This window comes from Rhinolophus ferrumequinum, chromosome 5, assembly GCF_004115265.2.
Source record: "Rhinolophus ferrumequinum isolate MPI-CBG mRhiFer1 chromosome 5, mRhiFer1_v1.p, whole genome shotgun sequence".
Classification (NCBI taxonomy): Eukaryota; Metazoa; Chordata; class Mammalia; order Chiroptera; family Rhinolophidae; genus Rhinolophus; species Rhinolophus ferrumequinum.
In genome coordinates this window covers 61,334,383-61,478,561 of record NC_046288.1, presented here as the reverse complement: position 1 = coordinate 61,478,561, position 144,179 = coordinate 61,334,383, and the positions used below count along the sequence as shown (strand labels likewise).

The window sequence follows — 144,179 nt, the reverse complement described above, 5'->3', positions numbered from 1 at the left end:
ATGGGAGGGTGGTGGGTTGGTGAACCACTTGTGACTAGGGAGCCGGCTGGTAAAAAGGGGGTGGAGTTTCTGAGGAACCAGACAGAGCTAGGATTTTCTCAGCTGTGTTTGCAGTTTCACTTAGGTTCTGTTCAAAGTCATTTCTAACACTTAATAAACAGACGCGATTTTTCTTATAACTCTTTAGTGTCCGGAATACAATCCGCCACCTTGTCACTGACCAGCTTCTCCAGTCTAGGGAATTCTTTCTACTACTTTTCCTTCGTCTCTGGGATCCACAGTCTGCCATCACCAGATAACTTGCCCCTGATTCTGTATTCCTATAGCCTCCCAAGGACCAGCCTAATGTGCCCCTTGAACACCTGCCCGCCACTGGAAGACAAACAACCATTCCTTTAAGTTGGAAGATGTCATCTGATGCAAGAGGCTGGGAGACTTGAGGTAACTTCCATGACATCACAGAGCTGTTTGAGTCACAAAGCAAGCATAAGTACCTTACTCTCCCATCTCCTGACACCACCTCTGCAACTTCTCTATGTCTAACCCAAGGAATAGTAGATACAACTGGCTTCCCGAAGAGAGTTTTCATGTATTAGTAACTGAACTCTAGACCACTCTGAAAAGGAACTTTTAAATCCACCTGGCACATTTATTTCCCTTGTAAAAATAATTTTAATGTTTCCTTGTCTTGATTGCTCTTTATCTATGCATGCATATGATTTTTTATGTTGGTCTCATCAGTGCGTGTGCTTCTCATACTACTTTTGTTTCATTTAAACAGTCATGTAACAAACACTTTTCCACCTTTCTAAAGAAGCGCTGTCCAGTAGAACTTTTTGTGATAATAAAATGTTCGATATTTGCATTTTGACAGTAGGCATTAGCCACACATGGCTCTTGAGAACTTAAAGTGGGACTACTGTAACTGAGGAACTGAATAATTTTACTTAATTTTAATTCATGCAAATGCAAATTCAAACAGACACTGTGGCTCATGACTCCAGTATTGGCCAACACAATTCTGAAGAGTCATCACACGTATTTCTTACAATGGATTTATAGTATTTCATTTTATTGATATCTTGGCTTATTTTATTGTTTCTTTATCCTTGGACATTCAAAATGCTTTTCATTTTTGCTATTATAGTAAATACAGTCTTGTGTACAATCATATATACACTGCCATAAAACTTGGTGCTCATATGGCATTTTTCTTCTTTTGATTTATTCGTTCAGTTTAACCTTCTGCAAATGAAATTACAACTGGGTAGTGTTTTGCCTGAGATATTCCCCCAAATCCTCAAAGAGCCCCCATTGTCTCCCTTATCCTCCCACTATATACCCTTGGGAGCAAGAACTCAAGAATCCAGAACTTTCATTCCTAAATCCTCCGGTAGGGCTTCATTCTCATCCCTTTTCCCTGCTCTTCATCACCCCCCACTCATGCTTTAAGGCTCCTTTCCCCCGGTCCAGCTTTCTCCTTTTTTATTATCCTTAGCAGCAAAGACACAGGTCATTTTGATTTAAGAGATTTGTTGCTAATCCAGACAAAATAGAAAATGCAGGAATGTTCTAAAAGTTCAGAGTCTGGGACAGGTCCCACAGTCCCAGTCCCAATTCCCCGTTCCTGGCTGGGGAAGGAGAGTCGCTGACAATGCAGTGTTTGAAACCAGAGGAGTCTGGTGACATTAGTTTCCCTGAGCAACCATGACTCACTGTGGTACTTGCCAGATTTTCCCAGACCCCAGCCTCACATGCCACAGTCACCCCCATAGAGAGGATACTCCAGAAATGTTGCAGAGGTAAAATAAACTCACCTCCATCAATTACAAAAGACAAACAGGTCACTCTCCAGAGCACTTTGATGGTAAAAGCTGCAAACCTTGAACAATTCCTCCCAGATTCTCAGATTGGACAATGTCAAAAATGAAGCCAACACTAACGGGACATGATATGGAATCCCAGGCACTAGGAGGAAAACACCTCAGGTAATGTTTCACCAGAAAAGGAAGGATAGAAAAAAATAAGAAAAGTCATCACTAGATCATCTTCAGATAATTCAGATAAATAGATACTTTTAAAAGTGTGAATAAATACAGATATGATAAACAGAACATTAGGCAGACCAAGGACACTTGACAATTATCCCTAGAAACTAGGACCGCTTGCTACAGTATCGGTTCATACGTGGGCCAGTCAGAGCAAATGTCAGGATTATGTCCTGATTTCAGGATTCTCACGCGTGTCTCCTCAGATAAGTACATGTGGGGAACTAGACTGAGTTAGCCCATGAAAGACAGCAGACCTCACACAATGAGAGCCCTGAAACCAAAGCTGAAGTCTGTACACCTCTAGAATTTTCAGTTGCATTATGTCCTTTTTTCTGTGACTGGAGTGTACAGCCCTGTGGCATCCCTATTGTGAAACTCCTGAGTGGGGAGCTGTCCCAAAGAAACCAGTCTTGCAGAGTTGAGCATTTGGAAGAAATTCCCTCTTTCATATTCTGTGGAAATTGAGCATTAATTAAGGAATAACAATACACTGGCAACAGGAAGGGAGGGTATTGGGGAACTGAGCTGTAGTCTTCCCCTAGATCAAGTCATTTGAACTTTGCTGGGTGTCAACTTCCTTATTTATAAAATAAGGATGTTGGAAAAGGTAAGTGGTTTTCAAACTTAATTTTGACTGAACAAGTAATTTTAAACGTCATTTGACAACATGAATGAAGGGACACTCATTTGGGGGATACAACATGTAACATAACTGTTACAAGGAATCCCTGTGGAGACCACAGATAAATGTAGAGGGTTCTGGTTAAATGAGGGTGGGAGCTGGAGCCCACTGACTCAGGTGCCTTATATTCCCCCAAGGTAGTCCTGGCAACACGCCCTGGGAAGTCCTGGTAACACAGTCTGAGGCCTTCTGGACTAGAAGCACCCCAAATTTCCTACTAGCTTGGACATTAGGAAGAGTGAAGTGCTGGAGATAGAGGTCCACTCTTCCAACTGTTCTCAGTCTTCCAGCCTATGCACCGTCCACTCCCATTTAACTTATTTATTTACTTATTTAAAAAATTTTTTAAGTGTATTTTTCCAGGACCCATCAGCTCCAAGTCAAGTAGTTGTTTCAATCTAGTTGTGGAGGGCGCAGCTCACAGTGGCCCATGTGGGGATCGAACCGGCAAACTTGGTTGTGAAGAGGACCGCACTCTAACCAACTGAGCTAACTGGCTGCCCCTCATTTAACTTTTAAGCTATATTAATACATACTTCAAAAAAGACAGTTGAAGAATAGTTAATTCCAAAAGCATAAATTTGCCTTAGATGTCAGAACGTGTCAAGTCAAATACTTGTCTCCAAAAGAATATTTTCAAAGTTAAGTATAGCTCCTGGTATCGAAAAAGTTGTGTTCCTACGTTCTGATACACGGTGTCTTGGTACATTTGGGCTGCTATAACAAAATATTATAGACTGAATGACTTTGAGAAATTTACTTCTCACCGCCCTGGGGGCTAGGAAGGCCAAGATTCAGTCTGGTGAGGGGAAGCTTCCTGGCCCATAGCTCATGAAAGGAGTTGTCTTCTCCCTGTGTTCACGTGGGGGAAGGGGCAAGGGAGTTCTCTGGGGCCTCTTTTATAAGGACACTAATCCCATTCTTGAGGGCCCCACCATCAAGACCTAATCACCTGCTAAAGTTCCCACCTCCAAATACCATCAACTTGGGTGTTAGGATTTCAACATATGAACTTGGGGGACACAAACTTTCAGACCATAGCAACAGCAAGGATCACACATCATTTGGGGATATTTGAGGGAACGGGTCCTGATCTCATCAAGGTGCTCTACAATGTCATCCACAATCCAAGTGTTTTCCACTCTGCTCCACATTTTTAGTAGGAGGCAATTTCTCACCCTTGAATGAGTTGCCTTCTCGTTGCAAGATGGCTAGTGCTCCTCTGGGCTCCATCTTTACATTCCAGGGAGAAAAATAAAAGAACAAAGGGCCAAAAAAAGAAAAAAGCTCCTTTAGAAAGGCTCTCCCTTTTAGATTGGCAATGGCACCCTCCAGGAATTTCTACCTACTCAGTATCCAAAACCAAAATTGTCATGTGTCACCTATTGCTGAAAGATGGTTGGGGAGAAGAATGGTAGAAGGGGAAGGGTCACGGGACCAACAGAGACAGCCATGGAGCTGATGTACTTGTAGGCAAAAGAGGAGACTTCAGCCTCTAGGAAGGCTCTGCCTCCATCAGAGGAGCTGGAGAAGGGGGGAGGGGAAAGCTGGAAAGACAGGAAACAGCTCCTCTGTAAATCATGGGGCGCTTCTCCTGTGCTTCCAGGTTGATCTTTGTTGGGGCAGAGGCAGACGAGGGAACCTTACTGCTCACTCCTGACATCTGCTTCATGGGGAGGCACACTCTGTGGTATAGTTTCAGCCTTCCTCTAGGAGATAGAAGAAGCCTGTCTCAGTCCAGTTGATGAGCTGATTCCTTTGTCCCACAGATTTTATAGGGGCAGGCCCCATGTTGACTGCCTGAGCTTGTTAGCATTGCCTGAGGTTGGGTGTGAAGCCTGCCGAACTTAAGGGTCCAGTATTAGGAAGCCCACCACTGCCCACACCCAAGCCAAATCCTAACACAGACTTTATCAGTAATAATGATGACATTTTCGATTTTGTGTGCCCTACTCCTTTATTTTATCTCTGAGCTGATGCTGAACTCAGGTAGTGAAGAGAGGTGTTACTTATTGGATCTCCCCCCTGCGTGTCTAACCAGTGCCTAGAAAACCAGTGCCTAGAAAAAAGTGAGTAGTTAATACCTTGTCAAATGAAAAAATGCTGGATCATTCCTCCAGGATTGATTATGTAAATTTTGTCCCCAGATATGACGATCAAAGCAGATGGCAGGCATGTAAAATCTTTGACAAGTAACAAGAGCGTAGAATTATACCAGTATTCGGATTACTAATGAGACACCCAGCACTGTGCCTAGAATTTTTTATTGAATAAATGGATGTTCATAGTTAAACACATTCCAGCTCAGATAACGGCACAGTATAAAGGAGAGAGTCAGCAGCTAGGAAACTTGTCCTCTCGTGGCTTCTAGTTTATGGTTAAGCAGGAGAATAATTACCAAAAGAGCATAAAAGCATGCCTGTTAGAATATTCCTTGGTAGCAGAACCCGCTTCTCATGTTAGTATTAAAGGCAGAGCTGACCCCTGTGTAGTTGACAAATGATAATGTCAAGCTTTTGCTTTATGTCATGTTAGATTTGAGGCTCTAGTTTGTTTTGGGAAATGTCTGAATGTACCAGGGTGCCAAAAAAATGTATACACATTTTAAGAGACGTTATCTTAAAATGTGTATACATTTTTTTGGTACCCTCTGTATAATAATAAGCAACATTTGAATGGAGTTCTTCTGAGATGATTTTTTAAATGATGTAAATTGAATATTATTGGATGCAAAAACATAAAATTCTGGTATTCACACAAATTATGGAAAAACACTTAATATATGACATCAGCAGAAATTGTTATTTGAACCATTTCCCATGTCTATTCTCCCCCACCTTCCTGTGTGCACGGCTGGGCACACAGCTGCCCAGAATTAAGGCTACATTTTCTAGCATTCCCTGAAGCCAGGTGTGATTTTGTGACTACTGTGTTTCCCCAAAAATAAGACCAGGTTTTATATTAATTTTTTGCTCTAAAAGACGCATTAGGGCTTATGTTCAGGGGATGTCATCCTGAAAAATCATGCTAGGGCTTATTTTCCGGTTAGGTCTTATTTTCAGGGAAGCTTCAAACCAAAGGCATGAAATAGAACTGGTGTGTGAATTCCTACTTCCTAGAATGCAGATGTGATGACTGGTGCTCCAGCAGCCACATTGAGACATAGGTGACTTCAGATATAGGAGCCACACATTGACAGAGCAACACAATCATAGGAGCCTGAGTCCCTAACACCTGGAATGTCATACCAGCTCTGAGCTAACTTTCTCCTGACCCCTTAAATACAGGGAAATGAATAAACTAATTCACTATCAGTTTTAGTTTTTCTGTTACTTGCATCTGATTCTAATGAGTATATAGGCAAGTCTGTATAGTAACATTTCTTCACAACAGGCTCCAGAGTCATACAAATCGAATGCTGGTTGTACTTAATTAACAGTTATAAAACTGGATAAGCACCCCAGTCTTTCCACATCTCAGGTACCTTATTTATAAAATCGGGAGAATAACTGTATATACTTCTTATAATTCAACACAAGAATGTAAATTAAGCACTTGCTAGAGTGGCATAAGTAAATGCTAAATAAATGTTAGCTATTAGAACTGACATTAATAATGATGAATAATAGTAACTATTGTAATTGGTCAAGGTGAATGCACTTTCAACCCTATCATTGAACATTTTATGGTGATCTTTCTGATGTATGATCATTTTTAAAAGCACTGAGTGATTTTTAATATTTGTCCTAAGATCTTAAATATAACCTATGGGTCAGTTAAAATCCTGACAGAAAACAGTTACCATTCCTGCAACAATAACACAGTTGAGATTCCTTTTATAATATGTAATGGATTGTAAGAAGAGCTGGAAATAGGTAGAGGTTTGAATGATACCTGGTGGTCCTAATTGCTAAAGCCCATGTAACTCTTTGTTAGTGATTCTCTTAGCAATTACATTTGAATCACTTGAGTAGGACATCTGCTTGCTTGGTTATGGGGAAATCGTTGAACTTAAAAACAAAAGTTTTAGTGAAAATCCACATAATAGACTATCATCATTGATTTTCAGATTGATAAGGGCAGGAAATTAAGGTGGTTAGCAAAAGGAAGCACTGTGCCACTGCAGGAGGAAAATCTGTAACTGCCAAGTGATATGCCATTGTGTCAGCTTCAAGATCTACTGGGTTTTCTCTGTAAACGACAGAGGCAACTCCAAAAACAACAGTGCTTGACAAAACTCAGAGCCAGTTGAAAATATCATTAACCTGGAATAACTAAGAGCAACAAAGATACCAGTGGAAAGGTATGGATTCAGGAATCAAGTTTACAGTTACATGCAAAATATTTAAAATGTATAAAAAGAAAGCTCAATAATTTGTAATTATTCCTATTCATAGTATTTTTAGTAATAATAAATCGACTAGGCAATATTGTGAAAGTATCCACAAGAAAGAAATCCCAGATAAAATTGGGTTCAATTTCAAGCTCAACCCTAGTTCCTAGAAAATGCATTTCAGTCTTTAGTCATTAAATCCAGGATGGGAAATACACAATTTCAAATCAATGATAGTGGTTGCCTGCAGCTCTGCATGAAGAAGAATAATGGCTTGTCCTGACTCTGTAGGAAAGAATGCTGTAATTGATTAGCGAAGTCTTAACAAGAACAGGACAGAAATGGCTAGTCTGTATGCTGACTATATTTTTGGGCTCCCAGTCCGGTACTGTGGTTCTGCTCCTACCAGAAGCAGGAACTACCTTCTTCCTCTGGGCCTGAGTTCTTGTCTTAGAAAGCTGCCCAGTCATACCAGTCTCTCTAGAATGGATAGACATAGTAGTCATTGTTTGCCAGTCATATAAATCAACTCAAACTAGCTGAAGCAGAAATAATAGGAGGTATTGGCTCATTTAACTATAAAGTCCAGGGGTACACCTGGTGTCCACCATGAGATTCAGAAGCTTCTTCATGTTGTCAGAGATCTGTTGCTCTCTCTTCCTTTCTTCCTCTTTTAGACGAACTTTCTATAGAGAAGGCAAGATGGCCACCAGCAACACCAGACTCATATCCCCTCACCCCGTCAACCACAGTGGAAGGCACACATCTTTTCTCATGGCCCTTGAAACAGAATCTGAGGCAGAATTCTGATTGTCGCTGATCCAGTTACTTGGACATACTGAAACTACTAAAGCCAGCAGCGCTGTTTCAATGTCTACCCAGGTGGCTATTAGTAGGAAAAGGGCTCCATGAGAGGGGATTCCTAAGTACAGGTGGTTTCTTAGGAAAAAACACCTTTGGACATTGAGGATCTGGGAATTACCTTAAAACCACTCATGGTCACAGATCCCAAGGCAGTCTTTACATAGCAAAGTACATACATCCCAGAGCTGGGCCATTTTAGAAGCTCTTCAAGTGTTCATCAGTCAGGTTTGAAAATCCTTGTTTAAGGTGCAGAGGGAGTTCTCATTTTATAGAGAGGTTTCATAGGAAGAATTTATTCTCCTTTCAGCAAAGAACATCTTGTTTCAGTTCATCAGAGAGATAGAGACAGACAGACAGACAGACAGAGACAGACAGACAGAGAAAGAGAGAGAGATACTTCTACTTTAAGGACCAAGATGCAGGACAAAACATGAACTGGAGAAGTAAACCTGGCACTTGCACTACTTTTGTGGAGGGGACTTTTGTCAATCTGAAAGAAAGGCTGAGAGAATGAGTATGTTACTGACAGCCTTTCAGGGATGAGACGTGAAAAAGAAAAAAGAAAAAGAAAATCAAAGAACAGGGTCAGCCGAGTTCTCTGATAAAATATATACTCCACCTTACTTCAAATCAGGAGCTTGAAGGACTGCAGCATGGGTGTAAAGATAAACTTGAAGTAAGTCAGCTCTCACACAGACTGCAGTCCAGTTTTATATCATTTAGGAGGCTCAACATTTTCACTTAATGCATATTTGGATTAAGGTGATGGCAGATTTTTAATACACTCATGTGATGCAGAAACAACGAAAACTTGTCTTATGATAAAGATAACATCATCCTAGGTCTCAAATTAATTCTTCAAGTTTTAAAAATAAGATGTTTAGGAAACAATCGACAATAACTAGGTACATGAAAGTGACAAAACACCAGGAGTAAGAACCAACAGAAATAACAGAAAACAGAAATAAACCGAGAGATACTCCAGATTTGAATAAATATAACATACACTATAAAACACCTATGCTTACAAGGAGATAAAAGATAAGCTTTAAAATTGATCTATAAACTTTAAAAGTGGCGGTGTAGATTTGAAAAAGAATCAAATAGAAATTATAGGCTTGAAAATACAGTGACCAAAATTAAGAACTGAGGTTCTTATCTCAGGTCAGATTTAATAGCAGATTAGACAAAGCAGCAAAGAATTAGTGAACCACAAGATACGTAAGAAGAAAATGTCCTGAATGCAGCATGGAGAAACAAAAGGTTGAAAAAAGAAGATAAGACACATAGGGTATAGTGAAAAGTTCTAATACATATTCAATTGCAGTCACAAAAAGATGACAAATAAGTCCTGAACTTATGTAAGAATTTTTTGAAAAGGGGGGTATATCATAGTGAAACTGGAAATATTTTATATAGAAGATGAAAATTCCCAGAGCTAGTAACAGTCACAAGTCTTCAAAGAAAAAAAGGCCCATCAATCACAATTAAAAAAAAAAAATCTATATATTCCTAAATGTTATCTCATGTTAAGCAGCTACACATCCAATCTATTGTTCTCCATTACAGCAAAATGTTCATTTACTTCTTTTTACATTAATTACTTAGTTTTTTCATTTGTTTATAGTCTTGTCTCTTTCAATCCCCACCCTCAAATGTAATCTCCCTGCAGGCAGAGACCATGTCTATATCATTTACTGTTATTTTCTAGAGAATATACAGTGCCTAGCTCCAGGACTGAGCCTCGGTCAGAGTGTAAGGAGACACTCAGTCTCAGAGTCATGCACTGCACCATGAAAATAAAACATAAAAATTACAGACAGGGAAATCATTTACTTAAAAACAAAACAAACCAACAAAAACAAGAAATTTAATTGGCAATAGCCTTCTTATCGACACCACTGGATGACGAAAGATTCAAAATTCTCAGACAAAAACAAAATTATTCTGAAAGTATATATCCCATGGGAGTGACCGCTTAACTCAGTTGGTTAGAGCATGGTGCTGATAACACCAAGGTTGCCACTTCGATCCCTGCGTGGGCCACTGTGAGCTGCGCCCTCTTTAAAAAAAAAAAGTTATATATCCGATCAGCCAGTATTAAAATATGAGGACAAAGTGAAGACTTTCTTGAACATGAAAGAATTCAGAAAGTTTATCATCCTCAGCTCCTTTCTGACAGAATTACTTGAGAAATGTTTCAGAAACATAAAACTTGTAAGGAAGATGAAAAAAAGTGGGGCACAGCGGCGGCCAGATGGCTCAGTTGATTAGAGTGAAAGCTCTGAACAACAGGGTTGACAGTTCGATTCCCACATGGGCCAGTGAGCTATGCCCTCCACAACTAGATTGAAGACAACGAGCTGCCACTGAGCTTCCGGAGGGGCTGCTGGATGACTCAGTTGGTTAGAGTGCGAGCTCTCAACAAGGTTGCCTCCCTGGGATGGTGGGCTACACCCATTGCAACTAAAGATTGAAAATGGCAACTGGGTTTGGAACTGTGCACTCCACAACTAGATTGAAGGACAACGACTCAGAGCTGATGGGCCTTGGAGAAACACACTGTTCCCCAATAAAAAAATTTTTTAAAAGTGGGGCACAGAAAAACCTTGTGTAGAAAGATGAGTAATTAAGTCTAAATAATTATGATATACAACACAAAAAAGTTAAAGAAAATCTAGAATTAAAACCCTAGATGATTTCCTAGGAAGGAAATGAAGAGAAGGGGGAAGTGAAAACTTCGTAAAGCTTTTTTCTTATTATTTGGGAAGGTACAGCTATGGTTTAATTCTAGATATTGAGCAAATGTGTAAATAAGTACTATATTCTTAAGAAGAACTGTTAGGGGAATAGAAATAGTATGTATAACTTCCAAAGCAAGAATAAAAAGAAAAAAGAAACAAAAAAAATCAATCCAACAAAAATCACATATGTCTACATATATAAATTTAAATTCATAAGGATTCTTTAAGCTTGATATGACATGCACTAAAAATTTTACCTCTGGAGAAGGGAAAGCAATGGAGAAGGGAGGTAAATGAGGATAAAGGGAGACCTTAAATTTGTATCCCTTTATATATTTCTAATTTGTTTGATTTCTTAAATAATTGTGTATTCATGTATTATATATTTATTTTTTTAAGCACCATAGGAGCTTTTTAACCCAATAAAAATTCTAATGGAAATTCTTTAGTTTTCTTTTTCTTTCCTTCTTCCTTCTCTCTCTCTCTCTCTCTCTCTCGTAAAATTATTCTGAAGTTTATTTGGGAAAACAGTAGGGAGAATGAGATAATAAATTTGGCAATATATATCAATAGTCATTTTAAAGTCATGTTCTTTCACTGTAATTCCATGCTTTGGAACTATCCTAAGTGAATAAAATTAATGTGGAAACTCAATATTGAAACAGAGATATTTATCCCAGTCAATATACTTAATATCAAAAAAGTTGAAAAGGCTTTAAACGTAAATGTTCAGAAATTATAAATTACAGTCTACATTGAAGATATGGTATTATATAACCATGAGTAATTATTATTGCAAGCAGTTTTAATAAAATGGAAAATATTTAAGTTCTAATGTAGATTTTTAGGAAACCCATAAGATATAAATTTGTATATCTATTGTTTGGTTATAATGCACTGAAAAAGCTTACGGGTATTGAATCAAAATTGGCCAATTAAGTGCTCATGAATATTTTTCCATTCCAACCAACATCTCTAAAAATGACAGAAAAGTAGGTTATTGGGGTGGGTGGAGGTAGGCTCAAATCCATAATAATGTTATAAAAAGCATGTTATCATCAGATCAGAAAATTTAACCAATACTTGAAATAGAAAAAGCAAGTCCAGAGGACTAAATTGACAAAGCAAAGCATATCCAAAATCGCATTCAGGGGAGACTGGCACAGATGCAGAAGTGGCTCCTGGTGTGCTCAACACGGAGAAAACAGATACAAGGAAAGGAAGGAGCTGTGGGGAGATTATAATAACCAGTCCTAATAACCAATCCCAATCACCAAACTGGTAGGTCCCTCCTCTCCACCAAATAGTGCCAAGAAGTAGGCTGGTAGGGTTGTTTGCCTCAGGCTAGAACAGTGAGTGAAAGCACTTAGGTGGAAAACACCTGAGGCACTTGGCAACATCCAGAAGGAACAGGGAGCCTGAAGTCTAGAGGATGAGTGACCCGCGTTTCCCACTCAGCACCAAGGCTCTGACGCACCCACAACTGCTGGAGGGTAGAAAGAACGTCCATAAACAGGCAAAACCAGCTTTTTCTTTTTTGTTTCACACAGGAAAATTGCAAACATATACAAACTAAAGAGAATATCACTAAAACCAGTACTTACTGTGCACCTTCAACAACCATCATCATTCTTGTTTTATCTATACCACTGCTTTAATTTTTTTCTGAAGTATTTTAAAGCAAATCCCAAAATCTCATATTATATCACTCATACATAGTGACACACAAAGGATTTTTTTAAATTCATGAAAATATTACCACACCTGAAAAAAAAGACATCATGTAATAGCCAGTGGTGGCAGATTGCATTTTTCAAAAATGGTTATAGCAACATCTTCCATCTTACGCAAGGTGAGCTTCCCATGCCCCCATGAAGAGGTGAAACCTCAGTCCCCTCCTCTTGACTCTGGGCCAGCCTTAGTCACTCATGGAACAGTAGGATGTGAGAGTAAAGATGCTGCCTGACTCTGAAGGTGAAGTCAGGAAGGTCTCTTAACTTCTGCCCGGTCCTCTTATGGTGTTTCCGCTTCAGAAGCTCCCTCTCAAGTGGTCCCTCTCAGAATCCAGCCACACGACGGGCCACATGGATGTGTCCAGTCAACATTCCCAGGTGAGTCTGAGCATTCAAGTCTTTCCAGCTGAGGCTCCAGATGTCGTGGAGCAGAGAAGACATCTCCACTGTGCCCTGTGTAAATCCTTGACCCACAGACCAGTGAACGTGAAAACATGGTGGTTGTTTCATGCCACTAAGTGGGAGGGTGATTTGTTTCATATCAGTAAACATTGGAAACACTGGTTCGTGTTCAATTGTCCACCACTGTTTCAAAAATTTGCTTCAGAGTTGGCCTGTTTAAATTAGGATCCAAGAAAAGATCAGACATTGCTTTTGGCTGTTAAACTCTTTTAATCCACATGCATTTCTTTCCTTTTTTTCTTTTTCATTTTTATGTCATTTATCTGTGAAGAAACTGAATCTTTTGTTTTATAGAATATCCTACATTCTGCTTTGGTCAATATATCAATCAGCCGGACGTTGATTACCACGTTCCTCGCTGAGCCGTATTTCCCACAAAGTAGTACTGGTTCTGCTGTGGCTCATTTGCTCACCTAACAAGCAAGCATCAAGGGCTCAGTATGTGCGGAGCATTGTGCTAAGTCCTGGGGAAACAAAGTTGAACAATACCTGATGCTTGCCCTCCAGGAGCTCTAGGTGGAGGCAGATGTGAAAGGAAAGATGCAGTCTACCATGCGGTGTTACCGTATAGTGTTTCTCCAAGAGACAGTCTGAGAACCACCAGCACCTAACTTTGCCAAAGTTGTTATGAAATTTCACATTTCCATACCTGATCCCTGGATCATAATCTTGTGAGGATGTGGCCCCGGGATCTGTATTTTAGACAAGCTCAAGTAATTTTTAGGACCATAAAAACATGATAACCACGGGCCTTAGAGAACTACATCCAGGTCTGAGGTCTCTGATTTGGAAGGAACTTAGGGGGTGTGGGAAAGGGTGGGGGGAGAGAAGCTGGATTGGTTGTTAAGAGGAGTCGAATCCCACAGCGGTTTGCCGTGCTGAGGAGTCTGGACTTTATAGGATGAGCTATAGGGAGCCAGTGATAATGTTTAAGGGCGGGAGGGGGCAGAGGCCACATGGTATAATTTTAAGAGATGACTCCTCTAGCAGAGTGGAGAATGAATAGAGCAGGACTGGAGGCAAAGTGAGGGCGTTGAGCCTCGGGGCAGAGAGACTAGCCCAGGTGAATCACACTGGGGACCTGACCCAGCTCAGTGGCAAGGCAGACAGAGAAGGGCGAGATGGGAGGTCTAGTTGGGAGGGAGAATCTTGGGGACAAAGATGAAGGCTGGACTTACAGCTCCTGTGCCGTGGGCTTCGCCCAGTCCCATGGGAGGATTGAGTTCTCAGTCCCACTCATCTGTCTGCTCTGACCTGCCACAAATTAGCGAGACCATAACAGGTCCTATTCTAACATATGCCAATTATTGGAAGAAAAAACATATAGAACATACTTTTTTTGTACTTTTCATTGCCCTAATTGTTAGACACCTTATCTAATTAGGCTTGGTAAATTAGTTACCCTTAATGTTTTGTTATTACAAAAATCTAAACACTATGTGCTATTTCCCTGGGGGTTCTTAGTTTTACAGTCCTTTTAAAGGTTCACGCCTAAACTACATTCTCAGGTTACCAAACAACCTCAGGGCAGCAATTCCAAGAAAATGCAAGGGCAGAACTGACCAGCTGTTCCTTTTGGGATAGGCCCGGACTTTCGCACAGCAAGGGAGTGTCACACACCCACCTGCAGGGGCTGCTCCAGGTGGTAATGAAAACCGAGTGTTGTACAAGTAACTTATGATTGGTCACAGAAAGGGTTACTCAATTCATTTCCACTTGGCTGAGAGTTTTGAGGTAAACCCTTTCAAGCTTACGCAGGTCACCTGGGACTCCAAAAGTAAATTATTTAGAGCTGTAAAGAGTGAAATAATGGTTATTGCTGATTAATCCTGATGAACGCTCACAATACAGCAATGAAGTATGTACAATAACTATATGCTTGATAAAATAAATTCTTTATATGTAGAAGAGATATAAAACTGCATTAAGAGTCGATATAAATTATATATGTGATAAGAAGATTCAAATAACTTCTTAACTTTTACAAAGCTCTTTCTTATTTATTACCTCATTTGATCCTCACAAAAATTTATTAGGATAAATTGTCTATTTTAATAGTTCCATATTATACATGAGGAAACTGAGAATCAGACAGATTAAGTGACTGGCTCACGGACACACAGCCAATAAAACGACATTTCTAAGTATCAGCTAGCATGCTTTTAGTTGCAAGTCACAGAAAACCCAAATGAAAATATACTAAACAGTAAATGGAATGAATAAACTCATGTAACAGAAAAAGTCCAGTGGTACAGTAGGCGTCAGGCACAGTTTGATCAGAAATCCAGCTCTGTTGTATCTTGTCTTGGATTTACCCTTCTTTTTGTGTCCGCTTTATTTTCAGGCTCTTTTCCCATTCAGTAGCAAGAAACAGTTTCAGAACCCACCACATTATCTGGAAGAAAGAACTTTTCTTTGTTCAATCGTCAAACACGACTCCTAGGCTTCACTTTCATCACACCAGTGGCCAGGGAATGCCATGCACTGATTGGCTCAGGCCTGGCATACAGACCCACATTCGAGCCAATGACCATGTCTCAATCAAGGCTACAGCCCAGAAGCTGGAGATTGGATCAGTCCCCTCTAAATCCTACAAAGGCTATGCCAGTGGGATGGGGTAGAATACATGCTGCAGAGTCGATCAAAATGCCCACCACCAGCCAGGATTGGAATTCTTGACTCTAAATTCTATGGGATTTGGATATTTTTTCTTTTTCTATGTCTTATATATTGTTATCCTTCACTTGTGGAGCTGACAACCCTGGGTAAAATTGTTCTTTTTGTGTGTAAAAATGCCTCAAATGGCCCTGAAGTGACCAGAAGTCCTTTTCAACTGGTGTGCACCAAGTCTGGACATTCCTTTGTGTGTGCTGCCATTATCTGTGGGGTCTTTTGCGTCTTAAGAAACTTCTCTAACTCACGTTCTTTTCCATTCTTTTGCCCCATTAATTTTGGTTTCAAATACATTTTTGTTTCTTTGTGTCAGGGCTCAACCAGAACGACAGAAACCACTCTGAATATTTAAAACAGAGTTCATCTAATGCAACGAGATGAAAGAAGTTTAGAAACCAAACTAGGATTGTGAGGCGATCCAGAGACTAGCCACAGCAGGAAGTCACCGCCACTCCTAGGCTAGAGGGACAAAAGGAGGAGGTGATGCTGCAGGAGTCCAGGGCCTGGGATTACCCAGAGGAAGCGGGAACTATGGCAGGCTTCCGGTGAGAGCTGGCGCCGAAGAAGAGAGGCAGCAGCTGCCAGAGATACCACCCTTGACTACTCCCTTCCTCCTGCTCTCCAAATTCCCACCAGAGCCTCCCATTGGCAAAACCCAGTTGGAAGCCGGTTCACATGGAGCCTGAGAGTGTCATCCTGGAGGTGTGAGACCCCCCTGAGCACAGAGCCAGAGAAGGAAGGGTGAGGAACAGATTTCAGGTCAAACAGACCCCCAATCAACACAGTGTCATACCTGCCGTATGACAACGTCATCGATGTTCACTGTGGAAATTTTAGAAAATACAGCTATGTAAAGAGAAAAAAGTAAACTCATGATCCTATTAGTTCTTAAGAGGTAAGGTTAAATCAGCCAGTCCCAGAGAACCACTGAAAGCCACCTATTTCTCATTAGTCACTGACAGATCCATGTTCTGCTCCTTTCCTTGTCGATAGGTCAAGTACTCTAGCAGTGTGACATTTTCTTATAGACACTGTGAGAAATTCAGTTTTTCCAATCAAGTCAAATGTGAAAAAAAAATTGATATTTTTTTTTGTTGTTGTTGTTGAGAAAAACTTGATTCCTTCTAAGAGATTGGTTTGCTTCTTTCCCCAGATAATATGAGCTATATGACTTATCATGTTTCCTCTTTTTGCCCAGCCGACCAGGAAACTCAGTTACCTCTCATGCACAGGAACAGCCAACTTTATTTTAACCCTTATGGTGGGCATGTGCTTCTTCCCTTTTCTCCACATTCCACATTGTATCTTATCATGTCAGCACTATGATGTATGTGTATGTGTGAAAAAGAGAGGGGTAAATAAAGGCACGTAAGGGAGAAGGCTCAAGTTGCAGCCCCTAGAGGGTTGCAAAGGCATTACTCGCCCCATCCAACTGCATCTACTCTAAGCCAGCTCGCCAGCGCCGGGGGAGTCGCCTGCCACAGTGGGACAGGGTCTGTGGATCGTCCTCCTCAACAGCAGATGGATGCTCTGCCCTGGTCCGTGTCACACATCAATGCTGAGTGAGAGAACACCATTGCCCATACAAATCACGAGTGTCTCTGCTCCAACTCAGTAGGCGTGGAATTCTGCGTGTGTGCTCCAATAGACTCTGGTTAGATAATATTTCAGCCAAAGACGTCCTATGGGGCATCTTGACAACAGAAATGAGAGGACCAAGTTTCCACCACTGGGCTTATGGTTAGACTTTTAATTAGAACGGGCCTTGTAAATAGGTTGGGCACAGTTTTTTCAAAGCACGGAAAGCATTATCTCCTCAAGCAACCACCTCTCTGGCCTGTTTAGCTTCTTTGATTTACAAGTTGGTTCCTCCTGAAATGTTTGTCTTGTGCTTTATTTGAGGCTGATCATCTGGGCATCAGACCTAGTTTAATATAAGTTTTGCCCTTGCTCTCATATCCCCATTCTACGGAGAAGGTAATTATCATGTCGTCTTAAGACACCTTACCATGACAATTACCAGGCCGGGTGTACACACCCATGCTCACCTCACCACACCCACCCTTTCCCACCCCTTTCTACTTCAAATTTCAGTAGGGAAATGAAATGCTCCTCCCATTTCATTGAGACAACAAGAGTGTGAGATTCTCTAGCATAGCAAAGTAGATGGTTGGCAAGTGTCTAGATAATTTGATTGGGATAGGCAAACAGTTCATATAATTGAGGTCGTAGAGTGTATCTGTGGGTCTAAAGAACATGGAAAACACCCCAATTGCTTATAATTGCTTCTGAGTTCTATAAACACATAGGCTGTTTTTACAGCAAATTTGTTTCCCTAATTATGTTTTACATAATCTAATGCATTCATAGTAGTTTGTATGCTCTAAACATATACCAACCCAAAGGTATGTTGCCTGGTAGCCTGGAGAGGAAAATTGACCACAGGAGAGCATCAGGGTAGAGCTGAAAGTTGGCAATCATAATAAAGATGCAGCACTGATAAAAGAAAAGGAACTTTGCAGCATTTGGTTTGGAAAAATGTGTGTGTCTGTGTGTGTGTGTGTGTGTGTGTGTGTGTGTATAAGTTACATTCCTGGTTTCAATGCAGAGCTGGGTCAGACCCTTAGCCCAACTGTAGAACGTGGGCGTTGAAGGTGAGTGATTGTAATAATAACCCACTTCAGGGGTGTGGACCTTAGCCAACAGACATGCACATCTGGCTTCGTGCCAAGACCTGAGGTAGAGCCCGGGCCTGGACTTGTCCAGGAGGTTCATGCCTTCAACAGATAGAGTCTTGCTGCAGAATTGTATCACACGAACAATGAGACTTACTGGAAAAACAAATAAAATGCTTTAAATGTTTAAATGCATTTCCAAGCATTCATCTTCCAAATATTTAGACTCTGAGCCTACTCGGCCAAGAGCCCAAGCTTCCTGTGCATGCTAGATGGTTCCAACAATCTCCCCGAGATCAGCAAATATATAACAACTTAAAATATCATCCCCTTGGAGCCAAAAAAAATAATTCCCCAGGTATTGCTCCAGGAAATCATCTAGGTATCTCTATCCAAAGTTTTCCTTCGTAATGTCTGCAAGAGTTGATTAATTTTTAATGTGCAATGAATTCTTACAAAGGCATCCATGAGACCATGGTCTGTGTCTATGGACTGTGAGGCTGCAACATAAACAAGAGTGGGAATGGAGATTTAGCAGCAGAAATGGGTAGGAGGAAAAGAAAGGAAGAGGGAGAGAAATGTGGAAAGAGGAACACACACCCTATTGAGGAAACTGGTAGCCATGGAAGGCTTTGATGCCTGAACCAAGTCTTAAAGAGGAAGTTTGAGTAAACCAGGGATTTTATTTTTGTTTTTTAAGGAAGGGGGAGAGGAGGGCAGTAGTGGCAGAGACCGAATTCCTTTCGCATTTAAATTTCTCTAGGTTCAGTAGTCATACAATTCATTCTACTTTTCCAGTGCATATCTATACCAAAACTTCCTCTTTCTTACGCTTTCACAACAAAAAATATTCATAGCACTGACAGCAACTTTATCTAATTCTGGAGTTTAGAGTTTAGTCATCTCATCTTTATCTAAGAGGCTCCACAAAATAAAGTAAATAAATATGGACTTTGATTCTAGAATACTTTATTAGTACTTAATTCAGTCTTCCTCACGGAGTAAGGAAACAGTGGAATCAAATATTACATGCATTTAACTTTTGTTAAGTTTGGTTTTGTGTGTGTGTGTGTGTTTGTGTGAGAGAGAGAAAGAGAAGGAGAGAGAAAGAGAGAGAGAGAGAGAGAGAGAGAGAGAGAGAGAGAGAGAGAGAGAGAGAGAGAGAGAGAGAGAGAGGAGGCGATTACATGAAGACAGAGAATGGATATTGGTCTTAAAAAGCACATGCCCCAGAATGAGCATGAGGTATGAGCAATGAATTTATTCTGTCCTGGGTTTGTCTCCAGGCTTGCTGTGCAGTCTTTTGCTTAAAACACACATTCATTCATACATATGACCCCAAAATTCAAGCTAGCTGCTTCACTGATATTCCAACAAGAAAACAGCCATGTGCTCCAATGATGGAGGGAAAATGGCATACTGAGAAACAGTATGCCAGTTTCTGTTAGGCATGTCACCTCCCTAAGAAATTGCAAAGGCAGTTTTGATTATCTGCAATCTTCATCTTGAGGCTTACTTTAGAACCTAGCCTTCTCATCAGACACATCTCTGTTGAATGACTGTCCCTTGGCAAATGGAAACATAAAAAAAGAAGTGGGGTCATTTTCCTGATGTCTCTGAATTTGTGCCCAAACTAGAGACCTTGCTTTCTCAATCTCAGTGCCCACCTACAAAGCACACTACAATCTCTTTGGTCTTTTTCTTAATAGGGGATGCAAAAATGGTCCACAAACAAAACGTATGAGAGACGGAGCCATTCAATCATTTATGCATTCTTTCATTCATTCTTTTATTCATCAAACATTTGCAGAGTGTCAAGGATGTCCCAGGTACAGGATTCCAGAGTGAGCTAATGCTGAATCAAAAAGGGAGTCGAAAGATCTAGTCTTGACTTGGTTATGCTTAACTTGCCTTGTGATATTGGAGGAATTGCTGAAATGTATGGGTCTCAGTTGCTTATTGGATCAAAAAAAGAAGTGAAAAAGTTGTGTCAAATAAATTATAAAGTTCCTCAGTAATAATATTCTATGAAATCAAGTTATTAATAGAAATATTTTCTAAAAACTTAAAAGAAAAATAACAAACTTTTTTTATAGACACCTTAGCTATTTCCTTACAAGCACTTTGCCCTACGCAGCTCTTGTCCTTCATTTTTGCCCTTCTAAGTTATCGTCAGTTTCACCTTCCCATCTCTCTCCCACAATATATGCCATAAACTCCTTCTCCTCTCCAGTTCCTGGAGCTTCCAAGTAGACACATCAACACAATGAAAGCATTTCTTCTTAGATGTTGTTGCTGTTGTTCAGACCCTGTCAAGATGATTCAGGCTTCAGTGTTTTGATTAAAAGTAATGATAGCCATGTTGTGGACAAAAAATATGGAAATAGATATCTTGTAAGATTAATCATACTTTCGGATTGTGCAAATGCTTCGTTTTCAATGACTACATCATTTGTCATGGTGGCTTTTGTGTTATATCATCCTGCATGTGGACCTGTTCACATTTAGCTGTTGAATTTGGCATAGTAATGGTTCAAGCACCGGTTGTTTTTATTCGGTGTAACCTTAAAAATAATACTAAATCACTTGGTTACTCTAAAGGGAAAAATACTCCTGTAAAATGCTTGAATGTTTACATCAGGGAATATTGACAAAATATTACTTTATGCAATATCCAACTTCTTAGTGGTTCTGTTCAATCGATAAATACATATTTGCAGAAGGCTATTCAGTCAATAGTTGTGCTTAATTCACTCCCTTAGCATTAAGGAGAAGACTCAAAGTGTAAAATTTTCTGAAATTAGGGGAGATGTGGTGGAAAACCTGAACACTTGAATTTGAATCCCATTTTTGTAGCTTACTACATATTTGAACCCAGTAGAGGTCCTCTGTCCTCCTGAACTTTATATTCCCCAAAAGCATATTAATAACCTTTATCTTCCTCACAAAATTTGTGTGAGGATAAACTGATGGTATATAAGAAAAGGAAGAATGAATTACACTCATATAATGCTTAATTACCAAGCATTTCACATATATTGACTCATTTAATCCTCACAATAACCCCATTTTACATGAAAGGAAATCACTGAGAGATTAAGGGATTTGCTAATAGAAGATGGAGCTGCCACTGAAACCAAGGCAGAATCCATGCATTCACCCCATCCTGTAATCAATCATATCAAGGTAGTTACTAAAAGTTTTTAATGCCTAAAGGGGGTAAATTTTTCAATTAAGCATTCCTCCGCAAAGGAAAGTACAGATGGGGGAAGAGGGAGATAACTATCTGCAATGTTTTTAGTGCACATTACATGATTAAGATGGCTTTGCTAGGTTAATAATATTCAAATGTTTCCCACTTTGTGGCTTTCTCACAAAATCATAATGCTGTTGACTTACTAGGCTTAAAAATATCATGTATTTATGCAACAATTCCACATTTTCCTTTCGAATATGCATTCCAACACTAAAATAATTTTTTAATATCATGATACTACAAAATTGCTGGACTCAAGGGAAGCGAGGATCTCTTGCTTTCTGCCTGCTTCACAGAAGCAGGCAAAAACTTGAAAACCAGAGATACCAGCAACCTACCAGCAAACAAAGGCAGGCATTATATTTTCTGCCCTTAGGAGCTTTTACTCTGCCAGGCAGATACAGAGAGCACTCATCTCCTTCCAACTCCCAAATCTCTTGACTTCCTCTTTCTCCTTCTCTGTCTGGGGCCTTTTGAGCGAGATGGCCAATAAGCCCCTTGTTTCAAATCTCTGCAGGAACAAATGGATGTTACTCTCAGTGTCCACTAAATCCCAAGTCCTTTGAGGATACAGGAAGAAATCCACTAATCTCAAGATCAAAATGCAACACGAGGAAGTCTGCAAGCAAAGAAGGGGCCGCCTACCATTGCTTTCTCTTAGAAAAATGGCAGAATCTCTGGGGATTTTACTCGTGCATGGTGTGTACACTTACAAAAGGTTCAAGAATAATACTCTTTACTTAGTTATACTTTTTAAATGTTCCTATTGCACAATCAACTACACTATTAGGAATCGGGTATTTTGATACATATTCTCTCTCTGAACCGAATACTAATTCTTCTATCCACATTAGTAGTAGCCAGTGGTAGGATTTGAAGCCATGTCCAGCAGACTCCAATGCTCCCGTCTTTCCTTAACAACAGACCGCCCCTGAATAGATTCCAGAGAATACAGAGAAGCCATTTTCTTTCTTTCTTCCTTGCTTTTTTAAGTGTTTTTCCAGGACCCATCAGCTTGAAGTCAAGTAGTTGTTTCAATCTAGTTGTGTAGGGCGCAGCTCCCAGTGGCCCGTGTGGGGATCGAACCGGCAACCTTGTTGTTAGGAGCACCACGCTTTAATCTACTGAGCTAACCAGCCTATGATTCTATTTTCTTAATTATTTTATTCTACATTCTAACATATGTATAATTCTGCATTTTCAGAAAAACAACACAAAAAGATCTGAAAAGAATGGGAGGGAAATTTATTTTCTGAATTTTTCAGGTTTTAATCATGAAAAGTAACACACCCACTCTGAGCACCACTCTCCCTCTTTGATTGTATGACTTCTGCAGTATTTCCCTGGCCCCTACTGCTACGAAGGGACAATTGAGTAAACCCAGAGAGAGCTATCAACAGATAACCAAATCAACAGGAAAGATCAATTTGAAAACAAGAATGGTTTGCGATGAGATCAACTGCGGGAAAATCAGAGAAGCCATCTCTTTTTAACATGTTAGCACATGTCCCAAATAGTGTTCTCAAGCCTATAATTTGCCTGCATCGTCCAACAAAGTGTGAATGCCCCGGGAATTGGATCTCGTCACCTCTCTTGCTGTCCCCCCGTCTACTCCCACTGACAACCCAACAGAATTCAGTCTCAGAGACGGGACTTTAGTCTTGATATCGCTGGACTGGCCCTGGGCCATCCCAACCACCCGAGCATTGCTTCAGCACTCCCATCCACATGGCTCTGTTCACAAAGTAAACATTCCTAATCATTCAGTGGGAACTGGGTCATCACAACTAATGACCCACCAGTTGAAAGGATGGACTCGGCTAGACAAGCATCCCCTTCCCACTGTGAGGGAGGCCCGACTCTGATACAGGGTGAAGTGTCCACAGTAATATTCTTCCTCGACATGGAGGTACTGGGGTGGGGTTCTTGATCCCCAAGAAAGGCCATCAGGAAAAGGAGAAGGCCAGTTTAAAGAGCATTAAAGAGCATTTAATGCTGTCCAACAAGTCCAACTTAAACCGGGAGTGGTGAATACTTGTAGGTATAATATCTGTCATTAGTTATTCAGGAAAGCAACATGGAAAGTCACTACCAGGTCAGATGACCCAAAACACGCAAGTCAATTAAGCAGACTGATGCAGGTGACATGAGGCATGAGTGATGCCCCAAGAAGGTGACACACCCAGTATGGCTGGATCCAAAGCCTCCTGATAGTTGGACATGTTTTGAAATATTTGTAAACTCCTTGGGTAAACATCTCCCATGCTTGTGATAAATGGAAACTACCAAGGAAAAATAGACTAAACCCTAAGCCAAAACACAAATTGATGAAGAATGGTAACATCTATAGTGCTGAATGGCCTTGGAGGCTCTTTGATCTGCACATTTCGATATTTGGCTCAAGGCTCCATCTAACCCAAGGAGTTTATGTCTGGGCCAATAAATAGAGCTAACAAAAGTCACTCTTAGACTGGGATTCTTTGAACAGGTGGAACATGGGTCATTTATGGTGTTTGATGACAATGAAAGCTGACAGTTCTACTACTAAGTATACACAGCCCCCTTTACACCCTAGATCAAAAAGGCCTGTAGCACCTAGGAGAATAAATGAGAGCAAAAGCTACCCTAAGCCCTGGCATTGAAATTTCATTTGACAGATATGCATTGAGCATCTACCAGGTGCCAGGTTTTAAGCAGGAAATATATACAGATGAGACTCCAGACTAGAAAGAAGGCAGGTATGTACCCCCAGCAATGACACAGGTCAGACTGTGATGAGGGCTACGCAGATGGAAGAGCAATTAATTCTATATCGGGAGATACTGGAAGGCTTTACAGAGGAAGTGCTATTTAGCTGAACCAAAAGGAACTAGTGAGAAAACCAACAGCTAGAAGAGAGTGGTATTCTGAGCAGAGGATACAAGCTGAGCAACACTCAGAAAAGGTGAGGGGCAGAGGCCGCTGGATTGTGGCATGAAGGGAGTGCAAGGCCTGAGGCTGGAAAAGTAGGTCGGGACAGACAGCAAATGGTCTGTGATGACTTGCTGTGCATGCCCTTGACCTTATCTAAAGGCCACGGGACTTAAAGCTTTTTATATTTTATATTTATTTTTTGACTTTTATATTTCAACAGAGCTTTTTTCAAGTCGTTCTTACAGGGAACTTGGATGTACATACCAAAGAGAAGTGACACTTGACTGCTAAAAACTTACTTTTATAACCTCACCTTGATCACATTTGCTTGTTCTTAAATCAACAAATAAGAGACAATCTAATCATCTGCACAGTAGTCAAGATTGTTTTTCAAATACAAGTGACAGAAAGCCCAATTCAAACCAACTCAGAAAAGAGAAAAGGAGGAAGGTAGAGGAAAACGATTTATTAATTGACGTAAATCTGGAAGTGGTTCTGGGATTCAGGAATTAGTTGACTGAGGGGCTGAAAGAATGTCATCAAAGCGCTCTGCCCATGTCTCAACCCTGTGACCGTCTCTGTTCACTACTCCATTCTCAAGATGGGTTTCCTCCGTGTGGAGGTCCCTGGCAGCTCTGGGCTTATAACCTTTACGAGTTGCAACCTCCTTCCTAACAGCCTAACACAGTCCCACAATGAAGCCTCAGTGGCCTGGCCTGGCTCATACGCCCTCCCTGGACCTGTCACTGGTCTGGACAATGGTACAGACTGAATGTCATGGCAGGTCCTGTGTACCCTCAGAGTCTCCATGGACCAAGAGTGGAGGCAGATGATGTCTCAGGAAAACCAAGGTGCTAGTATCAAAAGAAAAAGGAAAGAAAGATGCTGGGCAACTAAAAACAACACTCTATTTTGCAAATATAATGCAGAAATTTTATATTTGGAATAAAGAATGACAATTGGAGGCTTATGTCAGTCCGACATCCAGTTTGCTTCTATATTTTATTTTATTCACACAGTATTGAGAAAAATCTTGATGCATATAGGTGAGCAATTACAAACAGTAACTGTTTTTTCAACAGCCGACCTGGAACACTAAGGATACAGGTCAATTAAATGTGTGCCAAAGTTTGAAAGTAGGCCGAAAGTTTTGAGTAATAGGAAATTCTGTTTCAAAGTTTAAGTACATAAACCCGAAAGAGGCCCCTCTGCTAACTCAAGTGTTCACTGGGAGAACACTTTTCATATATATCTGTAATGTATGATGAGAAGTTCAACAATATCATTTTTTTTATACAACTCAGATATCTCAGCGACCGTGGCTCAAAGTTTGAATACTATAAAATAAATGTCATTTTGCAATTGGAGTCACAATTTTAAGTTTCAACTTAACTGCTGATATGTAATCAGCAAGTGTAAGCATGTGATATTGCAACCCCACATTGCCAAATTGAACTCATCCAGCTTATTAAAAAAACATCAGCCACTGATGCAACTCTTGTTATATCAGAGGACTATTTTGCTAAGTATCCTTTTGCAAAAAATAATTAGTGATTTCTTGTCTCAATTGAAATAGTAATAACAACACCTTGCCTTATGACAGTGGATAAACGTTACCAGGAAAAAAAGTAAATTCTGGAGCTCACAAACTTAATATTAAAGTTGAGGAACTTTGAAAAGTCTGGAGTTTGAAGATCGTGCCCTGTTAAACTGACAATGTAGAAAGTATTTAAAACCACTGTTTTAAAAGATGCTGCTCTCTCCTTAATAGCTAATGTTTTTCTATGCAACTTGCTACTGTCGTTTCTAAAATGACATCTCAGCAATGAAGTTCCTCAGCATTTTGCAGCACTGTTGACATTCTACACTGTTTTCATTTTCTTGGTATGGATGACATGCTTCCTTTCCAAGACTCAAAGCCCAATAAAGACTTGTACTCTGTCTTTCTCCCCATACAGTTTAGTATAATGTATACCAAGAGCTTCCTGTAATGTTTGATAGGAGACAAGACTCAATAAATGTTTGGTGAATAAATATATATTTTTAAAATGTATTTTATTTATAACAAAATCAAAGGGGAATTTTCACCTAGCCATTGTTTCAAATAAAATGCATGAAATTAAAAGGTTTTATTCCCTTAGTAAAAGCAAACAAACAAAAAAGTTACCTCCTTTAGAGAAATGCTCTCTAATTGAGCTCCCTGTGTTTTGATGGCTGTTTCGGCCACATGTACCCTCCTGCTGCTCACCCGTCATTCATTCATCAAACAATCAGTAAGCACCTAGTACGTGTGAATGCACTGTCCCGGTTGTTGAGAGTGTTATAAAAAGTCTTCAAAACAGTCCTTGACCTCAAGGAGTCTAGTCAGGGCGAATCATAGAAACAAGTCGTCATAATGCCACCTGATACATGTCAGAATAGAGAGATGAATATTACATGGTGCTGATTAGGCTCTCTGGGGTTGCCAGAAAAAGAGATGTGCTCTGGTGACTTGGGGTTCATTGTAAGGATACCCGAGGAAGTGAGGAAGAGCGGGAGGCAGCTTCAGCAGCTGCCCGGCGGAGCCGGGAATGTCATTCAGGACACAGGATACCTCCAGCCACCTGTTTTTCTTGACACTGCTTCAGCAGAAGGCATCTGTTGCTCCCTCTCTAGTGCTCTGCCAGTATGGTGACTCAGCTACACTCTGCCTCTGCTTTCTCTGCTTGTGCTGCCAAATCATCTCCATTTCTTTTCTCAGCTCCATTGCTCCTGCTTTTTCGTGGCCATTTAGACAGGGCTTTCTGACTTCTCTCGCCGGTATCTATGCATTTCTGCCCAACCTTTTGACTTAGACCTTGACAGGTCTCAAATTCAAATTATGTGAAAGAGGCTTTGTTTGATTGGCCAGTCATCATCTAGGACACAGTGACCACAGTTGGGAGAAGCTCTTGCATCAGCCCTTCTCATTGGCTACTGAACATCCCATGTATGGGCTGCCTTTGGGTCAGGCATCAATTTTCAGTTCAGTCTGCTGTAGCCAAGGAAGCAGGGCTCTGGTTTCCACCATGCAAACCCATGCATACGAATAGAGCGCTGTCTGCACCAGCGTGCATCACAGAGGGATGTGGTTTGGGCTGTCAGTCATGTCAACTGACTTTTCTCCAGTCCAATGTCCCACTATAGTGTTTGCCATCTTGAGTGTGATTGTGTCAACTGTTTGCCTTCTTACAAATAATGTCAGGGTTATGACAGATTTTTAAAAAATACATTTTCAAAAGTTATTTTAAATGAATAAAAAGTAAAAACAACTTGAATATCCCAATAAGAGGAAAATAGTTGCATAAATTATATTTATAAGAAGGAATATTATACAGTCTTCCAAAAGAATCATGGTTTGGAGAATAGATCATGACAAGGGGAAATGCTCACTAATATAATGTTAAATAAAAATCAGGCACAAATTATATAGTCTTATTAGTAAATGAATTATACACTCACCTACGCAATTGAGACAGAGAATAAACCGTAAAGATAAGTTGACAGGGACTCTGGACAGTGGCGTGATTTGTAAGTTTTATGTTTTTTGTTATACATTTTTGTATTTCTCAACCTTTCAAAGTTTAAAAAAAAAAAAAGAGCAATTGTAACAGGTAGAAAGCAGTATAAAAGACCACCCTTTCTTAGTAGACAAAGACCATTAATTGGTTGGACAAAAAAATACAAGGTAGTTTGGGTCCCACTTCCAGTAAAAGAAAAAAAAAGGGAGATTTCCTTTCTCACTCATGACCCATAACAGCAAAGGAATCAAAGATGACAATAAAATCAAAAGCATGAGAGAATAACGGGATGCATGATCAGTGATGACATGTCCTAGACTGTAGCAATCTTAGGAGGATGTCTGGGTTGTCAAAATGTAGCTCCTGCTTGTCGCAATCATTTATTCATAGACTAAATGGAATGGGGTTCAGGGGATACAAAATGGGAGACAGCCTGTGAGCAACTGTAATCCCCCAAAAAGGTACTAACAGAAGGTAACAGGAAAGAGTGTGGTAGCCTAGAAGAGATGGCTAATTCTGCCTGTGAGAGGGAGGGAAGAATTTAGAAAGTTGCTGACATGTGAACTGAGCCTTAAGTAACACTAATTACATTTTCAAGGGAGCTAGGAAAAGGGCACCTTTGTTCCATTCCCGAATTCTAAACTAATTGAGAAATGAGATAGAAGAATAGTGCAGACGCGAGAACAAACTGTCACCTTTATTTGATAAACCTGATATTGAAGAATAAGGCTTTATGGCTGCAAGTAAGTTGGTTTCCATTTCTGAACCCAGAATTAGACAGATTAATCCACGTAGTCACAAGCATCGCATGGTTGTGGCAGGGTTTCTGATGGAGGGCAAGACTCCTATAAAACCTACGACAGGAGAATCAAAGCAGAATACATATGCTTAGCAGGCAGGCTCACCCCAAGAAGACAAGGAGAGGAAGAGGTTAGAATACACCCACTTGGTGCAGTAAGTTGAATGCTGCCCCCCCAAAAGATATGTGGACCCAAAATTTGTCACTGTGACCTTATTTGGAAAAAAGCATCTTGGCAGAAGTAATTAAGTTAAAGATCTCTAGATGAGAACATCCTGGGTTAGGGTGGCCCTAAATCAAATGGCAAATGTTGTTAGAAGAAAAGGGCAGAAGACAGAGAGGGAGAAGACCACATCAAGATGCAGGCGGAGACTGAGAGATTGGAGTGACGCACCTACCAGCCAAGGGACACCAACGATCACAGGCAATCTCCAGAAGCCAGGAGAGAGGCATGGGGCAGATTCTTCCTCAGAGACTCCCAAAGGAACCAACCCTGTCCAAACCTCGATGTTTACACTTCTGGGCTCCAGAACTGCCAAAGAGTAATTTGTATTATTTTAGTCACTCAATTTGTGTTAATTTGTTACAGCATCGCTAAGAGACTAATACACTCTGTTTCTTCTAAACTCAGCCATCTACAAATAGAGAGAGGAGGGGAAGGCCAGATTACTCCCTGCGTGGAGCTTCCTCCACATAAAAAGAAACATGAAGACATATCTCCTAAAATAATAAAAGCTGCTAACATTTTTTGAGTGCTTGCCATACCGGCTTTTGTTTTGAGTGGTTTCATAAAGAATAGAGTAAGGGACTATGCATGGAAAGGGAATTCCAGGCCCAGGGGAAAGCTCTGTGGGGTTTTCCCAACCCACACACTTCTTCCTCTATTCCTATACAGCTTTCACTCATTTCATGGACATTTGGTCTAGGGCTGCTGTGTTTTACAACTTTGGGTCTTCAGGTTTCCCACGTCCTCTAGTCACAAAAACAGGATATTCTTTTTAATTATAAAATTTCTGTAAATACCCTATAATGCTTATGAAAAACATAGGTAAACTAGTCAGGGTTCTCCAAAGAAATAAAACCAAAGTCAACTAATTTAAATGTTAATTGGATCCAAAAAATACCTTCACAGCAACAGCTACACTGATGTTTGACCAAAGAATTGGTACCATAGTCTAGTCAAGTTGACACATAAAATTAACCCTCACAATGGGCTTTTTTCTTTTTAAAATTATGGTTTTAAATATTGTGGGGAAATATACGTGACATAAAATTTACCATTTTAACCATTTTTAAGTGTATAACTCAGTGACATTAAGTACATTCATACTGTTGTGCAGAGCTTTTTTCATCTTGCAAAACTGAAACTCTATACCCATTGAACAATAGCTCCCAATTTCCCCTTCTCTCTAGCCCCTGGTAACCACCATGTAATGTTCTATACCCTGTCTACTTCCTACCTTCTGTTTCTGTGATTTGTAAGACTCTAAATACCTCATATGAGGGGAATTATACAGGATTTGTCTTTTTGTGACTGACTAACTTCACTTCAAGATGTATACACGGTTCATCCAGGTTTTAGCATATATCAGAATTTCCTTCTTTTTAAAGCTGAATACACCACATCTTGTTTCTCCATTTATCTGTTGATGAACATTTGGATTGCTCCTACCTTTTGGCACTTGCAAACAATGCTACTATGAATATGAGTGTGCAGATATTTGTTCAAATCCCTGCTTTCAGTTCTTTGGGTATATACCTAGAAGTGGAATACTTGGATCATATAATAATTCTGTTTAATTTTTTTTTGAGGAACCACCATACTATTTTCCACAGTGGCTATACAGTTCGGCTGTGTTCTAGTTAGCATTTTAAAACTGGTATCAGAAAGATAGGATTAACAGTTGCCTAAGAAAACACATTATATACGTTAATACTCAGACTGTAGCCACACACACAAAAGTGAATAAAAGCACTCGACAAGCAAACACTATAAATTATCAATACTGCAAGCTGACTATCCAGCCTCCATTCTACCTTTCTTCTTTCCTAAAAGAATCCCAATTTAATTCGTATACTCTCTTCTCCCCTATAGTATCAAGTACCTCAGGGGAAACTGACCTCAGCTCTAGGAACAGGTATGATTGGTCTAAGGAAAATATTGCCCTTGTCAGGCATAGGCCATGCTTAGGCATGTGACCCGATAGTGACCAATAAAATGAGAGTGAAATATGTAATGGGGTTCCTGGAAAATTCTTCCTCATTCTTAAGAAAGGATCATAGGAAGAGACCCTTTTCTCTTTTTCCTCTAGATATTGTTATTTCTACATGTAACTCTTGGATTTGCTATAGCCACGCTGCCACTAACCTGAATAAACATCAACCACGGAACTGTGGAGAGAGGAAAAGAATCTAGGTCCTTGATGTTAGTGTCACTGAATTACTGAATTAACTCAGTCTGGAGCCCACCCTCCAAACTTTGGTCTACTTGATGACAAAACCAGTTGATAAAAATATTTGGCCTTCCACGAAAACATAACCTTCTTATAAATATGTGAAAAAATGAAAAACACAGAAAAGGATAAAGGAGAACAAAATACAAATTGCTCACAATCCCACTGTTTTAGTCAGGGTTCTTGGTTGTTGTAAGCAACAGAAACCCACTCTGGTTTACTTACACAGAAAATGTAATTGGAAGGATTGAATGTATTGGAAGGATTATCGAGGATATGACAAAAACCAAAGGCGAGAGAACCAGGAGGGTTTCCATCAGAACAAACGCCAAGTTCATGCCAATGTACAAGATGGCACCACCGAAATCAGCAAAACCACAGCCACTGCCACCATCACCACTGTTTCTGCTGTCATTAGCACTACCTCTACTGTCCTTCCATTGTCATCAGCTCCACCCCTACTGTGATGATCTGCTTCTTGAGTGTTCGAGTGTCATACCATGGCTGGAATGTGGGGAGATAAGTCAGGCGTCTAGGGCACAAAATTGAAGTAGGCACTTACTCTCGGGGTTATACAAATGCAGATCGGCACTGGCATGACCCTGAGAATGAGTGCCTCCTTAAATTTTACTCCCTGGCACCCTAGATGCCTCACCTCAGTCCAGGTCCTGTGTCACACACCCAGGGTTTGACGTTCCTGGTGGCCTCCTTGGTGCCTAAGCCTACTTCATATGACCACATCCTACTTGCTAGGGTGAGCAAGAAAGGGGCTCCCCTTTTAGTTTCCGAAGACAACTAGAGCAAGGCCCTCTACTCAAACTAAGCACAATGGTAAATTGCCCCCAAATAGGAACCGCCTCAGACCTCGTCAGTTAACACAGTATGGGGCAGTTCCTTCAGGCCTTCTTCCATACATATGGAGTGGGGGTGCGTGCAAAATATGATTTGATGTTTCCTAGTGCAGTTCTTCTGTTGTTCTTCTTCTTCTTAGAAAACATCCAATATTCTAAGGTGACATTGACCCCCAATTTATTACTAACTCCATCATACCCTGATGTCTGAACTACATCACCTCTGCAATATGTGACTCCAGAAAATAATATATTTTAAGTTCTTGCTTTTATTACCAACATTTGATGCAAAACCAATTACGCCAATTACTCCAATTATTCATTGTTTATATTTTTTCTAAAATCGTACAGTTTGCCTTTGGAAGTCCTGTTATAGACATTTAAGTTGTGGGCAAATGACAAAATCCTACCAAAAGATCAACGATACTATAAAAGAAACCCAGAGTGTGGAATTCACTAAAAGCACTGGCTGATTTCACTTTAACAGTGATACTCATAGAAAGAGGAAAAGCTTTTGAAGTGTAAGCAGTTTAACAAGGAGAGAAAATAGATAATTCAAACAAATCTAGTTTCTCTGGGGAGAAACTAGAACAACGCAATTTTCAAGCTTGCCTGTCAGGGTAACTTCTTCTTTTTAAAATTTAAACGGTGTTTACTTTAAATTCACGTAGTTTAATCTCTCTCAAGGCATGGTCAGAAGTCACTTTTTAAAATAATTTCACTTTCTTCAATAGTAAAAAAGTTATTCAGGCCCTATCTGCAGATTTACTTGTGGTTTTACTTTGTCTTCATAAAGCTGATTCAGTTGACAGTTTCAAAGGTAATGACCTTTTTACAAGACATTTTATTTATAGAGAATAGTTAAAGGAGAGGCATATTTTATTTGAGACTTTCTGAAAAAAACAATATTTGCATTTGCCATATATGTCACTCCAGGTTAAATTTTAAAGACAGGAGAACTAATAGATGCTGTGAGACTAAATTGAATTAAGGACAAATGTACTCTGAAAACAAAAGCTTTAAAATTTCCTAGCTAGTGGCGGTTTTTCCATCCCTTTACTCTTTATTTGACTGTTTAAGACTGTGAAACTCAGACCTCTTACTGGTGGCCTCTAAGATTTGAAGAAATATACCTTCTATCTATTACATGGCTCAAGAAGCAAACATGAGTAGTCAAAATAAGAATCACATAACAGAGATTTTTAATAATTATTTGTTCTAATTTACTTGAAATTCCTGACCCAAAGACATCACCTCCTACCTGTTGAATTAGTTTTATATTTGCATAGATGTTTACCATCTATTGCTATTGTTTTAAAAAAGGGGGGAAAAAAATCACTGCAAATGGTAGGAATATCCAGAAGGACACACCCAAAGAAACTTTTGGGTAGAATCACTTGCCCTACTGGCAACATTCCTAAACTGCTATATTTCTTGAGGGAAATGTGTGCATAGCTTACATCTTCCTACCTCAAAAGCTAGTAGTAGCATGAAGTTGGCAAGCAGAGCTGTTAAACCATTTATCCTCAAGCACAGGCATATGATCTAATGAGACCCAATGGGAAAACTTCAAGGGCTTCTGGGTAGATTTCCCTCATTTCTAAAAGAAGACGCAAGACAGAGACATTGCATTGTTCTCCTTTGGACTTTGTCATCTATAAATAAAACCTGAAACTGTCATGGACATCTTATTAAAAATGTGAACAAAAAGGAACATGCTGGGAATGACAGGGTGGAAAGTTGAATAAGAGAAAACGTGGGACCATGATGACATTATGACATTACTTAGGAGTTGAAATAACCCTGTAATCACTTTTCCTTCAAACTTCTTATTTTGTGAGATAATGTGTCTTTAAGCAACTCATAATTGAATTTTCTGGCACTTTAGTGAACGACAGATTGCAAAAATGGCCACAATTTTTCACCCCTCCCTGTATATACAGCTTATGCAATGCAACTTAGCCTCGCTTTCCATCAAGAGGCAATTTCTCCACCTCTTGAATATAAGCTGACCTTGTAACTTGCTTTGGGCAATAAAATATGGAGGAACCAATTTTTAAAACTTCAGAGGCTGGGTCTCAAGAGGCTTTGCGTAATTCCTTTCTCACTTGTGGAATCTTGCTGCGACCATATAAAGAAGCCCAAGCTAGCCTATGGAGGAGGACAGACTGGGGAGAGTGACACAATCACCCAGTCACCTCTTTGGAGCCATCAAACCTTCTAGCCCCAACCAACCCACCAGCTGATCACAGATATATAAGTGAACTCAGCTAAGGTTAGCAAGCCAGTTCAGACCAGACCTTCTGAGCTATCCCAGCCCAAATTGCCAAACTACAGAATTAAGAGTTAAATTAGTGATTGTTATTTTAAGCCATTATATGTTGTAGGATTATTTGTCATGTAGCAGAAACTGACACATGGGTAAAAGTAAAAATATAGGTTGTTGCTAACAAAAAAAACTTCCGTTCACTGCATGTTTCATGAAGCAATCTGAATATACGAGGTTGGACAATTAAGTTCGCGAACTTTCCACCATAAATTTATCTGTCTTGGTATCGGAAACAGATAAATATGCGTGTGTGTGCTACCAAAATTAAATCATTAAATATATAGTACACGTGAGACTCTTGCATAGCTGTGGAGATGGAATAAATGAAGACAATACTGGCATATTGGCATTCCACCATCATTACCCGTTACTGACCTATTGTAAGGTTGCCCCTATTAAATGGGGGAGATAGGAAAAAAGGATGGGTAGTACAAAACTTCACACAATCTGCAACCATTTATATTTGGCATCAGAAAACCATCTTTGTATATATCTACAAACCCAAAATTCCCTTCCTAATTAAAGTGTTCTTCGAGCTGGTGATGAAGGTAGATTGCACTCTCCATACCTTCCCTAATGAAGTGCAGGTTAGAAATTTTAGAAATCTTCTGAGTGGCGGAGACAACCAACTGCAGTCAAATAAATCATGAAATCTTAGAACAGAAACTAGCCTTAGAGAATACCTACTTCAGCTGCCCCACTCAATGCAATCTTCTCTGTAACATTTAATTCCACTCAGCAACCATTTACTGGGCACCTCCTGTGTGCAAGTCACTATGAAGCAGAGACCTCAAAGAAAGGAAAGCACATCCCTGCCTTCAAGGAGATTACCACCAGGGAGGGAAGATAAAGCACTTGCTTAAATGAGGTCCAAAAGCAAACTGTTAACGAGACTTAAATACTAGTCTCTGTGGAGTCAAAGGGAAGAGAGATCTGTCCTACAGAATTAGAAAAGAGGTGGCATTGGAGATGGAGAAGGATTCATACGAACCGAAACCTTGACAATAGAGTGGGAGGAGGAAGTCCCAGATGGAGGTTAGAGCATGAGTGTAGATATGGAAGCAGAAGATAACAAGGGACCAATGACCACTGTGTCAGGAGCATCAGATACTCATAATAACCAGATACTGATCTTAAGCATTTAGTAGGTGAAAATTCTGGATTATTACCTTCCAAACCTGTGCTTCTCCTATCTTTTTCCTGTAAGTAAATGTCCATTCACCCAGCTGCTCCATCCCAAACCTCAGAGAGATGCTTGATTTAATTCCTTCCCTCATACCCCATATCTAAACCATCGCAAAGTCCATCAGCTCTAACCACCAAGATTTGTCTAGAATCCAACTCCTTGTCACCACCTCCTCTATCACCACCAGCTAAGTCTAATCCATCTTTTCTACAGTATTGTCTTGTTACCTCCACTCTATTGCCTTCCAGTTTGTTCCTTACCCAGTGGCCTAAGTGAGCTTTGTAAAATGTCAATCGGTCCATATCACCCCTCTTCCAGCTGTTCCTCTCCAGTGGCTTCCTATCACACTGGGGATAAAACCCAAACTTATTACCGTCACATCCAAACTCCAAGGCTTGTAGGATCTGACCTCTGCCGTGTCTGATCTCATCTCCTGCTACTTTCTCACTTGCTTAGTATGCCTTAGCCACACTGACCTTTCTTCAACTCTTCAAGGTCTTTCTCTCCTTAAGGACTTTGTAGACTATATTCCCCCTGCCTAGAATGAAGATATATGGCTGGTCTTCTCACTGCATTCAAGCCTCTTCTCAAATGTCATCTCCCCAGAGATGGCTTCCCTGACCATCTAAAAGGGCCCTCACCTCCATCATTCTCTATCCCTTTATCCTGTTTCATTTTCTTCTTCATACTTATTATTACCTAAATTATATTCTATATTCATTTGTTGACCTATTTCTTATCAATGTTAGTATTAGTTTCCGCTTTGTTGCTGTAACAAATTATCACAAACTTGGTGGCTTAAGCAACACCAATTTATTATCTTACAGTTCTAGAGGGCATAAGTCTGAATTAGATCTCACTGGGCTAAATCAAAATATCAATACGGCTGTGTTCCTTTTGGAGGCGCGAGGGGGGAATTCATTTCCTTGCCTTTTCCATCTTGCAGAGGCCACCTACATTCCTTGGCACATGCCGCCCTTCCATCTTCAAAGTCAACAATAGCAGGTTGAGTCCTTCTTAAGTGTTTACCACTTTGACATTCACTTTTACACCTTCCTCTGCCATCTCTTAAGGATCCTTATGATTACCTTATTCTGCCTACCACCCCAAACACATACTGGAATGTCGGTTTCATGGGGGTTCCAGATCCAGGTCTTCTTCACCATTCTCTTGCATCTGACATATAGCAATATATATTGCTCCATATGTGCTTCTTAAAAATGAACTCTCAAAGGCAACATACTGTTCTAAGAGCTTTACCTATATTAGCTCAATTTCATTATACAACTACTCCATGAAATAAGAACAATTATTATCCTCATTTTACATTTGAGAAAATGGAGGCACAAAGAAGTTAAGTAATTTGCCTAAGATCACATAGTAAGTGTCAGAGCCAAAGGCACAAACTGAAGCAAATTCTAAGGCCTGTGCTCTTAACCACTGTGCTATGGCCTCCTCATAAGGCCTCCAAGGAAAAGGAAAGGTGGCCCTACCTGAATCAAATTTGACTTAACTGGTAAGCACAAGGAGACTGCCATTCTCTTTGACACGTGGCTATTCAGTGCCTGTCTAGATACTGTTAGTAAAGACAAACTCACTAATTGAAAGGGGAATTTTATTTCAATCTTTCAGGCAGGTCTGGTTTGGGTCTAACCAACCACAGCTACCCACAAGTTTCTGAGGATAATTTCAAGCTAAATGCAAACCCTTTCATTTTTCTTGAGTAGGCCTCCTGTGTAGAATCTCTGTTTTCTGCTTTCCTACTGTGGTGAATTGGATTGGGCCTTGAAGAAACTTAGAGACCAGCACCACCTTTCTTCAGAGCTAGATCAGAGCGAGCCTCAGCAGGCAACTTCTGTAGCCTTTCCCCTGGATCTCACCCTGGTCTCACTCAAAGACTAAAGACCCATCCACATAGATAACACCCCTTCCCCCAAAACCCAGCACCCAGAATGCATCAGAAGAGGGAAAGGAAGTGAGGGCCTTTTATAACCATTTCTCTCCATCTCTCCCCCAAATTTCCATCTCCCAGGCCAAGAGAGGGTGTGGGTGAGGCATTGTTCTAAGAGAACTCCATTGTATGTTTGATGAATACCAGGGCCCCTCCACTCAGGAGGCTGGGAAAGAGAATGGAGACTGGGTGGCCAACAGACAGTACTTTTCTTTTTCTGGCAAATAATCCAGAAAATGGATAATTCCCAGAAATATAATCAAGTTAGCAATCCATGTGTAATTTGGCAATGCGCTTGCTAGTCAAATAATGACTTAAATTACTTGTGGGATTTTTAAAGGAAAATTTACTTAATCATTTTAATCAGGATGTTCCTTGGAGACAAATTTTTCAAAGAATTTTGAGACAAATAGGACTGAGGTCAAAGTATTATTTCTAGGTCTGTGTCATAACAGCTGTTCAGAGTACATGATCTCGCCTTTAATGAGCCAGCTACCATACCTACATTCTCTCTCTTTCTCTCTCTCTCTCTCCCATCTCAACCATACATGCACACATCCATTCATATAGACACTTTCATACTTCCTCCTAGTAGTTCCCAATTATCCAGGATCCTCCCAGCACTTCTCCAGCATGCTATCCTGCTCACCACTTAAGATGTATAATTCCATTTGCATATTGGCAGCCCTAGAATCACTGAATGCTACCATATAGGTGGTTGGTATCAGTCCATATGTATAAGGTGGTACCCCACCTAGAATTTACTATCTATGAGACTTATGGCAAATTATTTCTCTTCTCTGAGCCGCTGTTTCTGCCTATGAGACTGGCATAATAATATTACCTAACACGTGCTCAATATTCAGCATCAACTGTACACCTGGCATTGTTCTAGGCACTGAGGATACAGCAATAAAAAAAAAAAGAAAAGAAATCCTTACTCTCAGGAAGCTCACATTCTTGTGGGGAGGATGTGGGTCACAGGGAAATAAATAAGATAATTTTAGATAAGTGCTATAAAAGTAAAACACAGTCAGTCATATGATAGAAATTTAGGGGGACGATGTGATAGCCAGCCTCAAGGATAGCCACTGATGACCCTTGCCTCTTGGTGTTCTGGCACATGTTTCAGTCCTCACCAACTGAAGAGAGCTGACCAAGGTAACGAACAGGATATGATGGTGTATGACTTCAAAGAACAGATCATGAAAGACACTGCACCTTCCACCTCACTCTCTCGGATCACTCTCTGTGGGGGAAGCCAGCTGTCTCATGGACAGTCCCATGGTGAAGTGGTGATAAAAGAAGTCTCTTGTCAATAGCCAGCACCAGCTTTGTCAATAGCCTATGCTGACCTGCCATGTTGGAAGTGATGACGACAGCCCCAGCATATTCATAAAAACCTCAAGCCATACACAGTCAGCCAAGGTGCTCTGGACTTCCTGACCCACAGAAATTATGAGACTATACATTTTTATTATTGTGTTTGCAGTAATTTGTTACACAGCAATGGATAGCTGATACAGGGAGCTGTAAATAGGATGATCAGGAAAGGCTTCAATGAGTGTCACTGAGCTTGGGTTATTGTGAAGATTAAATAAATAAAGTGCACAAGCTACTTAGCATAGAGTCAGGCTTTTAGTGCATGCTCAGTTATTATTATTATTTGTGGTGAAATTAGTCTTCATCTAACACCCTCATATTACAGATGAGGATCTTGGAGCTAGAGAATTTCAGACATTTGCCCATATCACACAAAGCAAGGGTTAGCCAACCTAAGTCTAGGAGCTAGATCTCGTAGCTTCTACTAGAATTTAAGCCAGACCTTTCTTCTCATACATTCTGTCTCTTCCCTCCTTGCACACAATCTATGGGAGTGAGGATGTGACAAGTCTGCCCACAGATTAAGACTTTATTGAATTTGCTCTACTGCCCTTGATAGATAGAGCAGGGGACAGAAAGTGGGTATGGGGTTTTCAGAATTATTCCATGGCTTTCCCATGAGGGTCCCTTCCGAAAGCAATGTCCATGGCCAGATGAGAATTTCTGAATGTATATGAAATGCTCCCTATTTGGCTAATTACTGCTGGGAACCAAACAGCTGTTTTTAATATTTCGATGCTAATCACCTGAAAGGCTGTGGGGAAAAGGAAAGAGAGAAAGGCAGATTGTATACAAGGCCTGGGAGCCTATCTGTGCCTCAACCTCAGAGATCTTCTTAGAACAGGCTGGCTCCCATCTGCTGCTGTTCTCATCCTTCTGCGGGGTCAAGGATGCACCCACTTTCCTCTCTTGGTGACCACCACATCCATTCTGTCCCTGGGCATTCTGTCCTTACCTCCACCCCCATGACCAGCTGTGGAGCAGCACATGTCCCCCATAACTTCCTTTTTCCATGTATCCCTCAAAGATAAGCTCAGAGGCTCTGCTTGTTGCAAAGAATTCACTGCTAGTCGCTATAGAGAAAGAAATAACAGGCAAAGAAAATAACCAAAGTCCAGGAAATGACAAAGACTATAGAAGCTTTCGATGTGACCCTGTCACTCCCTCAATTAAAACTTTTGGGTCTTTTCACATCACTTACAGAATAAATCCCAAGTTCTTTAAGGAAGTACACAAAGTTCTCCAAGCTCTTGCCTGGGTTCAAGTCCCTACTCTGTTTTTGTCAGTTATGGGCTAGTCAACAAGTTCCTTGTCTCTTTGTGCCTCATTTTCTTCTAATTTAAAAAGAGGGAACAATAATACAGGGTTGTAGTGAGAATGAAACAAGTGAATACATATAAAACCTTAGATCAATATCTGGCACATAGTAAGTACTCCATAAAGCTTATCCACTACTAGTGTTAGTATTATAATCATCATTATTATTATGAACACTTCTGCAACATTATCCATTACTCCCTGCCTTATACTTGCTGGAAGATCCCTCACACATGTACCACACGGTTAATCACTTCCACGCTATTTTGCTCTATATCCCCTTTACCTAGATAGCTTTCACCTTTCCCCAAGCCTGGCTCACATCTAGGTCTTTAGAGAAGATTCTACTCAAGCAAACCTCCTTTGGGAAGCAAAGGAGCCATCTATGACCATCCTTTCATCACCAAAGGCTGGCTCGGGTCCCTCTTCTATGTTCCTACAGCATCTTAAGCATATTTCCATCATTAAGAATATATGTGTATGTTTCAATAATCTATAACTGCATAACAACCTACCCCAAAACTTAGTGGGTTAAAATAACAGCCATTTTATTTGCTCACAATTTTGAGTCAAGAATTTAGGAAAGGCTTGATGGGTGGTCTCGCTGCGCCATGTGGCATCAGCTGAGGTTATTCACTCAGCTGCACTCAGGCAGACACTGGGCTAGGTAAAGGCCCATGAAGGTTGCACTCACATATATTGCTCCAGTGCTTCTCTCACACTCGCATTCCGGGTCACAGGCTCGGGCTTCCTCCCAGCATGGTGGTCTTCGGGTGGTCAGGCTCCTTACATGGCGGCTGGCTTCTAAGAAGAAGTATTTGGCAAAAGCCAAAGCTGTAGATCTCTTAAGGGCCAACCTCAGAAATTAGGTTGCTTCCACCTAATTGCTTCCACACCACATCCTATTGGTCAAAGCTAGTGACGGGGCAAGACCAAACTCAAGGGAAGGAGGAAGAATGATGTACAGTCATCTGGAAATCACCACCACAGGTCCCTCTCCCAATAAGACTCTGACCTCCTTGAAGGCAAGAAGAGAATTCAATTACTCTTCGTATCCCCAGCACCTAATTGGGAAGAGTGCCTGGTATAGAGTAGGTGCTTAACAAGTGGTTGTGAGCTGAACTCCCACACCAACACAGGAAATCTCTAGAGGAGGATGAGCCAGCCTAACAAAACCCTCAAGGCAGCTCCTCTGGGAGCTGCCAAAGCCTCCCACCCACAACCTCTGCTTTTTGTCAAATTCATCTTTAGTTTGTTCCTGGCACAACAAGGTGCTCAAGCAATGCCAAAGTCACTAACAAGTACAGTGCCTCTGACTGTAACATGGATAGAGAGCAGAAGTGAAAGAAACTAGTGTAGTTGGAATGTTCTGCAAGCCTATCTAAAGGATGGATAAAATATGAAATGTATCTGCATAAACATTTCCAACCCTAGTTCTGTGGGGATCCAGAACAGCCCCACCCAAGTGGACTCTCAAATCTCCTTATTTGGGAAAAATCCTTTCCCCAAACCTCATGCAAATGGCAGTAAAAGCCAGTGGCTAGACCATGAGGCTCACTCCTGAATTCCCTAGAAAAAGCCCTGTTATTTTTGCCCAGGGCTCATGGCAGCAGCCTCGGATTATAACAAGAATGCCAACTTCTCAAATCAGGAACCGGGGGCGGAGCCACTGAGATGCAAGTGTATGGGTGGGGGTGAGTCAGCTCAGACTACCAGCAATTGTCTGTGGAGAGAATGTCCAGGTCTTGTCTGCAGCCAGAACTGCCAAAAGCACTCAATTTTTAATGAGCAAACCATTGGGGGGGGGGGGGAAACAAATACAACTTTTAAAAGTTTAAGTAAGCAGGTTTGCTTCTTTGTTCCTCTTTTTCAAGAAATTAAGTATAATTTTTTTTTAAGTCAGTATCTAAAACCTCTAATATCTGAGTCTCTGTACTCTATGGCTGCATTTTCTTCGTTTTCATTCATATGGTCTTATCTCCTTGGTGTGTGTGTGTGTGTGTGTGTGTGTGTGTGTGTGTGTGTATCTGTATTCAGATATTTGCAGTATGGAGGAAAGGGGTTTGCATTCTTCTGCTCACTGAGGTGTTTTCTAGACCTCTGGTTGCCTCATAAGAAGAAAATGTATGAGGTATTAAATATATGTTGTTTTAAGCTGCTTAATTTGGAGTTACTTGTTATTCAGCAATTCTGGTATCCAAACCCAAGTGTTTCCACCTGACACATTCCGACATACCAAAACAGGGAGAATTCATATGAACTAGTATGTTATAGTCTTCAGGCAAAAGAAAATGATTCTAGGTAGAAGGCCAGAAATGCAGGAAGGAATGATAAATATAAATGAATATTAACTATATAAAGAACCAATTAATACCGTGTTTCCCCGAAAATAAGACCTAGCCAGACAATCAGCTCTAACGTGTCTTTTGGAGCAAAACTTAATATAAGACCCAGTCTTATATTATATTATATTAGACCCAGTATTATATTATATTATATTATATTATATTATATTATATTGTATTATATTATATTATATTATATATTATATTATATTATACTATAATATACTATATTATATTATACTGTATTATATTAGACCCGGTCTCATATTATAGTTAAATAAGACTGGGTCTTATATTAATTTTTGCTCCAAAAGACGCATTAGAGCTGATTGTCCGGGTAAGTCTTATTTTTGAGGAAACACGATACTGTATTTTTTATAAGTCAAGTATGCATGTTGCAATATTCAGTGTAACCACTACAAGAATCTATAAGATTGGGGGGCAGCCAGTTAGCTTAGTTGGTTAGAGCGTGGTGCTCTTAACAACAAGGCTGCTGGTTCGATCCCCACATGCGCCACTGGGAGCTGCGTCCTCCACAACTAGACTGAAACAACTATTTGACTTGGAGCTGATGGGTCCTGGAAAATCACACTTAAAATAAATTTAAAATTTTTTTAAAAGTCTATAGGGTTGGAATTTTTTTTTTTTAAATTCTCAATCAATGCAAATGAAAGTTAGAAAGGTAAAGAGGGGGCGGCCGGAAGGCTCAGTTGGTTAGAGCGCAACCTCTGAACAACAAGGTTGCCTGTTCAATTCCCACATGGGCCAGTGAGCTGCACCCTCCACAACTGGATTGAAGACAATGAGCTGCCTCTGAGCTTCCGGAGGGGCGGCCAGTTGGCTCAGTTGGTTAGAGCCCGAGTTCTCAACAAGGTTGCTGGTTCAATTCCTACATGGGATGGTCGGCTGAGACCCCTGCAACTAAAGATTGAAAATGGTGACTGGACTTGGGAGCTGAGCTGCGCCCTCCACAACTAGATTGAAGGACAACTACTTGGAGCTGATGGGCCCTGGAGAAACACACTGTCCCCCAATATTCCCCAATAAAATTTAAACAAAAAAAGGAAAAGAAATGAAGTATAGAACAAGCAGCAAAAATTGAAAAGCTGAGAAAGATGGTAGATTTAAACCTCAAAATATCAAAAATTAGATTACATGTAAATATTTAAATTCCTTGATTAAATTCAGTAATACTGAATTATATTAAATTGCATATGCTATTTACAAAAGACAAATCTAAAACATAAGAATTCCCAAATATTCAGCAGTATCAATATCACTCCCATACTTTGCCACCACCAATTCCTTCCCAATCCTGCACAAAGAAGCGTGGAGCCTGAGGATACATTCTTTGGCTTCTCTTCTTCCAAAATATTCCATCAGTTGACTGGTAGGGACCTGAATATGTTGCTTCTGTTTCCTTCTCCAGATCTGGATGAAACCGGATTCTTGATAGTGACTGTGACAGTTATGTTGCTCTTTTCAAGATCTGCCTCTGCCTCCAGGTCCGAAGTAGCTCAGGTGGAGAAATACGGTACCTGATCCAGAAGAAAACAGCTTATCCTCAGAAAGGGCTGCAGGACTTGGCTAAAATGTATCAGCATTAATGATGGGGACACGTGTGAGAGTGATTTAAAGGATGATAAACAGGCGTGAGATGAGGGAAGCAGAATACAAAGGTGAGGGAGGGGTTACTGACTTGGGACCCTCCCCTCAGAGTTAGTATTAATGTGTTTCTAAATCATTCCTTGCAGCTTGGACATGATGACTTACAAGAAATTACAGGGAGAGGCTGCAGTACAATGGCAGAAAATTGAGGAAGGGGTCAAAATGCTCATGGAGACAGAAATGTTAGAACAAATTTATCATATGAAACTTATGTTTCCTAGGAGGATTCAGAGGACATTCCCTTCACCGGGCAATAAGGAATATGTCAGTAAGGGGCAGCGTCTTTGAAAAGCTTAATGATAACCGTCCCCTGTAGGCCAGGCTGAGAATAGGTGAGTGCCATATCACTTGGCTCCCTACACTCAGTGGGAATGATAATGGGAACAGCAAAGGCCAGATGTTGGTGCTTGACCATCAGAGTCAAAATGAACATAAACTACAACGGGCAACAAGGCCAGAGGGGCAACCAGAGTACCTCCATCCACAGAGGTTTTGATGATGGCTAGTATACCGTAGTGGTCCTAGGAATGAGATCGATAAGTAGGTAAGAAGGGTATTACATGACTTGCATAACAAGAACAAAAAAATCAAGAGCTACCCAGAAGGCTGAGGAGCCCACAATTTCCAGATCCGAGCCAGTTCTCAGACCCAAAGTGTGGGTCCCCTTGAGAAGGGATTCTGCAATGCTTCCCACACTAGTGAAGATTTTAGGGGTTCAGCAATCTAAGGTAGGTCAGAACTATAAGGTAAAGGACAAGTTATTACTCCTTGGGCTCACTACCGCTAAGAAAAAAATCCAACACTTGTTGAGCCTCATTGGGTTTTGAAGAAACATAACGTATGATGGGGAATATAGCTCAAACCTGTGTATGGGGGAGATTTAAGACATTCATAGTTTTGAGGGAGACCCAGAGTAAGAGAGGGCTTTGCAGTAGATCGAGGCTGCCATGCAAGGTGCCTTGACTCCTCTGAATTGGCAGATCCAATGATGCTAGAGGTATCTGTGACAGATGGGGACGCTGTGTAGTCTATGGCAAGCCCCAATAGGAGTCGTAGGATAGCGTCCCAAGGTTCTTCTGGAGCTGTCACATTCAGAAAAGAATGACCTGCTGTTTGACAAGCAGTGGCCGGTAGGCAATTGAGCCATATTAGATACTGATATTTCTCCCAACAGTAACTGTCTCAAGTTTTTTACTTTTTTTTCATTCTCTTTTAAAACAGCTCCAATCAGACTTGCATCCCCACAATTCCACTAACACTACTTTTGTGAAACTCACCAGTAACTTCCATGTTCCAAACCCAATGGCTAATTTTAAGTCCCCTTTGTACTTGATCTATCAGCAGCATCTGATGCAATTGGACACTCCCTTCTTGAAACAGCTTCTCCTGTTGTTCTCTGGGACACCACTCTCTCTTCTCGTCTCACTGGTTCCTCTCACCACCTTGGCTGGTTCTTCTCATATTCCCTAACCACTAATGATGGTGTCTGCAAGCCTCAGGCCCAGAGTGCTTTTCCTCTCCACCTCTACTCTCTCTTCCTAGCTGCCCTTGTCCCATCTACAGTTAATTTTTTATGAGCTTCCCACTCCCAAATTTACACCGGTAGCCCGATCCTCTCCTCTGAACTTCAGATTCATGTGTCCAACAGTCTATGGACCTCTCCATTAGTTGTCTATCTCAGACTTAACAATTCCAAAACCAAATTCTGGATCCCCTATGTCCAAAGTTGTTCTGCCACCAGTCTTCCCAACCTTGCAAACAACTCTATTCCTCTGGCTGCTCAGACTCAAGACCTTGACTCATCTTTGCTTCTTTTTCTCCAAGCTCACATTCCATTCATCAGAAAATCTTGCCAGCTATTCCTTCAAAGTACTTAGAATCTGGTAAATCCTTAGTCCAATCCACTGTCGCCTCTTGCTTGGATTACTGTATCTTGTTTCCATGCTTCCATCTTTGCCCTTTCCAACTGATTTTCAAATCAGCAGCCAGAATGATCCGGGCTCACTTCTGCTGAAAACCTTCCACGAAGCTTCCCGTTAAAATTCAAAGTTCTGGGGCAGCCAGTTAGCTCAGTTGGTTAGAGCGGGGCTCTTAACAACAAGGTTGCCAGTTCGATCCCCACATGGGCCCCTGGGAGCTGCGCCCTCCACAACTAGATTGAAACAACTACTTGACTTGGAGCTGATGGGCCCTGGAGAAACACACTCAAAATAAATAAAAGTTTAAAAAAAAAAATTCAAAGTTCTCGCCGTGACCCACAAAATCCCACGTGGTCTGCGCATCCTCTGCCTCCGACTCCTCCTGCCCTCACCTCCCACCACGTTCCCTCCACCCTCTCTGCAACACCCCTTCTGTCTTGGACAGGCTCCCTTCAGTTAGCCTCAAGGCTCACTCCCTAACTTCTGCTCCAAACTCCACTTCCCCAGCGATACTACCCCCTCTCTATCACCTGCACCCCTCTTTATTTTTCTTCACAGCATGTCTCACCATTTGATATATTATGTATTAACTTTATTGTCTGCCCCAACCCAGTAAATTGTAAGTTCTGAGAGAGCAAGAACTAGTTTAATTTCTACATCGCCAGCCTTTACAACAGTGGCTGGAATAATTAAACGCTCAATAGATTTTTGTTGCATGCATGCATAAACATCAGGTCCTTTGCTAAACCTACAGGATAGGAGAGGAAGTGTAGACCAACCACGATTCAGACCTTTAAAAGTTCCCAGCTTGCTACTCTTCACAGAGAAAAGGGTATATACCTTCATAGGCTGCAAGAAATAGTTATAACCTGAGAAGTGTAACCACGAATACCAAATAACTCATTTTATTGCTTTTGCTCCCTCTGAAGTTAGGATATTACCCTATTTTGGAGATTTAACACAGATCAATTGCTACAGTAAATTCAAACGCTAACACCGAAACCCACCTATATTTTCTGCTCTCTGTGAAGTGGGAGAATTCAATGTGGCCAGGTCTGGTGTTTTACAGATAGAGAGCAAGAGCCTCTAGATGCCTGAGTGATACATCCACTCCTCTCCCACCAACTCCCTCAGCAGCCTCCCCTACCCTGGTGCAGCAGAACCTGAAATTACACAATTCAGAATTCATTGACCTCTGGAAAAAGCAAGTCACGCCCCAAGGACAGCTGCAAACAAAAGCGTTCCTAAGCCAGATTCCTTGTTGACACTGGTCTCTGGTTACACCCCAAGCATAAAAAAGGAGGAAACTCAGTCTTCAAAGCCAGTGCTTCCCCACTTTTGTCTGTCCCCAGCAGAATCCCTTCCCCCACTCCATCCTCCACACAAGGCACACACTGTGAGGTCAAAAACACAAATGCTGCTGCTGGGGGAGACATTTTCAGGTTACACATTATATATAGCTAAAGTAACTTAAAGGTTTGGTCTCAAGTTACTCTCCTTGGGGATGGTTTAAAGCCTTAAAAAATTTCTCCCAAGTGTGCCCTGTTGGGAATTCCCTTTCCTGTCCAAAGCTCTTTCTTGGCTCAGACCCCAGGAGTCACCTTTCCTAAGAATCTGTCCACTCCCAGCTCGCCCTCTTTCAGCTTCCTCACGGACTTTTGCAAGGACCCAAGTCTGCCCCAAAGAGGCAAGGCCTAAGAATCTCACGGGCCATTGCCTTGCCCCAGAATTCCAGAGAGGCCTTTCCTTGGATTCTGCGTCGTTTCCCAGAATGTGAGTCTCCTGTTTTTCCAGGCCAGGGTCAGAGGGGACAAATGCCAGGCCTGGATGAAGCACCTCCCCACCACACCATCAGCAGATTTCACCTATCCACCCCGCTACCTGTCCTCTTGGCCTCACAACCCTTCTCAACACAACATTCCACGTCGTCCTGGACCTGGGCGAAGATGAGCAATGAACTAAGCTTGGCCCAGCTTGGCCTGTTGGGTTCATCTATGCCAACCAACAGCATCATTTTTACAAAGGAGAAGACTGAGGCCCAGAGAGTGGAGGCTGGGTGCGCCGGGTCAAAGAACCCGTGAAGGTCAGAGGGGGCAAGGATTTCTGACTTACAGACCCACACCACCCTCCTCACCTACATTCCTCACAGGTCTTCTCTTCCTGTTTCTCTCTCTTGCCCTATCTTTTGAATCTTTCTTACGGAGGTATTTCTTTCAGGGTTTCCATCTGGGCCTAACGCACAGGTGCATCTCAATAACTTCCCCCTTATCCCACTTAAAAAGCTCCCAGCTCTGTTTCCTCAGCCCCCTTTCTGGGTTCAGAACCCTCTACTATCCCTTGTCTTCATTATATTGTAAAGAATTTTGGAGTTCTTAAAGCGTATTTAGGTACACCACCTCACTGATGATCACAAAAAATCTTGTGAAGTCATCTGGGAAGGGGGGTTCTTTTTTACATTTTCACAGATGCAGAGGCTGAGAAACCAGGTGAGGGGCTTGCCCACGCTACCCAGTGGATAAATCCCAGAGCCCAGGGGTAGGGTCTTCATTCCCCACCTCTGCTTCTAAACATCTTTCATTCTCAGTGTCTTCTCTCTCCACGGAGTGGTCCCCAGGAGGCCATCCTCACCTATCTTTTTCCTCCACACATTCATTCCCTTGGCCTGATGTCATCGGTCAACTTCCAAGTTTCTAAATATATGTATTTCTTTTTTTCCCTAGATGCCTCCACACTTGGATGACCCTCAGGAGCCCGGAGCCTTCCTGAGTATGCCTACCTTACTTACTATAGCATGCTGTCAGAGCTTAAGGGCTAAGTGTCTAACATCAGGCAGACCTGTATCTCTATCCCGACTCTGCCTCTTACATGCAATGCGACCTTGCACGAGTCATTTAACCTCTGAGAGCCTCAGACTCTTCTTCATTTGTAAATTGAGAGGATGACTGTCTATCTCAGGGGACCACTGCGAGGAGTAAGTAAGGTTACGGCGGCACATAGTAAGTTCTCTATTCAAAAGTAACTATCATCATCAACAACATCATCAGTGCCTCTTACCTGGATGGCAGTAGTCTCCTGACCATCCCCTGCCCCCAAGCATGACCCTGCCCACTGTTCAGACCGTCTACAAGTTACCTTTCACATCTACACATGCCTAGAAGAAAAATTATGAAAAAATTAGGGAAAATGCTGCTTCCATACAAACATAAGCAAAGAAATTTTAAAAAAGAAAAAAAAAAACACTGAAATTCCACCTACACACCCCCAGCCTTTACCCTTCGTCCTCAAAAGAAAAACCCAGTTGCAAATTCTGACCAGATTTGTCACTAAGAAACTTATCACTCTCCAGACAAAAATCCAACGATCACCTGCCAGGCCTTCAGGAAGCAGACTGGGCTCTAACTCTATCGAGCCACTCGATATTCCCCAAACACAGCAGATCCTTTCTGCAACGAGGTGAAGAACCTGGACTCTGGGGTTCAAATCCTGGCTCTACCACTCACTAGCTGTTCAATTGTGTGCAAGTAACAAAATCTTGTTCTATCACCATTTTCTCTTGATTGAAAAAAGGAAGAAAATCTGCCCCAAAGGTTTTATGTGAGAATTAAATGATAATCCACATAAAATAGTTAGCAGGTAGCTGCACATAATAAACTCTCAACAAGTGCTAGGTACTCTTGTTAGTGCTCATATGCGTTTTCCTTTGCCTGAACTAGTTCCACAGCATTTCACCACCACTCCCTCCTCGCTTCCTGTCTGTCTAGTCATCTATAAGATACCTCCTCCACGAAGCCTTTCTGGATCGATGCTTCCCAATTCCCTTTGTGGCTAGTACATATCCCTTCTATAGCCCTTTCCTTCTGAGCTATCTGCACTTGTTTGCCTGGAGGCCTCCTTTACTCCACCAGGAACCTCTTGAAGACACAAGTCTCCTGCCCCATTGCAAGAGAGAAGAGAGGAAGAGAAAAGGTGGAAGGAAATGTTGGTGCCCAAGCTGTAAACTCTCCAAACCTTAACCCCTAACCTAAACAAAACTTAATGTTAAAAGGTATTATATTGACCTACAGAATCTCGGTACTATCTTCCCAAGAAATGTTTTTAAATATTTAAGAAACCTCATTTACATCATTTCACATCTGCATTCAACTCCACCCCTCAATCCAGGATCCATTTGAGGAAGCATGCTGTTTTAGCCCCACCCTTTCCTGACATTCTCCTTTTGAATGTTTTTTTTTTAAAAAAAGAAATTAAATTGTTAGCTGCCGTGAATTTGTTTATCAGATCTAGTCTTTTTTACCCAAAGATCCTGGTCAGTCAGCAAGCATGTTTCCCTTAGAAGAGTATACTGTGCGGGGTGGAAAACCACAGAAGCCAACTCTGAGAGTTATATATGTGTTCGCCTGTGCCTAGCAGCTGCAAGACTTCGAACACACACACATACAACACAAATTCCTGGCCTCAAAACCAAGACATTTTATTTGCCATGATATATATTCTTTCCAGGAAGCAAATGCCTCGTGGCAAATGAAAAAGAAGTCGTTTTCCCACATCACCACCTCCTCCTCCCACCAGCTCCACCAAATTCATACTTTCTACACATCTACTAAAAATAGGGGCTACATACACAACTCAAAGTAAATGAGGAAAACTCAACATTTCCTAGAATTGACACTTCTGCATTTTACCAAAGAAGACATACATCTCATATCTTCTTTTGTTTGGGAAGTCACACACACACACACACAGGAAAAAACAAATCTAGATTCTGTTTGTTTTAATCTGGAACGCAAAGGACAGGTACCCGCCTTCCCGTCTCACAGTGAGTGCTATGGAGAAATGGTGTGGTGCCAGGGGTGGGGACAGAGCTGCCTTTACAGAACCAAAACAAAATTGCAGAAACTGGAAGGCTGAAATGTTTGCAGTGTCTAAACTGGCCGAGAAACGGTGGCGTGAAAGCCTCCATCCCACACTTACAAGGACCTGAGTGGCCCAGAAGTATAGCGCGCTCTGGGTTGAATCCTGTGAACAGCAGGTGCAGGTTACAGATGGGAGGTGTGGTTGTAGGAACATGCCAAAGACGTAACAAAACTCAATTGAAAGGAGCCAAGTTTAAGATCATAGCTCGAACTTGAATACAGGAGGCAGCAAATTCCATAGGATTTAGGTATAAAAGGAGAATTGCCACATTTTTTCCTTATGAGGTAAACACTGAATAGGAGAAAGTAGCATCATATTTACTTTTTCACGGAATACATTTTCATTATCGAGTCAGCTCTTCAGAAACAAAATTCTTTTGTGTAATATTTAGTTTTCCAAACACATGAGTTCTACCTTCATCAAAATAAAAACAGATTAATTTTGTTTAAAGAATGTTTATAGGAAAGTGTACATTTACAGTCCAAGTAGAAAATGAAGCAGACAGAAATATCCTAACATTAAAAGAACCCAATCCTAACTTAAATCTCAGTTTTGCATATTTGAATCTGCAGATTGACTTCTGCTTGTGGAATGGATTGGGGAAGACGAGAAAGGAACTAATACATATATATATATATATTTAAATACTGTATATTTTTTTGGGGGGGATATTGGGGAACAGTGTGTTTTTCAGCTCCGAGTCAAGTCGTTGTTTTCAGTCTAGTTGTGGAGAGCGCAGCTCACTGGACGATGTGGGAATCAAACTGGTGACCTTGGTGTTACGAGCACTGTGCTCTAACCAACTGAGGCAACCAGCCGCCCAGAACTAAAATGTTTTTTTTAAGCCTTTATAATGTGCGAGGCACTGTTGAGATTCCTTACAGACGTGTCTAGTCCTCACAGCAGCCCAGGGAGTTAAGTATTATTACTATTTTACAAATGAGGACACGGAAGCTCAGAGAAGTTGAGCAACTTCCCCCAAATCACACAGCTGGTGAATGGCAGAGCTGCCTAATTCTTATAATTAGGATTTTTTCCTTGACACATTCAGAGAGAGCCTTTTTATATCACTGGTATTACAGAGAATGAGATTATGAGATTATGGTGAGAACTTAGTACAAAGGGAAACATTGTTAAAGTGAGGTGGTTTAGGATCAGATTTTACTATTCATTAGAGAATAATTTCTGGGGAGACTTTATGTATTTTGTGTATTTTTTATGTGTCAAAATTTGAACTTGGAATTTATAATCAAATTTGCAGCACTTTTAAAAATATTATCTGCTTTAAAGATATTTTCATGTTTTCCTTTTTTATTTTTTATGGCACAGCTCTGGAATTGAAAATGAAAAAAGAAATTCTATTTTAGCATGTTCTCTGCACCTCCAAAGTTTCTTAGCTATTACTACTAGTAGCTGCTGTAAAAACAAACATGTGAGAAATCTCTTACATGAAAATTCAGCTTTGAAAAACAGCCAATCACATCAAAGAAAAGTAGGCACAGGAAGATACTTTCTAAAGGACAAAATTAATATAAAATTATTTTAGGAAAAGCTATGGATCTGTTTAAAGCAAAAAAATTTTAAATAACAAATCAGATCACTTGAAGAAATAAGCACTTTTCTCTGCCCTTCCCTAAGATCATATTGCTATTTAACCTGCTTTTAAACAAACAATAATTTTTAAACATTTTTCTATCCTTTAAGCAAATGTTCTTTGCTTGGCTAAATGACAATGTTCAAGAAATGCCTACCACAGAAGCATAAAAAAAACCTTGGCAACATTCCAGAAGAAATTCACCCTGCATAATGTGTTCCAGCAAGTGCTCAATAGCTTTCTGGTGAACCTGCTGGCTCAGTGTGCACTCGAACAGGATCTGGAAAGAACAAAAGAAAAACTGATAGACATTTTCCTTTTTATTAGTCTGGTGAAGTAGCCCTCAGCTCATTTTAGCAAACTTTCCATGCTTGGAAAAATGAACGTGTATGTGGCTAACTTACAAACCCTGCCCCAGGCTCTGGTGTAAACTTTGTTTTACTACCTTTGAGTCCCTGAAATTGAAGTATAATTATATTGTTTGTCTCTTCATCCAATAAAATGTGCATTAGCATTTGGTTAACTTTTGGAGTGTGTTTGTTTAGATGAATGTATTCTTTCAAATGACTAGTAGAGCCATCATGATGAGAATGCTTTAGATGATACATGAACTCTTAATATCATGTGAAAAAGAGGGACAAACCTCTCCAAAACATTTCAAAAGTGTTCATAATTGGTGAAAGCTTTTAACTTCAGAAATGTATGCAAGAATTTCACCTAGCGCAAAAGTGAAGGCTTTAAAATGAAATCCACTTCGCTTCTATAACGTGAAAATAGATACACATTTTCATACTTTATGCAACTTTTTCTCAGGATGAACATTTTCTACCAGGAAAAGAAAATGGCTGGACATTTTACAGGTCTAAGAAACTGTAGTGGTACATTTGGCCCCAGTTCTCTCCCTGGGCATGGGAGGAGGCAGGGTTGGGCTGGGCTGGCACAGGGTGTGTACTGAGAGCCTGTTTGACCTTAAATGCCCTGAATGGAGGAAGGGGAAGATGGTTGAAAAGGTAAAATTTTCTCCATTTGATGTTCTAGGACAACTGCATACTGCTGAAACCAAACCCACTTTGCAGAAGAGACACTATACACCCAAATGCCACGCCTGGGAGAGAAACCCTGGGGAAGGACCCAAGTCACTAGAACTTGCCTGCACAGGCCCTTCTCCCATCATCAGTCCCTCAGCCTGTTTTGTGCAGGGCTTTTTCTGGTTCCCTGGGCCACTTAGAAAAGTGCAACAGAAGGACCACTGTCTCAAGACTTAAGATGTAGACCTTTGATGGCATCACCGAGATGCACAGACAGAATTAAAGAGAAAGGACTCATCACACAACTTTAATGGCTAAATATAAACATTTAAAATGTACTGTGCTGGTTATAACATTCTTTTGGCATTTCTTCATTCATTACTGTGCTGGAAGCCTCAAAAAATGGAAGAGACCCAGCTCTCGGGACCTCTGAGAGGCCCTGGCTACCAGGAAGTCATGTGGTATATTAGGAGAAGACAAGCTATTTACAAAAAAAAAAAAAAAAAAAAAAAAAAAACCTCAACTGTTTTCTGCAGCAGAAAGCTGGGCCTTGAGATTCCCAGTCACCAGAGCAAATCACCAAAAGCAAAACCAGCATAAAATAGATGAAACTAAAGATATCTTTGACTAGCAACCTTATCCTGATCTTTCCCACCCCAAAGGTAACCCTGATTATGAGTTCAGTCTGTTTCCTTCCAGATCTTTAAAAAGAAACACACACACACACACACACACACACACACACACACACACACACAAAATAAATGATGTAATTTTATGTGTTTTTAACATATTTTATGTAATGTTTATACATATCCTAAACATTCTTTATTCATTCAACAATGTTTTGAGACTTATCTATGTGGCGACATATAGATTTATTTCATTACTTTTGGCTGCTGAATAGTACTCCATCATTTGAAACCACCACTTTCATTTAACAATTCCCCTATTGAAGGAGAGTCAATATTTGTCTGTTGATGATCTTGTGCATTCCTCCAGCCCACTTGATCTTTGAAGTCTGACTACACTTTATTTTCCTTAGTTGTTTGGTATATGTGAGGTCTGCCTCCCAGCTAAAATGTAAGCTTCTGGAAAGCAACCTCTATGTCCAGCATCTAACATGTGTTCTATAATAATTTGGTAAGTGAATAAACTTTGGGCTTTTGACTCCCTCAGAAAACTTAATAGCAGCTTTGGATTCACAAAGGCTCAACAAATTCTATTTATTAATTTCCTTCCCTTTCTTAAAAGAGAACTTTTCTATTTTCAAAGGTTCAACTAAAATTCACTTCCTTTCCCATCCTAGATTTAAGGTGGTCAACATTTCCTCAAGATATTCTAAATCCACACACAGTGATATAATAAAGGTTGAACCTTTTAAAGATGAGTGGGGGGGCGGGGCGGGGAGGAAGCAAAGGAGAAAGAGAAGGGGGTGGGGAGAGGAGGAGAAGGAAGGGGAGGAGGAGGAAGAGAGTGAATGGAGCCAAAACCCACCTTGGGGTGTGGCCCTCTGGCCACTGATGGCCTGCAGGCAAAGCCAAACACAAAGGACTGATTCTCTTTGCAAATAAAATGTGAAAAACAAGCACTTTTCCTTTTCTTTTAAAAATCTCATTCTGCCACTTTTACTTTACACTTTCAGTTTGCTGGTATCAAAATCTGTTTTAATTTCTTTCCCTAGAAACCTTATTTTTTATACTTTAGCCTTCCTAAAAAACAACAACAACAAAAAAAGCAATTTTAGGGAGACAATAAAGAAAGTGCAAAGTTTTCCCATCCACTCACCAGAGATTCTCCAGACCATTCTACCAGACCCTGGATTATGTCACAGAGCTAGTCTGAAACTATGAAAACTTTGCTAAAGAGACTCAGCCATTACATCGGAGAAGCTGTGGAAATATTAAAGCTGCAAAAGCAAATAGGTATCAGCCAACCTCTCTGTGTTTGTGTTGTGCCATTTTTTCATCTTGTGAAGTCATTTTAATTCTTTCCTAGTCCAAGACACCTTCAGCAGCAGTTTTTGGCTTTTTTGAGTCTCATTCCTTTGCTGTGAGTCCCCTTGAAATGCACATATGCTCATATACATGCAATTCTGCAAAGGATTCCACACTTTAAAATCCTCTGAGACCTAGAGGAGACCAGGGTAAGAAGATCTAAACCAAGGTGGATTGCCAAGAATCCAGATGTTTGCAGAAACGGTAAAAGTGACAGGCACTGTAAGCATTGAGAGTAGCTGCAAAATAAAGCCAATCTCCATATTTGGGTATTAGAGAAAGAACTGCTGATACTAAGTTGGTCTTTTCAGACACACCCATATCTATTATGGGTAACAAGAGTAACAATATGTCATCCATATAACATGGATTCTTTGAATACAAAGAATGACTGTGTCTGGAAGATAAAACGCTGGACAAAACACAAGACTATGCTGATGAGATTTTATCATTGAAAAAACCTGTACCTGTACCTGTACCTGTACCTGTACCTGTAACAAGTCCTAGAAACAAGTGATTAAATGCTCTTGAGCCCTTCACCTCAATGTCTTATCACATTCGCTGCATCATTTCTTTCAGCAGGCACTCTTATCTTCAAAGTCCTTCTCAGTCCTTCTTCGGGTTCAAAGACTTCTTCATATATTATCTTCCTTAGATGTAATCTATGCCCAGCCCTTAGCTATTCCAAAAACCATAAACAGCAGGTCCTCAAATAACGTCAATTCGTTCAATGTCATTTCGTTATAACGCCGATGAGATGCTGTAGGAACTTATTTCTTGTTAATATCAATTAGCCTGTGGTAAAATTGGTTTTGTTATACCTTGTTTCAGTAAAGTTTTTGTTATACATCGTTTCGCTTAAAGTCACAAGAACCGATAGGAGATGTTAAGTGAGGACTTAATTGTAACTCATAAGATTACTGTCATCATAGTAACTTTCACTATTTACAGAGTGACCGCTGTGTCAGCTATGCATGTAGCACTTAAAATATACTATGTATGTGTATTAAATTCTTACAACAATCCTGCTATGTAGCTAGTAGTATTTCCATTTTAAAGATGGGAAACCTAAGGCTCAGAGAGAACTAGTTTACTAAAGGTAACAGAGCAAGGAATTGGCAGAACTGGGTTCAACCTTAACTCCATTGACTGCAAGCTCTATCTCAGTCCTGTTGGCTGGTGCCAGAGTCCTGATTTTCCAGATGATTCTTAAAATTACAGAGTTTACAGTTTATATGTGTTCTTAGCCTTCTTTGCCTTATAGCATATTCAAACAGAAAAAGATGGTAAACCCAAACTTGTCTGATCCTCACACCTTACAAATAAGGAAACTGATACTGAATGAAAATGGGTTACTGGTCCAACCATTTTCTGGTTCTGAGGGGGCAAGAACCACATCCTTTGGGAAATAATTTCATGTATCCCCTAGCATAGTTCTAAGTGCACCAAAAGTCTTTGCGTGGACATTTGATGACCATTCCAAAAGGAGCAGAAACTTAAGTCCAGAACACCTGAATGACCAGAGCAAAGGAGAGCCACACTCAGATGGCATCTCCTTCAAAGGAAATAGAACTTTCCAAGGAGTGCCCCTTCCCACTTCCCCACAGGAAGTCAAGGATGTTCCCTGGTCAGCAAAGCTAATGTAACAATGAAAACAAGTCATGTAAAATCACAGCAGAGGAGGCCCAAGAACGATCTCCTGCATCCTAAAGCCACTTCTACAGACAGCAGTGACATGCAGCCCAATAAAGCAGATAATTTCAAAGCCCTTCACTTAAAGACTGTAGTAGCTGGAATGAGGAAGGAAAGGACAAGTCAGTGCTTGAAACCTTGCCTTTAGGTTTTTTAATCGAGCTAGAATAACAAGTGATAGCCATATTTCTAATGTGTTTTAAAAGCCCTAAATCAGATAACTATTATGCCTTGCATTGTACTTGAAAATGCAAAAATAGAAAAGGAAAAAATTATCTAAGGGCAATAAACCAGATAAACAGAGACTAGGCAGGGGTGTGGCCTGTGGATAATTAGTACAGATGCTTATAAACACTTACTGTATGACAATAGTTGACATGCCCTGTTAAGAACAGAGAAGTAAACATGGTTCCAGTCTCTCTCCAGGAGAGAGAAATAATAATATACCAAGAGAATAAAGAACGTAACTGTTTAATTGACATTTTATTTTCTAAAGAAGGCAGTTCAGGTGACCCTAATGCACTTAACATTAATTTTTGTCACTTCATTATGTTGTTAGGGACCATCCAAACCACAAAGTACTACATTTAGTAGATCATGTATAAAAAAAAAGGGAACACATTGGTTGGGTCAATGACCTAGGCTGGCCAGAATTAGCTTTACTTGATTCATTTAACATGTCCAAGCCTACCTGGGCTATTCTGTAAATAAATATGATTAAATACAAGGTGCTACATAAATGTTCAATATAAGTATGCATACATACATAGAAAGAGAATATGTACATACATATATGTAGTACATGTATGCAGAATATGTACATACACATATATATTGAATATATTGTGACCACTTGATACATCCAGGTACTGAGCCGGCTGTCCAGCCAAATAAGTTAGTTCACTGGGCTCTCAAAGTATAAATCCTGAGCCCTCTCAGGACACATGTACTGTTTGCTCAATCTGTAAACACGTAATTATTGAACTTGCCTTCTAAAGTAACACCACACCCTGGATATGATGCAAAACCCAGCATTACAAGATAAGCTCTGTCTCAAGTTTCTGCTCGTTATAGTGCCTGAAGTATTTGCTCATATGCTCAGAGACTAAAGCAGAAGTAAACAGTCAGGCCAGCATTGTAGGGACACCTGTGTTACAAAATCCACTTTCTTGCATTGTGAAAGAAATGAATGAAGTTCAGCGGGACTGGTGTAAGAATGCCGAGTCGTCCCGCATCACATTGGTCAAACAGGACTCCGACCTTCTCGCCTCCCTCCCTAACCTACCCAGGTCAGTCTACTTTCCGCAGGTATCAGATCTAAGTTCCAAGTCACGGTTCTCAGCTGCCACGCCTTACCTCCTGCCTGTCTTCTGTCCCGCCCTCATGAAGCTAAGGTGGCCTCACCTGCTGTCCATTTGCACAGCTCTCAGATCTCCAAAAGGGTCTTTGCACAGGGCATATAACATGCCTGGACGTATGACTCTCTTTATCTTTAAAACCCTACAAAGCCACTTATTTTGTGAACTCTTGCAAATTTGACAGAATACAATGTCCTGGCTAAGAGGCCGTGGCACAACCTTGCATTGTGGTTAGGTATGAGTTTTGATATCCTCCTCTCCCCACCAAGATGTGACATAGCTAAATGATTAAGAGCAAGAATTTGGAAGCCAGATGGTCAGGGGTTTGAATCCTGGGTCCACCACACACTAACTATGCTTCAGTTTCCTTACCTGTAATAGATGATAGATCATAGATAGATAGATAGATAGATAATCAAAGAGCTTGGATAATGCCTGTTGTGCCGTGAATGCTACATAATTGCACGCATAATGAATGTGATAAGATATGGCAGCTCCTATCTGCCTTGCTGTCCAGGTGACAACAGGGGGTGAGGGGGGCTGTCTCTCTGGTGAACTGTGGAGGGCATGCCTGAAATTGCTGCAGCTGCATGCATATTATCCCAGTAGAGGAACCTGGTCTGGTGTGACCAGCTGTGCACAATTTCGAGAGAAGACAAATCCACATCTCTGGATTTTTAATTATTGGTTTACACTTAAAAAATTAATGTTTGAGCCAAAGAAAGCATGCTAGAGGCAGTTTTATCCCTTAAGTCACTATTTTATGATCTCTGACATTTATGAATCTATAATGGTGTGTGTACGCTTCCATTTTTCTGTGTTTATTTTCTCTACTTTTTCCTCTATTCCTAGTTGAATATCCTAGGGGCAGTAGAAAGCATGAAGATATACTCAGTTAAGGCCAGTGATGAAGGCTTGTTAACGAACAGACACCAGTGGAACTTTTCTGAAGACAACACTGAGAAACTTAGTGTTACCCCCATTTCATGCCCTCCGCATCTGCCTTCACTCCAGGTCAACACACCAGGCCCTGGAGACACAAATATGAACAAGATGTAGCTCCTGATCTTGAGGAATATAAAGACTTGTGGGGGACACAGAAATGTAAAAAGCAGTCATGTTTATGAAACACATTGTGGGGACAGAATCGCAGAGAGCAGTTTCCAGACTCTTGGCCTCGCGTGTGGAGGTGCTGGCTGGGGTAGTGAATGACTGTCCGCTGTGATTGGTTGGCCATCAGCTGTAACCCGGTTAACCAACTGGCTACTGATGTAACTGTGGGGCTGCGTTGATTGGTTGGTTGGTTGGCAGGCAGAGAAGTGAATGGCGGACTGCGGATCGTGTGGCTACTACAGCGTGTGTCTCGCCCAGCCGCCAGCGAGAATTTAGTGGTATGACTCCCCGATCTATGGCTCCGTGGGTGTTCCTTTTTGACCTCGCCATATCCTGCATTCTTATGTGGGGAGCGGGACCAGAGGCCCCGCAGGCCACCCAGCACGACACACATTGACATGTATTATCACATGATTTTATGCCCAATGTATAGAAGAGAAATTGAGGCACAGACAGGTTAAGTGCCTTGTCAAGATCACTCCATTAGTAAGTGGAGTTGTAACAGGAACTCAGTTATGCTAATTCCAAACCCAGGCTCTTTCTGTGGCACGCTAATGTTCTAGCATAACACGCATATTTTCCAGTACCTGTGATACTGGAGTCACGCTCATTAAAAGGGTTGATATCCAGTGAGTTAGAATGAGGCATTGATAGAATCGTGGAATTCAGGCTTTGAAAAGCACTGTGAATGGTTAGGGAAATATTTTTCTTCTAATTATAATTTTCCATCTACCAAAGAGAATTTGATACCACTTTCAACAAAGCATAATGCCATATTTTTAAAAAAGTTTAAAAGAGCAAGGCGATGAAGGGAAACAGAGATGAAAATCCTGTTTCAGAAAATTGAGGGTAAGAATAGGCAGCACAAACGGGCACAAATCTTAGCTGAGAGACAAGGCAAACCAGGAAGTGACAAAGTTCTTGTTTATAAAAGGAGGCATACAGATCTTAAGTTTGGCATATATTATCATCATTTGTTCTCCAATTTCTGAATCGCATAAATCGATATCCTTATGGAAAAAATTGATTTGAAAGTATAGTATTTTATAAAAATGAAAGCTGATTTGTTATATTTGTCAAGTCTGTGGTTGATCAGAAGACTTGGAAATTTATGACAACACACTACGAAAATAATAAACAGAAATCCCACTTAAAACGGAGTCATGGAGTCCGGGAAGCCAGAAAAAAGAACTCTCACACACAGTCACTCAACACACACTACTGACCCCAACAGGAAGAGACATACCTTGCATCTCCCACAGGAAGTGATATATTAATATTTTACTACCCCAGCAGGAAAAAGATTCTGCCCTGCCCAGTAACAGCTCAGCCAATGGGAGACTGCCATAACTGAGCCAATGAAAAGTCACTATACTACTCTGAACTTCCAGTTTCCTCCAATGGACTCTTCATTTACTACAGCCCCTTCCCCATCCATAAAAGAGTATTCCTCATCTTTGTTTCTCTGGACTTGCCTGTGGTTCAACATTGAATGCGCAGTATGTCCAGGATTGCAATTCCTTGTTTTTTCCGAATAAACCCATTTTGCTGGAGCAATACCTGGCTGTTTATTAGAGGTCCACAATATTAACTAGCACATGGTTGACAATAGGAATGTTTTGGCATATAAAGGAAAACAGGAGAATTAGCATCCAATTTAGAAAGATTGTGTAACCGAGTATTGGAACTATAATTTTGAGGAAAGGGTGAACCAAAAGTTGCCCTTTTCATAAAAGCACACATTTCAAGTTCTTAACTGGGTGAACTATAGCCGAAATGGCACATCGAACACAAGATGACATTCAATAGCTATGAGGATATTTCATCATTCATTCATTCAGTTCAACAAATTGTTACTGAGCGTTCACAGAGTAGGCATTCATGCACTGTCGTTAGTGATGGAGACAGAGCAGCGAACACAACAGACAAGTATCTCTGACTTCACCAAGCTCTCTTGAGGCAAAGCACAGTATGTTGCACATATTAAAGATGGATGTATACATTCTTTATGAGAGAGCTGGAGTTCTTACAGTGATACTTCAAATAAGTCCTCCTAAAAAAGGCTTCAGCCCTGTGTTACTGCAGAAACAGATGCTTGGCTTTTGTCACAAAACTATCTAGAGAACAGGCACAGCTAAGGAAGGGAGGGACAAACACCAATCCTAAGGGCCAAAGCACGGGGCTGAAGCCTGAGTCTCACCTTGCTAAGTTCACAACCAACGGATGGAGAGTGAGCGGACCTACCTCCTGTTGCAAAAGTAGCCAACAAACGCCTCCTTCGGCTTAATGAAATGGTCCTCTTCTGTGCTAGAATGGCTTTAAGAAGCACCTGGAAGAAGAAGAAAAAAATCTATCACAGTCATAAAAGAAGCTGTTAGACAAATTTAAAAATAGATATTAAATAAGAGTTTTAAGATCCATACAGGCAATATTTATTAAATCCTCACTACCTATGCAAAAAGACTGAGCTAGGTACTCAGGAAATTGGGTGAGTGGAGGCTACCATTTGTCTCCCTCTTTCAAAGAGACGACTTTGGAACTTGAAATGCTAAGGATGCTCTTCCTTCTGGTTTTTAGGCCAACAGGCTGCAACCCTGGTAAGTCCCATCGCCAACAGCCCTACTCTTAACTCAGATGCAGTCTGGTCTAGAGGAAGGATGAATACTTAGATCGATTACATCTTCAAATGTCTTCTAGATCTTTGAGTTTATGATTGTGCTTGTCCCTATTGATACTGAATTAGAATGTACAAGCCTCAAATGTGAACTTGCCAGAGAGCACAGTGTTCAAAATGAAAATGACAGCTTTCAATTGGAGCGTGTGCTGATCTATGCAACAGCTCAGTGTTAGGTATTGAAGTTAAGTTAAACTATATAACAACAGAAGATGTAAAAGCTAAAATTGAAAAATTGAAACTTAGAGTATGCCTGTGGTGAACTTTGATTGGCTATCAAATTATATTAATCAATAATGTCAAATTGGGAAAAAAGCATAAAAAAACAAGGAACATTATTTTGGAGAAAGCATTGAGCTAGATTTTAAAACTTTTTAGTTATGTAAGTGCATGATTATAGTAGATAAAAGTTAAAAATTACAGACAAGTTGATAGAATAAGATGAAAATACAGCCATTTTTAATAACCAAAGCACCTTACATGGATTGACTACAACAAAATTATTTAGCCAATTCTCTATTATTGGGCATTTATGTTTTTTTCTAATCTTTATTAGCACATTTTATTTATTTGTTTGTTTTATTATTATTTTTTCTTTATGGTGTGCACTTTATTGAACTGGTCTCAAGTCGGTGTACAGATAAGCCCTGGCTGCCTCCACACGTCAACCCACTCCCAGGAAGACCAAAAGCCTTCATACATCTCACGTTGAGGGACAAAAAGGGGGCCATGATGCCTGACCATTCAAATAAAACAAAACAAAAAGGGTAAGTATTAAGGTGAAGATTTAAAAAATCTGGATCACATAATTTACACAAAAGCAATGTTATATCACCCACGACTTGGGCAAGGACTAGCCCTTCTTAAGGAGAAGTGGGGCGGCTTTGGGGCAGGCAAGGGACTTCCTGTAACAGTGTATCTCATGATATTTGGAATGTCTATTTAAAAAAAAGAACGATGTACAATCAAAGTCCTCAGCCACATTGTAGAACTTTGGGGGTGCTTGTTCCAACCGACTGCTGTCACTTTCACCGTTCCAGTTTTTAAATCCTGAGGCAAGCACCAAAAACAAATAAAAGTAAACAAATAAAGCCATGCAAATCTCATCTCGTTTTCTGCGCAAGTTGTCAAGAAATGGTGTGACCAACTAAGTAATAGTCCGCCTAGAAGCATTTGCAGTGGACGATGGAGGGGTCGGACTCATCGTACTCCTGCTTGCCGATCCACATCGGCTGGAAGGTGGATAGCGAGGCCGCTGCCGTACCATACGGAGTACCTGAGCTCAACGGGCGCAATGATCTTGATCTTCGTGGTGCTGGGAGCCCGGGCGGTGATCTCCTTCTGCATCCTGTCGGCGATGCCTGGGAACATGGTCCCACCAGACAGCACCGTGTGGGCGTTGAGGTCCTTGGGGATGTTGACATCACACTTCATGATGGAGTTGAAGGTCGTTTTGTGGATGCCACAGGATCCCATGCTCAGGAAGGAAGGCTGGAAGAGCGCCTCGGGTCAGCGGAACTGCTCATTGCCGACGGTGATGACTGCCCATCAGGCAGCTCGTAGCTCTTCTCCAGGGAAGAGCTGGAGGCCGCAGTGGCCATCTCCTGCTCGAAGTCCAGGGTGACATAGCACAGCTTCTCCTTGATGTCACGCACAGTTACCCACTCCGCCGTGGTGGTGAAGCTGTAGCCACGCTCCGTGAGGATCTTCATGAGGTAGTCCGTCAGGACCCTGCCAGCCAGGTCCAGATGCAGGATGGCGTGGGGGCACAGTGTGGGTGATCCATCACCGGAGTCCATCACGATGCCAGTGGTGCGCCCAGAGGCATACCGGGACAGCACGGCCTGGAAGGCCACGTACATGGTTGGGGTGTTGAAGGCCTCCGACATGATCTGGGTCATTGTCTCATGGTTGGACTTGGGGTTCAGAGAGGCCTCGGTCAGCAGAACTGGGTGCTCCTCGGGGTGCACACGCAGCTCATTGTAGAAGGTGTGGTGCCAGATCTTGCCCATGTCGTCGTCCCACTTAGTGACGATGCGTGCACGATGGGGTACTTCAGGGTCAAGATGGCCCTCTGGCTCTGGGCCGCATCGCCCACGTTAGGAGTCCTTCTGGTCCATGCCCACCACACCCTGCTGCCGAGGGCGCCCCACGACGGAGCAGAAGACAGCCCCGGGGGCACTGTCGCCACGGCGCGGGCCTTGAGCAGGCGGGAGCCCTTGTCGACGACCAGCGCAGGGGTATCAGCCAAGGCGAGCTGGAGGCTGTGCAGACCGGCAGCGGCGGCTGAGCCGTGGAGGGGAGAGGCCTGCGGAGCCAGTGGACGCGGTCTCGGCGCTGGCACAGACATTTTAATCAGCATCTTTATACATACATCGCTGCACACATCTCTCATTGTTTTCTAATGAAAAACTCTTAGAATTGGAATTTCTTAGTTGGACAGTATTAAAATGTTTAAAATCAGAATTAAAGCAACAGCCAAATTCAAAGTCACTTTAAATTCTTTTTTTAAGGTGCTTACAACACCTTCGATCTTAGGAAGCATGCAAAAATTGAAAGAAAATACTATTTCCATATGAAAGTCAATAATAGTATTACACATAGGTAATTTCTAACATGGCTTAAAACCTCACCCAATACTGACAGCAATACCATATGGTTACAGACACTTCTCAGACAGCAAGCCTGTTTCTGATTGTAACACAACAAATATGGCAACTGATTGGTTCATTTCTGAATTAAAAATGCTGAACAGAAAATCAGTAGCACCAAACATATCTAATATTTTTAAATGTACACAATTGCAATGCACCCAACAGAAGGATACGGGATTGAAAAATGTTTTCTTTGGCCATGGGCAAAGCCATAATCTCTCTGCGTCTTAGTTCTGAGGGGAAGGAAAAAAGAGCTGGGGTTTACAGATTTTTTAAATTTTTATTGAATAGACCAATTAAACAAAAAACCTACTAGCACATCATTCATAAATCATCTTAAAATGGGAAGGAAATAATCTCTGAATAAGAAAGCATCATTTAAACCAAATGCATCTAACCGGATTTTTTTTTTTTTTTTAAATCTGCTCTATTGCTCATATTTTTCTTATTTTGCACGGGGGTGTAAAAACTTGCAGTAATTCACAGCCTCTTGATTGAAAACAACTCCTCTTGAAAACTTCTAAGTTCTTTCCAGATCAAAAGTGCTATAATTTTGTGATTCTAAACATTAATTTACATTCTATGTGAAAAAGTGATTTGTAAGGAATTTTAAAATTCGGCCTTTCTTATTTCTTTCAGGTTGCCAACAAGTGGGTCCCAGAAAGTGGGTGTGGGCATTTTACCATCCAACAGCCACTGGTGAAGGCCTCCTATGGCCAGCACTGGACTGTGCAGTGGGAACACAGACAAAAGGCACAGCTTCTGCCTTTGGGGGTTCTCATCCAGAGAGAAACAGGATACTAAAATAGGGGTACAAAAGTGACATAATACAGGAGGTGTGCTTGGAGACATGGGGCCCTTAGGAGCAGCACCCTACCCAGACTGAGGTGGAGATGCTAGAGGGCCAGATCTTCTGGAGAAGGTGATCCTTAAACTGAGTCTTGAAGGACAGGACGAGTGTTAGGCAGCTAAGGATGTGAGCAAATGAGCAACCTGTGTAAAACTAACGTGTATCAGAAATCATAGAGAATCCTAGGAACTGCACACGTCCTAGCAAGTTCCAGCAAGGGGAGAGTCTGTGAGTTGGAGGATTGTTGAAAACACTGTAGAGGCCGGCAAGTGGCCAAACCAAGGAGAACCTACAGTGCTAAGTTAAGGACTTAGGACTTGATCCCTAACACATTGGGATGCCATTGAAATATTTTAATCAGGGGAAGAGACTGAGGCAGTCTTACTGTTTGCCTCTTCCCCCACCTCAAATTCAAAGTAGAGCTGTAAGTCGAAAAGAACCTCAAGGTGAGAAATTCCTATGTTGCCTTTATTTTTTAAGAATGAAGATAATGGAACACAGGCTTGTTAAAAATGAATTGTAGCAGTGTAGAAGGGCATAAAATCAAAAAGGGAAATTTCAAACCTCCCCACCCCATCCCCTCAACTAAATCCTACTCCCCAAATGAACTCATCACTATGAGTTTCATGTAAATCCATGAATATATTTTCTAAATATATACAAAAGCATTTATGTATAACAGATATTTTTATGAGTTCTCTTACAATGTATTGTGCTACCTATGTCAGTCTTCAACTTGCCTATTTCTCTTAACATACTCGTATTGTTAGTATAGCTTGATCTCATCCTTTTGGACTTCGTAGTATTCCACTGTATGGTATGGGTATGTTTCAAATGTATTTAACCACTTCCCTGTTGATGGTCATTTAGACAGTTCCAAATTTTCTAGTCATTGCTGTAATGAACATCCTTGACTCTCTGCACACCTGTTTGTTATCCTAAAGGATAGTTTCTTAGGATTGGGATTACTAGGTTAAAAGATCTAGGCATTTAATTTTGAAAGCTACTGCCTAGTTGCTCTCTAAAACGTTGTTCCATTTTATGCTCATCGAGATGATACCACAGTGCTCATTTTCCCGCATGATGGCCAAGCCGGGCATTATCAGGCTTTTGAATCTTTGCCAATCTGATAGATGAAAGATGTTATCTCATGGTCGCCTCAGTTGGTTGTTAGTGAGCTTGACCATTTTTCATATACTTATTGGGTAAATATATTTATTTTTGTCTACGAATTGCCTTTTTACCAACTCTACCGCTCAGAGATTCTTAATCTGGGATCCCGGAGCTCCAGATATATGATATGAAAATTTCTGTGTGTATTGGACGTGCATTATTCTCAGGATAAGACCCAAGGAACATTAAGAAACACTGAATTTAAGCTCTGTAGCTGAGAGAAACGTATGGAAAGAAAGAAGCAGGGCTAGAAGGATGTAAAAGGAGTGAGGGCAGAGTTCTGTAACTGGTTATGTGTATGTACACACACACACACAACCTTTTATATTATCTTACCCTTGTCTATACTGGGTTTTCCCAAAAGCACTCTCTCTCTAGAAGGCCCCTCAACCGCACAGGAGCTACTAGATCATTATAGACTGAGCTCACTTCTTACTAATATTTGTATATATATCGCAGAGAATGCTGATAAACAACTCAAGATGCTTCTTTCTTTATAGTTTGGTTCATAGAAACATTCGAAAACCTTTTACAAACAAGCTGTAACCTATTTACTTGAAATCACAGAAAAGCCATTAACCTCAATTTTATCTCCTAAATATTTCTCTGACTTACCCACATCTCTCCATCTTCACTCCATCTTGCTTTGACCACTGCAGCACTCTCCTAACTTACCTCCCATGTCCTCTCTGCCATACTCCCTAATCCACCTGAGCTATCTTTTCATTTCAACATCCCCCAGTTTACAACCCTCTCAGGGCTCCCCTTTGCTCTTGGGCTATAGAGCCAACCTCTTAACGTGGGAGCCCACCTGGAGCTACCTGGTCTGCTCCGCCTACCTCCTCTCCACCTTCTCTTCGGTGATACTAAGTCCCTCCCCTCCGCCTCCTGACTCCAGCCACACCTGCTGGAACTCTCAGGCCTTCTCTCTCCCCTCCCTGACCTTTGTTATTCTTTTTCTTCTGCTTGAATGCTCTTTCTCCCACCCCTCTCTTTCACTGTCTTAACTTCTACTCAGCTTAAAAATAACTTTCCTAACCTCCCGGGCCAAGTCATGTGCTGCTGGCTCATGCTTTCCTAGCACTCTCCATTTTTTTTCTTAGCAGTTATCCCAAATTTGCAATTACATAGTTCATTAACATCTGCATCCACTCTGGCAGATGAACTCCATGAAGACAGAAATAAGATCTGTGCTTTTCTTCAAAACCCCAGTGCTCAGAGCAGAGCTGACACAGAGCAGGTAATCAATAAGTACTGTTGAAGGGAGGGAGAAAAAGACACTACTATAAACGGTCCCTTGTAGGCCTTTACTTTTGTCTACACTTTCCTTCAAATGTGAGCAGATACTAATTATGTCCTGGATACAGAAATTTGCTAACCTATTCAGGTCATTCCAATTATTTATCAGGAACCTATTGTGTAGTACTAAGCACTTTTCCAAGAGCTGGAAGAGAGATACTACACTGAAAAAGAAAAAAAAAAACAGACCAATCCTCTTCTCCTTGAGCTTACATTCTAGAAGGAGGAGGAAACAGTAAACACAATAGAGAAGTACATTATATAGTATATTTAGAAGGTGAAAAGTGCTGTGGAGAACAGTAAAGCAGGGTAAGTTGAATGGGGAGAGCAAAGAAGAGGGAGTTAGCCCCCATTCACTGTATGTTAAAAAAATTAGGTTGGGGGGCGGCCAATGGCTCAGTTGGTTAGAGCTGGAGCTCTTAACAAGGTTGTCGGTTCAATTCCCACATGGGATGGTGGGCTGCACCCCCAGCAACCAAGATTGAAAATGGAAACTGGACTTGGAGCTGAGCTGCATCCTCCACAACTAGATTGAAGGACAATGACTTGGAGCTGATGGGCCCTGGAGAAACACACTGTTCCCCAATCTTCCCCACCAAAATTTTTTTTAAAAAAATTAGGTTGGGTAGACTGAAGTAGAGGGGGTGTAAGTACTCTTATGAAATTTATAATAATAAATTTGAGAAATACATAGATACTGCTACATGTTAACCTTGGTACTGAATACACCTGTGAGTGAGCTGCCTGGGGCAGAAAGGTGGCGGGTTTGGAGGAGCTCCTCCCACTCTCTGAGTGCGTCAACATCTTCCTCAAAAACTTCATCTATTTAAATGTTCCTCTTTTCCTCTGAACCCTCTCCTCCTCCCTGGCAAATTTAGTGGGTCTTTCTTCCATGTTCCTATAACTTTTTGGTCATCTCTGTCCTTGTCCTGTAACAATTTATCTTTGTATGCATCAGCTCCACTAGAACACAGGAAGTCCTCAAAGACAGGGACCATGTCCCAGCATCCAAAATCTGATCATTTCCAGTAGTTGGTAATATAGAAAGTGTTCAAAGTATTTGCTAAATGAGTGAACATAGGGATGGATAATGACTGAACAGAGACAGTCATAATGAGTGTAGCTATGGCTTTTAGAACGCATCTTATCTTGGCAGCCTGAGTTCTCCAGAAAATTCTCCACATTTGTGTATGATAATCTTCAGCACTTCCTGCTCCAAAGAATATTGGATAAGTCACAGTATATCTTTTTCCATTCTTTTTGTTTTAATTTATCTGGTCTATAAATTTAAAGTGGTTTTTATAAATTTAAAGTGGTATACAGCATGTAATGGAATCTTACATTTTTATCTAGTCTGACAATCTTGAGTTTTAATTGAAGTCTTTAAACCATTTACATTTCATATAATTTTCAATATGATTGAGTTTAAATTTACCACTTAGTATTGGTGTTCTATTTGTTTCATCCTTTCTTGTTACCTTTCTCTTCTTTTCCTACTTCTTTTGAATTAATTGTCACTTCTTAATATTTCATTTTATCTTCACTGTTGGTGAGATATATCTATCTATATATACACACATATATATCCTTTTTATTTTATTTTTTAGTGATTGCTTTATACAATATGCATTTTTGACTCATAATATATGTTCAAATAATATTATGCTACTTCATGTATAGCATGCAACCCTTTCATCTGTAGACTGCCACTTTCCCCATCCTGTCCTTTAAGCTATTATCATACATTTTACTTCTACATATTTGATAAATCTCAAAAATACATTGTTATTTTTTATTTATATGGTCAAATTAACTTTAAAAATTTTTTTAAAGCAGCAAAATATTTTCTATTTGCCCATATATTTATCATTTCTGGCACATTGTATTTCAAGCTTTCATTTTGTATCATTTTGCTTTGGTTGAATAATTTCCTTTAACATTTCTTGCAGTATATCTGCTGGAAACACATTCCTCAAGTTTGGTTTGTCTGATAAACTTTTTATTTCACCATTGTTTTTGCAGGACCTTTTCATTGGATATAAAAATTCTAAGTAGACTTTTTTCTTTTAGTATTCTAAAGATGTTATTTTATTGTCTTTTGACTAGCAAAGTTTCTGAGGTAAAATCTGTTGTCATCCTTATATCTGTTTCTCCATAGGTAATGCTTATTTTTCTCTGACTGCCTTTTTTGTTTTAATGGAATACGGTCACACCCATTCTCTTACGTATTGTCTACAGCTGCCTACACACTATAAAGGCAGAACTGAGAAGTGTGATGGAGACCATATGACCCACAAGCCAAAAACATTTGCTATCTGTAAATTTAAGAAAAAGTTTCCAACCGTTGCTCGAGTATCTTTTACTCCAAGGATATTTCAAACCTATTACTAAGGTATGAGTACTTTAAGGTCTCCACTGAATGTTCTAAGGATGAATGAGGACTCACCCCTTTAGCTGGCCAGACCCCAAACATTTTCCCACTTCATGTGGGATTTATTCAGCTTACAACTCCCCAGTCTTTTCTGCCCAGCCTCGTGGTGTGTCATTTTATACTTGTGTCCTGGTATTCAGCAAAAGTACAAGAGATTCCTATAGATATTTCTGGGGCTCTTTTTCTACATAACAACCTCTTTCCCAGAACTCTGCCCCACTACTTAGTCCTAGCCACCTTAGCCTCCCCAAACTCCGACCTCCATCTCATCAACTCAGCAAGGTTGCCAGGATCTGTTTCCCCTCTTTCTGGGTCTACAGTCTAGAAATTGCTTCCAGGCAGAAAGCCAGCGTAATTATTGAACTCATTTTGTTTCTCTTCTCTCAAGGATCACAGTCCTATGCAGACTGTTGTCCAATGTCTAAAAGCTATTGTTTTTTATTTTATCCAGCTTTCTAATTATTTGTGGTAGGTGGTTAAGTCTGGTCCTTGTTACTCCATCATGCCTTGAAGGGGAAATCCCCTCCGCTTATCTTTTGATAGGTGGAATTTTCTAGATAGTACACACTGGTTCTTCAGACTTTCCAAAGGAGATCTGTTGAATTTGACTGGCTTGTGTGGAGATAGAGAATTAAGTGAAAAACTTTTCCTGGTGGGTTTGCCTAAGTAGTTGATGATATACTATATTATTGCTGACCTGGATTTTTCATGTCCAGGTTATGACAGGAAGGACAGGCTATGCCAGAAAGGACAGAAATTACTTTATAGGAGAATCTGAAAGCAGATTAATCTTGAGCTGTGCATTTCTAAACTCATTTGTGCATTTATATCAGGGGTACAACAAACCTATTAGTAGGCTGAGAGAGGATGTGCCTCTTTTAAAAACATGTGAAAAGTGTACAAAGTGATCACCATCAGCTCCAGATGCTATAAACACATAAAATCGTCCAACTCCAGGAGCTTATAGTTAAAAGAAAGAATTGATCCAAAATATACATAGGAGATAGATAGATAGATAGATAGATAGATAGATAGATAGATAGATGTTTATATTAGTGGCATTTCTTTATTAAGGGATGAAACTCCAATTAGCTGGCAAAAAACTCATTAATTTTCTTGTACCTGATTAGAAAAATGTGGGGAAATAATTCATTTGTTGAAAATAGGATGAGAAATGATTGTTTAGACAAAGGTGAGGGGAGTGACAGAAAGGGCTAGAAAGGCATAACATTGAAGATGTGAGTAAAAGAATGAGATTCAAGAATCAGATAAAGGAGCAGAAAGTTAAAGCAGTCAAAGAAGAAAAAAGAAGAGGAGAGAGAAGATGGAAAAGTAAGGGAGTCAGGGCACAATAGTGTCAGGTTCATAGTAGATGCTCAATGAAGATTGGATGGATGGATGGACAGTCAGAAGAATATAACAGAAAAGGATAAATGTGATGACAGAGGGTGAGAATTCTATCTTATTATAGACAAAGAAGAAATAATGGAGATAGAGGGAATTGTAGTGATGGGTTTTGTGGCATGGCGATTTGTGACTATTTTAAGTGCAAATAAGTTTTCCTAGCTAACTCATATTTAAGATCTCAGATCAAAACTCACTTCCTTAAAGATGTCTTTTCTGACTATTGATGTAAATTAATTCACCTATTTTTTCTTCTCATGGTTCTCTATATTCATCCTTTATAACACCTATCACAGTTTGTAAACAAATATTTTTTGGTGATGATTTGTTTAATATCTGTTCTCCCACTAGATTATAGGCTCCATAAGGGGAAGAACTACGCCCTTTTTTTACTAACAACTGTGTCCTCGGGGCCGGGCATAAAGCCTGGCACATATTAAACTCCCAATAATATTTGTTGATTGAATGCACAAATAAGCACATAAATGAATGAGGTTGGGACTTGTGGAGATGCAGAGCTATGAAGCCTATCCAGTCTTTTGATGATTAAAGTATATTCATCCAAGGAGTGGCTGTACTGAAATATAAAATGCCCTGGAATTGGAGTCAGAAAGTCTGAGTTTAACACCAGCTTCTGCTATTTACTTGTTGTGTTCACAAGGACAACATAATATATCCAAGCTTTTGTCTTCTGATATTTTAAATGAGGATAATACACCTCACATGGTTATGAAGCTTGAATAAAAAAAAGTGTTCAGAACTTCTCAAAGGTTTTCTCCCAAGAACTCCTCAGGAAGGAGGGGGGTGTGGTTCACATCTCTTGAACGGGAGGCACACTAAAAACAAAAGCAAGTTCTTTGAAATAGGTTTCATCTTGAAAGTTCACGCAAACTTTTGCATTTTATACCATATAATGTTTCAATGTTTAAATTGTTTTAAATTATTCACTAATAATTTACTTAATGTTTTTTTCCCCATAAAATAATTGAATACAATTGATGCTCATAAACACGCACCATATTATCCTTTGGTTTTCCATACCTATGAGAAGCAGAGATTTATGTGAAATGGCCTGCCACGTAACAGAAGATTCTCCATAATGTTCGCTGAAGCTGAATCTGTCCACCAGAGGAGCAGCATGGTTGAATCAACAGGCAAAACAAATAATAGGAGGGGGATTCCCTCCATAGAGCAGGTGGGCTTGCTAGTCTGGAGAGAGATCAAGGACATAGGTCAGAAACAACCTGCAACTTCATTGGAATGTAGCTAATCAAAAGGAAATTATCATTGCTCTATAAAATGTAGGATTTACATAATAGATAATTATATGTTTATTATAAATAACTATGGTTATTTATAATAATGCATTATATATAATGTTATTACATAATATAATGCATTAGACTATCTACAGAGAGAAAAACATAGTTAATCATCAAAGATTACTCCTATCTTTGGTTTTATTCTTAGAACCTATTATTAAAAAACAAACAGACAAACAAAAAATCCTTGCACTCTCTATATTAACATTCAGAAATTGATTCTGAATCTGAATTATCCATAGATATATGCCCTACACATTTCCATTTCCAAGGTTTCAACCCAATGGAAACATTAAATACAGTACCACTAAAGAAAACTCCCCTATGAACCAATGTGGTCTGTCCTCAATTTCCTCATTGTGAAGAGGGAATACCAATACTTACCTCAGACTGGTTACAACATTAAATGCAATGATGCACATGAACGTGTCTGGTACAGTGCCTGGCACACTGCAATCTGGCCCACCCAAGTTCTAGGCTTTATTCACTGCTCTACCATTAATGCCCACTTGTTGTAGGTCGAATCATGCACACCCACCCCACCTCAAAATTCATCTGTTGAAGTCTTAACCTCCAGTACCTCAGAATATGACCATATTTGGAGATAGGGGCTTTACCAAAGTAATTAAGTTAAAATGAGGATTACAGTGAGCCTAAATCCAATATGAATGATGTCCTCATAAGAAAAGGAAATTGGGACACAGACAAGTACAGAGAAGACAATGTAAAGACATAAGGAGAGTTGGCCATCTTTAAGCCAAGGACAGAAGCCTGGAACAGATCATTAGCTCACAACCCTCATAAGGAACCAACTCTGTTGACCACTTGATCTCAGACTTCCAGCCTCCAGATCTATGAGAAAATAAATTTCTGTTGTTTAAGACACTTAGTCTGTAGCAGTCTTAGGAAACAATATATCACTAGAATAAAAGGCCCATGAGGGCAGAGATTTTTCTTTTTGTTCAGTGATGAACAGTGAGATATTAGAATAGAGCCTGACACATAGTAAGCACCTAATAAATAATTGTTCACCTATCACAGAATTGTCTAGTCCTGTACTTGACACAAGATATTTAGGAAATATTTGAAGATTTAATAAATGATTCTATTGCCTAGAACATAGTCTGAAAAAAAAAAGTTATGTAAATGTATTCATATAAGCATTGTAAAACTTTAAATATTAAAGCACACTTAACAAACCACCTTGATTGAAAAGGGCAAAAATGTCATGAAATTCAAGCAAAAATGTCATGAACTTCCCCACTTCTTGGCCTAAATTTAAGCACTGTAGCATATAGCTCTCATTTGCTTTTGCAACCTCTTTGCCCAAGTCCTCCACACAGGACCCCTTTACTGGAATCACAGTGGTCTCTGCATCACTTCCAGACACACCAAACTTCTAGGCTCCGCTCAAATCCCTCCTCCCACATGAAGCCTTTCCTGACCCTCTAAAGCCAAAGTGATACCACTCTTTATTTGGACTACTTAAGGTAAATAAATATATTTACCACTTACTTTCTCATACCATTGGTTATTTTTCTGCGAAGATATCTCTCTGGTTTCCATTTTAGATTTGAAAGGTCTCTGAGGACAGGGACTTCTAAAATTACTTAATTCTACCCCCATCTAAGTAGGGGGTCCAGCAAATATTGTAGATTTTTAATTAAGTCATTGGAAAACAGCATAGTCAGCATTCACACTCAACCCCAGGCCTGACAGTACCAAGAGACCGAGAAGGTACTGGCAAATCCAAGTCTCTTTAACAACTTGAGCACAAGTCCTACTAAGAGTGGGTAATGGAGAGTTGCGATTAACATAGTTAGCGGTGGTGCTGGGACATCCAAAAGCATCACCAATAACATCAATCTAATAAACATACATCATGCCTTATTTTTAAATAATACCTATTTGATCAATGCTGGAAGTTTCCTTTCTAAGGATTGTTACAAATCTTTTCTCGAGCTGTTTTTTTGATCAAATAGCCACTTACCTCAGATAACCAAATCAGCAGCAAGATTCAGAAGTACATTTGATCTCTGCCTCCTTGGGCTTTGGCAAAAAGCTAGTGTGTTTATGCAATCATAGGTTTAAAAAAAAAAAAACTGTATAGAATTAATTACCCTTTTTTTTTTTTTTTTTTTTTTTTTTACTGTCAGTGATTTTTCTAATTCCCTTGATATGAAACATGAGCCATTATAAGGAAAAGTCTTTTCTCTTGATTTAATGCAAAACATTCAGGGGAAATGAATATATTCTTCAAGTTGCTTTCTGACCACTTGATCTTGTCTTCATATGACCTTTAAAAATATCCTATTGTAATGTTTCTTTTCATTTAATTGGATCCAAGCAATATGATAAAGATAATTGGAGGAGGGTCCTAACCTGATGCATAACCATGGATTTCACTGTCTTTGACTATTTTAGTAAGCATTTCTCATTTAATCCCCAGTCTAACATTCTCTCCATTTTTATGTGGTGTAAGAAGACCTTTTGAATAGACCTTTAAATTATAATATTTTAAATATAATATTTAATTATAATCCTTTCCTTGGGAAATTCGGCTCTACTAACACTATTTTGAGTAAAGCTTATATTTTCAGAAATACAACTCAGAGATACTAAAGCAAGTAAGTGATATGCAATAAGACATAAAATATAAAAATACAAATGAATACTATATGAATCAGAGTATAGGCATCCTTTTATAGATAAACAAAATCAAATGAAAAAAGTCATTAAATGGTCAAGGAAATTAGTCATTGGGATAATACAGAACTGTCTATTAAGTATAAAGAGTTGTATCAGGAATTACAAAAAAATAAAGCCTTTATCCTCATTAACTTACAACTAGTGGAGTTCAAGCTAACTGGAAATATAAACCACATGGGGGGCTGAAAGGGGAGGTAATTCTGGTATATAAAAAACAGTTTTTAAAAATTTTTGGAAGATTTCTTCTTTAGAGTCAAAAAAATTTGAATTATACACTTTTTAAAAAAAAAAAAAAAAACCAATGATGTAGGAAAAGACTTTCTTTAAAATAAACAAACTTTGCCGTCCTTCCCTAGTTTTCAAAGACTGAAATAGAAAGATCGTTGTCTGGAATTGAAATAACACAATCAACGGTGTTATTAGGAAGGGCATCTGACATAGCAGCAATCACTGTGTCTGAAATTAGACAATGCATCTTTGTCAGATCATCTGTACAAAATGATCTAGATTAAATTAACTGAGATTTTTTTTAAAGGCTCTAAATGTACTTTTGCTTCAAGTACAGAAGAAAGTAAAGGAAAATGTATTAAGGAATGTATTAAATTATGTCATCCAAATAGTACTTCTCATTGGATAGCACTACCATGTAATCAAAACAGCAAAGTTCCAAGGGCTGGACTTTGGAAAGATACTTCCAAACACAACAGAACAGGGAACACCTTGAGGTATTTGATATTTTGTGAGGGAAAGCAAAGTAAGATTCTAGTATCTTTCCCAGGGTACAGTAATAAATCCTCGTCAAGATCTTTCCTGTCTCTTCCTGAACCTTGGGAATGTCTTTAAGATGCCAGCATCTACCTTTTCAGCACCAAGTGAAAGTGAATTGTATTTGAAAATTTTGCCAAATAAACGTAGGCAAAAGGAGAGACACTTGCCTGAACCTGGGGAAAATCTTCATGTTTCAGACATCCACGAAGTATGAAACGAAACGAGTTTAGGATTCCACCATCATCAATGTCTGCTTCTTTTTGAATCTTCATTTTTCTTATCTTCAGCCCAGAAAAGGAAACTGATCAGATAAATTACTGTGTAGCAAAAGTTGTGTATTCAATGAGTCCTGAAAGTGCTTTCCTCCTTTTTTTAAGAAAATGAATACTATGAATATTAGGCAGAATTACATATTCAGTGGTACTGATGACTTATTTTATTATGGTGTTATAAAATTTTTAAAAACATTTCTTATAAAACCTGTAAAACTTAAGAGGTGTTAGATTCCATAATGTTTAATAACTACCATATCCATTTGCAACAATAATGAACAAAATTGAAATACAAGTTGAAACAGTTCATATAAAGTTATTGATGGGCTAAAATAGTCTTTAAAATTGAATAAAGATTATACTGATGTGAGCATAAACACAGTATACATTGTAGATTTTGTTCCTATCAAAACAGAGTAATGTTAAATAGGCAAAAATCACCCCAAAAGTCTTGTATATAGTCCAAAGTTACCCATATTTCCTTTTATCCCTTTCTGGAAATACAGTGTCTTCAAGAAAAGGGAAGGGGGATGGATGGGACAAACACTGGAATATAGGCCCAGACATAATTGAGAGGTATGCACAATAGAAGAAAGCACAAATCAATACATAAAAAATTGAATATATGACATGCCTCCTTTGGTGTGAGAACTCTTATAAAAACAGAAAGTTAAAATTACCTAACTGAGGAGAGAAAAACATGGCTATAAGAACTGGTAGCTCAGTGGGGGTGGGGATGGGGCGGGGGACAGAGTCAGGGAGACAAACAGGATGCTGGGAGGTGAGAAATAAGGGTGGGGAGTAGTGGGCAATCTCAAGAGGAACTAACAAGGTCTGTTGCTTATAGTTACCCAGAAAACCTTAAGAACAATAACAGACAAACAAATGTAGCATAGAAAGAAACCTGAGAGAACCTGGAACCCCACTAATGGGACGTCCTGGTCACCCTTGTATTATTGGTGCTTTTTGGAGGCTGAAGGTAATCTCCCATTGTATTCATATGCAGCACAACTGCTGACACTTCTGTTTCCCGTTGAATCAACAGATCCTGGCGAAAGACCATAGGAGAGGATGAGTGGACCTTGTGCTCCAGGAAGTATATTTCTATCTCTTGAGAAATAGGAACTTCGGTTCAATTCAGTCCAGTTTGCTGGTTTTTCTGTTGGTTTTTTTTTGTTTTGTTTTTAACCTTTGCTTCCTTGGAGTGGTTTTTAGAGTAAATACATATTATTTTGAGGAAGAATTCCAGTTCCAAAGACCTGCACAGGTCCAGCTACTCAAGCAGCAGTTAAAAAGCCAAAGAGTCAATAAAGGGGGATGTTCCCCCCTCCCACCTCCTAGAGGCCCTCCTTTCCGCCCCCCACCCTTCTCACCCACCTCCCCTTAAAAACTCACAAACAGAGAACCACACCTCTAAGCCCAGGGTGCTTTCAAAGAGAGCCACTTTGCAAAACTGTGCTTGAGGTCCCACATTTAATTATACACAATGTTTACATTCCTTTCTTAGTTATTTTTAAAAGCACACTTCTTTCTTCTTACAAAAATAATACATGCTCATCAAAGGAAAAAAAAAAACAAGAGTATTGAAAGGCCAAGAAAAAAAATATCATCCTCACTTGATACAACCATTAGCATGATGTTAAAATTATCTGCTGTTAGCAAATCTTTTTGAATAACAAGGGCGATGAAGAACTCTCTTTACTGATCGTTTGATCCAACGATATGCCTTTTTTTTTCTACAACATATTAGCAAAACTTCTAAAGCATTTGTGAGTGTGAACTGGCTTGCTGGGCTGGGAAGCTAAGGAATTAAAGGTAGAAGTTCTCTTCCCAGGGAAAGCTGTGCAAATGCACTTTGACACAGACGGAAGTGCTTCAGACTTCAGGGTTTGGGGTGCAGCCATGCAACACACTTGGAATGAGCAGGAAAAGGAAGGTGCCAAGGCCACTTCCCTAGAGCATAAGTCACACACTGTCTCTTTGCTGGCTTTCTGAGGAGGGTGAAATGTGTACATGAAGCACGTGTGTGGTGTGTGTGTGTGTGTGTGTGTGTGTGTGTGTGTGTGTGTGTAGAGAGAGAGAGAGAGAGAGAGACGGTGTATGTATATACACATCTAAATATGTATTTTTTCCCTTGGTACATGTACTATATAGTTGCTGCCTCCTGCACTGCACTATTGAAATTTTACATTGGAGTTATATTTAAAGTCATTTTATACACTGTCACGCAATTCACATATTCAGGAACCTTCCATGGTTTCCCAATGTCTGCAGAAAAAAAGTTGCAACTCATCAGCATTCCATTTCCTCCACAGCACGGACTCAGCTGACCCTTTTTACCTCACTCACACCACTGCTGAGAGGTTCATGGCCCCACCGAACCTTTGCTCTGTGCCTTTTCTGGATGCAAAAATGTGGTGTAGAGCCCCGTCTCTCTCTAACAGTGAAATTCTAGCACTGATATCACCTCCTCCAAGAAGATTTTTGGATGTTTCCTGACCTGATGTAATTTCTCTTGCAAGACTGTAAGCTCCTTGAAGACAAAGACCAAACCACACAAGAATAGTCATAGTTTTCGAATGAATCAATTTACCTTTTAATCCTTTTAACTCCCATATTATGGTCCTTTTCTAAATTTTACTGATTATATTCTGCATTAATAATTAATTAAGCAAATATATAGATAGATAGATAGATAGATAGATAGATAGATAGATATTCTCTCAAATTCCTTGAATGCAGGGACCATATTATATATAGTTCTTGCACTCCTACACCCACCCCAGACCTATGGTAAATGTTTAACCAACACTTACTGAACTAACTTAAATCCAGAATTGAAATGCCAGTGCTTTTTCCATAACACAGAGGAGAGGGTTGGAAACAGAAAGAGTTAGCCTTATTCTAAAACAAACTGAAAAAGGGGAAGTAGTTTATCTTACTTTGTGAGTCTCCTATTCTCTATTCTGCCTCCCAGCACAGGAGAAATCTAGGTAAGTCCTCGACTTAGAAATAAGTTGCATTCCACGTCTTTACATGTATAGGTCATTGATTTAGGAATTATAATTCATTTCCCTTTGAAATAATATTATAAATAATGTTTAAGATCCCAGATAAGTCTCCAAAAGCTGACTTGAACTCTCAATTAAGCAGAAATAGCACATTTGCAATAAAAGTAGAAAATAAAACAACTGACATATGTTACTAGTAAAACAACCAAGAAACAACTAAATATGAGTGATTATTTTTAACTTGAATAATCATCATTCAAGGAAAGCAGATTTAACTATAGAAAAAAGAGGATATATCTAACCATTCTTTCCCAGTTGCTAAGGTATGAGTACTTTAAGGTCTCCACTGAATGTTCTAAGGATGAATGAGGACTCACCCCTTTAGCTGGTCAGACCCCAAACATTTTCCCACTTCATTTCAGGAAAGATGTGGCCTAAGGGCCAAATCTGGCCACAATTCTGAGTCATCTCAGAATCTACATGGAACCATGTTCAATACTCTTGTCATTCTTTTCCTTCATCTCCTTATCTTCCAGGATCTTCTCCACCCCGCTCTAGTCTTGCACTCCCAAAGGCACACCCTGCACCCTGCTATCCCAGGACTGTGTCTCCTGTAAATGTTGTATCCCCACTTTCTGACTATTCACCTCCTAATGTTCTAGGTCACTTACTACAGTATTCCCAACATGCCTGCTCTTCAACCTATTTGAAACGTCCAGTTCCCTGACCCTTTGGCTAGATGTCTAGAGTCTCCTCCTCGTTCAGCTCTCCGACTTACATTCCAAGATCCAACATTACAATGATTTTTGTACCACTGTCCTTTAATTGCCTTGTTCTGCCAGACATAATCCAGGACAATTCCAATCATTCACCTGCGCAAGTAATGCTGAGAGCTCCTCGTGGGGGTGGGAGGGATCATAATCCAGTTTGACCTTTACTAGAACTCTTGGTCACCTAACTCAACCTCAATATTTCCTGGCAATCCTAAATTGGATGGATGGACAGATGATGGATAATACAGGTGGAAACATGTAGAAATGCTAACGAGAATCTCTGGACCCTTTGTAATGCTTTTGAGATGGATGGCATTTATCTACCACTTCTAACTTTACTTCAAAACATATGGCTTTGCAATTCTGAGAAAGAACAAAGTTAGAGGCATCACAATTCCTGATTTCAAACTATATTACAAAGCTATATCAATCAAAACTATATGGTACTGGCATAAAAACAGACAAATAGACGAATGGAACAGACTTGAAAGCCCAGAAACAAATCCACGCATATATGGTCAACTAATATTTGATAAGATAGCCAAGAATACTCAGTGGGGGGCGGCCAGATGGCTCAGTTGGTGAGAGCGTGAGCTCTCAACAGCAAGGTGGCCAGTTCAATTACCGCATGGGATGGTGGGCTGCGCTCCCTGCAACTAAAGATTGAAAACGGTGACTGGACTTGGAGCTGAGCTGCACCCTCCACAACCAGATTGAAGGACAATGACTTGGAGCTGATGGGCCCTGGAGAAACACACTGTTCCCCAATAAAAATTAAAGAGAAAGAAAGAAAGGAAGGAAGGAAGGAAATAAGGAAGGAAGGAAGGAAGGAAGGAAAGAAGGAAGGAAGGAAGGAAGGAAGGAAGAAAGGAAGGAAGGAAGGAAGGAAAAGAAAAAAAGAAAGAAAGAAAGAGGGCCGTCCTGGTGGCTCAGGTTGGAGCTCCTAACGCCCTCTACAGCTAAGATTGTGAACAATGGCTCTCCCTGGAGCTGGGCTGCTGTGAGCAGCCGGAGGTCGGCATGAGCTGCCGTGAGCTGCTGTGAGCTGCCGTGGGCTGCCGTGGGCTGCTGTGTGCTGCCAGGAATGGCCGGCAGCCAGCGTGAGCAGCCGGCAGCCGGAGAGAGCTGCCGTGAGCTGCTGTGAGCGGCCAACTGATGACAGGCAACTGACTGCCTCAGCCTGGGGGACACAAGGCTCATAATACCATCATGGGCCAGGGAGCTGTGTCCTACATAACTAGACTGAGAGACAACGGCTTGAACCGGAGTGGAAGGAGGAGAGGCAGAAGAAGGGGGGAAAAAGAATACTCAGTGGGGAAAAGATAGTCTCTTTGATAAAAATGGTGTTAGGAAAACTGGACATTCACATGCAAAAGAATTAAATTGGACCCCTATCTTACACAACTCACAAAAATTAACTTGAAATGGATTAAAGACTTAAATGTAAGACCTGAAACTGTAAAAGTTCCAGAAGAAAACGTAGAGGTAAAACTCCTTGACATTGAGCTTGGCAAAAAGTTTTGGATATGATACCCAAAGCATAAGCAACAGAAGCAAAAATCATCCAGTGGGATTACATCAAACTAAAAAGCTTCTGCACAGTAAAAGAAACAATCAGCAAAATAAAAAGGCAACCTACAGAATGGGAGAAAATATTTGCAAACTATCTATCCAATAAGGGGTTAATATCCAAAATATACAAGGAACTATACAACTCAATAGCAAAAACAAAACAAAACAAACAAACAAAAATCCAATTTTAAAGTGGGCAAAGGACTTGAATAAACATTCTTCCAAAGAAGACATCTAAACAGCCAACAGGTACATGAGAAAATGCTCAACATCACTAACCATCAGAGAAATGCAAATCAAAACCACATGAGATATCACTTCATACCTGTTAGAATGGCTATTATTTAAAAAGGCAAAAGACAATAAGTGTTGGTGAGGATGTAGAGAGAAGGGAACCCTTGTACACTATTGGTGGGAATATAAATCGGTGCAGCCACGACAGAAAACAGTATGGAAGTTCTATTCAAGTTCCTCAAAAAATTAATAGAACTACCATATGATCCAACAATCCCACTCTGGGTATTTATATTCAAAGGAAATGAAATCACTATCTCAAAGAGACATCTGCACTCCAATGTTCATCGCAGCATTATTTGCAATAGCCAAGATATGGAAACAACCTAAGTGTCCATCAACGGATGAAGGGGTAAAGAAAATGTGATATATATGAATATTATTCAGCCATTACAAAAGGAAATCCTGCCTTTTGTAACATGTATGGATTTGGGGGGCATTGTGTTAAGTAAAACAAGGCATACAGAGAAAGGCAAATACTATGTGATGTCATTTACATGTGGAATCTAAAAAATCCAAACTCAGAAGCAGAGATTAGAATGGTGGTTGCCAGGGTTTGGGGAGTGAGGGAAATAGGAACATGTTGGTCAGAGTACAGACTTCCAGGTGTATGACGAATAAGGTCTGGGTATCTGGTGTATGCGTGGTGGGTATAATCAATAATACTGTATTATATACTTGAAAGTAGTTAAGAGGGTAGATCATAAATGTGACAACTACAAAAAATGGTAATTAGATAAGGAGATGGAGGTATTAACTGTAAGCTTATCGCAATATAGATGTGTACATAATCATCATGTTGTACACCTTACACTTGCATATGTTATAGGTCAATAATATATCGATATCTCAAAACTGGAAGAAAAACACCATCTAGCTTTCTTTCTTTCTTAATGTAGATGCATCTATGTTGCTTATAATTTCACAAGAACATGACACTTTTCTGCCTTCATAACTTTGTCCATCATCAAGTGAGGAGGAGAAACTTTCCTGGGGAAGGAATGGAAAAGCTCTGACAGGATGAAGAAGGAAAAAGGAATCTCAGGAATATATGTGTGTGTATCAGAAAGAGATCGCCCGACACAGCACTGTGACATAAAAGGGGAAATGGAGGTTTGTAGTAGCTTGCGTCCACTAGGCCCTGAATCACTCTCAACATAAGTGTGACTATTTTGCTGTCATCTGTTAATCAACAATCCTTTTAGAACACCTTGTATTTACCAGACACTGTTCTAGGAGATTGGGAAACAGGAGTGAAGAAGACAGTGCTCCTGTTACCATGGAGCCCAGGTTCTAATAGAGACAAAAGGTCACAAAAAGATGAACACGGACGCTTAGACAGTGAATGGGGAAGGGAGGGATATTTTAGCTTGTGTGGTCAAGGAAGTCATCCCTGCAGAGATAATAGTTGAGCTGAAAACTAATGATGAAAAAAAGAGTTATCCGTATGGAAACCTGAAACCTTGCTTTCCTCTCCTGATTACAAGATGGCTATGATAGCGTCAAGCATGACATCCGCACGTAACTTCCAGAGCAGGTCTGGGGGTTTATCTTTGCAAGTTTCCTTTTGTCAGGAAAAAAAGCATTTCCCGTAAGTCCCATCGCACTTCCCTTCATATCCCACCGGCCAGAACTAGGTCACATATCTACTCTCCAACCAGTCATGGCAAAAGAGACGGACTGCGATGATTGCTTGGGAGCAGTGCTGCTGGGGCTGGGAAGGGATAGCATCCTTCCTTGAGCATAACCTGCCCCAAACCTAAAGGAGATTAGCCTCCTCTCCTCAAAGAACAAGAGTAAAACAGCTACAAGGACCAAGCTAGGGATATTTCATTTATCCAGGATTTACTGAACACCTAGCATGTGCCAGGCACTGTACTAGTGTCAGGGATGAAAAGAAGACCTAGGCTCTGCTTTCACCATCTCATTCTTCTGCTTAAAAACATTCAGTGAGAACTCCCTCTTCCTTCCTCTTCACTGTTTCAAAGGTACGGTTCACGGCCACTTGCCACCGTTAAGCCTCCTTTCATCTCTTTAGCTGTGAATGACTTCTCAATTCGAAGCTCACATTTATTCATTTTACAAGTATTCATTGAACATCTGGGACACAAGAATACAATTTTGCTAAAAAGACAAGGTCTGTGCCCTCAGAGAGTGCCATAGAGAGATTTATAGCCAATTATAAGAATAAAAAAATGTTGAAAGAGGTGAAGCATGGGAGCTTATCAGAGTACTAAGAAGGAATGTCTCCACTTGTCCAAAGGTGGGATGGGGGATAGTAATACAAGAAGATACATTTTGTTGAAAATGTCATTTAAGATAATATTTAAAGGATGATTAGAATTTAGGTAAATGAGAATGGAAGTCAGAAATTGGAGAAGGCAAGGAGCCTAGTCCACCTAGAAAAATGAGCATGTGCAAAGGGCCAAAGGCAGGGAGAATGAGTTGGAAGGAAGGGAAAAGAAGGGAAGGGAAGGGAAGGGAAGGGAAAGGAAAGGAAGGGAAGGGGAAGATTTCAGTTTTGCTGGAGAAGAGCGTGAGGGGAACACAGGGAGAGATGAATGTATGAGAGGTGGAAGCCAGGTCAGCAAGGGAGCAAACGGACTTTATCTGGAGGGAAGTCATTGAAGGGATTGACAAGTTTAAGTTTGCATTTTAGAAAAAGCATTTTTAGTCCTTTGCTCCCTTTCCCACACACCCTCAGCTACACTACAAACAGGATGACCAACAAGACACCGTGGCAACAGGCTGGACCAGGATAGTGGCCAAGGAGTGGGTAGTGACTGAGTTGGTCCAAGATTCAGTGAATTACAGGGCTGTGACTGGCTAGGGAGGAGGAGGAATCAAGGATGACTTCAGGCAGTTCTGGTTTGGTCACCTGGGGGATGGTGGTGTCCTTCACTGGATGGATTCATTTTTGTACAAGTTGTGTTTGAGCTGCGCCCCACAGGGTACTGAACACAGTGTATTCAATAATTAACTTTTTTGATGACTTTTCTCCTCCATCCCTCCCCTTCCATACCAAAGCCACCCCCACTTTTCTCAGATAAGACCTATTTCACTCTTCTTGTTTGGGTCCACACCCACATGAGCATGTGAAAAACATGGTTTATGCGCTTCAGGTTTTCATCGCTCTGTGTCCCTTAAGTGAAGACAGTATTTTTTTGAGCCCCTACTCCGAGCCAGGTACAGAAATGCAAAACAATACCATCAGTCATCGCTAAGCAAGTTTTTCAGCGAATACAAATCTAAGGCATCCAATCAGACATTTAATGTTATCAGCGATCAATAAACTGCAATTAGTAATTGACACAAATCCAACTTTTTTTCTTGCATTTGGCTTTTATTCTCTGATTTCTTTAAAACCCTCATCCCTTTACATTTTACAGATAATCTTATGAGACAACATGATGGCACCTAAATCTATGTCAGTTCTGGGTGTTTTCCATGTGGTCTTTTCTGTCTGTGCATTTTTTACAATATGCAATTTCACTACTTGAGGTTTCGGGTACTAATTCTACATTACTGTATAGCTAGCTACATGATGAGGCTGGGAATATATTACATCTCTACGTTTTAAGTAGTACCATGCCTGGATGAAGTATCAAAGTGAGAATGGTGAACTTAAAGGGCCTTTCAAACATCTTGAAGCAATAACAAGCCATAGACTGAAGCAGTGTCGTTCTTAAACATTACACAGGACTAAAACAATTGAACCAATTTGTCCTTTGTTCTTTTTTTATTGCATTCTTTATTATATTAATACTGTTTCAAAAGAAACTCAAAAAGCATTGAACTCGGGTATCATGCCATACAAAGTCCTCCACCGAGCCTGGCTTGGACCGAACGCACGTTTCCGCCGCCCGGCTCGCAGCACTGTGAAGACCACTGAACACGCTCGTGCTCCGTCCCAGAGAACCGACGTGAAAGGAAAGGTCGCTGGGCCGAGCCCTCAGCTCGCCCTCAGCTCGCCCTGAGTTCTCCCTCCCGGCGGGAGCATCCGGACCGAAGTTTGCCAAGTTTTCTAGCAGGCCCGGCTAAGCAAATGCCGCTGCTATGACTCGCCTTTTCGCTCCGGCGGCAGGCCGGGCCCGTGGGAAGTTTGCTTTGGGGGGGGTCTCCAGGCCTTTAGAGAAAAGTCCTAGGAGGCAAGGGGCGCCACTTGGGCCGCCCCTGCGCCGGGCAGGAGAAGAGGGGGACCCGTTGCCCCGAGGCACAAAGAAAGAGTGCGCTAACAGGATGTGGAATGACCTTGGAAACTCCGGGCCACTTTAGGGTTTCAGTCACCCCAACTGCCCCCCCCTTTCCCCGGCGCTTTTTCTTTCCCGAATCCGCCCCGCCCACCCGCCCCTTCACCACCCGTGCCTTTTTCTGCTTTTTCTTTAAGAGAGTTGAATGCACTCGGCCCAGGAGGGGCCGCGCTGGCTGCAGGGCCCAGCCCTTCCCGCCGCGCCCGGGGCCGCCCTTCCCGCCGGTGTCGGCTGATTGATGGCCCCGGCCAGCCCGGGTCCCCCGCCTCGGCTCGCCCGCGAGCCCAGCTGTGTGTTTTGGAAGCGGCGCAGCGGGCTACAGCCCTGTGACGCCCGGAGCGGGCAGCGCCGCCCTTCCTTCCCCCCAGGCTCGGGCGGCGGCGCAGCGCCGGGTCCCGGGCGGGCGGGGCGCGGACTCCCGGGCGGAGGGCGGAGGGCGCAGGGAGGGGACGCGGGCGGGGACTCCGGGGCGGGGGCGCGGGGCCCAGCACGCCCGGCCGGGCAGGGGCCGGAGGGCGGGGGCTCCCGGGCGGGGGCCGCGCCGCGCACGCCCAGCCCCACGGCCGCACCGCGCCTCGCGGGACAGGTTCAGCCGGCGGGGCGGCGCCCGGCTCCGGGGAATAATGAGTGTCTGTCAGGCCGTCCCCGGGTGACTGGGCGGGGCGGGGCGGAGGCGGCGCGGGAGGCGGGGGTGGCGGGGGAAGGGCGCAGGGCGGGGTGCGTGTTTGCGCGAGTGACTCGGTCGACCCCTCCGGCGGCTGCCTCCACCCAAGTGGGTGGGGACCCGCCCAGCCCGGGCGGCCACGGCGGCTCCCTCTTCCCTCCCTGACCCTCCCACCCCGGGTCCCAGCCTCTACTTACCCCGCCAGCCCCGGGAGGCTCGCAGAGCGAGCGGCGCCGGCGTCATGTGACTGCCCGGAGTTGGTGCCAGGAGCCAGAGGGGAGCCAGGAGCGGAGCCGCGCGGAGCCGGGGCCCGAGCCGGAGCGCAGCGCGAGCGCCTGCCGTGCTGAGCCGCGCCCGCCGCACGCGCGCCCGTCCCCGTCCCCTGCGGCCGCAGCCGCTACCGCCGCCCGGACTAGAGCGCTGACATTACTGCATTCGCGGGGTTCAAGGCAGCCCGGATCCGGGCCTTTATTTCTCCTCTGCAGCGCTCAGCACCGCGCCTCGAAAAGTAAGTCCCCTCTCCCTCACCTTTCCTTCTCGCCCGACTCCTGCTGCCTTCCCTTTTAGCTTATCTGGTTTCATTTTTTCTTCTTGGGGGGTGCTCAGTGAATGGGTGGGGGTGCTCTGAGTAGGTTGGGGTGCAGCGCGGGGGTGGGGGCGCCTGTGGGCTTGGGAAAGTGCAACAGCTTCTCGCAGAGAGGGGTGGGGGCGGAGAGGGAGACTAAGGAGAGGAGGCCCCCAGGTTCAGCGGTTGCAAGTATGGGATTAGGGGGAGCCACCGTATTGATCTGGGGGTGCGAGGGAACAAGGCCCGGCAGCTCCCACCGCTGCCCCGGCGGGGGCGCGGGTGGGGGCTCACCTGTGTGGTCCCCCAGCCGCCGCCCGCCCGCTCGCTCGCGCTTCCCTCCAAAGCCCCAGAAATCTCAGTACTCTCCGCATGTGGCAACGTTGTGTGGAGAAAGGTAGCGCCCAGGCCGCGCGCTCCTGCTCCTCCCCCTCCGGGTCCCCCACCCCCCTCTCCCGCGCCCTCCTCCTCCCCGCCCTCTGCCTGCGCCCCCCGCCTCCCCCCTTCTCGGACGGGGCGCGCGGCCGCTCGCCCGCTGGAGCAAACTTGGAACAGTCTCCCGGTCCCTCTGGGAAGAAACTTGGGGCAATTGAGACTGGAGGCAGCATCCCATTCTCGGTCCTGGAGCCCAGGAGCATCCAGGGCGTCTGGATCCCCGGGGGCAGGAATAAAGAGCTGGCCCGATTTGGAGCGTCCTCCTCGGGGGCACGGAGAGAACCTGCCGCAGTGCCTGGAGCAAAGATTGCAGCGTGGCTGGTGGCGGAGAACGCCTTAGGCAACTGCCTGCAGTTAGGGACCCGATCCGGGCCGGGACCCAGAGATTGATCCCTGGACCTGGACCCTTGGGACCTACCTAAGATTTCAGAATGGCTTTTTTGGAGATAGCAAATAATACCTGGAATTGTCATTGCCACTTCTTTGGCAGATAACAGGGAGTTTCGTGTTTTAAATTTTACGGCGACATACAAAAATAATAGCTGAAAAACAGTGAATGAGACGTATTTTTAATAAGTCAGGATAAACGGAAATTGGAAATTGCTCACCGTTTTGTATTTCACTAAAATAAATATTTTATACTGAATTTTTAAACTCGGAATGGTATTTTTCCATTAATATCACCCAAGACACTTTAGATATATTGATTATATCCCCACAAAAGTCTGATATATGGGAAAAGGATGAAGTGGTATTCTGACTTCATTTGGATTTAGTATCTGTAATTAAAAGCAAACTCAAGTGAGGAATAGGGCACTTGATCACTATAGGTTTTTCCACAGAGCAATTTTGTAATGTCCTTTTCTGATGCTTTATTTGTGAATTTGAGGCACATTTTTATAAGAGAAATCCATTAGGATGATAATCTGCCTAACTCCAGGCAAGACTTGCTTTCAGGGGAAAAACAATCTGATAGCATCAATATCTCATTAAAATTTTGGGAGTTAGTATTTTTTAAAGAAAAAGTAGAGCAATGAGTTTCTTTTGGCTTGAAACATGGAGTAGTATGTTAGTTGACCTTAGGCTGTTAACAGAAACCTGAAATGAGATGTTTGATTCGACTCTATAGAGAACCATCTCAATTTCTAGTCAGTGGGGTTTGCTGCAGACCTATTAGAAGAAAAAAGCCTAGTGTACTATTAGTAAGTTCAACGAAGCTACACTGTCTAAGGAACGTTGGGCTTGCATAAAGGAGAATGCAACTGTAACAATTCTAATATGAGAATAACAAGGAAAAGTAGCTACTTAGACCACAAAACCTTGTTAGATATAAAACATAGTAACATAGCTTTAGAGTAAGGTATTGGTTTTTTTTCATTGCATAGTTTCTAAATTAAAACCCAGTCTTCTGGTTGCTATGAGCACAGTGATGCTTTTTTCCCCCTTTTTTAAGAACATTTTTTATCTGTAGTTATGTCCACGCAGATTCTTAAATGTCTGATAATAGAAACCTGAGTTAAACAGTCCTGGCTGACAATATAAAGAGAAATAATGGGGGGAAAGGACTATGATTGGATTTTACTACCTTAAAAATACCTAAAGGAAAATAAACATTTTAGGATATCTTATGAAAATTGATATTCTATTCTACAGATTGTGTAACACTTTTGGATTAAATGTCAGGAACAGCATCATATTCTCAAAAGGTAAATTTCTATAGATGTGTGTACATGTAGAACAGATGTGCAGCTGTGTGCAAATATGTTTATAATCATGCAATTGAAAAGGACAGTGAAAATTTGGGGTAACTAGCTGTCCCACACTCAGTGTCTTGGAATTTAGTTCTGCGGCTAAGGGACACTTAAAATTGGTCCAATTTTCAGTTGTGTGGGATAATCCAATTGTCATCTGAATTCTTAACAGCAGTGCTCTATCTTCATTTTCCTCCTGATGCTCTGAGGCGGAAAGATAATTATTACCCTAACCCAGAATTTGATCATGACTAGAGACCAGCCATTGGGACGGGGGATAAAGAGACAAAAGAAATCGGTAGGGAGGCTGGTGTTAATTAGGAAGGTCTCCGCTGCTTTAATATGATAAAATCCCATGTTCACTTATGATGTTTACTGTATGTGGAAGCACCTATTTGTAAATAGGGCAGGTCCCTTGTATAAAGCTGGTGTTATTATTCACACCCATAGAACAAACACCTCCACCCCCCTGTTGTTGTCTTAAAAAACTCCAGCTGCTCATGAATATAGGGTCAGGGAGGGCCGGCTAAATGTTTCTCTGTGCTTTCTCTCCAGCACAGCCAGCAGAGCTGTTTCCTGTTCTTTGTTTCAAGGCTGGGGTTTGCGTCATACATTCCAAGTGGCATATGTGTGCTCTTTCCTGTTTCAGGCTGTTTTCTGGTAGATCAGTAGCCCAGACCAGGCCTTGGTCCCTGCCCCTAAACTCCCTGTCCCCACCCAGGGAGTTATCATGTCTCTACACACTTGCTATTGCTTAAGATGCCTGTGTTATGTCATAATGAAAAGTCAGTTAACCTTTTTACATACACCCTTTGCTCCAGTGTGTTTATATGGGTAAATAAATACTTTTACCTTTTTTAATTTGCCATTGCCAAATTGTGATTTTGAGAATTTGTGTGCATATTGGTTAGAAGTCTAAAGGAGGTTGTGTGTGTGTGTGTGTGTGTGTGTGTGTGTGTGTGTGTTATTTATTTATTTATTCTTGTTTTGTGGTGGGTGGTAGGGTGTTTATTTTGAGATAGGCATTTTGCCCTGAAGCTGTCAGTTTGGGATCAGGATTACCACCTTACAGTTTAGAAGACTAGCATTCCTTATCTGAAAGATGTCACCCATCCTTTTTCTCATTTAACATGGACTGCTCTAGGCACAGGAGGCTTCATTGGATGGAGAACTTAAGCAGTTTTGGCAGCTTGGGCTGACTTGAAAGTCTTGCTTATGTTTTCAGAAAGAAATCTTTAGAAAAAGTATTGAAGCAAAACATAAAATATATTGAGAAAAAAATCCCAGATTTATTTCTTTTTAAAGACAAAGACTTTGGATAATTTTTTTTAAGGACAAAAATTTTACTGTATTCTACGTCTGATTTCCAAATTGTTTTAAGAATAAAAAGCGCAAAGAAAAGGAGAACTGGAAATAAGAAATTCATTTAATGATACTTTGGAAAATTTTAATCTTATATATTGAAAACAGAAGGAGAATACTCATATTTATTGTTTTACAATAACAACTTTTTTCATAATCCCAATTTTGTTGTTATATTCTGTCAGTTGTGGGTTAACAAATTTCTGGATTAACTATTTAAAACCTACTTTAACAATTTATTTTTCTCTTGGTTCTCCAGAAACCAAGTTTTAAAGAAATGGTTGGAAAAGAAAACTGTTGGCAAGTTTCTTTCTTAAACTTTTTATTTTTGGATTTTCTTTAAAATCTAAGGGAATGATTTATAATGTTCTCTAAAGGAATTAATTAAAAGTTGCTGAGGCAGCAAGTCAGGCCCTATACTTCCAAAAACTGATGATAATAGTACCTTCTTTTAATGTCTTGTTCTACCACATTTTTTCTTTATGGATAAATATACAATATAATAATAAGAAAGCTACTAGGATCAAACAGTAGGCTACTGATAACCTTCCTTGAAAAAAATGGGAGTTTTGGAAAGTTGCAATAAGATTTTTTTTTTTCTTCTTTGGAGGAAGCAAACTTGAAATATTAGGCGGACTTTTAGGACAAGAGGCCTTTAAAATTTATAAGTAACCCAAACTGAAGCAAGTTTTGGGGTTTTTGGGGTTTTTTTTAGTTCCAAAGTTGTTAACAACCCAAGTAGATTTGGTAGACTTGAGTTTTTTCGTTTGCCTTATCCCAAATCATTCTTCCCTCCCTCATCTGTGGGGAGAGGGAGGTGTTAGTAGAGATGAGTAGGATCTAATACATTCTATGAGGAAAAAAAAAATCAATTCCATTCCATTTTATCTCTATCCCCTTTTAGATACTTGCCATCTTCATATTTACAAATCAACATTTTTGCTGTAAAATGAACAGTTATCTTAAGTGGTATTTCTTATTCTGTTTTCACACCCAGTTGTGTTTACGGGAAAATAAACAAATACAACCTCAACCTTTAAATACTAGGAATTAAGACATTATTCTGGAAATTGGGTTTCTTTTTGAAGTGCTTCATTTATCATTGGTTCTAGCTTAAAAACAAGCAAGCAAACAAACAAACCCTAGAGTCATAAAACAATTGATATCTGCTTTGCTAATAGTCCAGTCAAAATTCCACTTGGAGTGAGGTGGAAGGGGAAGTATTATGATGTTTTTTTAGCATTCTCGTTTTCAAGCCTGATGTGTCCCTTTCTTAGACCCAGTCTGTCATCTGAAGCAGGAATGTCAGAGAGCCCAGAGACAGGAAACCAAACAGCAGTCTGCTCTGATAGGGGAGCGCATTGTCCAAAAGAGGTAGCCCTGCTTCCCTGCCTCCCGCCCCCAACTCTCCTTCCTTGAAATTTAGCAGTAATGAAAGAAACACAATGCTAGAGACACTGTTTCTGAGCCAAAACTAGGACTGTTTTCTCCCAAAGCAAAACGTGTCCTCCTAACTGGCCCTCTGCTTTTTCTGGAATGTCACCGTAGTTTATTGGAATTTTTTTTTCTTCTGAATTTATCAGTATTATTTCATATCCCTTGGTCAGAGTGTTTAATAGTAAACTTCTTTCTCTAGCAAAACAGGTTCCTGGAGCTTTTTGAAACTCACTCCATTGTGTTGACAGGCCAAATACATGATCGTGGCCCCCACCTAATTATTAGGGGAGCTGGAGACCAACTGTAGCAGGTTAAGTGGCCCTTCGGCCCATGCCTTCCACGTAACCCTGGGTCTAGCTCTTACCCTGATTTCCATGAAGGGAGTGCTTCCTGAGGCAGCCCCCTTCCTGGAGGACTCTTAGAGCCCAGCTTAGCCTGGGACACACTCAAGATAGTTGTCAATCTCTGGCAGGCCCAGGAATCTCCAGGGATGGCCTGAAGCTAGTCTCAACTCAGATCAGTGGAGTTTGGCCAAATCGAGACATACAAGATCAAGCGGACATCGAGGTCAGTGCATCTACCCTGGAGAGCGACCTGTGACTTAGGTGTGCGTTTTTTCTCCTTTGGCCTATATGTTCTTTCTTCTAATTACTGTCCTTTGAGTGTAATCACCGAAATCCACTCCTTTATCTGTACTTGCACTTTACACCCTGATACCTTCCAAAGTGTTGCACCCCAAAATTACTTTCATTAGTTCAAGTTCCTGTTCCACTTAGTTCTCCAAACAAGGGAGTTTTTCTCTCCTCTCTGGGGAGCCTCCCAAAGTTTTCACCGTGTTTTTGGGTTTCAGGTTTTAGAAGATGATTTTTCAGGCTAGGTTCACTGGTCCCCCAGGCAAATTTTCTCTGTGTGACCCGTGGTAGATGGTCATTCTGAGGTCCTTGCCCTTCATTTTATTCTAGCATGTGAGAAGTGTAGTTTGACATCCATTCCTGTGTGCATCTCACGAGTATTTTTTTGAGCACCTATTTATTAGAGCTAATCTCAGATTATGTGCAGTCACTCTTCTTAGTTATGCCACAGAATGGAGTCGGTCTAGAGAGCCCTGCCCCGAAAAGGTGTTTTGAAATCTTAATTGCCCTGTGGAACCTCCCCATGGCCTTGCCTGGCACGGGCCAATGTGGCACTGCACATATCCCACACCCTCCGCCCAAGGGAGTGACCCCAGTGTGAGATGATTTTACTTAAAAGTCAGCCCCACAGCACAGACTGAAGCAAAACAGAAAGCCCTGGGTCTGCAGGCAGACACACTTCTGTTCTTGGCTGCAGCTCCAACCAGCTCTGAATTTGGGCAAGTCATTTCACCTCTGTTCCTCCATTTCCTCATTTCTAAAATGGGGATGAGGACCTGACCCTTCCACCTTTGTACAGTTATTATGAGGATTTCCGTATTTACTTGGGTAAAGCTGCCAATTTCTCTCAGCAGTTTTATGGACCAGTGCAGGTGCATTGGCCAGGAAGGATAATAGCCTAATTTGGGGCCTTCAGAATGTGTCTTTTGATCTTGCGTCCAAGCCTGCACTTGCAGAGAGAGGGTAGGCATCAGGGGCCAGGTGGGAGGGGTTGAAATCGCCACTACTGTAAATATACTGTCCCCATTTTCCATATCCCTCTTGGACAGATCTGTTTGCACAAATTGCTATCCCACTATTGCTGTTTGTGTTGTGATGTTGTTCTCTGCCTGGGGAGGCAGAAGAGCAGGGTGCCAAATGTACCTTGAAGTCAGACTACTGTGGGTTCAAATCCTGGCTCTGCAATTTAGCAGCTGTGTGATTTGAGGCAGATTACTTTACCTCTCTGTTCCAGTGTTCTCGTCAGTAAAATGGGAAGGTAATACACATTTCATGGGCATTAAATCACATGGTCCATGTAAAGAACAACACCTGGAGATTGCCAGTCATGAAGATGGTGAGAATCAGCAGGAAACGTGTGGCATTACTTAGCATCTGGCTTTCCTTGGTTGAGGGAAATATCCTTTTTTAAAAAAAAAACCTAGTTTGTTTTTTTTGGCTCCCTTCCTCTCCCTCTTCATGTAATCGCCTCCTTTCTCTCTCTCTCTCTCTCTCTCTCTCTCTCTCTCTCTGTCTCCTATTTTAGGCTCTAAAACAGTAGAGACCTTGACACTAGGCTTGTTTAGAAGATCTTTCCGGGTGGGTAATAAAAAATTCTTTGAGGATGATACTGACAAGGTCTCATAACAGGCAAGCAATAACTTTTCAAAAATAAGTTTGGTTTCCATTAGTGTTAGGACCCCCTCACCCCCATTACTTATTTAAGGGAGATTTCAAGTGCATTCAGTGGGAAAGGGAAATGACTGTGTGACTCCTCCTCTGGGCTAAGTGCTCTTATATTCACTCCTTATGAGTGTTTTGTCATTTAGTGACCAAGCCTGATGGCCTTTGGGGGAGCGGGCAAGTTAAAAGGCTCAGCCTATCCAGGTAAGAAGGTGGCCTCAGATCCACTGGAGTGCGATCAGCTGGCTGCACAGAATGGGGAGCGCCTTGAGCTGGTCTTTGAAGAATTAGGAGGATTTAGATAAGCCGGAAAGGAAGGGGATGGGGCATTCCACGCTGGTTGCCCAGCATCAGGGCCAAAAATGAACAAAGGCATGGGGTGGGGGCAGGGCAGCCAGCAAGCAGCACTAAGGGCGCTTGTTGGAGCAGGGGGCAGCTGGTTAGTTAAGGGGTGCCCAGCATGGGTGCTGGAACCCACTCCACAAGCCCTGGGGATCCTGTTGGAGGGAGGAAGGTTTGTGAACTTGGGAAAGGCTAGATGAGAAGAGGGCTTTGAAAAATGTAGGTGGCGAAAGGGGTCAGGATGGATTGGAGGGGCCAAGGGACTAGGTGGGAAGACAGTGAAGGAAAAAGCTCCAGGAACACAGCGTTAAGGCACCGAGGACCTGGCCTCCAATGACAATAGTAGAAATGGAAAGAAAAGTTGATGAGGAAGGCTTAAAAGATGACCTCTAGGTTTCCATGGTGATTGACCAGCAAGTAAGTGCGGAGGAGGGGGAGAATTTGGATTTGGGACATGTTGAGTTAATTCTCTTACATAGCCACGGTTCCGAATGCATTGCTTTTGAAGGGAGAGGGCAGTCTTAGCTCATGGTTCATATCCAAAGCTGCTGGGGTTCTATGAGATGAACTCTTAATGGCAAATCCTCAGGAGCCCAGGAAATTGCCACCACCCTGACGATTCTTTCTGGTTATTTTTAAGGTTCCAGCAGCCATCACTGCTGAGGCCAGAGTTTCCAGGAACTGGCTCCTCACTGGAGCCAATTGGTCCCTCCCAACCTCCCACTCCCTCTAGGGTGGGGCCCCATGGGTGGAGGCTCCCAGGGTGGAGTGGGGTGGGTCTTCAGTGATAGGGCACCGAGCAGAGAGGCAGCCTGGCCTCACGCAGGCCTTCTGGATTTAATTATATAATACTTCACAGAAGAGAATTGCCAGGACTTAGGCCTTGTAAGATAATGCACACAGCAGGATTATACATTGTGGGTAATTTTCATAGGATCTTGGGTTGCTTGCCCTTAAAACTAAAATACGAAATTGTCAGCCTAAAGAGGGAAAACCAGTGTGTAACCTCAGTAGGGAAAATGATTAGCATTTGCTAAAATTTCTTTAAGAAAGGTGTGGAATGCTACTAGCCAGGTGCCGGCGAACTTGAGAGACTTGAGAGTTTACTTACAAGGTGTGGGTTGGGTTTCCCCACCCCCACCCCTGCTTTGCTGGGCCTCAGTCTGCAAATGTGTAGGGACTGCTTGGCTGTTACCTTTGCACCTGTCCTTATTTACATGCAAAATCAATTGCTTCACTCGGTCTTTCCGAAGTACAGGGTGTGGGCAGAATCTTATCTGAAGCCATGTCCTGTTTGGACAAGTTGGACTTGCCTTGGCAACTCTCCATAGGGTGGAGCAGATGGGTGGAGGCAGGAAAGTAAAATTGGGTGGCTTGTTAGTTGAGAGAGAAGAGAGGGCGGATTGTTTGCTCACTGGATCATTATATTTAATTTGAAACTAAATAATTAACTTCTTTCCCATTTACAAAACATTTTGATGCAAAATATCTAATTTATGAGGGGCAAAGATTTAGACATACTCCATGGGATTTTTTTTTTCCTTTCAAACCAACTAGAGAAGACTGAGGTAGGTGAAAATCGTCAATTGATATGAAAACAGGACGCATTTCCAGGTAGGTGCCAGCATTTGGCTGTTCTGAAAGGAGCCTGCCTCCTTGCATCTGTTGCCTGGCCCTTTGTATTTCTGGCCAGAGCAACTGCCATTAAATATTCAGCTCCTCAGGAGCTTGAAGAGTTTGGGTACAGAAGTAAAGAAAGAAAAGTTTCTTTGGAAAGGAAGTTTAGCTTCAGGGATGTTGCCCGCCCCCTCTGGTCCTCCTCCTGGCCAAGAATTACACATACACACAGAGATGGGGGTTTTTATTCTTTTCTTTTTTCTCCTGGAGTTCCTTTGGGGATTAAAGGGTGGGGGAAGGTAACATGCTTCCTCCTTGACTATCCAAACACTTGGGAGAGGTGGGGGGTGGGGTGGGCACTTACAGATGGTGTGTTGGTTTGATCCTGCTGTTTTTCTCCTTACACCTGGCTTAGGTCAGCTAGGAAACAGATTGGGGTTGAGGAACTCAGGTCATTTGGAACCATGGGATCAGGCTGGATTGGGGAAGGACACGGCAGGAACCCTTTGAGGATCTGAGGAGCACAAGATATGGAAAGGGCATAAAAAGGGAGATGACGAGAAAGGAGCCTGTCAGAGGCAAATCCTGCTATGTCACCAAGAAACCAAGCATTCTCTCTCCACATTTATTCTCTCCCTTTCTCTCTGTCTTCTAAGGAAGGGGTGGGAGGGGCGGAGGGCAGTCATTTATAAAGTTGTTTCTGAAATAAACATGCTCTAGCTTCATAACCTCCTTCCTTAGGGGCTGTGTGTGTTTCTAAGCTCCGTAGTGCATTTGTACCCTCATAAAGCATATGGGACTGAATAGGATTGTGAGATGCAACTATCTTACTTACGAAACTTCATGTGAATGATGCACTGCAGCTATTTAATACATAATCATGCAGTTTTCCATTTGGGCAAAAACCTGACCCTGAAAAGTCAGAAGTATAAGTGCAGAGAGTGTGAAGGGAAATCTGTTTCTTTCTTTTGGAGGAAAATTCAGCTGTATTGGCTCCTCCCAGCAAAATAACATAGTTGGGGAAGATGACACTTGCTCCACTTACAGAAAATTACTTTGGCAATGATGTTTCTGTATTTTTGCTTTTAAGCACCCGATAACTTAGAAGTTTTTAGAATCAGTTTTGCCCTTTTTGTTTTTTGAATGCAAGTTTTGTTATTCTGGGATTGCTTAGTTTAGAATATAACAACTAAGATGTAAATGTGCTTGTGATCGGAAAATAGTTGTAAGAAACAACAGAACCACATTTGGGGCCTCATCATGTCTGTGATACCCACATAAAATGGTTAACAGAATTCCTGAGCCTGCTTTAAACCCACTAAATTTAACTGAATTAAATCCACTAAATTGGCAGACTCAGTTTGCTGCCACTGTCCTAATCTCTAATACCTGTTTTAGCACGCCACCTACTGGTTCTGCGTAAGATTGCTGTCAGTGTTGTGTAATAGGTTTTCTACAGCATTTGTAGTTTTTTTTTAACATTCTTTTAAAGTCATGGTAATAGCCCAGATCACTGAGCTGCCCATGTGGAACTAAAACCACTAAATTTAGGCACCCTAATTCTTCCAGTGCTTCAGTTGCTTCTCAGTTACATGGAAAGCACTTTGCAGACATTGCAGTCCCATAAAGTTAATACCAGTGGCAAAAGTGGTCTGTTCAAAGATAGGCACAGTGGGTAGGTACAGAATATATGAGTTTTTTGCAAATAAATAAAAGCTTGATTTGTGTTAATGTGTTTGATTCTCTTCCTAAATTTGGTTCCTTTCTAGCTGAGCTTCCCTCACCTGTTTTTGTTAAAAGTTTTAGTTACAGAATTTAAAAAATTTTGAATTGGCACTCAGATGTGTATAAAGCTGTCCCATCTCCACCCTACTCCCTAGAAGCTCTTATCAGATTAGGGCACACCGTTTTCTCCATATGTCCTGTATCTTGTTCCATGCCCTGTGACTATCACTGAAAGTATAATCAGCTATTCTAGAACTGATAGCTTCTAAATTGGGAACAAAGTGCTGTTAGACATGTGAATGGACAGTGAATTTGATTCTGTTCATAGTGACAGTTGACTTTCGCACAGACTTTTTATTTTATTGTCTAGTGATGCGTTATTTAATTTGGAGTTTCAAACTGAGGTATTCTTATCCTGTCATTCCTTCTTCATTTATTAGCTGAAATACTTCTATATTGAGAAATGTCCCTTCATCATGACGGAGTTACTCTAAGATACAGTTCTGAACAAAGAAACATACCTTTACAATTCTTTTTTTTAAAAAATAAAAATGAATCAGGTTTTGTTAGAACAAATGCTTTAGACTGTTGTTTTCCCCTTATGATTACAAGTCTTGCAAAGCACTAATTTCCTTACATTTTGATAACACATAAAAATTAAAGAATGAAAGTGATTTCAGTAATGTCTTCCAATGGTACAAGGTATAGCAGGTTAGTGTGTAATTCCTGTCTAAATGGAGTCAGTAGTCGTTGCTACAGGCCTTAGGAACAGTCATTAAAGGCTTTATGCGCAAAATGGTGGAGTTAGGATTTGACCCCAAATGAACCCCAGAGCCTGTCGTCTTAATTCCACTGTGCTGCTCTTCCTGGTGGTGGAGAGCTGGAGGTGAGATGTGGGGATGCTAGGAAGGTATTGCAGGGGTGCAGTTGTGAAGGGCCAAGGCCCTACCTGAGAGCTCAGACGGGATGTGGGCAGGGATATGGCAGCTATTCACGGTTAAACTGCCTGGGGCAGAGGGGTTGTCCTGGAAGGCTACGTGTGTTAGCCTAGAGGCAAACCCCTGACATCGCTCCACAATCACTACCAACAATTAGTGCTGTGTGTGCTGTGTGAATATCCAAAAATTGTGTGCGTATTTGTGTATATAAACGATATAGAGGACAAATGAGCTTTCTTTTGCATTTTGGTTCTTGAGGTTGTGTTTTTTGTTTTGTTTTTTTAAATTCTAATTCGATCTTCTTAAAACAGTGCCAGTAAATATTTTAGGAAGTAGATAAAAGAGGCATCTCATTTTACATGTGACAAGAGTTGCCCCATGGCAGGGCTAGGATGCAACTCCTGAGTCCTAAGACCAGGGCTTTCCTTATACAACTGAAAATATGAGTGCTTTTATTTCAATCGATTTGCATCAAGATACTGTGGAGTAGCAAGGATGAATCCAGACGAGTAAAGACAATTGCAAGGCTTGGGGGAGGAGTGGCCAGCGGTGGGTCAGGGCTGCTGAATTATCTGACCTCACTGATGCAAGCAGGAGAATTCACATCTTTTATTTAAGGTCCTCTTTAGGGCACTGGACAGCAATTCTTAGAACCGAATCCATCTGTACAGTTGCTAGGCTGGGAACTGGTTAATAATAGATCTCAAGGCATAAAAGGGGTTTTCATCCTTCATTATGAAATCATCCATTTTTTACTGGCTTTTGGGTTGTCTTTGCTGGCATACAGAAGAGGGTAGTAAGACCATTGATTTGAACGGCCTCGTATCAGATTGTGTTCGCAGATTATAATACATCCTATGATGTAGGAAGATAGAATTTTGAAGTCAGGGCTTTATGTTGAGTTAATGACATTCACGTGTTGTCATGAGACCAAGAACAGGCTTTCTCCAACAGAGCAATGAAGCACAAGAACTACACAGTATTATTTTATAATTGTATGTGAAGATATCTTACTATAACCCATAAAGCATGGACACCAAAAATAGAGGATGGCTCTCATGGAGGTGGGGAGTTTTTAATACTGAAATACAGGAAGTAATCTCGAACCAGGGACTTGTACAGCTTTTTCAGGTAGAACTCAATCTAAAACTTCTTCACTTTTCCACGCAAAACTAAAGTGATCTATAAAGACCTCACCTCTAACCAAAGTACAGAACACTGAGACCAAATTTGAATAGTAAGTGCCTGGAGCAGGTTGTTGAAGGTCTGGGTAGTCGCTGGGCAGTGATTCCATAACCTGAAATGCAGGTGAATATACAGCAGACTGATGTTTTGTCCTGTGAGGAAGCAGTTGGCTTTATGTAGACTAGTGCTAGCCGTGGACTAGTATAGAACACAGAAGAAAATGCATGGATAACACACAAGCAGAACAATAGAAGCAAAGAAGAGAAAGACCGAACAGGATCAAGATGCAAATTTCCTTTGCGTAAGGCTAAAGATTGGCTGATTTCCTAATGAGAAATTTTCAAGAAGGGGCGTGAATACAAGCTAATATTCTCCATGTATAAAAAAAATGCTTGAAAATAATAAGAGGTGTGGAGGGGAGCTCAAGACCAATAGGCATTTCTTAAAAGAAGAAATGTAAATGGTAAATAGAAATGAAAAATTTAACGTCAGTAATTAAATTAATTTAGAATAAAAATAATTTGCCAATTTGATACTAACAAATTGGCAAAGTTTATTCTTTTAAGTGATGATACAGGTTGCTGGTAGAAATGTTGGGACACAGCTTCTATTTTATTAATAGAAATAACAGAGCATCTTTGCTGGGTGAACATCAGATGCTTTGAAAAATGTACATGCTTGTCACCCAAGAATTCCCCTTCATAAAACTTATCCTAAAAATTAATTAAGGATGTATAGGAAGGTATAAGTATCAAGATGCTCACTGCTGTCTAATGGTGAAAATTTAGAAGCAACCTAAGTGCCCTATAAAAAGGGATAACTTATGTAAACTGATCTGTTCACACAGTGGCGCACTGAATTTGATGGTATGGAACCATACTTACTGGAAAAAAAAACATTTTCACAATATATTGTCAAGTGAAATTATGAGTACTAAATTGTATGCATACAATAATCGGTTTTAAAAAGAGTTTGCAAGGATAAAAACAAAGATATTAATGATGGTGGGTTGTAGGTTTCCTTTTGGTTTGTCTTTTTCCCCCCCTGATTTTTCTGTAACGAATGTAAGGAAAAGAAAAGGTGTTTGACATTTGTATATAATGGGAACTTTTGTTGAGTTGCAGGGCAATCTTAAGCAAGCTTTGCTGCTCAGAAGGGGCTGGACGTATTGTTTCAGAAATGTCAGGGTTTATGTATTTGAGTTAGGAATGCAAGTTGGCTCTCATCTGGTTATAACCATGGAGTCTGGTTTTAATTATACAAAATGGCATCTTTCATAGGTAAGGGGAACAAATTCCAGCCATTCTGGGGGCGGGGGAGAGGAAGGAGCACGGAAAGGGGAGTGAGGAATAGTAAACTTTATTTTTATTAGTTTATATTTAAAGTAACCTTGGAATTTAGACAGACACCTTGTTTTGTTTTCTAGGCCGAACACCCGAGCACCCTAGAAAGCTTAACTAAAAGAATGCTCATGTTTGACCCAGTCCCTGTCAAGCAAGAGGCCATGGACCCTGTCTCAGTGGTAAGTTTTCCAAAACTGAACATTTTCTTACTTATTCCAAGTGGTAATAACATAATGTATTGTATTATTCCTTAAAGTTGCTCATTACTTAACAGGCATTTGATAGGCAAACTTTTCAAAGCGCCCGGGAGTAAGTGAGGTTAATACCCTACTAGCAATGGTGCATCCTTGAAGAAATGGGATCCGTGTTTCCTTAAGTCCTGTACCCCCCACCCCCCGAGATATGATCAGCACAGAACTTGGGCCAACAGGCGAATCTCGTCGCGACAGAAGCAGGTTTATTTAGAAAAACTCCTCAGCTACTAGTTTTTTAGTTTAGGTTCTCAGGATTATTGGTTTTGGCAAAATAAAGTTTGGCCAGACTGAACTGATTTTTTTTTTTAAAAAAAAAACGAATATACTTCTGGGGACATTTTTAAAAAACCTGTACACAGTGTACATCATGGTTGGGAAGCAATTTCTGAACGAACCTACAAGAAATCTGTGTTAAGAACGTGATGACTCAGAGGTGTTGTTCCCTCAAGATCACCTCCCTGGTTACATAGGAGAGTTTCTCAAAAATGTTTAAGAGTGTCCGTTTTTTTGTTTGTTTGTTTGTTTGTTTTCATACTGGCAGAAGATATTCCATTGGGTATCAAAACAGTGTTTGGAGTGTGTTTCACAATGATGCAAAAGCTGAAACCCAGAAAGAAAATATAACAACTCCTCAGTCCTTTTGCATGTGCAGGTACATTAAGGATAAAGTGGCTTGCTTAAAAACTGATGACAGCAGCCCCATGGGGCTGTGACTGAGGAGAAGCCAGCGAGAGAACTTGGTGGTGAGGAGGAATTTCGTTTCACTTGGGAGAGTCTGTGGTTGGGAGAGAATTTATGTTCATTGTCTTTTTCAACACCTTAGTGCTAAGCTGGCCCGTTTGTGAGTCAGGCTCCTCTAGATGCTTTTCGGCCACCAGGAGACAGGCTGGTAATTAGTCCAAGTGTCTATATAGGTACAACACTAGTGCCATGGCGATGGGACATGGGTGACAACAGAAAGGTGTGTCCCACTTCAAAGCAAGGAGGGATTAGACTTGAGGGAATCTGGTTTAGTAAATCTGAAATAAAAGGCAACACTCTCACTCTTTCTTGCTCTTTTCTTCCACGGGCTTGGAAAATATTCACAAGGGGAAAAACTTGGCCTGAGTTGTGTATGTGAAGGTTGGTAATGACACACTTGCAAAATTAGATCATACTTATGCATTGGCTGTGGAGGTTCCTGCCAAAAATGTTTATACAGGACATGGGGGTCACCCTGAGGCCCTTGGAACCGAGTTGCCATGGATATTACTAAGCCAGTGAAGTGTTTACCACTGTGTGCAATGACAAGTTAAGTCGGAGTGGCTTTAAGGAAATGATGTTTACACGCCAGCATAACTGGATAACCGAGTGTCTGAATATGATAACTGAGCAATAACAATTTTATTGATCAAAAAACTAAATTGACTTCTAATGTTATGTGGTGCTCTCATATTCATCAACCCCTTCCCCCTAACTTGCATGATCACATTGGAGGAAAATTAAGCTATAATATTTCTCCATTAATTATACCCTTGAAATATGAATAGGTTTTTAGTACCGGAGAATATGATTAATTTTGTAAATGATGCAGAACCATCAATGATGCATTTTACTATTCAGTATAGCTCCAGTGCTTTTAATCAAGCATGAAAATAGGGCTCAATAGGGCCTAATTTAAAGTTAAACTGAAGATCCGTATTGCTAAGTTAGTATGACATAATTAAATGCAAGAAAATGCACTTAACTGAAAAAAATGGAAATAAAATGCATTTGAAGTAACCGTTATGTACACGAAGTTAGAATATGTAGAAGTGTTTTTGCAATTTTTTTTTTCTCCTTCGTGCTGTAGTTTTTAACTTCAGCTAACACTTCCAGAAATAGATCATTTTATCAAAAGTTAGTGTCAGTCCTTACAATGAAGTTTCTTTTTCTTAATTCAGTGAAACCTCAGTTAACTGAAACACTTGGAGAGTAGGGTGTGGTGATTATTTTCTTAACAGAATTAAATAAGCTTTTGTTTTCACTCTTAAATCTTCAAATTTCATCTCTCCTGCTTTCCTAGGTAGAGTGTACGAAACCTAATTTATTATTCCTTTTTTTCTTTTTAATTCCATCTTTGACCTAAAGGTTCAAGTCTTTGGTTATTTGAGTCAGTGTTCTAAACATTAAGGCAGCACAGGACAATTTGTAAGATTTTTTTGGTTTGTTTTAATTCCACATATGAATAAAAATATTTCACGGTGTCTTATCTTCCCTCCCCACCCGATCCCTCCTTTTTCTTAAAATAAAAGCACAGCAGAAGCAATTTGGTATTTGGTATTTTGCTGTAATTTAGAGAGAAAGTGAGGAAATATCATTTCTCTCTTTCTTAAATAGAAGCCTTCATATCACCACCCTGTGCTTTGAGGCAAATGGTGAGGCTTTGCATTATCTTGTTAAAATTTACAAGAATAGGGAGCAGAGTAGATACTGCCTGCCCCAGTGTGTGCATGGATCTCTGCTACTTACCCTCCGTGCAGTGTTGGCAAAACCACCAGCAGCTCCTTGAGTCTGTTTTATTATGTTTATTTTTCTTTCAATTTGTAAAATTTGAGATTATCATTTGTAAAGTATAGACAACATATGAATATAAAATGCACGTGTAAGGGAATTATTTTTACCAATACATTTCCAAAGAAGATTGAAAATTTAAAAACTGAACTCAGGAAGTAAGAAAGAAAGCAAAATTTTAAAAAGTATTCTTTCTTACTCTATTCCTATAGGAAGATTACTTTTGAAGAAAGTACATTCCTTTTTTTTTCCTTTTAATGAAAATTGTTGTCTAACAGACTCCTTACACATTGAAAAGTGCTTAAAATTAGTAGTTCCTCTCTTCTGTTGTAACAAACTTTTCATGGTTCTTCTGAGCCTGGAGAAAGAGCGCTTTCTACTTCTGTTTGCACAGAGGGGCATGACATTAGCTGTTTCCAGAGTGTTTTGTTTATGAATGTACCACACCTTTCTGCCCTGCGAACCCCACCCTTGGTATGAAGATTCCTTTGACTTACCACCACCCTGTCACGGAGGTTCACTTTTTTTTTTTTTTTAATTTTAATGAATAGTGAAATAGACTTCATCCATATTTCAGGCATTCACTCCATCCACTTCATCTGTCCTGTAATGGAACACTCACTAAACCTATTCCCAGTAAAATAAGAAACTACTGAAATTTGCACTTGAGTATAAAGTGATGACTTAGGAAAATTACCCAAACCCTTAGCCCCTTTCCCCATCACAATTAAAACACATTTTTTTTGAGAATCAAAAGAATTGGAATTATTCTTAGCCTTGTCAATTGTGAAAACTTGCTCAGAGAGTGTGCTGCTTCACTTCCTTCATTTATTCAGTATTAATTGAGCACCTATGCGGGGGCCCTCATTTCCCATTCTGGTAAAAGGAAGCAGCCAGCAAATAAATTACGCACAGTGTGCAGGTGTGAACACACAAATACATACTACAACAGAGGGAAAGAACCTTTCTTAATAACAAATCTTTTTGAAAAGTACACCCATTTCCTCCCCTAGTAGGGGTCGGTTGGGAGAAACCTTGCTGGAGTCTTGTCTTCAGACTTTCTTCCAGCACATGGGGCCGCCTTAGGTAAGCAGTATGTGTGTGGGTTGCGGGGTGGGGGGGGGGGTGTCACTGGATGTCCATTAGTGGCCAGAGGTGCCTTTTCTGCTTCATCAACACTTGCCTCTGATTTGGATTTGGGGCCATTGCTGTTAGGCTTATTTGCATGGCTTTGTTAGAAGATAGGAATGGTCTGGAACAGAGAAGCAGCAGCTATTACCAGGGTGTTACCCACCCAAGGCACACCCCCCGAGCAAACCCGTATCAGTCATTACACTGTGGAGAACCAGATTGTTGCAGGTTGATTGCAGTAGCTCTTGTGCTCCACCCAAATAATTAAACACGTCTTGTAGAAGGTTCTGATAAACATTGCTGTGAAATTTCTTAGTGAGACAATTTGAGGAACCACCACATTTCTTCACCCTTTTGCGGCACAGTCGGACTCGAAATAGTTAAGTGGGTACTCAGCTGTGTGCCCAAATGTGTCTCCTTACTTTTAGCCTGTGGTCTAACAAACACCATACATCAATACAGGGGGCAGGGAGCATTCACTGGAGAGCAAACTCGCAGCAAAACTGTGCTTCGTGTGTAGAAAACTTGTCTTTCTGTGTGGTTTTCTCTTTCTTTATAACTTGAGAAACTTGAAAATATTAAATTTGCCAGTCTCCCAGGTTCTAAATTCCTACTTTTCTTAGACTCACCCACGGATAGAAAAATCCAGCAATGACAGCAGTAAAAGTGTGTCCTCATTTTGCTTCCTACTGAGCTGCCAATAATTTGGCATTCAAATCTAGGTCATAGGGAGGTCTTTGAAGAATAGGTCTGAAAATAAGGGCAAAGCTACATTTTGGTGAGTAGAAACAATTAATGCCTTCCATTTCCTGAAGTTTTTGTTTCTAGTACCAGAACTTTTGCCCTTTAGAGAGTTACATAAAGCAGGTTAAACTTTAGGACTTGGAAACATTTTTTTTTTCCAGCTGTATTTATTACTTCTTTAAACCATTGTGCATCACTTATTTATAAACATAAATATATTTTAGTTAGTGAGCCTTGTGCCTCTTTTAATATTTAAATATATTTAATATTAATATTGCTGTATGTTTGGGGCCCTCTCACCTTATGGTGTATCTATGTGTGCCTGGTTCTAAAGAAAGATAAAAATTGTCTTTTCTTCATTTGATTCTTGATACATAAAGTAATTTTTAAAAACAACCGTTTATATATTTGAGCTTATATCCTTCATGTCCTTGTTTTTAAGCAGTATTACTAATGAAAATTCTTCCCTCCTTTCTTCAAATTGTTTTTAAATGATTTACCAGATTGTAATGATAAAAGTTGGTATTTTAATTCTACATTTATATCATTGAGAGCAGTGCTATTCAAAAGTCTGCAAGAGGCCGTCTATGCAGCTTAGGCCACTCCCCAGTAATTCCGAATCTACATTTTAACAAAACCCCCTGGTGAACTCGTGCACACAGTCAAGTGTGAGAAGCCCCAGTAGGAGGATCAGAGCCTGTTACTGTGCACAGCTCTTGTGTAAGAAGAGAAGGGACTCCGAGGGCAATAGTGTGTATGAAGCTCATTACATAGGTTATCTCACTGGATCCAGTTTTAATTTAACCCTCACAGCCTCCTAGAAGTGGGTTTGCAGTACCGCCTTGACAAGTCTTGTCATATCCTGATGGCACCTGCACTTCTAATACTTAGTAATTTTTCTTGCTCTTTTATGCAACTGTTTTTTTTTAACATAATACGTTTATTTTAATGGAATATTATATCACTATGTAAAAAAATTTTTTTCTTACACATTTAAATAAAAACCTAATTATTTTAAAGCACTGTATGTTCATCGTGTACCATCTGTAAGTACCTTTAGTACCCGCAGAGAGAGGTGCTCCTGACCGCAGGTGTCTCTTTTCTAAGAGACCATACAGATTCTGATGATGTGGAAAAAGAAGGAAAGGACAGAAGAACAAAATACAGAATGATGAGAAACCAACATCAAAACCAGATGCAGATAAATGCTGCCAGGACCCCTGTTCCCCGATACTCTTAGGCTCTGTGGGCTTGGAGTAGAGATCAGGCATCAGTGTAAGTGAATCTGATGCACAGCCAGGTAGAGAGTTGCCCAGAGAGGAAAGGGTGTGATCTCAGTCGTCATCCCGTCAAAACCACTGCCACCCCACAGTTGTTTGTAACTTGCGGTAGTGGCCTCTGGAGGGGCGGGGAAACTGAGACATTCACGGCGCATTGAAGCCATTTAATCAGAAGGCCCCACTGGTGGGTTTTCCTGGTTACATCATGAGCTAGTATTGCCTCAGAATCATAAACACGTAGAATTTAAGAGGTGGAAGAGAGGCATAGGATATTGCTTATCACTTTCACTATAATACATTCAAATATAAGTAATTTTCTGCAGGAGGAATTGACATGTTATCACTGAATATTTCAGTTTCCCTAAAATGCCTACATGTAAAGAAAATAGCTGTTTCATTTTTTTTTAAAGCCATTGTACGACAAATATATATATATATATATATATATATATATATATATATATATATATATATATATATTTAATTTTAGTTAAAGAACAGAGTAATTTTAGTGAATTCCATGGCCAAGGACATTAACCAGAGTGCAATTATTATGATTGATTTATATTTAAAGCTGGTAGATACGAGTTAGGTTATCCTGATATTAGAAGAGAGAAGGATATTTGAAGGTAAATGAGGTCAGCTGTAGAACAGATCCTAGATTTGGGAAGAAACAAACCATTTTGTGTCTCCTCCAGCCTCTTGATGGAGGGGGCAGCAGGGTGTAAAGGAGAGAACACTGGGCCTCAGCCTGTGTGCCAGTCTCTTCAAGCATCGCTTGTTCTGATTTGAGTCATAGTCTGTTAGCAGTTTCTTACAGTTCTGTGTCATCCACAAATTTGGAAATCAAGTCATCTCCCACAGCTTCATTCAAACTGTGCATAAGACCATTGAAGAAGTTGGGGCCAAGGACATAATTACCATAGTGTGGTGGCCTTCAGGGGACAGGAGTGTAGGCTGACGGGCCATCCCGGTTTGCCTGAGACTGAGGTGTTTCCTAGGTTGTAGGACTTCAGTGCTAAAACCAAGACAGTCCCAGGCACATGAGGACTGTGGGATTCGTCAGTGGCTCAAGCCCACCCCCCGGGTACTGCCCTGCAGCTCCGATTCTCCATATTACGCACAAGTGTATCATGAGAGATGTCCTGTGTCCTGCTGCTGAGGTGAAGCACTAAAGCTGGAGAGCATTTCCTGCTAGTTAAGAAATCCCGTCAGAAAAGCAATGAGATTCGTTGGCTTGGCTGGTTCTCGGTGAACCCCAACTCTGAGTCCAAATGATAAAGGCCCACAAGATTCTGTTTTATAACCTGTTTGAGACGTTTGGCAGTCATCAACCTCAAACTTCACATTACACATGGGTATCGTCTGAGAATTAAGTCTGAGACTTTTCGTGTGATACAGGGTGACCATGTTAACCTTAGTTCTTATGTTTATTAGACCAGTTCTCTTATAGCATTTTTTTAGGGGTAAGCGTATATCTGAATCCAAACCACTTATTAAAGTCCATGTAATTGACAGTGCCTTGTATATTTTCATCTTACTTCGTGTTTCAAGCAAAGGTACTTACTTGGCTGTTTCCATGTTTCTGTTTTGCCTTTCCAATAGTCATATCCATCTAATTACATGGAGTCGATAAAGCCCAACAAGTATGGAGTCATCTACTCCACACCGTTACCCGATAAGTTCTTTCAGACCCCAGAAGGCCTGTCACCTGGGATGCAAATGGAGCCAGTGGACCTCACCGTGAACAAGAGGAGTTCACCGCCCTCTGCTGGGAATTCTCCTTCCTCACTGAAGTTCCAGTCCTCCCACCGGAGAGCCTCGCCTGGGTTGAGCATGCCATCTTCCAGCCCGCCGATGAAAAAGTACTCGCCCCCACCCCCGGGAGTACAGCCCTTCAGCATGCCTCTGTCCATGCCGCCGGTGATGGCCGCCGCCCTCTCCCGGCACGGAATTCGGAGCCCGGGCATACTGCCGGTCATACAGCCGGTCGTGGTGCAGCCAGTCCCCTTCATGTACACCAGCCACCTCCAGCAGCCGCTCATGGTGTCCTTGTCGGAGGAGATGGAGAATTCAAATAGTAGCATGCAAGGTAAATTCCACCAATGATCCACTCTGCTGCTCCCACTTAGGATTACGTATCCCGTGTCTTCACCAGGCAGCCTGGGTGAGAGAGCGAAGGAGCAAAGCTGTTGAACTCTTAAGAGAAAATTTTCCACTTGGCGTCTGCCTAAGGCATTTCCTGAGTGTGTGTGTGTGTGTGTGTGTGTGTGTGTGTGTGTGTGTGTGTTGATACTGGAAGAGCTCTCAAGAACGAGGCTGTCTATTTAATGCCATGAAATGATTACTTTCACTATGTAATTGTCGATTTGGGGGTATTAAGAATTTTGATTACTTTTTAAATTTTTGCTTTATGGAATGCTGACATGGTTCTAGGTGCAAAAGGCATTTAATACCTTTAGATCATGGTGATAATTAGTGGCTGTTAAAAGCTGCCTTGTTTACTGGCTGGTCGTGGGCAGCAAACGGGGGTTAAAAGGTGATAACCAAAAATAAGGAAGAATCATTTTGGAACTGATGTCTTAAAAGTCCAGCTTCCTGTTTATGCTGCTTACTGACACAATAATGGTCTGGAGAGACAAGTATCCCCTGCACATTCATTGCTACTGGAATTTTGCCAAAGGGGAAATAAATCCCCGCACATCAGTGTTGTAGGTGAGCAGTGCAATCTGCTTTTAAAAGTAGAAATTGGTAAATTATACGGAGTGACTTTGCTATTTTTATTTCTTAGTACCTGTAATTGAATCATATGAGAAGCCTATATTACAGAAGAAAATTAAAATAGAACCTGGGATCGAACCACAGAGGACGGATTATTATCCTGAAGAAATGTCACCCCCTGTAATGGACTCAGTGTCCCCCCCTCAAGCATTGTTGCAAGAGTAAGTATATTTAGGTCTACCCGGCATTTGTGTAGCCGCATACATCTTGGGACCTGGAAGGGAAGCACAAGCTTCCAACGCGTGATGTGTGGATTGCCAGGAACACTTTGTAGTATGGCAGCCACTGGGCAAGATGGGAGAATCTCCAAAAACAGTGTGTGCTTTGTTACATGGACAGCAGTCTGACAATGGCCTCAAGTTGCCGGTGAATGAGTCACCCATGATTTTTCCAACTTACCACATAATATCATTTTTACCTGGTTTCTTTTCTTCATTCTTCCAGACTATGCACACCTCGTTTTTAATCCCAACGTGGATTGAATTTGGTGTTCTAAATATTCCACGTAAGGTTGGATCATGCAAATTTTTTACACAGACACACACTGTCCTTCCAGTTGTCACTTCTAATAGAGTATACTGTTTCCATGGTGGGGAATGTCTTTAATCAAAATCTTCAGGCCAACCACAAGCCCAAGAAAGATGCTCCAAAACAAGTCCTGTAAATAAGTGATGGCAACAGAAATTGACCATGTAGCTCAGAAAAGCTCTACGTTGAAAGAACTCTTTATTATCTGGTCTTTTTAATCACGTTTACCCCTAGACTGTTCAGGCTGCTTTAGAACTGCTGTGCAGTAGATGTTTACGCAGAATCCAAGCACCTGAATGGTGGTTTGGTATAAGTCTAACTTGCCACACACAGGTTAAATAACATCATTAATGGGATTTGCCACTAGATGTCCTTGACTTCTACCTGTAATTACATTGGAGGCTGTTTTGAAGTAGTTAAGAAAGTGACCTTTGGATCTGACGTCTTGGATACCAGCTCTGCTCTCCACCATATGTATGACCTTGGACTAAACACTTAATCTTGCTGCCTCTGTTTCCTCTTTATTTTCATTATTGGTCATAATTATTTTTCTTGTTGTAATGGTTTTGTGTTACGGTGCTTGCGACATTGGATTTAGTGGCCAGCTTCCTAGTACAGAGACAACAATGACGTCTCCTCAGAGTTCCTTCCATCATCTTCCATATCCCATTTTGTCCAGCTTGAACAAATGTTCCGCCCTCCTTTCTACTTTATCTTCTCCACCCCTCTCCCTCACAGTTCATTCTGCAATAGAATGTGAATTCTCTGGTTTTAACAGTTTCCTGGCACTTCAAATACATTGTAGTCGTATCCACATTCAGCCCCCAGTAGGTGCCTTTATGATAGCTCAGGTATTAATTGCCCATCACACCAAAGCATAGTCAGTTTTTTGTTGTCTTTGCTTTGGTGCAATGGGCAATTAGTACAGGAGCTACCATAAAGATGAAGATAGATGAAGAAGAAAATGAATTTTCTCACCTGGACCCATCAGCTGGGAGAATATCTGATGGACATGTACATTATTGCCCTTCACAATTGCGTAGCACCCCCTACCCCCAAAAAAAGAAACTTTCCAAGTGTTTTCAAAGGAGTTACTTTATTCTCCCACAATAATCTGTGGGCGTCAGAGCAAATAGGAAACTGAGGAGCCGAGACATTAGATAACTCACCTGTAATCCCACTTTTAACAGTAGCGGGGGCCTGAGCTTGATCTGCTTCCCATTGAGTGCTCTTGCTGCCATTTTTAACCCATATCTCGCCGATTGCATCTGCTCACACTCATCTAAAAGGAAAAACAGGAAGATGAACCAGAATGGACACGTCTTGTAGGCTGAATTACCTCCTTTTATGATGACAGGTGTCTGGCAAGGTCAATGGCAACACAACTTGCACATGTAATTGTTCCTGCACAGGTGATGAAAAAGACTCTAAAGCCAGCTGCCCACGTAGGGAGGGAGCCATTGACTGAAAGAGGTTATTCCACAGTCTCGGTTCTTAGGAATTACAATGTAAAACATTATGGAAGAAGAATATTTGAAGACAGTACTCTGAGCTCTGAATGCGGCTGAAGAGAAAGTACTTTCTCTTATTTTAAGTAATGTTCTCCTGATAAGTTCAAGCTCCACAGCTTTTAATGATTAATAAGCAATATTAGTCTAAAGGTTTTTTTTTTTAATTAAAGTTTACTGGGGTGACAGCTATTAGTAAAGTTACATAGATTTCAGCAATATTAGTCTAATGCTGACCTAAGAATTCATTTTCCCTCAAAAACTTCAACAGATTAGCCACAATCAGGACATGTGCCCTGCAAGTAATTTTCTCACAGATGCAATTAAGTAATACCTTGGAGTGTGCCCAGTAGCAGCCCACGTAGGAAACAAGCTAGCCAGGAAAGAATCACTTGAAACCAACTACCTAGTACCATTATGATGAGGCAGCCCCAAGAATATTTGTCTTAGAAAACTTGCCTTTAGAGGCAGACTTTAAAATACAGCTTTGAAATCCATTTGCTTGATTACATAGAGCTACACCTTTAGAATTATTTGTAAAGGCACTCAGATGTATATCAAATTCCTTTGGTTACGTATTTACATGTGTGAAAATGCATTTAGAACACAAAGGTTGAGGATCAGATTTCTCTATTTAGTTGTGTATGTGAAAGGCAGCAAACATTAACAGAGGGGCCAGCTTAACTCAAAACAATGGTCAGGTCTCTGATATTTAATAGCTGTTCTAACTTCTTCATTGTAATGATCCAAACAACCTTTTCAAAAATGAGCAGGGAGGAGATCAAGAGGCAGGGGATCTCAAGATCCTGATCTCTAGCATCAGCCTGTACAAACATCTGGTTCTTGAGCATGGAGCTGATAACCACCCTCAGAATGATGCCACCTTTGTAGGTGGATGTTAGCCAGAGCAGAGACTATGTAATCTGATGTGGGGGCATCCCCAAAGCTCATGAGATTAAACTGTAGGGGCAGAGTTTGCAGATGGGTTTCTGAACTTTGAAATAGTAACAGCTACCACTGAGTAGATTTTTACATCTGAAACAGATATTCTATTTCTTTTCCCCAATAAATTTTATTTGGGAACAATGTGTTTCTCCAGGGCCCATCAGCTCGAAGGTGTCGTCTTTCAATCTAGTGGAGGGCACAGCTCAGCTCCAAGTCCAGTTGGCCGTTTTCAATCTTAAATTGCAAGGGCCGCAGCCCACCATCCCATATGGGAATTGAACCAGCAACCTTGTTGAGAGCTCGCGCTCTAACCAACTGAGCCATCCGGCCGCCCCTGAAGTAGATATTCGGAAGTGCTTTGTGTACATTACTCAGAACCACAGACTTCTGTGATCATATTATTTACCATCATCCCCATTTCACAGAGAGGATAAACACCTTGCCCAGGGGTCATAGGGACTATCAGCTACAGATCTGGGATTTAAAACTAGAGCACACAGCTCTTTAAGGAACCTTTATATACAAAATGAGCAACTGGAAAAAACGATCGTAACTACTACACAGAAACTATTGGACAGATTCCCAACCTATAAAATCTAACAATTGCGAGAAACTTCTCAAGTCACCTGGGATACTTTTCCAGTATTCCAGAGGCATATGAAATATATTTAACCATTGCCCCGCCCAGCATTTTATTTCTTGAAGTTCTCTTAATAAAGATGAAACACTTTAATGGATGGCATAAAAATTGAAAGTTAAAAATGAACCTTTTTCTTTTTATTGAAGAATTTTAAATTGACAATTCAGCTTTTAAAAAACTTGATTTGTCCATAAACCTCTCTCTATTTTCTCTGCTATGTTTGTACATTTATAAAATTGAAGTGCTTGTTTGTTTTTTGTTTTTCCCTCACTAGTTCATGTTCATTTTCCCATGTATCTAAACTTGGCTATTTAATCTTTCTGTATTGCCTCTCTAAGCATCAGTGTAGGAAGGTAAAGTGATACCCAAAACTGACAGGTTTTTTTTGCTAATAATAAAAGTGAGAAATAAGTAACATCACTTAAAAATAAACATACCTTTTTATTCTCTTTCTAGTCACTTCCTGGCATGCCTGAAAAAAATTACTGATAAAAGACGTGTATTTAAATTTTTACCAAGATTAAAAAACCAAGATTCATTTCAAGGAGTCCCTTTTGATTTTTTATGGCTAAATTTTATTACCCTTTATCTCACAAGCTTGAGTGTTTACCCTCATTAAATTCTTTTTTTCCTTTTCACCAATCTGTTTTCTCCCCGTATACACTTGTAAAACATTCATATGTTATTTGGAACATCTTAAGAAATTTAGATTCAAATTTAAAAGAAAAAGAAGTCTTTCTTTACAATTGGAATCCAACTACATAAGCTTGTAGCAAGTAGTCATTAGGAAAGCGAATGAATGGATTAGAATTAATGAACGGATTAGAAATGTTAATTCCATTAATTAGCAGAAGTCTGAGAAAACTACAGACTTTACCCAACTCTTCCCCATCTGCCTTTTCTGCCCACCAGCTGGCTTTCTGAAAAAGAAAGTCCACAGTAGTGATGTATAACATGATTTGATTTGTGCAGATGCAGTAAAGCGACTCTGGGTGTGAGTCCTCAGGAAGGTAGGGAGAATACCTGGCGCTCCTTGAGGGAACAGACGCTGCTTCGGAGCTAGTGTCCTGGGCAAGGGCCTTCCTGGCCCGACTGCTGGCACTGCCCTGAACTTCTCCCTCTCGCAGGAATGGTAGTAAAGGTTTTAGTTGTGAAGACTGCAGTGCCGACTTTTGTTTTTGAAGAGTTAGCATTTGAAAATCAAATGTGAATTGGCAGTCTTTAAGAGACTCCAACTAAATGCCAGTTACGTAAAGGATAAAATGTAGATAGATGCGTCCTACAGTGTGGTTTGCCTGAGACGTACGAATTTGACCTTTCCCATTTTCCCCTAAAGAATGACAAATGAAAATCAGGGCAACCTGTGGAAACATAGGAGGGTGTTCAGCATACCTAGTACCACAGAATCCTATAAATAGGCCAACTTTTACTGAGGGAAAGAGACTCCGCGAGTGCTTTGTGCCTCCCTCTAGCGTAGCTCCTAACCCTCCTTACTGTCATTACTTATCTACATGTCTGTCTCCCCCTAGAGTGTGAGCTCCTCGAGGGCAGGAACCCTGTTTTTATTCATCTTTGTGTCCTGGTGCCAAGCACAGTGCCTGGCTCATGGTAGGTGCTCACTCAATGTTTGTTGAATGAATATAAGCAGTGCTTCTTGGGTTGATCAGCTAATTTCTTTTTGTTTATTTTGTTGGGTTTTTTTGTTTTTGCCTGGTGTCGTTAATGCTTTTGGTAGACTGAGGAAAAGGAAGCGCCTTTCACTCAATATTCTGCATTTAACATTGGCTTTCACAGGAATCACCCTTCAGTCATAGTACAGCCTGGGAAGAGACCTTTACCTGTGGAATCTCCAGACACCCAAAGGAAGCGGAGGATACACAGATGTGATTATGACGGATGCAACAAAGTGTACACTAAAAGCTCTCACTTGAAAGCACACAGAAGAACACATACAGGTATCAGAAATGTAAAATAAGACAGCACCTTCTTAAGTATTAGACTGGAATGTTAAGTCAAATGTTCTTCTAACTTGAGAGGTTATAATGAAATTTTTTCAGGTACACTGAAAGTTACCATAGTCATCTCCAGACGTCTCTGTCATGAAAAATGAACATTTTGATAATGTTTTACTTCTGTAATAAGTTAAAATAGATTCCGGGTTATCGCTAGGACAAGATCCCTCCCAATCCCTTGCAGTTTTGTACTCTCTGTAGGGAAGGTGGGAGAAAGAATGGAACCTTCCCTGGAACAGAGGGGAAAGTGCTCTTAACCATGGGACTATTTCATCAGGGATGTGGTCTTCATATGGGCTTTCATTTAGTAAATGGTGTACATTATCAAATTCACAATAGCAAAAAACAGTTCTTTTTTTTTTTTCAGGACAAATGAATGTAGCCATTTATAGAAATGCAATGTGGGTAATCACCCTATTTGAAACTGAGGGAACTTTTATGCGATTGCATGCCATATCTGTTTACATTAGGTTGGTGCAAAAGTAATTGGGGTTTTTGCAATTTTTTAACCTTTTAAACCTCAATTGCTTTTGCACCAAACCTAATAGAACATTTTTCCATCTTGCCCAGTATTGAATATAGAGTGTGCAGCCAGAGCTTATGAAGATTGTTCCATGGGCTCTTGAACAGTTCGTGGCAAAACATCTTAAAGAATTCGTATAAAAATATTTTAAATAACCTGATTACTTGCAGTCAGTATTGGTGATTAATGTTCACTATAGGCCTCATCTGACCTAACCTCAGACACTTCGATACGAAATTCTGATGTAACAGCAGTTTGCCTCTATGTACATTGTTCTTAACTCAGAATGGAGACTTTTTTTTTTTTTGAGTTTTATTAGGCATGTTTAAAAAGAGAAGAATCTGGGGTTTGGAAGAGAAAAAGGCAGGAAAGTTTCTGGCAGAGTGGAAATGGAGTTTTTCAGTGACTCCTAGTGAGAAAGCCGAGAGACAATCAAAGTCAGCCCACGTGCAGCTAGCTGTTCTTTCTCTTTGTCATGTTACCAGGGAGAGTGCTGAGGGTGACAGCCTCGTATTTAGAGGAACACCCAATCACCCAAATCTATGCCAAATAGATTTCATAAAAGCATCCCCAGGGCATTAATGGGACCTGAGAGGTGGGTGTTACGAGTCTAGCCTAAGATTAAAAAGATCCTGGATATTTGCATAGCAATTCAGATGTAGGAAAAATACCTCATAGCATTTATATTCTGTGCCCCAAAGCAGATAATACAAATTCTGAATATCTCATTGAAATGCCAAGGAATGGCAGTCCTGTAAGGTTTCTAGAGAACAAGGGATGGTAAATGGGAATTACTTCGTGATGCCCCTTACCCACTGTTACTCATTTGAACGTGTAAGATAGCCATTAACAGCCGTGTCCTTGTACAGGCCTTCAAACCGGCTCTCCCTGTGATTTTCCCACAAGGGTCTTCTGTTTCTCACCTGCCAATTATCATTATCCCACCGGAGGGGGTGGGAGAAACCTGGCTTCTGACAAGACGGGGAGATATTAGTATATTTTTAGTACTTCTGAATTAAAGCATTATACTTAGACATGGTTGTTACTGACTAAACAAAAGATAAGCTGTTGAAATCCCTGACAGATATTTCAGTTGATAGAGACTTCAGATTTTTAGAAAACGATTGAAATAATAAGAAAATCCCACAAACTTTCAATTTGGACTTCTCAATGAATGGATGCTCTGCATATAACTAAGATCCTAAGTAAGTTTAAGATTTGGAGATATACAAGTACAGATCACCAAGTGTTTCCCACGTTATTAATCCCTACTACTGAGGACAAAAGCAAAACAACCCCTCAGAATGGATTTCAGTGCCTTTCTGCTTCAAGAACTCTTAAAATGACGTTGCCTTTTGTGGGTGGGGCAGTGAGCTGGTTAATAGTTACGAGAATTCATTCATTTTTTCTTGCTTGTCTTAAAAGACACTGTGTTACTGAGAGACAAATGGATGAACATACCTTGGAAATAATATTTGTCAACAACTTTAGCTCAAAAATTTTAATGTTACTGTCTTGATTCATCAGTAGCCGTTTGCTGTCAGGAAAAATAAGCTCTTTTCATTTGTCCCTTTTGCAGGAGAAAAACCCTACAAATGTACATGGGAAGGATGCACATGGAAGTTTGCTCGGTCTGATGAACTAACAAGACATTTCCGAAAACATACTGGAATCAAACCTTTCCAGTGTCCGGACTGTGACCGCAGCTTCTCCCGTTCTGACCACCTTGCCCTGCATAGGAAACGCCACATGCTAGTTTGAATGCGTCCGACTCCCGCCTCCCATGGCTCCCCACTCGCCTGGCTCTCTCTCTGTCCTCCCGTTATCTTAACTCATTTTTTACATGTACATTTTAATTTTGATTCAGCTGGTCTGAATCTCGGAATTTATATCATTCAAACTTCCATATGGTCAGTAGTAAAGATTCTCTAATCCTCCCTCTCCTTACCACGGGTCAGACCTAAAGAATGTGAACACTTTTTTTTTTTTTCCGGGGATGCTAAGCAAACCCTTCTTACAGATACGTTTAATGTAATGAGAACAAGGGAACACATAAACTAACATAACCAATTGTCGGTTTCTCCATGTATCCCTCAGAAGAATATCGAAGTAAATGTATTAGAAATACAGTATCAAGCCTGCTAGTCCTTGCCAGAGACGTTCATACCTCTGTGCCCTGTGATCGCATGTCGTGCTGTACAGCAAAGAGAAGGGTGACCCCGTTCCCCGGTGAGCTAGAAGGGCAGCAAGATTTCAGGCTAGTCCTGTCAGCTCTCCCATTGTCCTTCACCAATCGTGCTTGTCAATGTGGCTTTATCACTTCGTCAAAATTAAGTCCTTTATCCTCCTTTGGGCCTGCAGCTAATAAGGAGGTCTTTACCACCGCGGGAAGAGGAGTCAGAGCTGTTGATGTAGGTGGGCGCTGTCCGTCAGTTCAAGGGATGGATGCCGTGTTTGCATCGCCTGGAGTTGGAGCAGAGGGGCTTTGAGCAGGGGGCAAAGGAGGAAGCTGGCCATTCTTTCTAGGCTAGGGGTTTTCAGTGAGAGTTTGTCACTTGGTTATCTGTGCAGTGCGTTCCCAGAGCTTGTCACTATGCATACTTAGCTGTGCACAACCGTACGGCAAAGCCAAGTACTGATGGGGTTACCTACCATGCCCCTATCTCCATTCCTACAGTGTCCTTAATGGGGGTCATAAGTATTGATAGGAGGGACGCCACAAAAGACATTTGCCCAGTAATGGTAAAGAATCTTTCGGGGAAGGGTCTGAATGGCCGCCTTTTACCTAACTTACAGCTTTTCTTGCAAACAGGGAAACATTGAGTGGTAATTATATTTCTATCAAATTAACCATATAGCCTTCATACAGAAACTTCCGTGTGAACTAAAAAGTGCCAAATTGGCTGTCATTTGTATTCAAGACCTATATCATAAGGAAGCATCTGCTAATGCTTTAGATTTGTTCATTAAAACTTGAGTGACACTATTTGTAAATATAAATAGTTGTGAAGCACACGTACCTTTATTTGGGGAGCAGATTTCTGAAAAATAGAGAAAACCACAGTGCAGGGATTCAGATACCGTGTTTCCCTGAAAATAAGACATAGCCAGACAATCAGCTCTAACGCATCTTTTGGAACAAAAATTAATATAAGACCCCATCTTATTATACTATAACATAAGACCGTGTCTTATATTTTTGCTCCAAAAGACGTGTTAGAGCTGATTGTCTGGCTAGGTCTTATTTTCGGGGAAACGGGGTATGTAGCTCAAAAATTCCCAAATGTTTACTGTTGGAGCTGGCAATCTTTTTTCACTATCAGCTATCCTGTCAGAAAACAAACAAAATGACTCGTGTTTATGTTGAAGATAAATAGCATCATTTGGGGGAAGTTTTTCAAAAGCAGGCTTTTGAGCATCATAGTCTAAATGCCAATAAAAATAATTCATGCATACAAATGTCATTGTTCCTAAATTTGAAAGAAGTGGTCAAATGTGGGTGCATATAATCAAATGCACCTTCATAAAGGACGGAGAAGAGAGAAGAATGGAATCCTGAAGATTCGTCCCAGCCACAACTCAGGATCCTACACAACCTTAACTGGGAGGAATACACTGTTGAATTGTTTTTAGAACATCAGTGAATAAGTGATTCTGGAGGCCTGAGAATTGTGTGCGGAGCTTACTTTGGCGCTATGTTAATAAAAGTTAAGCTGTAAGGACTATGCACCTAAAGAGATCCCACCCACCAGCCCTCTGAACCGACGTCTCCGAAAGGAAACGTAGTTGAGAAATGCAAAATAATTTGTTATCTTGGCACTTGGTTTTTCTTTTCTTTTATTTTTTTAAACACTGCAAAATTTGTTTAAAATATTAAAACATCCCAATTGGGCTTTATTCTTTTCTTTTTGTTTGCAACTAAAATACGAATTGAGGGATAAAAATGGCTCTTGGAAAAGTAGATATGGTCTGTATTGTAAATGCCTCGTCATGTTCATGCCAAAGTGTTTATTTCTTGAAATGGTTCTTCCACGACCCACCAAAGATGGAGATACTAGCTTATGTGTGATCCAACCCATAAAAGGTGGGGAAAGGGGCAAGAAAGGGTAGATGTGATCTTTGAATAATTAGCTTTGAGTCCGTGTCCAGTTGATAGAAAACTTCATGGGTTCTCATGAAGTTCATTGTTCGCTATGGCATATTAAAATTTTGTTCAAAAGTGCAAGTAAGACCCTGCTGAGACTTACATTACTGTTTAGCCTGCCTAGATTATGTGAACAGTTCATTAACAAAGACCCATTTGAGCACTGAAAGGAAAGCAACCCAAAGAAGCCATTCTCAGTTCCCATGCTGGCCCATATACTTTAATTATCAATTGGCTCTTTCCAAATTTTCCTTTTTTATATATTTGTATCTTAACTATGATAGTTGAGAAATTTAGTCTTAGTCAATTTTAGCTGTTATTGTGGGAGGCCTCAAATACAAGATAAAGTGCCCTGAGCATGTGGTTTTAACGGTGTGCCCTGTTAATATCAATGGTAATTTTAATTGCAATATTTAAGTTGATGAGAATGATTTGTAAACATGGAGTTGGTGTTGTATAAATTGTTACAGAATTTCTTCAGTTATTATCCAAGTGTCATCTTGGGGAAGAAATCAGAAAAGTTAGATCTGAATCCATCCCATTTTCGAATTTTACAATGTGAATCTACATCGTAAATGGGCACTAACATTCAGAGTCGCCTGGTTTGGAGACTGTTAGCATAGGTGTGTTCCAAAAAGGAAATGCTAAATATGCAGAAGTTTCAAGAGCCTTGGAACAGATTTACAGGGGAACTATATACGTATATGTATACTTTATTAAACACCCATCTGCACTATCAGTGTTGCACTAATGTGGAATTTGAAAGACTATATTGCTGATACTGTATATCTGCACATCATTCCTGGTTAGATTGTTTTAAAGACAATCTCAAAGATCTCAAGTTTTAAAATAATTCAATTGGTTTGAAAATACAGTCATCATGAAAGAATTGCTGTCACACATGAAGTTACTCAGAGTTGTCTGTTCTCTTCCTGGTCAAGGTTAACAATTTCTAAATGATTGCAAATTGACTTAAGAAATAATACATTTACAAAGCCATTTTCCATGCATTAAACGAGGGCTACAACAATGTTTTACAAATACTAGCACTTTTTTGTTTTGCTGTTATGTACTTAGTGTTAGAGGGTCAAAATAATCTTTCTGCTTAGCATCTCTTAAACCATACCTGCAAGTATAGCAGGATTATTACATTTACAGTACTTTAATACTTGTATAAACTATGCAGAAATTTTTAATAAAGTGTAATATATTTTATAAGCTAATAAGACTGAATGGGTAAAGGTTTTTAGCATGCATTAGTATACTTGCAAATACTGAAACATTTTGGTAATCTTTCTTACTAAAGATGTGAATGTTTAATGTACCTTCTCTGTTTCTACTCTGTAGTCCAATGGGAATTCAGTAATGACATTTTGTCATGTCAAACTGTGAACATAAATTTGTACTGTACAGTCCTCATATACTATATACAGTATGCAATATATGTATTATATACTTGTTAATAAAACCATCAGAATATAAAGTGTGATTGTGTGATTATATATGCAGCAATCACTAGGAACAAAACTTAGCAATGTAACTTGTAAGAGACTACTTAGATATGTTAAAGCAAATCACTGATAGGCATCATTGTTGAGGGAGGGAAAGAAAAACAGATTTAACTGGAATATGCACTTAAGGAGTTAACTCAGCCCTAAAGCTATATCCCTGATTTTCTAGCAGCAACAGGAAATCTAAGTACAAACCATAAACGTGCAGACAGCCCAGCATAAATCTACAAACACACCTAATGCATGCTTGGAATGTTTGTTTATGACCCTTACCTGCTTCCAAAAAGAATTTTCAGTGCCATGTAATGAAAGACAAGTATAAAAGACTTTACATTTTTAAATAAAAGATCAGGATTCGTAACTTGGGGAGTTGGAGAATCAGGAATGAGACTACATTAAAGTAAATTCTGGATAAACATTTTCCCATAAGCCATATCCATGGACATGGCTGAGTCTGCAGAACCACAGAAACAGGTCGTTTCTGATGAGGATTTAGAGTTCTTTTGTTTCAGGCAAAATAAAACTCCTCTTTACCCCCTAAATGTAATTAAGACTAAGATACTGGCTTGCTAGATCCCAAGCAGCTTCCTCCAGCCAGAGTTCATCTTAGCAAAATATGAAATAATGTCTGGCTGGCACTTACCTCATGACTCACCTTCACAGGTGGGAAACTGGAAGGGGGTCAGGAGAAGGTTGAATTTATGAAGCACTCCATCAGCCTTCGGGAAACTTCTCTGCTTTTATACGGAGATAGCTGACAGCAAACTCAAAGGGTATTGTACGTGACTGTTATTCCTGATGGAATATTGGCTTGGATTATTCCAGATGATTGGCTGTTACCCTCCCATAATCCTTCATATACGAGTGAGATGACACTTGATTAGTTCGGAATGAGACCCAGCCTTCTAGGAGATAGTATGTTAAAGTTGGATTCTACCCAGGTGAGTGATCAAGGTGGTGACAAATGTAGATTTTATGACAAATGCTTTGAGGAATGGCTGAACAAAGGAAGGATGCTCCGTGTGTGCACACAAATCCATCATCATCACCCAATATTTTAATGCTGTCAGGTTGAAGAATAGGGGGTTGGGAGCCTTGCTGGGGGCAAATTATCAATTCTAGTGCTCGTTAAAGGAAAGAAGTGGCTCTGTTCAGGGGAGGACAAGTTGAGATTGCAGTAAAATCATGTAGATGTATAAGTTAAACTATTAAAGACTAGAGTGACCTGTGTGTGTGCAGAAAACTTGGTGAATTGCCCCTCAAGGGTACATTGATTTTAAAGTGTAAACTGAACCCGTTAACCATTTCCTATTATCTGAGGTAGCCAAGGTCATGATGCTTGGTAGTGGTGCTGTATATATAAAAAGTGACCCCTAAATTAGAATGATACATGTTGTAAATTAGAATTCTTTTTAAATGTATTACTTGCGGGGGTGGGGTGAGGTTGTCACCAAGGTAAGATGGACATGATCTTTGTTTTCAGTGCTTCTGCTCATTACGTCCCTGGGGTTGCGTTCCCCTTGGGCATCCTGAGTGGTCTGGGTTATGGACAGAAGACAGAACCTGGATCTTCAGGCTCTTAGACCATCTGTCTTTCACACGGAACGCATTTGATGTTTCTTCCTTCTCTCAAGACTCAGTGCATTAGCAATCTCCAGAGAAACAGAACCAATATTCCCCTACGCCAGCTCGGGCCTCTGGGGCTAAGATAGTGAGGGCACAATCATCCTCCTGCACACCAGCTGCCAGGGCCAACCTTCCAAAACAAAAACCTGCTCATGTTGCTGCCCCACCTTTTAAAGTCCTTCCATGGCACTGGCTGGCACCTGAAATGGTTCTTCTTAATTTGCCCCTACCGCCTTTACTCGTATTATTAACACGAGTAAAAATCATCACCTCGTATTATTAATTATTTACTGTATGCTCAGCACTACTCTAAGCACTTTGAGGGTATTAATTAGTTTAATTCTCAACTGTAAGGCATGTAAATATTGCCATTCTCTTTGTACAGATGGAAACTGAGGCACAGACACGTTAAGTAACTTACCCAAGATCACAAAGCTAGGAAGTAGAAGAGTCGGGTTCAAATGCAGGCTAACTTCCGAGCCTGCTCTCTTATCCCTTACACCGGTTTCCAGGCTGAGTGACCTCCAGGTTATTTTGGTGCCTCCTCTCAGAACTCAACCCACATGTGCTTGCCTTTGCTTCTATTGGGCCATCTCCTGGGATGCCCTCCCCCACTTAGTTACCCCTTACCTAGAAAAATACTACTAATTCTTCAATAATTACATGGCCAGAACTCTCCTAGGGCGGGGGTATGGGAAGGCATTTGCTGATTGCCATAAATGAAGCTTGATATATTTTTTTTAAATGTCAGGTATATTGAGGTGTGATTTCCATAAAGTAAAATCATTCTTCTTAGTATACTTTGCAATGAGTTTTGACAAACACCTTCAGTCATGTAGTCACGACAATCAAGACCTAGAACAATTCCATCCTCCCTAAAATGGTCCTCATGCCTCCTTGTGGTCAATCCCCACCTCCAGGCCTATTTTATTTGCCTGTACTTTTGCCTTTTTCACACTGGGTCTGTAACCTTGGCGTTCTGTATTTGAGATTCATCCATGTCGTATACCAATCAGTAGTTGGTTCCTTATGATTATTTAATATGGATGTACCATAATATCATCACATGTTCATCAGGTGAAGGATATTTGGATTACTTGCAGTTTGAAGTAATTGTAAATAAGCTGCTACAAATATCCACAGACAACTTTTTGTGTTAACGTAAGTTTTTATTTCTCTCGGGCAAACGCTTAAGAGTCTAACTGCTAGATTGTGTGATAAATGTATGTTTAATTCTATAACAAACCACCAAGCTGTTTTTCAGAGTCACTGTACCATTTTGCATTTCTACCAGCAGCGATATATGAGTTCCAAGGACTCCACAATCTCACCAACCCTTGGTATTGTCAAGTGTTTCATTTTATCCATCCTAACAAGTGGAGCAGTATCTCATTGTAGTTTTAATTTGTATTTTCCTCATGACTTAAGCATCTTTTCATGTGCTTATTTGCTATCCATATATCTTTGATGGAGTGTCTGGTCAAGTGTTTTGCCCATTTTTTATTAGGCTGTTTGTTTTCCAATCAATTGAGTTTTGAGAAGTTTGTATATATTCTGGATGTAAGTCCTGTTTTGCTAATATTTTCTCCCAGCCTGCAGCTTGTCTTTTCATTCTCTTAACAGTATATTTTGAATACCAGATATTTTTAATTTTGGTGAATTTCAATTTATCAATTTTTTTTATGGCTCATACTTTTTGTGTTCTATCTAAAAAATCTTTACCTAATCCAAGGTTACAGATTTTCTCCCGTTTTCTTCTTCTAGAGGTTTTATAGTTCTAGGTTATACATTTAGACCTGGTGGCTATCTTTGTTCCACATTAAATAAATGTAAGCAGAGGCAGTGCTTCTCCTCCTCACCAGCAAGCACAGAGACTGTCGGGTGGAGCCCTGCTGACGTTGCCCACCCAGCACTAAGCACATAGATTGTAAAAAAATGAACACAGCCTTGGGATCTTGTGGGAAAATAACAAACGATTTAACACTCATGTCACTAAAGTCCCAAAAGAGAGAAGAAAGTACAGCGCTTAACAAATATTTGAAGAAATAATATTTGAACACTCTCCTAATTTGTTGAAAGACAAAAAACAAAGGAAGAAAGAACAGATTCAAGTAGATGACTGAATTCCCAAAATGATAACCTGAAAGAAATCCCCACTCAGACACATTATAATCTAACTGCTAAAAGTGAAGACAAAGACAAAAAAATATAGGGTTAGATATAACATGCATGAAGCATGATAATTGAATTTTTACAGTGGCAACTCAGTGGATATTGAATACTAGAATTGTAAATGGCTTTATTTTTATAAAAACATTTAATAGTATTTCATGATTTCCCCCCAAAATTAAATAAAACCTCAGCTTTTCCCTCTGCCCAATCCTATTTCTCTCACCCATGAAAGACTCAGTATACATTACAGGTATTGCTCCCCATTAAGCCATCTGCATGCAAATCTCTGTCTTGGAGTCCATTTCCAGTGAGTCTGACCTAGACATGTGCCAACTGGCAAAGTGGCAAAAAAGAAACGTTGGCCCTGTGTCTCCTCTTTCAGATGGTGGTATGGGGAGGCAAGCAAATGGTGAGCTTCCTGGTAGATATTGTTAAAGGTACTCCAAGCTTAATTTAAATAGCTTTGATTTTTAATTGTAGATATTTAAATATTTGATGTAGTCTTCATTCGTATTCTTGCCCCAGATGCCACAAATATTAGGAGAGGGCCTGCTCTTCCCTCTTTATTTTCATTTTATTCTCTAGTTTCTGTGATAGAGAAACACTGCTGGTTTTGTAAGATGATCTTAAAATCGTATATCTGGCAAACAGGTAGAACTACCTTATTAATCCTATTATTTTGCCTGATGATGCTGTTGAGTTGTTTTTTTCCTAATGAGGATAATTTAATTCCTGCAATAACAACTATTTAATTTTTCCCTTCAATCCCCATGTCTCTTATGCTTTTCTCCTGTCTTATGGTGTTGGCTAAATTCTGCAGTACCGTGTTAAGTATTAGTGGCATCCTTGCCTTATAATCTTCATGGAAATGTATCCAAAATTTCTCCAGTAAGCATGATTTCTGTTGTGGGATTTTTGGTATACTAGCCTTTTTCTGGGTAAAAGAGTTTCTTTTTCTAGGTCTGAGTGTTATTATTGTACGTAGGTGTTAAACTTTAACAAATGTTCTCTTTTTATCTATCTAGACACTTTTATAGTTTTTCTCCTTTAAACCATTAATATGATAAATTACAGTGATAGATATTTTTTTTAATGTAGAACCGTCCTTGCATTTCTTATTAAAGTCTGCACGTGCACAGGCTATATGCGTATGTATGTTTCAATGAAATGTAAAATTTGTTTAGCTGATGTTTTACTTAGGCTTTTGTATCTATGAGCTTATAATTGCCTGACCAAGTTTTCACTAGCTTCCCACACTGTATGAAAATAAATAAACACCAACCAAATGAGAACAGGCAAGAGCTATTTATTTAGAGCTTGCTAGAGCAAGAGCGTCAGGCACTATCACTTATGTTTTAGCAGAGCCCAAAGGCAGGTGGAGAAGTGGGAAAGCTTTGTAAGTGGGGAAAGAAAGAAAAGCTTCAAGAATGCTCTGAGTGGAGACTATTAGCATCGGCAAGCTGTCGGTGGACTCACTAGAAACAGAGCTTCTGTGTGGTTGGTTTGGCTTGGTCCTAAGTTGGACCTACATTGGTCCTAGGCTGGACCTGAGGACTGATTGGTCCAAATTGGAAGTGGGGACAAAAATTAGGGAAGTTGTGAGTTATTAACCAAGTCCTGGCTACTAGGGCCCAATTGTTATGGAAGTTATTGTTTGGCTTCATGGACTGTTTGCTAGAGACAGTGGTCTGACTTCCTACAAGTTTGACTTCTAAATTGTGGGTTAGCTTCCTGGGCTGGTTACTGCAGATAATGCATTAGTTTCCTGGGATGATTACTGCACATTGCGGGTCAGAGTTCAATTTTTACATATGATCTGTTTGTATATCTGTATACTTAGTCTCTCAATTGAGTTGGGCAACTTTCCCTCTTTTTCAGTTTTCTGGAACAACTTATGAAAGATAGAGATTCTTGAAAGTTTGGCAAAATTCCTCTGATAAACTACTTGGGCCAAATCCTGCACAGTGAAGATCTTTAAATAATCAAGTTTCTAGGTAATCATCTCTGTTTAAATTTACTGTTTCTTTTTCCACCAATCTTTGCCTTTCATATTTCCCCAGAAATGTATCTGGTTCATGTAAGTTATCATATTTATTAGGAAAGAGTCATAATAGCATTTCACAGTTCTTTTAATCTCCATGTTTATAGCAATTTTCTTTTTTTATTATATGGTTGATCTTCAACAACATGAGTTTGAACTGTACAGGTCCACTTATACATGGATTTTTTTCAGTAAATGTGTTTTCTCTTCCTTATGCTTTTATTAATAACATTTGCTTTTCTCTAGCTTACTTTATTGTACGAATACAGTATATAATACTTATAACACACGAAATATGTGTTAATCGACTGTGTTATCAGTAAGGTTTCTGGTCAACAGTAGACTATTAGTTAAGTTTTGGAGGAGTCAAAAGTTATACTTGGATTTTTGAGTGTGCGGAAGTTGGTACCCATTACTCCCATGTTGTTCAAGAGTCAACTGTATATTTTGTGTGCTTTTGTCTTGTTTTTTCTTTTCTTAATTAGTTTTGCCAGAAGTCTATCCTCCCCATTTTTTCAATCAGCCAAATATGTTTTGTTAATTAATCTTCTGGAATGCTTTGTGCTAGTTTTGTTAGTGTCTGATCCCATTCATTTCTTTATCTTTATTATTTCCTTACTTCTTGTTGGGTTTGCACTGGCTATTTTTTAACTTCTTGAGATAATTGCCCAATGCATTTGTTTTCAATCTCCTTTGTTTGTTTGTTTTCAAATGTATTTAAAGTTACTTTTTTTTTTCTTTCTAAATTCTACTTTAATTGGGTCCCCTAAATTTTGGCACACAGGCAGATTAGCCACATAGAGTAATACATTCTGCTCAGTGCACCATCAGACCGGGATGAAGGGTGAGTGGACGCTCTCACCCTTCATGAGGGAATGAGGGAATGCTGTTTCTTTGCACAAAGGGACCTTTAGCTCATTCCTCGTAGCCTTCAGTATTGGCATCACTCTGCGCCTCTTTCTGACTCAAATAGAGATGCCGTATGGTTTAGTAGGAGTCCTGAAGTGGAGTTGTTGCTCTGCCCTAAATATTTTGTTGTCTTCTGATTTTTCCCCCTGAATATCACTGTTTTATTCATTGATTATTTATGGGAAAAGTTGGAAAAAACAGGGATTTAAAATCATTTATGGAAAAAGTGCATAGTCTCAAAAATGTTTCAGAGAGAATTCATTTGAGTTCACTAGTGATCTTTTGGGGAGTGGCTCAATGAATAATTGTTGCATGAGTGAATTAAGGCAAAACTAAACACAGAGGAATATAAATGTAGTTCCTAAAACCTTAAATCCGTTTCTCTTTTCTCTCCCTGTCTTCCCACACTTGTTCCAAAGTCCCACTTATTTTTCTATATTCTGCCACTTAGGAACTTTAATTTTTTGTAAATGGAAAAAGACTGACAGCTGACTATATCTTTCTTTTAGAAAATATGAAAGCACACCTGTGTATTATTAGTAGGTATAAACCCAAAGAATTGGGAGACTTTGCTTACAATTCTTGGTGCTGTCTTCTATTTTCCATGGTGGAAAGTCTCCTTTAAAGAAAGGGACAAACCTTATGTTGCTGAAGGGTTCCATCTTGTAACCAAGGCTGTTTGGTACCCATTAGAACTCATCATTGCACCCATACACCTGCATGCACTTGCTGGAAGTTCATGTGATTTTTATTTTTTAATGTGACTTACTCAGTAGTATTTTATTCAGTTTTATTCACTATTTGGAGGGTAAACAAGCTGAATTTTCTACCTTATAGATGGATATATGATGTAAAAGAAAAAACGAAATGCTAACTGAAGAAAATGTAGGAGACCATCATTGTGAGTTCTGGGTAAGGAAATACCCCTTCTGCTGAAAATGTATAAACAATATGGCAAAATTTTGATGGATTTGACTGCATGTGGGGAGAGTCCCAGAGAGCAGTTTTGTCACGCGGGGCGGCCTGCGGGGTCTCTGCTCCCACTCCCTACATGACAACGCAGGACATGGTGAGGCCAAAGAGGAACACCCACGGAGCCATAGGTAGGGGAGTCACACCACTATATTCTCCCTGGTGGCTGGGTTGGAGAAACAGGAACCAGGAGCCACACTGTTCGCAACCCTCACTGCACCGCTTGCAGGCTCAGCCACCACCTTCTTGCTAGCCCCCATTTTCTGCTAGCGTAGCCATGGCAGTTATATTAGTGGCCAATGGCTCACTGGTTACAGTTGACGGCCAACTAGCCACAGCTGATGGCCATTTGATCACAGTCGATGGCCATTTACTACCTGAGCCAGCACCTTTCCACGTGAGGCCGAGAGCCTGGAAACTGCTCTCTGGGGCTCTGTCCCCACAAGTTTCCAGGCTCTCGGCCTCACGTGGAAAGGTGCTGACTTGGTTATTAGATGGCCACCGGCTGTAATCAGATGGCCATCCACTGTGGCTGGGCTGTTACCGGTTAGCCATTAGCCACTAATATAACTGCCATGGCTGCGCTGGCAAGGCGGTTGTTTAGTTGGCAGAGAAGTGGAAAGGATTATGGCTAGCAAGTAGGGTTAGCAAGCGTGAATGGCAGATTGTAGTTAGCAAGGGGTTGGTTGGTTGGCAGAGAATCGGCCGGCCGATAGCAGATAGTGTTGATCCTACTTCCTGTGTCTCACCCGGCCACCAGCTAGGCCGGGATGCAGGAAAACCCCTTGTTGGGGTACTGGCGGATGTTTGCTTTTGTGTCTCGGCCAGCTGCCATCGAGAATATAGTGGTATGACTCCCCTGTCTGTGGCTCCGTTGTTGTTCCTTTTTGGCCTCATCATATCCTGCGTTCTTGTGCGGGGAGAGGGAGCTGAGACCCTGCATTACACTGCACCAAAATGAATTTCTTTCAGCAGACAAACTTAGCAGTAGTTAACAGAATGGGAGAAGATATTTCCACTATCCATCTGAGGACTGTACAGAGAACACATGTCAATCAACATGGATAGATCTCAAAAACAGCACTGAGAATAGCAGGAGACAATACTAATTTGGTACACCATTAACATAAATTAGATGCACATATACATACAAAACAAAGCTACATGTTTTAAAAGAATACACAGCTAGAGACACAACCTAAAATGTATATTAATAGAAGTAGGAGAAAGAGAAGACTTTCTCTTCAGCTCTTCAGACTGTTTACCTCAGCTCAGAGTATAAGATCATTATCAGCAACTCAATTGTATGCAGAACAAATTAGACTAGAAAATATTTACGAAACGTCTCGTCTAGTGACACGTATACTAACTATACAGTTGTTTGTCATCTTCCCCCACCACTACCTTAAAACGTCGTAAAAACTCAGCCTAGGTTTGTTGCACATATTTTTTTTTCAATAAGCAGAAACTTTCAACCTTACTAATCAGAACTTTCTTGTTATTAAAAATAAAATGGTAAGCAAGCAATTGAACTCAATATTTGGGATGAGAAAAGAGTCATCTGGCTAGTTTTTCTTTTTTTCAAGGCCTCTCTTCCCTAATTAAGAATGGAGTGCAACAATTGGTTTCATTTGAGCTTTTAATTACATCCAATTTAATACACCTACAAGTATTTTGCTTGCCAAGCATTGCAAAAATCTCTGCAGCTGATTTTACAAGAATTTAATACATGGGGAGACAAGTTGGCTGGGATTAACTAGGAGATTATGTTGGTAAGAATGACAGAAAAATCAAGGATAAATACAACCGTATTGGAAAGTGTGGGAGGGAAAGAGGGATGGGCAGGCAGCCGAATGAGAAATGAATCTCAGAAAGTAAATACAGGTTTAGAGGGAACTGAAACTTACCTATTTGGGGGGCAGGGAGGGTTTCTTAAGAAAAAGAATATGAAAACATTAATACAGATCAATATCTATCTCAAATGAGAAAAGAAATCCCAATAAACTATAAAATTTAAAAGCTGATAGATATGTTCAACATTACCAAATTCATAAAAATATTATATCTCTTAACAAATTGCCTGACCATCTCCATGATTCTTGCTTTCTGCATTTTTTGGCTGTGTAGTCTTTGATAGCCTCTTTCTATGACAACAATTTCATAATTTTTTAATAGAAGGAGAATAGAAAGAGAGGTCAGCCTTTCCTCTAGTATGGTTGATTAAAATTTTTTTTCATTCCTAATAATTGTTGGATGTATAAAACATGTGACTTCACACACGTACTCGCTTTTGTAGAACTACTATAGGTTTGTGCCCTACAAATACAGAAATTCTGAAAAAAATCTATTTCATGTGATTCCATCAAATAGGAAAGACCTATATGCTTCACTTAGAATTTTATATTTGTTGTATTACTGCATAGATTCTTGACAGGAAAGAACTTCTGTTTGGAACAGCTGGTGGTGAGAACCGAGTCCCCTGCTTATGATTTTACATGCCTGACGACTGGAAGAATTTTCTATGGATTAGCTTCTGACCCTGGACATTTCAAACCTTGCTTCTCTTCCACTGGCACATCTGGGCCAAATGCCACAGGATTTCTTATTGCAATACAACCTCTGACCCTGCAGCTTCATGTTTCCAGGCAGGTTGAGCCAGCCTCGTGGGTGATTAAAGTTTTCCTGGGTATTGTTCCCACACTGGAGTGAACTGATAATAACTCAGCACAGAAGTTAGGTGAAAACATGAATATCTCCTACGAAGCCCAAACAAAATGAAATTTCCAGTTAATATTCCTCTAATTGAATCTCAAAAGTGTCCAAAATTGCTCTAGTCACAGTAACACAAATGGGAGTCAGAAAGGAACGTGGCGACAGCAGTCTTGACCATTGCAGTTACAATATCGTACTTCTGCAAATTTCGTGAAAACAAATGGCGAGGGAGCATGACACTGGTGCTCTCCCAGAACATGAAAGGACCCGTGCAAATGAGGTCCTTGGATCTTCATTAGCTTCCCATTCAATCCACCTCTGACCCTCTTGGGCTGCGAACCTAGCTGGTGATCCGGCTCATCTGCAGACCCTATTAGCACAGACTCCAAGTTCTCCCCTCTGAACCTGGTGACTCAATAGTGGAAAGGGAAGCTAAGTGGGATGCGGTGAGGTGGAGGTGGAGATGGGTACCTACTGAGCCCTCATAATCTTATCTTAAATAAAGGAAAAATCATTATCTCCAGGGCTTGTCCTGGCAACCCATGAACTGCTGATCCCCTTTTAATGTCTTCTGGGGTTGCAAGAGAAGATGGCTGGGCCACCTTCTCCAGATTGCTACCACTGCCCTTCTGCCACAAACACACATCCTACACTCCCTTTCTACTCGACTTCTGACCCTTTTTAAATAAGACATGTACACACACACACACACACACACACACACACCCCTCTTGCATTTTCCTCTAAGTTACCACCACGAGAGCAAACATTAATTAAGTCATTAAGTCAGAGCTGAATCTATTGACTGGTATCCTAGACTGGCCCTTTGGAAACGTGAAATCTTTGGTTTTCTCTCTGTGTTCTAAAATGGAGGCAATTATACTTCCGCTCATCTGCCGTACAGACAGTTCAGGTGAGTGATGAAATCAATGTGATCCACGCAGGAAGCTCCTGGAATTGTAACGATAATTTTGCTTCTTAAAAAGGAAGTTTTATTTCTGCACTGCTGGGGGGTAACAGACTTGATCGTCATCACTATAACCTATAACCATTTGAATGATCAAATACCAACCAAATACTACTTTTAAAACAATAACAACCTCTGTCATGAAATCTCTCTCTCTCTCTCTCACTCTTTCTCCCTTTCTCCTTAACATTTCTGCTCCTAAGTGTGTAGGTTTGGGAACAAATTGCCTTTGTGCACGTTCCTGCTTTGTCCCTTACCATTCTGAACCCCTGGTAAACTTTTTAAATCTCTGCACTTGGATTTCCTGGCCTGTACAACGGGCCATTCATATCTATCTCATGGGGTTGTCAAAATGAAAGGAAATAGTGTTTGTAAAGTGTTTAGTGCAATGGAGTACTTTGTTCAATAAATCATAGTTATGGTTTTCACTATATTACTATTTGTGCTTTCAGAATGAATAAGGTGGACATGCAAATGAAAAGAAGAAAGAGGCCCCAGAGTTGCTGAGGTTATAGGAAAAGGACATTCTCTACCACTGTTAATAGGGGGATTGATAAAGACCTTTGAGAAAGTATTTTGATGGTGTTCATAAAAATTTATATGTACACGTCTAATTTCTAGGAATGTGTTGCAAACTTATCTAAACTGATTTGACGAGGCAACAATTGTTAGACCGTCCTGGTAAAATTCTGATGCCTCCAGTGATGAAGGGAATATATACAACTTTAATAGTAAGAGCCACATACCTCAACTCTGGGTTTCTCACGAGGGTATTTCAAAGGCTAACTACCCCTATGTAGGTACATGTACATAGATGAAGGATAAGCTATGAAATATACTACTAACACTCATGATAGATACGGTGAATTAGCCCTCAGCCTTCCATGCTACCTTTTGCTAACATGCCGTTACGTACCACCGAGCCTGGAAAACTGAAACTCACCCTTCCTATACTCTCTTGCAACTGAGATTTGGGATGAGACTTAGGTTCCACCAAAGGCATGTCGGATGTGTTTCAAAATTTTCGTATTCCCCCTTTTACTGATAGAGGCTAAGCCGGAGGGCATGCTTAGTGTGAAGTCCAGACAGGCTGCTAATCGAAGCGCAGGATTGGACAGGCTCACCACCCCATCAGGGCAACAAGACCAGTGGTGGCCTTCCCACCCTGGGGAAGGGGGAGGAAGTGGGGACGTCCTGGGAACACTTAGGGCAGAGGAGAATTTCTGTTTCTTGCAATCAGCACTCCCAGGAGGAAGAAAAGGAGAACCTGAACTCAGCATGCCCCTTGTTACTCTCCAATTCACATGTTAAGTTAAGCCACCTCCTTCTTCTCTAGCTACTGCAGAAAGTGAGAGGAAGAGACACCCAGGAGTGTCTCACCTTCACATGAAAGTGTGACATCAAGAAGGTAAGAAGGGTTCATCTCACCCTTCCCAGTTACCTGCTGGCAGAATGTCATGAGAAGGGGGTAAAGAGAACTGTCTCCCTCTACTCTAACAGTTATTGTTTTAAATTGATTTTTATAAAGGTACTGTATTTGTTCACTACTTGTATAGTTAAACAAGGAAGGAAAAAAAAATGCATGAAAATAAAAGTCGTGGGACTTCCAATTCTATGTGGAATGAAAGAGCCTACAGCAGGCCAGAGCTTCTGCCATGGAAAATCTAGATGCGATGATTTTTAAAAATATATTTTAAAAGTGTCAGAGGGCTGGATGAAGCAATGAGGGTTAGAAGGGACCTGAATCTGGAGAACGGAGAACTGCAGAGAGCTGAGCTCCTAACTAGCAGCCACTTTTGCCCTGGGGCTCCTCATGCTGAAGGCTGCAGAGGAACAGTCATTTATTTCCTCAGCGAACCCTACCTGAAGCAGCTCTCTCCCTTTATTCTCTGCCGCAACTGTCTCATAGCATACACTGCAGTTTGTAATTAAGTGTTGATTTAATTGTGCTTTTATCTGTTTCTACCTTTAGACTATAAATATCTTGCCGGCAGGAAAAGTTTTTTTTTATCTTGTTCACTGTTGCATTCCTAACTTCTATCACAATGCCTGGTACACACTACTGTTGAGTTGAACTGAATTGAACTGAACTGAACTGAATTGAACTGAATTGAAATAGTAACTGCTTTCTGGTTCTCTCAGACTTCCTGGATTCCAGAGGCACCTCCCCTGTCCTCCCCCCTCTCCCTTAGGCTCTATTCTGGTAAGATTCTGACAATAGTGTGAAACCCAAGCTCCTTTCTGACTAAAACGGCATTCTCTGCATCCCACTCTAATACCTCTAGGGTTTGACGGTGGGTAGTGTTGGGAGCCTTATCTTCCACGCTCTAAACTCCCAGGCCACACCCAAGCCAACACCCCTAAGGCCCTAAGCCCTTCTCTTCTGTCCCTAACCACAGAAAGTCCTGAGGCTCTTAACAGAAAAAGTCTAAGAACTTCTACTCTGAGACCCTATCAGACCTCCAGTTTCTGTTTAACTCAACCCATTGCACAATCTCTCCAAAGCCCTGTAGGCTCCTCAAGTTCACCTGCTCTCAAACACCCACCTGAATCTTCTAAAACCAGGTTCATCCACCTTTAGTTCCACTGCCTGGCCTCTGGACCCTCACCTCCCCGTTTTCACTGGGCCCTGCCTGGACTTCCTCATCAGGTAGGGGTTCCACGAAGTCCCCACCCTGAGGGAGCTTATGCCCATGAGTGAAGGAAAAAAAAAAACTACATGGCATCTTTTGAGTTCTCAATTCTGGGATACTTTAAAAGTGTATTTGTGAGTGTGGCTTGGTGGTCTCAAAATTTTATTCCTGTTCATTTCAAGAAAGTCATCCTTTCTTTTCCTTTCCAAGTATAAAGAACCATGACCGAAGCCAAGGAAACAGTCCTAGACCTAGTTTTGCCATGTGACCTTGGGCCATCTGTTTTCTGATGGGACCCTCACTCATGCACTTTGGGGTTTGGTCCTTTAATGTTCCTAGTAGGGAATGTTATTTTCCTTGAGCACCTGAGGCATCAGGCTCAGAGAAACTGATACACAAGGCCCACACTTACATGAGACTAGGGTATAAAGTCCATGCCACATAATTACATTGCAATGACAGGCTTGCCTGAATTGGGTCCTACCCACCCAGGATCAAATGACCAAGGAACACCCATGAGAAGGCTATTTTGGTACCTGTAGAACTGCTAGTGCTGTGGGTGAAAGCAGGGCTTCCAGCCCAGCCATCGCCCTCCTCTGCCACTTAACTAGCTATATGAGGTACTTACCTTGAATCAATCACTTAACCTCTCAATGCCTCAAATTTGGGAGTGGTCGAGGGGACAGTACATCTACTGCATAGGTTTACTGTGGGGATTAAATGGGCCATCAGGTGTCAAGTGCTTAGACCAGCTTGGGAGAGGAAGCCTCTGTAAGCACTGATGAGACAGAATCACCCAGCTGTAGAGAGTCTGAGAAAGCTTTCTCTGGCCCAGGCAGCTCACACTTTTCCTGATTGGAACTAGGCCCGCCTGGGGCCTGGATAAACACTAAGGGAGTGGGCTCCAGTGTTCCCTTTCTAGGAGTTCATGCTGGCCACACATTTTCATTGTCATATCAAGGATTTAAACATTTAGATTAATTCAATTAATTAGGTGACACCTTTCTTTGTTTACATTTAGTCCCAGATTATACTCTGAGGCAACTGGGGGCAGGCGCTGGGGTTTGATTTATCTTTAAATCCACGGTTTCTCATAGTGCCTGTAGGGTATGCCGTAAATACCTGTTTCCTAAATGCATGGATTTCATTTTGCTGTTCCAAGTTTCCCGGGACAGCACTCTACAGCACACGATGGGGGTAGGTTACGCCTACACATAGCCCATCTCATCAGCTGCTTCCGAATTTCTCAGTGAGTGACCTTTTCCTAACCTCTTTTCCAGACCTAGAAGCAATTTCCCAAAGTCCACTACTTAGAGAAGGCCTTTGCCCACAGGGGTGTTTACCCTGTGGGGGTCTTTCCTTTCCTCAAACCCTTATCAAATCTTTCTAGCCTTTCAAAGATAAACTGGTAAGTGATAAATGTCCCTTTCTTCCTCCCTTCTTCCTCCTCCTCCTCTCCTCTTCCTCTTCTTCTCCTTCTCTCTCTCTCTCTCTCTCTCTCTCTCTCTCTCTCTCTCTCTCTCTCCTTCTCTCTCTCTCTCTCTCTCTCTCTCTCCCTCTATCTCCCCCTTTCTCTTTCTATTTAAGTTTAAACCTCAATCTAGACCTGGGAATTTCCAAGCAACACAGGGTAGATGTTTTTAGTTAAGACCCTCAAAAGAGGTAGGGGCGTTTAAGAAATGGTCCTAGTGGAGCTGCAAGCAGAGAGAATTGTTAGACTTGTGAAGGTGCTTGATCCCAGCAACAGGGGCTTTTCTCTGTTGGCTGACTGGCCTGTAAGCCTGTGAGCTCCTTGTGGGCAAGACCAACTTCCTACTCAATGGATCCAGGCCCCAGCCCAGTGCCCCGTTAGAAGAGCTCTATAAGGCTTATGAACTGAGTTGAACTGGAATTTCCAACGAATTCAGTAAGGTCACAACAGTTCATAGTAAGGTGCTCAATCAATGTTTCTTCCAGGTAAATGAAAGGCAGTAAGGCACAGTGATTTAGGGCCCAGTGTTTGAGATTCAGAGTCAGATAATCCTGGGATCAAGTCCCAGTTTTGCTTACTTGTTTCAATGTGCCTGAAGCCTCTCCTTTGTAGAGGACCTATTTCACAGGATTGTTAGGAGAATGGCAAGAAAGCATGCATGTAACAATTATATTAGAAATTGCTAATTGTGGGGACAGAGTCAGGAGTGCTGTTTCCAGGCCCTTGGCCTCACATGGAAAGGTGCTCACTCTGGTAGTAAATGGCCATCAACTGTGATTGGATGGCCATCAGCTGTGGCTAGTTGGCCGTCAGCTGTAACCAGTGAGCCATTGGCCACTAATATAACTGCCGTGGCTACGCTAGCAGCAAATGGGGGCTAGGAAGAAGATGGTGGCCGAGCTTGCAAGAGTGGATTGCAGCTAGCAAGTGGGAGTCGGTTGGTTGGCAGAAAAGCGCACAGCAGGTCGCACGTCGGGTGACCCCAGCCTCCAGTGAGACTATAGTGGTATGACTCCCCTACCTATGGCCCTGTGGATGTTCCTTTTTGGCCTAGCCACATCCTGCGTTCTTATGTGGGGAGCGGGAGCAGAGACTCCGCAGGCAGCCCCGCATGACACTAATATATACTCAACATTACCTTGGGCCAGAAACTATTCTAGGGCTTTCTCAATGAATCTTCCTAGAACTAGAAAAAGGTGCATTTTCTTTTTTGTTTGTTTTACAGTTTTTACACACACAATATTTTATGTACTTGATCGAAAGCCTTCTTAGGGTGCATACAATGTTTTATGTAGTTAACCTTGGCTTTTCACATTGACTTCAGTGAGTCACATTTTGGTTTTCTGTGCTCAAGGCTGCTGGGTTATGGCTGTTGCCAATTGGTTCCTTTTCTTTCAGGATCAAGGTGAGTACTTTCATATAAAATCTAATTTTAAATTTCTTGTCTGGTAATTCTTTTCTGGATTCTTAGTTCTGCATACTTATATCTACATGGAACCAGCATCCTGAAGTCACCAAGATAAATGTACTCTGACCTCACATGGTCTACCTTCCCGTTCGGGGGCTCACCAGGTTCCAGCATCTTGGCTGTGGGGTTAAGCCGGCACCTCCAGCCCTGCCCTCAGAAACGTGCTTTTAACCACGCCACTTACGGGTGAAGATGTTGAGAAATAGAAAGGCAAAGTGGCCCACAGCTAGCAGTGCACAAGAAGCGCGTGGCCTTCACAATTAAAGGAGAGCCTGGGAGTGCCCCATGGGGCTCATAAGTACTCAGTAAAGGTACCCTGTTATTATTGCTGTTGGTGTTATCCTGTTCGAGGAACAGGGAACCTGAGTTCTCACAGCTGTTCCCCAACGGAGCAGGAAACGCAGGTGGCCTCCGCATTCAGACCTCGGCCATGTGGCTTGTTTCTGGGCTGCGTTCTCCAGGCCTGTCCTGGGCAGCCACACCCAGTGTTCTCACCACACCCTGGTGCTCTTACCACCCCAGAAGTTCTGGCCACACCCTGCCTGCTCCCGGAAGGTAAACAGGGCCACTGGAGAAGGGCCGCATTGTTGCCCTGCGGTCTTGGCCTTGGAGGCAGAGGGCTTTGGCTGATGATGAATGCCACAAATCAATAAACAGTAAAAGTCAGAACTGAGGTCCTCTTGAACTTCAACTGACCTCAACTCCAAGCCAGTTAGTCACAGGATAAATGTCCGGGGACCTGATCACAGGAGAGAAAACTTCCGCATGGCATCTAGTTAACTACCTTGAAGGAGGGAGTTTTCGTTTTGAGGGGGCGAGTTGAGGGGGGCCTCCTGTTCTCTGGGGCAAGACAGAAGCTCGCCAGTGTTGTCCAGAGCAGAAAAAACTGCCCTGGTACCAATAAGGATCACCGCAGTGAGAGAGGGCAGGATTCCTTTTCCAGAGTGCTGGCCTGTGTGAACTTCACAACAGCCAAGTTTTATTGAGTACTTCCTAAAGGCCAAACACTGTGCTTAAGGCTCTACATGCTTTAATTCATTGGATATGCTCCACGACCCCATGAGGTGTATTTCACTATCTTCCTTTTACACACGAGAAAACCATGTGCACCCCAGGGGCTGCTCAGCACGTTTGGGGAAGAATTAGAATCTGAACCCAGGCAATCTTCGATAGCCCCTCCCTGGAGGCTGGCTTTGGGGTATTTCCTCTCTGTTTCCCCCCTCATTTAATTTTGAACCAGATTTCTTACACCAAAGTATACACAGAAAAGGGACCATTTGGAAGGGCTGATGAGAGTCCCCCGAAACCTTTTAAGGCTGCTCAGGGCATCTGGGGAATGGATAGGATGTTGGAGAAACTTGCATTACTATGGCAATCAAAGGGGTTGCTACTCCTCGTGTGCGAGGCCCGTCACGCAGTCTTTATTGCTGAATATTACGGGGTGGGCAGGGCCTTAGAGACGCCTCACAGAGCCATTCTTCTCTTCCTACTACGGTGAGAGGTATAAATTCTGCCAAACATGGTCTCCTACATTTTTGTGCGGGTTGAAGTTTGGCCTTCTGGGGTTGCTCCTCTGAGCTAATTTCCTGCAAAGGATGTGACAAAGGTCACTAGTGAGAACACCTCAACATAAGTTCCAAAGGGCCAATGCCGTGGGTACAACTTGGGTCCCCTAACCTTGTAAACCAGGTGGGAGGACTGATGTGTTCGAGACCGCCCAGAGAGCTGGAGCTAGTCTGACTAGCATGCTTTCTGAGTGGGGTAAGAAAAGATCCCGGCCTCTGCTGTCTTTGTGGTTTACCTGGAGTCAGGAAGTGCTGCTATAAGCTTCGGGCCTATGCAGGTTTATTGGGTTATCAATGCAATTGCCGGTCCTCCAAGAAATGTACTAGATGGTTCCCTTGATTATTTCCACGTGCTGGCTCATTCCTTTGATTAGTACATTATAAATACTTCAAGAATGATAGAGTTTTAAGATCAGGGCTTTTGCCAATAAAAGTCAGGAGTTCTGGTTGTCAGTAGCAGGGACATCTGTGGGTAAGAGGGAACCCAGGAAATGTGGGCTATGGGTGCCCCCTGCTGGAGAGGGGGACACAGACACTTGGAGCCTTGAATTGAGAGCCAGGGGGCCTCTGGGGGTTCTTGTAACACCTCCTACTGCTCTCAGATGGCTCTTCCAGGAATGGACTGCAAAGGAAAAGCAAAAATGCATTGTAGGGGAAAGCAAAAAGGATTAGTGGTAACGAGAATGGACTCTGAGCCAGACTGCCTGAGTTCACATCCTGTCTCTGCCACTGCTGTGTGGCTTTGGACAGGTCATTAAACCTCTCTGTGCCTCACCTGCCTCATCTGTACTACTCGGATGATATTAGAACCTATCTCACAGAGCAGTTCTGAGACAAATGAAGCAATATGTCAAGCACTGAGATACACATGAGGTGATGTGTGTAAATGAGTATAGTTGTTAATTACATGTTACATAATTATATGTGTGTTGATTCCTACTATTATTAATGCATCATCATTATTCTCGTTGTTATTAATAAAATCTAAGAGAAAGCTTTCTTCCCGTCTCTCAATCTTAAGGGTCATTTTCCTGGCCATCAAAAATCCAAAAAACAATTTGGAAGTTATTTGCAGGTAGGTATCACCCAGAGAGGATAGGGTAGAGATAACTACGTATATAAAATATGTTCCCCATCCCACCCCTTAGTAAATATTCAATTACTGTCAGTTGTTAGTTATTCACACCTTGGCATGTATGAGAGGATACGTTATTCTAGGCACTGAGGAAAGGAAAAAATCATTAACACCATTCCAATAGTAAAGCTTTCTCAAAGGAAAAAGGTAGAATCATTTTGTATCAGCCAGTTACCTTGAAAGTTTGTTGGGCTTGCTGACTTTTTTTTGGCGGAGGGGGATATTGGGGAACAGTGTGTTTCTCCAGGGCCCATCAGCTTCAAGTCGTTGTCCTTCAATCTAGTTGTGGAGGGTGCAGCTCACTGGCCTATGTGGGAATCGAACCGGTAACCTTGTTGTTCAGAGCTCGTGCTCTAACCAACTGAGCCATCCGGCCGCGCTTGTTGACTTTCTATATAGCAAAGTAAACTGTAGGTGTCTTTTATTTCCAAATTTGATAAAGTTTGGTATCTGAGATAGCAATAAGTAACCCCAACTGAACAATTTGTTTTCCTAGAAATTTGGAAATTACACATATGTATAACTATATATGCTTTGTGTGTATGTGTTTATATGCAAACATGTATACCAATATATTACGTGTTAAGGAGTTTGCATATATACATACATAGTGAACATTTTTAAGACTATGCATACATACATATATATACATACATACATGCATACATAATGCCTTAAAGATGTTTATGTCCCTTTGAGTGCAACTTTGGTGGTCGTGGGGAAGGGGCTAAACATGAAAGAGATTTTGGTTGTCATGGGGCCAAAGAGGGCACTATCTTCTTTAAAAGTTTGGAAATCGGGCAGGACAGGGCTTAGACAGGTGCTGCTGGTGGTGTTGCTGATGTATCTAAATGATGGCAGCCAACAAGTGGAAGGCCCCAGTAGCTTGATTTTAGGAGTAGCTGGTAGTTGTGTTAGAAAGAGCTTTGCAGTCCTTTTGCCTGGAAAAACTTGTGCTTGGTATCACTACTTGTGGAACACCTTTCCCGAGACTCCACAGCATATCGGCCCCTGCCTGGCCACTTATCACTCTCTTCTC

At 41.0% G+C, this 144,179-nt stretch overlaps 1 protein-coding gene, 2 long non-coding RNA genes and 1 pseudogene across 8 annotated transcripts; 1 reads left to right on the top strand and 3 right to left on the bottom strand.

The window, feature by feature from the left end:
* Nucleotides 1–51,806: 51,806 nt before the first annotated feature.
* LOC117022423 (uncharacterized) lies at nt 51,807–73,508 on the bottom strand. Its single transcript, XR_004423048.1, has 3 exons — nt 73,349–73,508; nt 62,067–62,151; nt 51,807–52,914 (listed from the first exon to the last, which is right to left on the bottom strand). It is a non-coding gene; the product is annotated as an uncharacterized LOC117022423 (long non-coding RNA).
* Nucleotides 63,660–64,982, bottom strand: LOC117022420 (actin, clone 302-like; annotated as a pseudogene).
* A 3,771-nt stretch (nt 73,509–77,279) lies between the features above and the next one.
* LOC117022425 (uncharacterized) lies at nt 77,280–88,248 on the bottom strand. Its single transcript, XR_004423050.1, has 3 exons — nt 88,140–88,248; nt 78,283–78,426; nt 77,280–77,407 (listed from the first exon to the last, which is right to left on the bottom strand). It is a non-coding gene; the product is annotated as an uncharacterized LOC117022425 (long non-coding RNA).
* KLF3 (KLF transcription factor 3) lies at nt 88,160–123,430 on the top strand. Of its 6 annotated transcripts, none has more exons than XM_033106477.1 (7): nt 88,264–88,450; nt 93,965–94,059; nt 103,020–103,115; nt 110,483–110,969; nt 111,669–111,819; nt 117,074–117,234; nt 119,394–123,430. In XM_033106477.1, the coding sequence occupies exons 3-7, from the start codon at nt 103,059–103,061 to the stop codon at nt 119,573–119,575; spliced, it is 1,038 nt and encodes a 345-aa protein (XP_032962368.1). In that variant the 5' UTR covers nt 88,264–88,450; nt 93,965–94,059; nt 103,020–103,058; the 3' UTR covers nt 119,576–123,430. The 6 variants fall into 6 exon arrangements, with proteins under 6 accessions (XP_032962367.1, XP_032962368.1, XP_032962371.1 ...); XM_033106480.1 differs by having other exon boundaries at nt 93,965–94,097; XM_033106476.1 differs by lacking the exon at nt 93,965–94,059 and having other exon boundaries at nt 88,160–88,450.
* Nucleotides 123,431–144,179: the final 20,749 nt, after the last annotated feature.

Coding starts and splice junctions, on each gene's coding strand:
- KLF3 (XM_033106475.1), top strand. CDS start 97,625: ATGAGGGGCAAAGATTTAGACATACTCCATGGGATTTTTTTTTTCCTT. Junction 110,970..111,668: donor TTCAAATAGTAGCATGCAAG/GTAAATTCCACC, acceptor TTTATTTCTTAG/TACCTGTAATTGAATCATAT. Junction 117,235..119,393: donor ACACAGAAGAACACATACAG/GTATCAGAAATG, acceptor TCCCTTTTGCAG/GAGAAAAACCCTACAAATGT.